This window comes from Eurosta solidaginis, chromosome X (genome assembly GCF_040869045.1).
Source record: "Eurosta solidaginis isolate ZX-2024a chromosome X, ASM4086904v1, whole genome shotgun sequence".
Classification (NCBI taxonomy): Eukaryota; Metazoa; Arthropoda; class Insecta; order Diptera; family Tephritidae; genus Eurosta; species Eurosta solidaginis.
In genome coordinates, this window is record NC_090324.1 from 96,207,450 (window position 1) to 96,351,628 (window position 144,179).

The 144,179-nt window shown below is 38.2% G+C and overlaps 1 pseudogene; it reads left to right on the top strand.

Annotated features, from left to right (window-relative positions):
* Positions 1-35,289: 35,289 nt before the first annotated feature.
* Positions 35,290-87,333, top strand: LOC137235060 (fibronectin type-III domain-containing protein 3a-like; annotated as a pseudogene).
* Positions 87,334-144,179: the final 56,846 nt, after the last annotated feature.

Here is a 144,179-nt window from a genome sequence, read left to right on the forward strand (position 1 = left end):
TTCCTTGTGCTGTGTCCGGAGAGCCTTACCGCTGGTGGGGGGACAGACCAGATAGTCACAAGGAATCTTAAACGACGCCAATGCAACGCGTTTGCACCTATTATTTTTTTTCGACACTAAAAATTTTTTTTACACTTTTCGCGGTTAGAATATATTTTTACACGGTTTTTGTATAGCTCATTATAACCAAAAAAAAATGGCAAGAAATATTGCACTTACTTTGTGGCGATTTGCTGTCCTTGTGATGATATGGCAAGATGACTTGTGGTGTTGCTGATGGCTTAAGCTGGCTGTCGCTTGATCAGTGTTTTTTCACGTTTTGATATCAAATATAACGTTTTAGTTTTGGTTTTGTATAGCTGTTGGTGGGCAAATATTTTTCCGTATACATTTTCGGGCTAATTATGTTGTGGACTGTATTGTTAAGGTGCTGTTTCCAATTCCTGGTGAGATAGGACCAAATGTTCGGCCGGGGTGCGTCTAATCCTGGAGGTAGGTGGGCGCACCGGGGTCGATCTCAGTGGGAATATGGCGTGTGGAATAAAGAAGTAAACAAATAGACGAGAAGTTCTCGTTATAATAGTAATGTTTTATTGGGTGGACGCAAATTAACTTGTTGACAATATTACCTGAAAGTATTCTTGAAAAACGGCAGAGATCGCTGGCGGCAGATGCGTATTGTGCGGCTGTTGAAATCCAAGAGGCCGGTTGCATAGAAAGCTACAACCGTTGACCCGCAAAATCCCCCGTTTTGGAGGGGAAAGGCACATACACATCAACCCCGACATGCATATGTATGAGTGCTGACAAAAAGCACACATGCACGTGGCGGTGATGGTGTGGGTGGTTATAAATTAAGTCGAGTATCGAGTATCGATTTGCAGAGTTCCATTGTGGGGATCGCAATCAGATGCTGAAAAGTTAGGCATCCTGCTTAAACATACTGTAATTCCCCTTACTTGTAATCTTCTTCTAACGTTCGTATAGCTAAATTGTTGAAAAAATAACTCCAATATTGAATAATGGAAAAATGGCCTTTATTAAATTACTTCACAACAACACTTATACTTTGCAACGAATAGCTTGCTTAATAACCAAATTGATTGATAGCTCAAATGAAACTGACTTCTCGCCTCCACTGTTGTCGCCCTTTTATACTGTCCGACCTCCTTGTTGCATATTTCTAGGCTTTTCTAATTCCAGAACTTACTAGTTAGTTATAAATTTCCCAGCTACAACTACAGATGTATAATTTTTATAGCTTCTCTCATACCCCATGCGCTTGTATGTATGAGCGAAACTTCCACAATCACAATTGCATACCTTTAGGAGCATTTCATATAAGATATCTGCATGTGCTTGTGCGTTGCTTCTCAGCTGCGTATACGTACATATGTGTAGACAAAATGATTGAATTATTGATGTGCATTCACGTCACTGCTTAGCATCGGCTTAGAGATGACAGTACCCTTAGTGTTGCTAATATTCGTTACACTGCCCTCCGCCTAAGCCTGATCGTCCCGATCAGACAAATCTCTCGATCTAAGCGCTGCTAGTCTCTCCAAATGAACCACTTTCATTTTGGTTCGTGGTTTGCATATGGTTTGAATGCGGTACACTACATCGTTGATCCGTTTTACAACTTTGTATGGGCCTTCCCAGTTTCACTGCAATTTCGGGGACAACCCTTTTTTTCGTTGTGGGTTTTATAGCAGCGCCAAATCTCCTTCCTGAAACCCTTCCGAATTAATTGCTTTATCGTACCTCGCTTTCATCTTGTCACTCATAATCTTTGCTCGTTGCCTTACTAGATCGTGTACCTCTCTCAGCTATTCTTCCAAGACACCAGTGGATTTCTTGACATTCCTCTCCGCATCGGCATCTATCCCATACTTCAAATCAGCTGGGAGTCGAAGGTCATTGCCAAAAATTGCCTCTGCGAGAGTTTGGCCCGTTGTCTCATGTACTGCCGATCGGTAGGCCATCAAGAATAATGATATGTGTATATCCCACTCCTTATGGTACTTGTCTACTACTTTCCTTAAATGCTCCTCCAATGTTCTATTGAAACGTTCCACCATACCATCGGACTGAGGATGCAATGCAGTTGTTCGTGTTTTTCGAATGCCCAAATTCTTACACATTTCTTGGAACACAGCTGATTCAAAATTCCTGCCTTGGTTAGAATGTATCTCCATTGGTACACCATACCTTGCAACCCATTCGTTTGTAACCACTTCTGCTACTGTTTCCGCTTCTTGGTTTGGGATTGGGTATACCTCTGGCCATTTACTGAAATAACCCATAACCACCAGTACGTATTATTTCCCGCGTTTGCTAGTAGGAAATGGACCTGCGACATCCATGGCGATCCTTTCAAATGGTGCACCTGAAATATACTGCATCATCTGGCCATGATTTCGTGTTTTGGGCCCTTTCGCTCTGTTGCAAACCTCGCAGTTGGCAATCCACTCGGTGACCGACTGACGGGAACCAACCCAATAGAATCGCTGCTTAATTTTCTCGAGCGTCTTCTTGATTCCAAAATGGCCGCCGCTTGGACCATTATGCAGCTCTCTGAGCACGTCAGGAATAATCTTTCTGGGAACAACTATCAGTTTCTTCTTGCATTGACTATCCTCACTCTCCCATACTCGATGATGGCAACCGGATATCAATTCTAAACTGTTCCACTGTGCCCAATATGGCTTCATAATGGGACTCTCTGCTAACATCTCTTCTCTGTTTGTTATTTCGCTACGTTCGAGCCCTTGCATAATATGTGACAGATCTGTATCTTCCAGCTGACACTTTTTAGTTGTTCCTTGTCCCATTCATCCGTGCACGTTATAGTCATTAGCCGGATATCTATAATGTCTTCTTTAGCCTCGGCCTTTGAACAGTGCTTGCATTCCAAACTACATGGTCCTCGTGACATTGCATCGGCATTTCCGCGGGTGCTATCTTTTCGATGCTCAATGGAAAAGTCATAGCTTTGTAGTCGCTCGATCCATCGTGCCAATTGTCCTTCCGGATTACGGAACTGCCGAAGCCATTTTAACGCTGCGTGATCTGTCCTGACGCGGAATCGCTGGCCGTAGAGGTATTTGTGAAAATGTTTAATGCACTCTACCAACGCCAACAGCTCTCTTCGCGTAACGCAGTAGTTCCTCTCTGGTTTTCCAATCGAACGGCTGTAATATGCAACTACCTTCTCCTGTCCTTCGACCAGATGTAATAAAACGCCTCCTATAGCATATCCACTCGCATCAGTGTCTAGAATAAATGTTGCTCCTGGAATCGGATATGCTAACATTGGGGCAGTGCACAATCGCTCCTTCAATGTTTGGAAAGCCACTTCTTGCTCCTTCTTCCATTCAAAAGCTTTATTTTTTCTTGTAAGCTCATGGAGGCTCATGGGCTACGCTGGAAAAATTTGGTACAAATCGGCGGTAATATGTGCAAAGCCCAAGGAAACTTCTCAATTCATGTAGGTTCTGTGGTCTTGGCCAATCTTTACTGCCTCTATCTTTTCGTTTGCAGTGCAGATGCCCTCTGTCGTTACCTTGTGACCCAAATAATTCACTTCCTTTTTAAACAGCGCACACTTCTTGGGATTTAACTTCAGACCAGCGCCAGTTGTTCTCTGGAAAACTTCCTCCAAGTTCTTAAGATGTTCATCAAAGTTCTTGCCCAATACGATGATGCCCTATACAATGTAGACCTTTCAGTATCTGGTCCATGAGTCTCTCAAAAGTAGCTGGTGCATTACAAAGTCCAAAAGGCATCACTGTAAGTTGCCAAAGACCATCACCGACACCGAAGGCTGTTTTCTCTTTATCTTGCTCCTCCACCTCAACTTGACAGTAGCCGCTTTTCAAGTCCAGTGTGGAAAACCATTTCGTACCAGATAGCGAGTCCAGAGTGTCGTCAATTCTTGGCAATGGTTAGCTATCCTTCTTCGTGACGTCATTCGACTTCCGATAGTCCACGCCATACCTCATTTTTCCATCCTTCTTCTTTACAAGTACTACCGGTGAGCTCCATGGACTAGCTGATGGTTCGATGACGCCGCTGTTGCTCATTTCTTGTACGATTGGACTCACAACTTCCCGTTTCGCCAGTGGAACACTACGAGGAGCTTGACGTATCTGCCTCGCGTCTCCAGTGTCAATTTGATGTTTCACAACATTGGTGCGGCCTGGTTTGGAACCATCCTTTTTAAATAGGTTCGCGTACTTCAGGAGCAGTTCTTTTGCCTTAGTCTGATAGGCTTCCTCTAGCCCCTGCGTCCATGCCGTGATGTCATTCGAAAGATCAGTATTACTAGATGAAACGTGTTCCTGGAGCTGTTAATAACTACTTCAGCCTCTTGGCATCTTCCCAAAATAGCTCCTTTGGTCAAACTGAATGGTGACTTAAACTCATTGAGTACTCTTACCGGAATACTTCCATCTTGTTTTGTCATAGCCAGGGTTTTTCCTACAAGTATGTTCAGTGGTGATTTGTTTGCTCCTTCTATAACCCACAATTTGTTTGTCCCACAATCTCCATCAACCTTTGCCCAGATAACTGCTTCGGATTTTGGTGGTATTTGCTGACTCTCTTCCACCAGCACTCTTTTACTACTGTAGACTCTCTCGTAGCCGAAATTAAGTGCACGTCCATATTCTTATATCGCATCGTCTTGCTTTGCATATAGATCTTGATGCCTTGGTCGATTAAGAAGTCCACTCCAATTATGATTTCATCAACAACCTCTGCCACTATAAAATTGTGTAGTATCGTGACGTCCCCAATTGCTACTTCTCCGATTACCTGGGTGTCCTCTCCCGTGGCTGTACGTAATCTTGCTCCAAGCAATGGTCTTATCTACTTGTTGACCAAATCTGATCGAATGATGGAATGGGATGCACCAGTATCTACAGTCAGTAAACGTTCCTTTCCATCCACATGTCCTCCCACAGTAAGATTGTTTGACCTTCTTCCAATTTTTGAGATAGAGATTATGGGGCATTCAATTGAGGGAGCCAGCTGTGGCCCCTTGCTGCTGGCTCGCTTTCGTTGAACAATTGATTGGTCTTGGAGATCTGATCATCTCCTTGAGCTCTGCGTTTACGACCACCCACATTGTTGGCACTGTTAGGATTGGTGTTGCAATAATGCGCAATATGCCATGGCTTTCCACGCTTAAAGCATTTGACTGCAGCATTATTCTTCTGCTGCGTACCCTTCAATGCTTCCAAAATTGTGTCTACCCACTCTGGTCTTTCTACTTCCACACGATGAGCCCTATATGCTGGTTTACTCAATAGGGAGGCAGTTTCCTGAGTCAATGCATGTGATACCGTTTTAGCAAATGTCAGCTTTGGGTTTGCGTATGTAGCTCGCTTCGTTTCCGCGTCCCGTGTGCCATTTATAAAACTCTGGATTTTTACCCTCTCGGTGTATTCCACGTGTGCGTCCGCATTTGCGAGATGAGCCAATCTTTCAACATCCGAGGCAAACTCCTGCAAAGACTCATTCGCTCTTTGGTGACGGTTTTTCAACTCAATTTGGAATGTCTGTTTCCTGTGCTCGCTTCCATAACGTCTCTCGACAGCGGCCACCAATGCTTCATAGTTGTTCCGCTCTTCTTCATGAATCGTCTGTAGAATTTCGGATGCTGGCCCTTTCAATGCCATGAACAGAGCTGCAAATTGGAGCCTAAATACCTGGAAAGGAACAGAACCACCAAACGTTGGGGATTTTGCCTTCAGAGTAAACGTTGATGTTATTGGACGGTTCAATTTTAAATCTTGAATACGATCTTTTAAAGCATCTATCTCGGCCTTCATTTTATCTTGTCGACACTGAACCCTTTCTGAAACTGCGTTAGTTTTTCTTCCATACGCGATTATAGTTGTGCAAGGATCTGCGTTGATACCTGTGCTGAAATTTGTGTCGACATTTCTGATATACGTGCCTCTTGTGCCACAACTTTAGATGTTATTTCTGACGACATTTCTGAGATACGTGTTTCCTGTGAGTCAATCTTCGTTGTTATACGATTCTCCTGCGATTCTAGTTGTTTTTCCATCTTGGATGTTACTTTCGACGTTTGGGCAGATATTGCACCTAATATTGTGTTCAAGTCTGTGTTCGCCATTGTCTGCGGTGTTTCGTTTTTCTCCTCAATTTTTGCTGTTGTCTCGTCGCCATCAAGATGAAAGACATATTATTCCACGTTAATTCCTTCTGCTTCCATTGCCTCTCATAGTCTTGCCCGAGGTTCGAGTTTATTGCCGGTTGTATTCAATCCACGGGCGTGCAACTCCTTTTTCCGTTGCTGGATCCTTAATTCACTTAACTTCGCCATGTCCTTGTTGTGCTTTGCAACTCTGCAATTTATTCAACAATTCCTCTTCTGACACCAATTATAACGAATTTACTGCAATTCCCCTTATTTGCAATCTTCTGCTAACGTTCGTACCGCTAAATTGTTGAATAAATAACTCCAATATTGAATAATGGAAAAATGGCCTTTATTAAAGTACTTCAAAATAACACTTATACTTTGCAACGAATAGCTTGTTTAATAACCAAACTGATTGATAGCTCAAATGAAACTGACTTCTCGCCTCCACTGTTGTCGCCCTTTTATACTGTCCGACCTCCTTGTTGCATATTTCTAGGCTTTTCTAATTCCAGTACTTAAAAGTTAGTTATAAATTTCTCAGCTACAACTACAGATTTATAATTTTTATAGCTTCTTTCATACCCCATGCGCTTGTATGCGTGAGCGACACTTCCACAATCACAATTTCATACCTTTAGGAGCATTTCAGATAAGATATCTGCATGTGCTTGTGCGTTGCTTCTCAGCTGCGTATACGTTCATACGTGTACACATAATGATTGAATTATTGATGTGCATTCACATCACTGCTTAGCATCGGCTTAGAGATGACAGTACCCTTAGTGTTGCTAATATTCGTTACAATATTTTGGTTTTATTAAACAACTTCTAATTCTAAACTTAGCTAAACAAACCTTTATAGCGAGTAACCCTCGTAATTCCAAACAGCATTAAACTTTAAGTTATATGAATTGGTTCTTAATAAAAACAAATCCGCTCATGCGTATTTACTTCCTTACGTGGCTTTGCAAGCGGCTAATAAATATGTTTCAACTTTAAACTCTTGTATCCCTATTGCTTGATTTCCGACTCAGAGAGATTTATGAATGAAAAGCAAATCCGATTAGAAATAGATCAATGAGATCAAACGCAAAAAAATCCAATGCAACGGTCATTGTCTCTTTGACAAATATTAAATCTACCTGGAGTTTTTATTTTTGGTTTTTTTTCAATTTACGTTTTCGCTACTTTTATGTAAATGATTAGCTGTCACCAAATCGACAAACGTACGTTTGTATTTATACGTTTGTATTTATGTAAGTTATAACAGCAGTATCCAGCGGTTGACCCATTTACTCACGTTGCTGGGCAGGTGACCGCGTTATGTTGCGTGTTGATATTTTGCTGACGCGACACACGCGCAGAATAAGCGGAAGTTAATTTGGACAACGATTGGTGTAGTTGCAGAAATTGTGATTGAACAGCATAATCTAGTTTTAGTTAAGTAAACAATTTTTTATAAAATAATTGGTTAGCATAGTATAATTATTTTAACACAAGAACTTAGCTGCTAGGTAAAATGTTGTTCGAGTTAGTTCAGTTTGCATCGTGCAAGAGCACTGAATAAATTTTATAACGTTAACATATTTCTCGTCTTTATTTTAATTCGGTGAATGGGCAGTTGTCGGTGCAGAGTGTATAAAATTTGGTAAAAAAGGAAAATTAGCAAAAAAGTATTTAAATCGAACACAAAAAAAGTAAAGTGAAAGTAAAGTGTAAGAAAATAATGCGTACTAAGGAAAAAAGTATTTACAGCAGACACAAAAATAAAGTAAAGTGAAACAAAATAATAAATACTAAGGAAAATATAAATTAGTAAATCGAGCACTCAGAAAAAACAGAATGAGAGTGAAATCATAAAAAACAAGTACCAGAGTGTCAAGAACCAAAACAGCAACAGCGGCCGAATGAAATTTTGCTATTGGTGTATAGATAGCACAACTGTTAACAATTTTTTTTTTTAAATATATATCTAGAAACATGAACATTGAGGAAATCAAAAAATCCCGTATGGAAATGAATGGCGCAGTAAATGCCATTCTCTCGCAACTAAACCGCTTCGAGGAGCGCCTAAAAAGTGTCGAAACAAATAGCAATGTAAAGTCCATACAGGGACTCAGCCAAAATTTCGTAAGCCTACAAGAACAGCTAGAGGATGTGCGCAGACAATCTGCAGGCACCGACCCACAGTCAGTAAAGGAGCCACTCGTAAGCCTTCGGGCTGAGGGCGAACTGAATGAAATTTCCAAACTTCCAGATTCTGTCAAGGAACTCCAAATATTTGACGGATCACGAGAACACTATTTCTCTTGGATCCACAGCGCAGAGCAAATCGTTAGGGATTAGCAGGTTGTTCGGCACAAGCCGATCTTTAGGGCCATATTAAGGCAAATTAGGTGTAAGATTAAGGGGCAACAGACGCTGCACTGGTATCCCACAATATCCTGGATGCTGATTGGAAAAGTATTAAGGAAATCCTTTCCCTGCACTATTCCGATGCCAGATACATCGAAACGCTCGACCAACAACTAACCCTCAGGGACGGCAAGAAGTCTCCGAATTTTACGCTCAAATCAACAAGCAATTATCTCTAATGATAAACACTATCAATACGGAAATATACGAGCATAAGAAACAGTTAAGGCTTTGGCGGAGACGCACCGAAGAAGGACACTCGACGTCTTTATAAGAGGTCTAAATGGGGAGTTGCCGACGCTGCTCCTCATACAAAAACCAAAATCCTTACCAGAGGCATACTCACCATGCCTCGCATTTATGAACGTGGATAGCAGAAATGCCATTTATAGAGCCCCACAAACATTCAACAGAAATAATAGAATGTTCACTGATGTATATCAATCGCGTCAATTGCAGCAAGGCAACAGGGATTACCCACCTCAGTACCAATCTAGATATAGGTATACAGCTCCAACAAACAAAAGTTTTACAAATAGAGTCCCAAGCCAGTTAGGACCAAACCCATACCACCCAGGGTCAGGACAATCTCGCGTTAGTAATCAATATTCGCAGAGCTGGCACAACAACAACAGCCCCTTAGGCGTCGCAAGAATGGATGCTGATCCATCTTCCCAATGCCGGCAATCCAATAGCTCCAATTTTCGAAGAAACGATAGTCTAAAAAGGGGACCTAGTTATTCAGGGTTTTCAGCAAACAAACAACAAAAGTTGTTCCATTTGGTGCCAATAGATGAAGAGTACGCCCTCCTCTATAGGCACTATAGAAAGCAATAGGGAACAACACACCAGGGATCAGGTAAATTTTACGGTAGGGGCTTCGTGTCCAGTGTACCGTATTTAGAATACACCACGGTAGGTCAGGGAACACTCAAGTTTTTAGAGGACACGGGGGCAAACAAGAACTATATTAGCGAGCGCATAGCACTAAATACCATATCGGTGGAGAAGCCTTTCTATATATTCTCTGCGGGGGGGAGAAATAAAAATAGACAGAAAAATGTGCAGTAGTATGTAAATGCCGGTCCTGGACCACATTTTGTATGGAAAGCTCGGTGCATGTCTCACCCTAAAAACTCTTTAATTTTGGACCAGTCTCCCACCAGTCTGGTCTTAGGAATGGCACAGTTCATTATTTTCAGCCCAGTCTGGGATGAGTCTGACCGAAGGAATGAAGCCAGGTCTATATTTATCGGTTTGTGTTATGGCTGATCTTCTGGTTTGTGTTCTGGCTAATCTTCCGCTAGGTGGCGCATAAGAAAAAGCTTAGAGCTTTTTTACCTTTAGCAGAGCTTTGCCGTTCAGGAGAGGATCGTTAAATGGGGGGCCTACATTTTTAAAGGGCCGCAAATTTTTAAATATCCCCTCATATTTCTAATGAGTCCTAGACTTCACCCGAGCCGTTTTAAAGATTCCCATAAATTTCTAATCGAGCGACTGCTCCCCAAGCCTCCCACCCACCCCATTTTTCTCGTCTACAAAAAGTAGCAGTTGGACACCTGTAGTACCCCCAACCCCAACCTCCTTTTTTCTCGATGGGCACTTGTAGTACCGCCACCCTCTTTTTTCTCGTCTGCAAAACGGGCCTGTCGGGCACCCGATCAGGGGTAGATTAAACATTTTGTTTAGCATTTTATTTGATTGTAAGTTTGTGTGTGTGTGTGTACATGCTAATGATGGTCCATATATATATATGCATGTGGGAATTTCATAATTAACTAATGGGTATCTTAATATTGAACTCATGATTTTCCATTATTGAACATTTTATTTGTCTTTTTATTAGGGTATAAGTTTGTATGTACATAATTACACATATGTTTGTACATGGGAATATCAACAAACTACAAAATACAGCAAAATGGTCCATAAGCAACGTCTACACACACAGCGACCATAAAGCTATTAGCGTAGAGCTGCTCGAAACTCCACGAACGGTAGCAGCAAGCCATCGACAAAATATCTGGAAGGACGCCATAGTATGAGAATCGCATGCGGAAGACCAGTCGGTTCAAATTACTAAGTTTCTAGGTATGGCATGTGATGCTGCCATGCCCAGAAGTCGCGGAAAAGCACAGCGCACTCCGGTATATTGGTGGAATGACGAAATTGCGGAAGAGCGTAGAAAATGCGACAAAGCACGAAGAATAGCGCAGAGGGCACGCTCATGACCACGATATGCAGAGCTACACAGCACCTATGTCGCACAAAGAAAGGCACTTAAAAATGCCATAAAAAAGAGCAAGAAGTTATGCTTTAGGGAACTGCTGGATAATGTCGACCTAGATCCTTGGGGATCAGCCTACACAACTGTGATGGCCAAAGTTAAAGGACCGATATCACAGCAACCTACGTGCCCGATACTGATGAATATTATTGTTGAAACACTTTTCCCTGCGCAAGATCGCTGGACTTATCCAAGCGAGGATCTAGAAAGTACGGAAATTCCGCAAATTAAAGAGCAAGAGGTGCTGGACGCTGCAAAAAGAGTTGCTGATAACAAATCCCTAGGACCCGAAAAAGTACCAAACATAGCCCTTAAAGCCGCGATCACAACTAGGGCTACATTATTTACTAATCTTTGTAATGCCTATATGCAAGAAGGCGTGTTCCCTCGCCCGTGGAAATGACAAAGACTTGTCCTATTGCTGAAACTTGGTAAACAGCCGGACCAACCACCCTCATATAGGCCACTTTGTATGCTGGATTCCCTAGGGAAGATTTTCGAGCGTATAATTAGTGAGCACCTACAGCTGACTCTAGAAAGACCAGGTGGCTTATCGAATAGTCAATATGGATTTCGCAAATCAAGATCCACTGTAGATGCAATATAAACAGTCGTCAATATAGCTAGAAAAGCTATCTCCGGAGGCCAAAATAAAAGGAAGTTCTGTGCACTGATTATGTTGGACCTCAAAGGATTCCTTAAAATACTTAGGAGTGCACATTGACTCTAAGTTAACTTTCAAAGAGCACTTCAGAGCGGCGGTGGAGAAAATTACCAAAGTTAATGGATCACTTATGCGAATAATGCCTAACATTGGTGGTCCGAGCGAAGCTACACGTCTGCTATATACAGTAACCAGCTCAATAATACTATACGCAGCATCAGTGTGGTATGGAACTAAACAGACCCATCAAAAATATATATTAGCAGCGTACCGACTTGCTTCTTTAAGAATAGCAAGTGCTTATTGGACGGTGTCCGACGACGCGATCCTGGTTCTAACCCGGAAAATCCCAGTGGACTTACTGGCAAGCGAAATGGCCGATCTGTATAATACTAATATCGAGCGACCATTTGAAGAAGACAAGAAAAGAGCAAGGACACAAACAATAGCTAAGTGGCAAGAACGCTTGGAGGCCTCGAGTAAAGGGCGTTGGACTTTCATACTAGTTTGGAACGTAGCTCGTGGGAGTGAGCGGAAGCACCGAGAACTAACTACCATCTCACGCAGATAGTGAGTGGACATGGCGGGTTCAAAGAGTATTTATGGAAGCGTAGGATAGAGGAAGATCCTCATTGCCCAATGTGTACCACGGAGTTAGAAAACGCAGAACACGCCATGTTCCACTGCCCCCGTTTCCACGAAGAAAGACTCACCTTGCATGGAGTCTTTGGGGAGGAACCTACCACGAGAAATTTAGTATCACATATGTGCAACCGGAAATAGTGCTGGACTGCATTGCTCCCTTTTAAAATACTCATTAACACCTTTCATTTGATACCCATATCGTACAAACACATTCTAGAGTCACCCTTGGCCCACCTTAATGGCGATATCTCGAAAAGGCGTCCACTTATAGACCTAAAGCCCACTCCCTCTTAAAATGCTCAGTAACACCTTTCGTTTGATACCCATATCGTACAAACATTCTAGAGTCACCCTTGGTCCACCTTTATGGCGATATCTCGAAAAGGCGTCCACCTATAGAACTAAGGATCACTCCCTTTTAAAATACTCATTAACACCTTTCATTTGATACCCATATCGTACCAGCATATTCTAGAGTCACCCCTGGCCCACCTTTATGGCGATATCTCGAAAAGGCGTCCACCTATAGAACTAAGGATCACTCCCTTTTAAAATACTCATTAACATCTTTCATCTGAAACCCATATCGTACAAGCACATTCTGGAGTCACCCCCGGCCCACCTTTATGGCGATATCTCGAAAAGGCGTCCACCTATGGAACTAAGGATCACTCCCTTTTAAAATACTCATTAACGCCTTTCGTTTGATACCCATATCGTATAAACATATTCTAGATTCACCCCTTGTCCCCCTTTATGGCGATATCTCGAAAAGGCGTTCACCTATAGAACTTAAGCCCATTCCCTTTTAAAATACTCATTAACACCTTTCATTTGATGCCCATATCGTACAAACACATTCTAGAGTCACCTCTGTTCCACCGTTATGGCGATATCTCGAAATGGCGTTCACCTATAGAAGTAAGGAGCATTCCCTTTTAAAATACTCATTACGATCTTTCATTTGATACCCATACAAACACATTCTAGAGTCACCCCTGGTCCATTTTTATGGCGATATCTCGAAAAGGCGTTCACCTATAGAACTAAGGCCCATTCCCTTTTAAAATACTCATTACCACCTTTAATTTGATACCCATATCGTACAAACAAATTCTAGAGTCAGCCCTGGTCCACCTTTATGGCGATATCCCTAAATGGCGTCCATCCATAGAAATATGGCCTACTCTCTCTTAAAATACTCTTTAATACCTTCCATTTGATACACATGGCAGACAACCACATTCCAGGGTTACCCAAGGTTCATTTTCCTACATGGTGTTTTTCCCTTATTTTGTCTCCATAGCTCTCAACTGAGTATTTTATGTTCGGTTACACCCGAACTTAACCTTCCTTACTTGTTTATTATACTATTATCAAATATGTGTTTGGACAAAACTAAGTCCTAGACTTATTAGGAACTCGTTATTCGCGGGGGTTAAATCAATTTTATGTTGAATAGGAGATTTTACTTCTTTAGAGTGTAGATTTTTTGTTTTTGTAGCCAATACTTTTGAGGCTGATTGAAAACTATTCAAAAAATCTTTTTGTTACAAATTATATTTTTTTAGATAAGTTTTAAATGCAGTCTTATTGATATGTTCTCTCCACGAAAATTAACCGAGCTACCAGATTGATCAACAAGCCGGTAAATATATAACATTAGCAGGTGTTTCTGAGATTTTATATCCTGGGCTAACTCTAAGCGAAAACTGATGAATTGTATGCACAGATAGTTCATTTATATATGATCCGTTGATGATATTACATTCAACAGATATCGTGTTTATTTTTGTTATATCCAATGGATTGTCGGAGTAATGAACAATCCCCGGCTTCAGTACTCTTCTACTGAAACCTAGTAATGGACCAATTGAGCATTCTTTATCAAAATTTACTTCTTCCTTAAAGCTATAATTTCAGTTCGAAATGTATTAGGGTTAGCGCTTACATCAATATACCCTTGATTTGAAGGGTAATATATTTTAGTAATTGTCTCAACTATATCATCCATTTCATATGTTCGAACAGGTATCTTAATAACATGCGATCCAATGTGAAAAAAATTGGGTGAGTAAGCTTAACCCGTTTATAATCTTTATTTAGTTGATTTTTGCTCTGACGTTTTACAGGTTTATGTCTTTCCCGCATATCAGGATCTTCTTCGATTCTTCTCAAAATGTCATGTTCAGTTAGAGTAGTATTATCATTTAAAGTTTCAGCTTGATTTTGACTTTCTACAGCCTTGTTTAATAATTGTTCATCATTTGGTTTACTTTTTATACTCAGTTGAGCAGAGCTCACAGAGTATATTAACTTTGATTGGATAACGGTTGGTTGTACAGGTATAAAGGAATCGAGATAGATATAGACTTCCATATATCAAAATCATCAGTATCAAAAAAAAATTTTATTGAGCCATGCCCGTCCGTCCGTCCGTCCGTCCGTCTGTCCGTTAACACGATAACTTGAGTAAATTTTGAGGTATCTTGATGAAATTTGGTATGTAGATTCCTGGGCACTCATCTCAGATCGCTATTTAAAACAAGTAAGGAAGGTTAAGTTCGGGTGTAACCGAACATTACATACTCAGTTGAGAGCTATGGTGACAACATAAGGGAAAATAACCATGTAGGAAAATGAACCGAGGAAAACCCTGGAATGTGTTTGTATGACATGCGTATCAAATGAAAGGCATTAAAGGTATTTTATGAGGGAGTGGGCCATAGTTCTATAGGTGGACGCCATTTAGGGATATAGCCATAAAGGTGGATCAGGGTTGACTCTAGAATGCGTTTGTACGATATGGGTATCAAATGAAAGATGTTAATGAGTATTTTAAAAGGGAGTAATCCTTAGTTCCATAGGTGGACGCCGTTTCGAGATATCGCCATAAAGGTGGGCCAGGGGTGACCCTAGAATTTGTTTGTACAATATGGGCATCAAACGAATGGTGTTAATGAGTATCTTAAAAGGGAGTGGGCCTTAGTTCTATAGGTGGTCGCCTTTTCGAAATATCGCCATAAAGGTGGACCAGGGGTGACTCTAGAATGCATTTGTACGATATGGGTATCAAATGAAAGGTGTTAATGAGTATTTTAAAAGGGAGTAATCCTTAGTTCCATAGGTGGACGCCGTTTCGAGATATCGCCATAAAGGTGGACCAGGGGTGACCCTAGAATTTGTTTGTATAATATGGGTATCAAAAGAAAGGTGTTAATGAGTATTTTAAAAGGGAGTAATCCTTAGTTCCATAGGTGGACGCCGTTTCGAGATATCGCCATAAAGGTAACCGAACATTAAATACTCAGTTGAGAGCTATGGAGACAAAATAAGGGAAAAACACCATGTAGGAAAATGAACCTAGGGTAACCCTGGAATGTGGTTGTCTGCCATGTGTATCAAATGGAAGGTATTAAAGAGTATTTTAAGAGAGAGTAGGCCATATTTCTATGGATGGACGCCATTTCGAGATATCGCCATAAAGGTGGGCCAGGGGTGACCCTAGAATTTGTTTGTACAATATTGGCATCAAACGTATGGTGTTAATAAGTATCTTAAAAGGGAGTGGGCCTTAGTTCTATAGGTGGTCGCCTTTTCGAAATATCGCCATAAAGGTGGACCAGGGGTGACTCTAGAATGCATTTGTACGATATGGGTATCAAATGAAAGGTGATAATGAGTATTTTAAAAGGGAGTAATCCTTAGTTCCATAGGTGGACGCCGTTTCGAGATATCGCCATAAAGGTGGACCAGGGGTGACCCTAGAATTTGTTTGTACAACATGGGTATCAAAAGAAAGGTGTTAATGAGTATTTTAAAAGGGAGTAATCCTTAGTTCCATAGGTGGACGCCGTTTCGAGATATCGCCATAAAGGTGGCCAGGGGTGACCCTAGAATTTGTTTGTACAATGTGGGCATCAAACGAAATGTGTTAATGAGTATTTTAAAAGGGAGTGGGCCTTAGTTCTATAGGTGGACGCCGTTTCGAAATATCGCCACAAAGGTGGACCAGGGGTGACTCTAGAATGTGTTTGTACGATATGGGTATCAAATTAAAGGTATTAATGAGGGATTTAAAAGGGAGTGGTGGTTGATGTATAGGTGGTCGCATTTTCGTGATATCGCCATAAAGGTGGACCAGGGGTGACCCTAGAATTTGTTTGTACAATATGTGTATCAAAAGAAAGGTGTTAATGAGTATTTTAAAAGGGAGTAATCCTTAGTTCCATAGATGGACGCCGTTTCGAGATATCGCCATAAAGGTGGAGCAGGGGTGACCCTAGAATTTGTTTGTACAATATGGGTATCAAAAGAAAGGTGTTAATGAGTTTTTTGAAAGGGAGTAATCCTTAGTTCCATAGGTGGACGCCGTTTCGGGATATCGCCATAAAGGTGGGCCAGGGGTGACTCTAGAATTCGTTTGTGCAATATGGGTATCAAACAAAAGGAGTTAATGAGTATTTTAAAAGGGAGTGGGCCTTAGTTCTATAGGTGGACGCCTTTTCGAGGTATCGCAATAAAGGTGGACCAGGGGTGACTCTAGACTTTGTTTGTGCGATATGGGTATCAAATGAAAGGTGTTAATGAGTATTTTTAAAAGGGAGTGGGCCTTCGTTCTATAGGTGTTCGCCTTTTCGAGATATCGCCATAAAGGTGGACCAGGAGTGACTTTATGGGTATCAAATGAAAGGTGATAATGAGTACTTTAAAAGGGCGTGGGGCTTAGTTCTATAGGTGGACGCCTTTTCGAGATATCGCCATAAAGGTGGACCAGGGGTGACTCTAGAATGAGTTTGTACGATATGGGTATCAAATTAAAGGTATTAATGAGAGTTTTAAAAGGGAGTGGTGGTAGTTGTATATGTGAAGGCGTTTTCCAGATATCGACCAAAATGTGGACAAGGGTGACCCAGAACATTATCTGTTGGATACCGCTAATTTATTTATATATGTTATACCTGCCAAGATTTTAAGGGTTTGTGCGTGGCATCAACCGATTCCGCTCCTTTTCACAGAAAACAGTTAACGTCATAAAATCTATGCCCCTACCAAATTTCAAAAGGATTGGTTAATTTTTGTTCGACTTATGGCGTTAAAAGTATCCTAGACAAATTAAATGAAAAAGGGCGGAGCCACGCCCATTTTGAAATTTTCTTTTATTTTTCTATTTTGCTGCACCACATCATTACTGGAGTTGAATGTTGACATAATTTACTTATATACTGTAAAGATATTAAATTTTTTGTTAAAATTTTGCTTTAAAAAAAATTTTTTTTTTAAAGTGGGCGTGGTCCTTCTCCGATTTTGCCAATTTTTATTAAGCGTACATATAGTAATAGGAGTAACGTTCCTGCCAAATTTCATTATGATATCTTCAACGACTGCCAAATTACAGCTTGCAAAAATTTTAAATTACCTTATTTTAAAAGTGGGCGGTGCCACGCCCATTGTCCAAAATTTTACTAATTTTCTATTTTGCGTCATAAGTTCAACTCATCTACCAAGTTTCGTCGCTTTATCTGTCTTTTGTAATGAATTATCGCACTTTTTCGGTTTTTCGAAATTTTCGATATCGAAAAAGTGGGCGTGGTCATAGTCCGATTTCTTTCATTTTAAATAGCGATCTGAGATGAGTGCTCAGGAACCTACATACCAAATTTCATCAAGATACCTCAAAATTTACTCAAGTTATCGTGTTAACGGACGGACGGACGGACGGACGGACATGGCTCAATCAAATTTTTTTTCGATCCTGATTATTTTGATATATGGAAGTCTATATCTATCTCGATTCCTTTATATATGTACAACCAACCGTTATCCAATCATACTTAATATACTCTGTGAGCTCTGCTCAACTGAGTATAATGAACGATATCGGACTATAACCACGCCCACTTTTTCGATATCGAAAATTTCGAAAAACCGAAAAAATGCGATAATTCATTGCCAAAGGCGGTTAAAGCGATGAAACTTGGTAGATGGGTTGGCGTTATAACGCAGAAAAGAAAATTAGTAAGATTTTGGACAATGGGCGTGGCACCGCCCACTTTTACAAGAAGGTAATTTAAAAGTTTTGCAAGCTGTAATTTGACAGTCGTTAAAGATATCATGATGAAATTTGGCAGGAAAGTTAGTACTATTACTATATATGTGCTAAATAAAAATTAGCAAAATTGGATGAAGAACACGGCCACTTTTTAAAAAAAATTTTTTTAAAATTCAAAGTTTAACAAAAAATTTAATATCATTACTGTATATAAGTAAATTAAGTCAAAATTCAACTCCAGTAATGATATGATGCAACAAAATACAAAAATAAAAGAAAATTTCAAAATGGGCGTGGCTCCGCCCATTTTCATTTAGTTTGTCTAGAATACTTTTAATGCCATAAGTCGAACAAAAATTTACCAATCCTTCTCAAATTTGGTAGGGGCATAGATTCTATGACGGTAACTGTTCTCTGTGAAAATGGGCGAAATCGGTGGAAGCCACGCCCAGTTTTTATACACAGTCCACCGTCTGTCCTTCCGCTCGGCCGTTAACATAATAACTTGAGCAAAAACCGATATATCTTTACTAAACTCAGCACACGTACTTATCTCAACTCACTTTATCTTGGTATAAAAAATGGCCGAAATCCAACCATAACGACGCCCACTTTATCGATATCGAAAATTACGAAAAATGAAAAAATGCCATAATTCTATACCAAATACAAAAAAAGGGATGAAACATGGTAACTGGATTGGTTTATTGACACAAAATATAACTTTGGAAAAAACTTTGTAGAAGAAAATGAAAAAGTTCTACAAGGCGAAATCAACAGCCCTTGGAATCTTGGCAGGAATACTGTTAGTGGTATTGCATATATAAATAAATTAGCAGTACCCGACAGATGATTTTCTGGATCACCTGGTCCACATTTTGGTCGATATCGCGAGAACGCCCTCACATATACATCTAAGGGCCACTCGCTTTTAAAACCCTCATTAGTACCTTTAACTTGATATCCATATCGTACAAACACATTCTAGAGTCACCCCTGGCCCACCCTAATGGCCATATCTCGAAAAGGCGTCCACCTATAGATCTAATGCCCATTCCCTCTTAAAATGCTCAGTAACACCTTTCGTTTGATACCCTTATCGTACAAACATTCTAGAGTCACCCCTGGCCCACCCTAATGGCGATATCTCGAAAAGGCGTCCACCTATAGACCTAATGTCCACTCCCTCTTAAAATGCTCAGTAACACCTTTCGTTTGATACCCATATCGTACAAACATTCTAGAGTCACCCCTGGCCCACCCTAATGGCGATATCTCGAAAAGGCGTCCACCTATAGACCTAACGCCCACTCCCTCTTAAAATGCTCAGTAAAACCTTTCGTTTGATACCCATATCGTACAAACATTCTAGAGTCACCCTTGGTCCACCTTTATGGCGATATCTATATATAGAACTAAGGATTACTCCCTTTTAAAATACTCATTACAACCTTTTATTTGATACCCATATCGTACAAACACATTCTAGAGTCACCCCTGGCCCACCCTAATGACGATATCTCGAAAAGGCGTCCACCTATAGACCTACTGCCCACTCCCTCTTAAAATGCTCAGTAACACCTTTCGTTTGATACCCATATCGTACAAACGTTCTAGAGTCAACCCTGGCCCACCCTAATGGCGATATCTCGAAAAGGCGTCCACCTATAGACCTAATGCCCACTCCCTCTTAAAATGCTCAGTAACACCTTTCGTTTGATACCCATATCGTACAAACATTCTAGAGTCACGCCTGGCCCACCCTAATGGCGATATCTCGAAAAGGCGTCCACCTATAGACCTAATGCCCACTCCCTCTTAAAATGCTCAGTAACACCTTTCGTTTGATACCCATATCGTACAAACATTCTAGAGTCACCCTTGGTCCACCTTTATGGCGATATCTCGAAAAGGCGTCCACCTATAGAACTAAGGATTACTCCCTTTTAAAATATTCATTACCACCTTTCATTTGATACCCATATCGTACAAACACATTCTAGAGTCACCCTGGCCCACCCTAATGGTGATATCTCGAAAAGGCGTCCTCCTATAGACCTAATGCCCACTCCCTCTTAAAATGCTCAGTAACACCTTTCGTTTGATACCCATATCGTACAAACATTCTAGAGTCACCCTTGGTCCACCTTTATGGCGATATCTCGAAAAGGCGTCCACCTATAGAACTAAGGATTACTCCCTTTTAAAATACTCATTACTACCTTTTATTTGATACCCATATCGTACAAACACATTCTAGAGTCACTCCTGGCCCACCCTAATGGCGACATTTCGAAAAAGCGTCCACCTATAGACCTAATGCCCACTCCCTCTTAAAATGCTCAGTAACACCTTTTATTTGATTCCCATATCGTACAAACACATTCTAGAGACACCCCTGGTCCACCCTAATGGCGACATTTCGAAAAAGCGTCCTCCTATAGACCTAATGCCCACTCCCTCTTAAAATGCTCAGTAAAACCTTTCGTTTGATACCCATATCGTACAAACATTCTAGAGTCACCCTTGGTCCACCTTTATGGCGATATCTATATATAGAACTAAGGATTACTCCCTTTTAAAATACTCATTACAACCTTTTATTTGATACCCATATCGTACAAACACATTCTAGAGTCACCCCTGGCCCACCCTAATGACGATATCTCGAAAAGGCGTCCACCTATAGACCTAATGCCCACTCCCTCTTAAAATGCTCAGTAAAACCTTTCGTTTGATACCCATATCGTACAAACATTCTAGAGTCACCCTTGGTCCACCTTTATGGCGATATCTATATATAGAACTAAGGATTACTCCCTTTTAAAATACTCATTACAACCTTTTATTTGATACCCATATCGTACAAACACATTCTAGAGTCACCCCTGGCCCACCCTAATGACGATATCTCGAAAAGGCGTCCACCTATAGACCTACTGCCCACTCCCTCTTAAAATGCTCAGTAACACCTTTCGTTTGATACCCATATCGTACAAACATTCTAGAGTCAACCCTGGCCCACCCTAATGGCGATATCTCGAAAAGGCGTCCACCTATAGACCTAATGCCCACTCCCTCTTAAAATGCTCAGTAACACCTTTCGTTTGATACCCATATCGTACAAACATTCTAGAGTCACCCTTGGTCCACCTTTATGGCGATATCTCGAAAAGGCGTCCACCTATACAACTAAGGATTACTCCCTTTTAAAATACTCATTACAACCTTTTATTTGATACCCATATCGTACAAACACATTCTAGAGTCACCCCTGGCCCACCCTAATGGCGATATCTCGAAAAGGCGTCCACCTATAGACCTAATGCCCACTCCCTCTTAAAATGCTCAGTAACACCTTTTATTTGATTCCCATATCGTACAAACACATTCTAGAGACACCCCTGGTCCACCTTTATGGCGATATCTCGAAACGGCGTCCACCTATGGAACTAAGGATCACTCCTTTTCAAAATACTCATTAACAGCTTTCATTTGATACCCATATCGTACAAACATATTCTAGAGTCACCCCTGGTCCACCTTTATGGCGATTTCTCGAAAAGGCGTTAACCTATAGAACTAAAGCCCATTCCCTTTTAAAATACTCATTACCACCTTTCATTTGATACCCATATCGTACAAACACATTCTAGAGTCACCCCTGGTCCACCTCAATGGCGATATCTCGAAAAGGCGTCCACCGATAGACCTAAGGCCCACTCCCTCTGAAAATGCTCAGTAACACCTTTCATTTGATACCCATATCGTACAAACAAATTCTAGAGTCAGCCCTGGTCCACCTTTATGGCGATATCCCTAAATGGCGTCCATCCATAGAACTATGGCCTACTCTCTCTTAAAATACTTGGTGAGTAAGCTTAGCCCGTTTATAATCTTAATTTAGTTGATTTTTACTCTGACGTTTTACAGGTTTATGTCTTTCCCGCATATTAGGATCTTCTTCGATTCTTCTCAAAATATCATGTTCAGTTAGAGTAGTATTATCATTTAAAGTTTCAGCTTGATTTTGACTTTCTACAGTCTTGTTTAATAATTGTTTATCATTTAGTTTGCTGAGAATATGCGCGGCTGGTCGTTCACAATTATTCATATAATTTATTTTTTCTTTAACGCCGATAACACTTATATCTAATTTTTGGGTTTTTTCAAAACATTGCTCATTAATGATATCACCAGATTTTCGCTTTTCAGGTTTTTTATCGATATCTGATTCAGTTTTCATTACATTGCTTTGTACAGCTCTTTTTATTAATTCGTCATCATGAGGTTTACTTGGAATATACGAAGCTGGTCTTTCACAGTCATTCATAAAATTTATTTTTCGTTTAACGCTAACAAAAATAATTGGTTTTTGTTTTTTATTAAAACATTGCTCATTAATAATATCAATACGCTTTCGCTTCTTTTTTGTAGGTTTCTTCATCGCTTGCCTCTCAACATTTCCTTTCCGAGAACTATCTGTAGAATGTTCTAAATCTGCATCGTTCGAATAAATGTTTGTTTTACTATCAAGATCATTATCATTCACACAATTTTTAACGGTCAATGTATCAACTTCCATGTCTTTACTTTCTTTTGCACTGTCCACCTGCAAAATTTCATCATCATCATCACCATTATAATTAGTAACATTGTTTTTATTACTAGAGTTTTTCAAATTATCAACTAATTCATTTAATGGTTTCGAAATGGGTTTAAATGTATACTCCAACAAGTTGATTCTATCCAATTCTCCCAATTTCATGCTTTTAAGTTTTTCTTTTAATACTTTCTGGATCTTAACAAGATTTGCTAATACAGTCATATGATTATTTGACATGATTTTGGTAAATCTGGTAAATCTGTTACCTATCAGATAAGAATCTGATGTGGTATATGTCTTTTATAGATCTTTTATAGTTGTATAAAATTATCGAAACCCTTTCGATATCGACCTTTATTTATAGGATCATCTTTACTTATAGCAACAAAACCGTATTCATTTCTCCAAGACTCTAAACAAATTTTTAAAAATGTTTTGTATGACATATCTCCGATAACATGACCATTATAGATATGCTTAAGATTCATTTCATCTTGTTTGAACACAATAATCATGTTTGCATTATCACGAATTAAGTGTTTAGGAATTTTTGTATAAGTTTGACATAAATAGAAAGAATCAATGTTCTTAGGACGACCCTTACAAAAATAATCTCGTATTGTACTTTGTTTTCCACATATTACATCATCGAATATAAAAATTGAGTCTAGTTTAGCTTCAGCGGGTTTTATTACATCAACATTTTCACTAAATGTATAAAAATTTATTCCTTTTATCGGCTCAGTAAGCCTTTTTAGATATTTTGGTTGATATAATGATTTTGAATAAATGTATATATTTCGGAAATTAAGCCCGTTTGGGCTTTCAATTAAACTGAGCATAACATTAGTTTTTCCACAATTTGACCGTCCCACAATCAGCGCTCGTATGGAATTTGGTAAAAGGGAACTATGTCTGGTAACGTTTTTAACATTTATACAATTGTCGGCATTATTAACCATAAGTTGGAGACGTTGTTTAACAACTTTCATTTTGTTTACTAGATTTATAGCAATATAAACAATCGCTTTTATAATAAAATCACCATTTAATTATAACTCACCCACACTCACTCATTATTATTAAGAAGAAGAAGAAGAAAACAAACACTTAATGGGACGAATACGTAAAAAGGCTGGCCAGGGTTTTGTAAATAGTTTGATTAATTCTTTACCTATTGAGCTTCATTTACCTGGATATCAATTTTGTGGTCCTGGAACGAAACTCCGACAACGGATAGAAAGAGGAGATAAGGGTATAAATCCTTTAGATGAAGGCTGTGAAAACATGATATTGCATATTCCCAATCGAAAGATATAAATAACAGACACCAAGCTCATAAAGTTTTATTTGAGAAAGCCTGGCAACGTGTAATATCTAAGGATAGTGATTTCAAAGAACGAGCAAACGCAAAACTCTAACTGGGAATGGGTTTAAAAAATAAGAAAAGAAATACATCTAAATGTAAAAAACGGAAAAAGATGAAAACTCGTAAAGTATCATCTAATTAAAGTTTTTTGATGGCAGTTAAAAAAGGAATCAACATACTTAACAAAAAGAAGCCGCAGACATTTAATGAGGCCTATAATATTTCTAAGAATGCTATAGAGTCTAGCTTTAAAAATAAAGACATTAATATACCGAGAATAATTCCAGTCCCAAAAATTGGTGGAATTCTACCACTACTTCCAATTTTACAACGCTGCACTTGGTGATATAGCATCTGGTGGATCAGCTATAGCAAAAGTTTTCAATGATATCAGGAATGGAAAGGAGCAATTGGCTGAGGCTAGCCGTCATAATAGATATATGGAATCAATGGCTATGGGTAAGGGACTATTCCTGAAATCGTATAGAAGGGGATATGGTTTATTTTTACGACCCTATCCAAAAAACGAATAAAAAACCTACCCAAAAGACCGTTAACAGACATAGATTTAATGATATATTGCAAACATCTTAAACATTTCAGAGGAATTTTTATGCGAAATTCGCTACCGAATAAACCATAATGCTCAAGAATGTGGGTAGCATCATCGGGTAGCATACTATAAAAACAAAAATTATAAAGAATATTTTGATAGTTTTGGAAATTTGCAGCCACCGATTGAACTGATTAATTATCTGAAGCCACCAATACATTACAATTATGATCAGAAACAAAAATACAACGCAGTAATATGTGGTCCATTATGTTTAAAAATTTAATTTAAATTTTTTTTTTTAAGTCAAATTTTAACAAAAAATGTAATATCTTTACTGTATATAAGTAAATTATGTCAACATTCAACTCCAGTAATGATATGGTACAACAAAATACAAAAATAAAAGAAAATTTCAAAATGGGCGTGGCTCCGCCCTTTTTCATTTAATTTGTCTAGGATACTTTTAATGCCATAAGTCGAACAAAAATGTACCAATCCTTGTGAAATTTGGTAGGGGCTTAGACTCTAGGACGATAATTATTTTCTGTGAAAGAGGGCGAAATCGGTTGAAGCCACGCCCAGTTTGTATACACAGTTGACCGTCTGTCCTTCCGCTCGGCCGTTAACACGATAAGTTGAGCAAAAATCGATATATCTTTACTAAACTCAGTCCACGTACTTATCTGAACTCACTTTATATTGGTATAAAAAATGGCGGAAATCCGACTATGACCACGTCCACTTTTCCGATATCGAAAATTACGAAAAATGAAAAAATGCCATAATTTTATACCAAATAGGAAAAAAGGGATGAAACGTGGTAATTGGATTGGTTTATTGACTCAAAATTTAACTTTAGAAAAAATAAAAGTAGAATAAAATGAAAAAGTCCTGCAGGGCGAAATCAAACGCCCTTGGAATCTTGGCAGGAATACTGTCCGTGGTATTACATATATAAATAAATTAGCGGTACCCGACAGATGATGTTCTGGGTCACGCTGGTGGGCATTTTGGTCGATATATCGAAAACGCCTTCACATATACAACTACTACCAATCCATTTTAAAACCCTCATTAATGCCTTTAATTTGATACCCATATCGTACAAACACATTCTCGAGTCACCCCTGATCCACCTTTTTGGCGATATCTCAAAAAGGCGTCCCCCAATAGAACTAAGCCCCACTTCCTTTTAAAATACTCATTAACACCTTTCATTTGATACCCATATCGTACAAACAAATTCTAGAGTCAACCCTGGTCCACCTTTATGGCAATATCCCGAAATGGCGTCCACCTATAGAACTATGACCCACTCCCTTTTAAAATACTCTTTAATACCTTCCATTTGATACCCATGTCATACAAACACATTCCAGGGTTACCCTAGGTTCATTTTCTTACATGGTGGGTTTCCCTTATTTTGTCTCCATAGCTCTCAACTGAGTATGTAATGTTCGGTTACACCCGAATTTAGCCTTCCTTACTTGTTTATTCTATGTTAAATGAATTGAGATCATTTCCATCAGAACCATTTATATATTCCTTCAATGGATTACTTAAGAATTATTGTAATTTTGCTGATAATTCATATAAGGAAACAGAACATATATGTAATTGTATTTCGTATTATTACCGATATAAAACATTAAAAAAAATTTATAATTTATATGCTGTCATATTTAAGGAACCCAGGTGGTTGCAATCAGTGTGAGAGCACGTTTTATTAAAATACAAATTAAAAAACTGCAAAACTGTATGATAAAGGTCACCTCAACTCCACTACATATCCATATGATGATCTTAATATTAAATTTGATCGAAATCGGTCTATTATATGACATGTATTTGAAATTTCAACAAAGTTACTATGGACGTACTCCCCAACCACTTTTATCACCTGATCAATTTGTTCAACATGCTTCAATAATTGTTTTAGATGTTACACATCAGAATGAATCTATAAAAAGCGGTCCCATCGATATTCGGATTGAGCTAAAATTTCACAAGGCCGTATCTGCCAACGCCGCTGCTTATTGTATACTAATCCATGATAAAATGTATACATATATTTCATTTACAAATGTTGTCAAACAGATTATTTAGAAAAATAGTAGTAATTTTATGAAACTACACACACACACACAAGTATATTACGCATTCCTAACCACGCCAAAGTATGGAGAAAAATATAAATAAAAAATTTTTAAATTTTAAATAAAAATTGTTTTTATTTATTTGAAAAATGTTTATTTGACAAAAAAAGTAAGTATTTACATTGGAACAAGTTTCCCATGGATGAGTGTGGCCATCGGCATGTATTTTGTAGTTTGTTGATATTCCCATGTACAAACATATGTTAAGTATGTACATACAAACTTATACCCTAAGAAAAAGACAAACAAAATGTTCAATAATGGAAAATCATGAGTTCAATATTAAGATAACCTTTAGTTAATTATGAAATTCTCACATGCATATATATATGGACCAGCATCAGCATGTACATACACACACACACAAACTTACAATCAAATAAAATGCTAAACAAAATGTTTAATCTGCCCCTGATCGGATGACCGACAGGCCCGTTTTGCAGACGAGAAAAAAAGGGGGTGGCGGTACTACAAGTGCCCAACGAGAAAATAGGGGGTTGGGGGTACTACAGGTGTCCAACTGCTACTTTTTGTAGACGAGAAAAAAGAGGGTGGGTGGGGGGATTGGGGAGCAATCGCTCGATTAGAAATCTATGGGAATCTTTAAAACGGCTCGGGTGAAGCCTAGGACTCATTAGAAATATGAGGGGATATTTAAAAATTTGCGGCCCTTTAAAAATGTAGGGCCCCCCATTTAACCATCTTCTCCTGAACGGCAAAGCTCTGCTAAAGGTAAAAAGCTCTTAGCTTTTTCTTATACACCACTAAGCTTTTTCTTATGCGCCACCTTGCGGAAGTTTAGCCAGAACACAAACCAGAAGATCAGCCAGAACACAAACCGAAAAAACGTATGCGCCACCTAGCGGAATTGTTGAATGATCTTCAGAGGTGGTAAAAATTTCACGCCAAGATAAATATGGACCTGGTTTCATTCCTTCGGTCAGACTCAACCCAGACTAGTCTGAAAATAATGAACTGGGCCCATTCCTAAGACCAGACTGGTGGCAGACTGTCCAAAAGTAAAGAGTTGTGAGGGTTAGACATGCACCGAGCATTCCATACAAAATGTGGTCCAGGACCGGCATTTACATACTACTGTGCGCGGAAATTTTTTTTAAATTCGTTGGTAAAAATCTACATACCACATTCTTTGTTCTTCCAGGACTCAAATCCCTCGATGGTATCATAGGTGACGGTACACTAACAGAGATTAAAGCAGTGTTAGATAGGGAATTAAATCTTCTCATACTAAAGCCAGATATTTTTCTGCCCCTTAAGCGAGAAAAGGTACAAGAAGTCAATCGTATCAACGTAGAAATTTCCTAAATGGTCATTATACCAAATTTTTAAAGGACACGTTGAAGTGTTGATAAGTTTAACTGACCTTATCCCCGTTGACCTTATGTCACATCAACTTGTGGCCATTCTAAATAAGGTCAACTGACCTTATGTCATTTATCTATGTCACATGCCAATAAATTATTGCATTGTCAGCGGTCTTTTTTACGTGCGCAAAGCTTTAATGGGCCTTAGGGCCATATCATATGGTCATAAGCTAAATTTACCTTATGTCTATTGATTAATCACACTTCTGGAAATTGGTGAAAAATTATGCTCAAAGAATCCGTTATATACATACATACATACATACATACATACATACACACGTGCATACATACATACAACCCAAGCTAATAGAAGGTAGGTAAAAAGACTCTTGGCGGCCACCGTGGTGTGATGGGTAGCGTGCTCCGCCTATCACACCGTATGCCCTGGGTTCAACTCCCGGGCAAAGCAACATCAAAATTTTAGAAATAAGATTTTTCAATTAGAAGAAAATTTTTCTAAGCGGGGTCGCCCCTCGGCAGTGTTTGGCAAGCACTCCGGGTGTATTTCTGCCATGAAAAGCTCTCAGTGAAAACTCATCTGCTTTGCAGATGCCGTTCGGAGTCGGCATAAAACATGTAGGTCCCGTCCGGCCAATTTGTAGGGAAAATCAAGAGGAGCACGACGCAAATTGGAAGAGAAGCTCGGCCTTAGATCTCTTCGGAGGTTATCGCGCCTTACATTTATTTATTTTAAAAAGACTCTATCGATTTGATCGGTGGTAGCATCTAGTGATGTAGCATCTAGTGCGGATATAAAAAAAATCATCCCCACATGGTCCATAACAGAACGACAGGTGAATCCAATAAGAGAGGAATAGCATAGAAGGGTACGGACCAGTGGGATGAGAAGAGCCCATAGCCAAAAGGCGGTAAAAGTAGGCCGAATGCAGTTCAAGAGTTCTGGTGACTCATATAACTTGCCTTTTCACTCACTCGATTTACTAACTTCGTTTTAACTTTACGCGCAGCTTTTCGTTTAAAATTAGTCAACTCTGTCGATCAACAAGCCAAAATGGCGAAGCTGTTGGGCGCGGGTTGGAATGCAGTCCACTCACATTTGTTTTGTTTTTATTTCTTAAAAAAAAAAATTATTTAATTAATTTCAACAACAGCGTTAACAACACACATTAAAACGGTGATAAATTGTAATTTTGAAGACACGATAAAAGCAAATGTTGCACTATCGAATTTGTGAATAAAAAAGGTGATAAACTTATCGTTTAGCTAAATTAGTGGCAGCAAACTTCGTTAAACAAGTTAGTGAATTGCGTTTCTGTATGAGGAGGAAGAAGCTTCAGACGGGGGAATGAAACAAACACGTATAACTAATAGCGTTTTCTTTTCTGGAAAAAGTGTCACGCTTTTTGTACGCCGCGCAAGGGTTGTAAATATATTTTGTTCTATTCTAGAAAGCGGGTAACGCTCTTACGGGGTATTTCATTCTATTGTAAAAATTGTTGCCTGGTCGCAACGCAAAAGCGTTTCACTTTTACCCTGCATAAAATGGCGGTGCAACTCTGCTAAACCAGCTGATCGTGACAATTTATTTTAGTAACTTTGTAACAACCCTACCTTGCAGTTAATACTTTGTATCAATACTATTTGTAATATATCTGTAAAACGTACTATTCATGTTAATTAGCAACCCCATTGTACATATGTAAATGCAATACTGTTATGTTAGTTAAGTATTGTGGCTTGATAAATTTTTGCTCATGATCATAAAATTTAATCGGCTTCGAGCTTGCGCCAAGTGAGGTTCTCGTCCAATATTGCTTCGGACAGTTCTTCACATTGAAACAAATTCGAAGGTGATTGTACGCATGTGTTTTTTTTATACAATAACCACTCGTGTAAACGTATTCCGTTTTTTTTGATACAATTATACAATAAATACCGAATTGCTGACAAACGAACCTGTATGAAATATTCTTTAAGAAGCGCAAGCAAGGAGAACGATACATTGGCGCCCAACTTAGTGGCCAGCAGTTCGGCAAACAACAACAACAACGAAGGCGAAGTAACAGCAGAGGTCGAACGTAACAAAATGGCAACGTTTTCTCTGGAACAGTTTTCACAAATATTAGCCGCAATTACAAGCGGCAATAAATGTGGGTCATTTACACAATGCACTGCCCGTTTCCGTGGACAACGAGACCCATCAGCAGTGGAGGAGTTTATTGCAGCGATCACAGTTTATAAAGACATAGAGAAAATTTCTGACACAGATGCTCTACGCGGTATGCCACTTCTACTGGAAGATTATGCGGCGACCTGGTGGATTGGTGTAAAATACACTTTGGCAAATTTCAACGACGTTATTGAACTTATTCGCACTAGATTCTCTCCCCCACTGCCTGATTGGAAAATTTTTTTTAAACATATATGAGCATAAACAACAAATGCGTGAACCAACAGACAGTTTTATCTGTAAGAAACGATTACTGTTTTCCAGTTGAGCGATACCATCAGCGTAGCAGTACAGCTGAGCATGATTTACGGTCTACTATCTGTTAGGATAAGAGAACGAGTGCGTCGCGATAAAGCTTCGACGTTCGGCGAACTAATATCGCATTGGAGAGATGCAGAAATGTTTTTAGCCGAAACAAAGCATCTCACAACAGCATCAAATGAAAAAGGTGAAACTGGGGATGAGCCGAAGAGGTGCTCGTTCTGCAGATTGCGTGGCCATACTGTAGATGTTTGCTTTAAAAAGAAAAGAGGGCAACAGTCGCAGCAGGCCCACAACAACAAGAATCTACACAAAATTCAAGTGTATCACTGCCTCATGCTAAACGCCAGTCACTTTTGCATGCAATGGCTGTGGCGCACCGGGGGTGTACCACGCAAACTGCCCGAAATGCTCTGGGCGTAGCAAGGGAAGCCCGAAATATTTGCAGTTTAACTCTGTATCTAACACTGTTATTGGCAGATCAATTCCGTCAGTCCATGTTGAGATGATGGGACTAAAAGGGGAAGCTATATTTGACACGGGTGCAAAAACGAGCGTTGCTAGCGCAAATTTAAAGAAAATTCTTAGTAGTAAGGGGTGTATATTCCAAGAGGTAATGGCTGGCGTCTCTTAGCAGATGGCACCACAATTACTCAAAGGGTGCAATCCACTATTTGTGACATAACCATTGGCAATTACTTACTTAATTGGCGCTTAACCGTCTAAACGGTTATGGCCGTCCAACAAGGCGCGCCAGTCGCTCCTTCGCTCCGCCAACCGGCGCCAATTGGTCACACCAAGGGAGTTTAAATCGTTTTCCACCTGGTCCTTCCAACGGAGTGGGGGCCGCCCTCTACCTCTGCTTCCATAGGCGGGTTCCGATAGAAACACTTTCTTGGCCGGAGCATCATCTTTCATTCGCATAACATGGCCTAGCCAGCGCAGCCGCTGCGTTTTAATTCGCTGGACTATGTTGATGTCTGCGTATAGCTCGTACAGCTCATCATTAAATCTTCTTCGGTACTCGCCATCGCCAACGCGTAGAGGTCCATAAATCTTTCGAAGAACTTTTCTCTCGAACACTCCCAAAGCCGCTTCATCTGCTGTTGTCATGGTCCATGCTTCTGCCCCATATAGCAGGACGGGTACGATAAGTGACTTGTAGAGTATGATTTTCGTTCGCCGAGAGAGGACTTTACTTTTCAATTGCCTACCTAGTCCAAAGTAGCATTTATTGGCAAGATAGATTCTTCGCTGGATTTCAGTGCTGATGTTGTTGCTAATGTTGATGCTGGTTCCCAAATAAACGAAGTCTTTTACTATTTCGAAATTATGGCTGCCAACAGTAGCGTGGTTGCCAAGGCGCATATGCGCTGACTCTTTGCTCGATGACAGCAGGTACTTCGTTTTGTCCTCATTCATCATCAAACCCATCTTTACCGCTTCTTTTTCCAGCTTGGAGTAAGCAGAACTAACAGCGCGGGTGTTTAGGCCGATGATATCAATGTCATCAGCATATGCCAGTAATTGCAAGCTTTTATAGTATATTGTTCCAGTGCGGTTAAGTTCTGCAGCTAGTATAATTTTCTCCAGCATTAAATTAAAGAAATCGCACGATAGGGGGTCACCCTGTCTGAAACCTCGTTTAGTTTCGAACGGCTCGGAGAGGTCCTTCCCAATTCTGACTGAGCTGATGGTGTTGCTCAACGTCATTTTGCACAGCCGTATAAGTTTTGCGGGGAAACCAAATTCAGACATAGCGGCATATAGGCAGCTCCTTTTCGTGCTGTCGAAGGCGGCTTTAAAGTCGACGAAGAGGTGATGTGTGTCGATTCTCTTTTCACGGGTTTTTTCCAAGATTTGGCGCATTGTGAAAATCTGGTCGATGGTAGATTTACCAGGTCTGAAGCCGCACTGATAAGGTCCAATCAGCCGGTTCACGGTGGGCTTCAATCTTTCGCACAATACACTTGAAAGGACCTTATATGCGATATTAAGAAGGCTGATTCCACGATAGTTGGTGCATTTTGCAGTATCCACTTTCTTGTGGACTGGGCAAAGAACACTTAGATTCCAACCGTCGGGCATGCTTTCGTCCGCCCATATTTTGCTAAGAAGCTGCTGCATGCGCCTTACCAACTCCTCGCCGCCGAACTTGAATAGCTCCGCAGGCAATCCATCAGCGCCCACGGCCTTGTTGTTTTTCAATCTGGTTATTGCTATTCTAACTTCGTCATAATCGGGCGGGGGGACATATATTCCATCATCATCGATTGTGGGATCGGGTTCTTCATCTCTGGCGGTGAATTGCTGCCTCCATTTAGGAGAGCAGAGAAGTGTTCCCTCCATAATCTAAGCACTCTCTGGACATCAGTTACAAGGTCCATTGGCAATAGGGTGAGAAAAATTCGGCTCATATCACTGCCAAATGCTATGAAAAATCGTACGTTGATCGGGGCTGACTTTATGGCCCAGTCAGGAATCGTCCTTAATCTCCCACAGCGATTTTGGTATTTTGATGAAGAACCAAAAGTGAAATACGATTTTGTTAAACCAGATAACAGTCAAATATTCGCAATGGACATCGCTGGAGTACATGTGGGGACGAACCATTACGAGTCGACTTCAAAAGCTCTTAACGAATGCTCTAACTTTCTGCATTATATAGACAAGTGTACAAAAAAGTCAAGCGGTGACAATCCGCCTGAAACTTGCCCAGAGGCGAATTATGGACCACTCATAAAAAGAAATTGGCCACCCCAAAATTACTATTCACCAGGCGTGGTGCAAGATATTTTTAGAAGTTCGTTGCATATTGGGGAGATAACTCCCGAGAATACATCGCGTTTGTTTGCACCAACTATCAAAATTAAGGAACCCTTAGAGGATTACGATAAATATATCGCTGAAAACTTCCTCCCTATATATATGATGGAAGTATAAGACCAAGAAAAACGAAGATGTAGCTTAACAAACGAACAGAAAGTAGAGCTGGATGCATTGCTTCGGGCGAACGCCGACATATTTGGAGAACCAACTTCGGCAACGCCGTTGATCACACATCGGATCGACACGGGCGAACATCCTCCAGTCGCTTTGCCACAATATCGTATATCGCCACAACGTAAAGAAGAACTAAAACATGAAATAGCTAAGTGGTTGGAGACAGGAGTGATTATTGAGTGCGAATCATCATGGGCTGCTCCTGTAGTAATTGTACCGAAGAAGACAGGGGGGATACGTATCTGTATTGACTACAGGGAACTAAATGCCATAACAAAGGCAGATCGGTATCCCCTGCCCCGTATTGATGACTTACTGCAAGTAGCGAAAACGACTAATTTCATGTCCACATTAGATTTACAGTATGGTTATTGGCAGATTGGAGTTGAGGAGAGTGATCAAGATAAAACGGCATTCGTCGCACCATTCGGCATGTACAAATTTACACGTATGCCTTTTGGTTTACGTAACGCACCAGCTAAGTTCCAGCGTCTAATAGACCGACTTAAAGTTTCGTTAAACAGTCAAGTTCTTCTTGCGTAATTAGATGACATTATTTTGTGCTCAAATAGTTTCAATGAACACTTGGCACAGCTGAAACAAGTTTTCGGCCATTTACGACAATTTGGCCTGAAGGCAAACTTCGATAAGTGCTGTTTAGCGTGCCACGAAGTTAAGTATTTGGGGCACATATTGACTCCAAATGGTATAATGGTTGACCCACAGAAAGTTGAAGCGATAGTACTACGAAAAGCTCTGAAGAATGGTAAAGGGTTGCTGTCATTTCTTCAGACTTGCTCTTGGTACAGGCGTTTTGTTCCCCAGTTTGCTGACATCGCAAAACCATTATCACAATTAATAAAGAAAAATGCTATCTGGTCATGGACGAATAAGCAACAATCGGCGTTCGACGAGTTGAAAAGATTATTGACGACATCAACCATTTTGAAACAAGCCGACGAAAACCGACCATATATTTTAAAGACCGATGAAAGTGGGTATGCATTAGGGGCAGTATTACTCCAGGGGGAGGGAGCAGATGAGCATCCTATCAAATACGTGAGTAGACGACTGTCAAAAGCTGAAAGAAATTATTCAACGATCGAAAGAGAGGCCTTAGCAATCGTTTGGGCCATACAGAAGTACCGCGGGTATATAGATGGATCCGAAGTAACCCTCATTACGGATCGTCAACCACTTAAATGGCTAATGAGCCTGAAGTCTCCTTCTGGACGCCTAGCACGTTGGGCCTTAATCTTACAACAGTATAATTTAAGTATCGACTATAAACCGGGAAAAACTAATGTGGTGGCTGATATGCTATCAAGGCCGCCTTGCAGAGAAGAACATGGATCAGAAGAAACTTGTCATATATGTTCGTTTGATGTGGAACTCCCCCGAAGAGGAGCTAAAGATATTAGAGAAGGCCAACTTGATGACCCTGAACTAAAAAGTATTATTGACTGCTTTGAAAAGAACACTGACGATGCCGTTCATTGGGTTAAGAGAGGGTACACGATGAATGATGGTGTACTCTACTGCTATCATGACGAAGAGAATGTGGACGCGCAGTTAGTTATCCCTAAGAAGGAACGAACGGCGATATTAGAGCAACATCATAACAAAGATACAGCCGGTCATTTCGGAATCTACCGAACCTCCCATAAAATCACTTCTCGCTATTATTGGCCTGGCATTCGAAAAGATATAGAAACACACTTTAAGAATTGTATCGACTGTCAACGGTATAAAGCGACTAATCTTAAACCAATGGGTCTGTATCAAACGATATCTAGTAACCAGCGATTTGAAGCAATCGCTATCGATTTATTTGGACCATTGCCTATGGACGAAAAGGGGTTTCAATGGATTTTCATTGTAGAAGATATTGCTAGTCGTTGGGTCGAACTCTTTACCCTGGCTGAAGCAAGCGCCGAAAATTGTGCTAAAGTTTTGATCGACGAGGTATTCTTGAGATACGGAATCCCAAGGAAGGTTATTAGTAACAACGGGGTCCAGTTTGTGTCCAGAGTGATGCAAAAGGTTGCCTTTTGCCTTAACATACAGCAAGTATATACGCCCGTATATCACCCACAGGCGAATCCTGTTGAGAGGAAGAACCGCGACTTGAAGACAAAATTGGCCATGCTGGTTGGGAGACGGCACCGCAATTGGGCAGAAAGAATACCAGCTATACGTTTCGCCATGAATACCACACGCTGTCAAAGCATTGGCTTTACTTCGGCTTACCTTACATTTGGGCGAGAGTTGAGGACCATCGATGATGTCCAAAATGATTTGAGGTGCATCGCACACGCTGAAAATTTCATTGCCGAAATTACTCCATACTTGAGCAAACTCGCTGCTGTGTTCGCATCTGCTCGTGATTGCGAGCAGAGACAACAAGATGCTAATAAAAGCGTCACTAATCCACGACGACGTAACCAAAAGGGTTTAGAGATTGGGTCAAAGGTACTGGTTACCACTCACGTCCTAAGCAACTCTGCGAAAGGTGTAACCCAAATTCATTCCTAAAAGGGATGGCCCGTACGTCATTATCGAAAAGCAAGGTGCTACGGCTTACGTAATAGCACATGAAGACAATATACAGCAACCGTTGGGCACTCATCATACATCATCGCTAACTCCATATAGAAGTGCCTCTTCTGTATCCGAGAATCCAGTTAACATGATCAGATGTTGAGGTCGGCCCCGAAAGAATACATAGTAGGATGCCTCTTCGGGTCGATTTCAGCATCCTAGGGGGAGGCTGTAACAACCCTACCTTGCAGTTAATACTTTGTATCAGTACTATTTGTAACATATCTATAAAACGTACTATTCATGTTAATTAGCAACCCCATTGTACATACATATGTAAATGCAATACTGTTATGTTAGTTAAGTATTATGCCTTGATAAATTTTTGCTCATTATCATAAAATTTAATCGGCTTCGAGCTTGCGCCAAGTGAGGTTCTCGTCCAATATTGCTTCGGACAGTTCTTCACATTGAAACAAATTCGAAGATGATTGTATGCATGTGTTTTTTTTATACAATAACCACTCGTGTAAACGTATTCCGTTTTTTTTTTATACAATTATACAATAAATACCGAATTGCTGACAAACGAACCTGTATGATATATTCTTTAAGAATCGCAAGCAAGGAGAACAATACAACTTCATAAATTTTTAGCGATGAAAATTTAATTGAAGGAAATAATTGCTAATTAATTTTTATTATCTTTGACAGCGCGTTTGTGAAAATCAGATGGTACACGGGGTAGCCATTTATGTTCTTTGCATCAGTATAACGGTTGAAATTTCCTGGGGTAGGAGTAACTCTGTTAGGGCTTTACCATTCACTTAGGCAACAATTTATTTCAGAAAAGAAAACGCTATAAGACAAGATGCACATAAGGGGTAGCGTCGAACTATAGAAAATAAAGGCCTGTTCTGATTAAAAATTAATAACTTTTTTATTTCTGAGTATTATGTTCAAAAATTTTGCGCAAATAAAGATTGGGGTATACGGCTTCAAATGGAATGTTACTTATTATGATGTAATTTAAAACCATACCTTAAAAAATAAAAGCAATTCAAAATTATCAAAAATATCCAATATTTATTTTTTAACAATGAATACTATTATTTTAATGTCTACAAAAACAAATATCAAATAGTACATCAAAAATCAAATCAATTTAAATAATAAAAACATAAAAAAATGGTGATTGAAATTGAACACAGATTAACTAATTAATTGTAATGTTCACTATTGTTATTGTATATATATGTTTATTATGTTATTTATACTTGATGAACTTCGGGATCTAAAATTAATTCGTTAACTTTCAAAAGATCTATGGCGTCTTCATCAAGTTCCTTCACGTTTTTAGTATACAGTTTTCTAATGCTGGTTATGTAAGGATCTGAAGTATAAAGAAGAGTCTGCAATACGTCCTCGTTTGTAGCGAATCTTGAGCATTTTCTAGCACGATGTAGACGAAATTTTTTATAATTGTTGCTGTGATTCCACTCAGAGCAGCTTGCATTATGAAAAAATCTTCTGGCAGTATTACCGTCATTAGTATTATACTTACTTGTCTTGGTTTGTCGATGATAGCTTCTTTTCTCCGCTTGGGGCTGACCCTGTTTGGGAATTATAATGGAATTTGTGATTGCAATGTGATATTTGTGCTCGTTGGCCTCTTGATTGGAAGCCAGAGATGTATGTAAGGTACCGCGGCTATGTACCGATGTGATATAGCACCACGTGAGGTGACAATGTGATATCACAGGAGCATTTAGTTTAATGTAGGTGAATGCAATCTAGTGTCAAAAGACGGAACTAAACTCCTAGCATTCTTGACTACAAAAGGTTGAAGTGGTCTCGGCGGATGGAGCTCTCTCGTGCCTTAGCTCTCATAAAAAAAAATCTATTTAAGAATACTTGAAACTTCATCTTACGAGTGTGCAATAGGGCGCAAGGTCTATAGTGACATTCGACTATTGCGGTCTTCACCCTACCCTACCACGATCTTCAATCTAAAATTGTATTGGAAGATACCCACGTAAATTTCTCTCACCTTTTTATGTTGCCATGCCTACCAGGAATTAGAAGAAAGATTTAACAAATCATTGTTTCCTTTTTTAAAACTTTATAAATTCATATTTTGGTTTTATTAAACAATTTCTAATTCTAAACTTAGCTAAACAAACCTTTATAACGAGTAACCCTCGTAATTCCAAACAGCATTAAACTTCAAATTATATGAATTGGTTCTTAATAAAAACAAATTCTCTCATACGTATGTACTTCCTTACGTGGCTTTGCAAGCGGCTAATAAATATGTTTAAACTCTAAACTCTTGTATCCCTATTGCTTTGGTTTCCGACTCAGAGAGATTTATGAATGAAAAGCAAATCCAATTACAAATAGATCAATGAGATCAAACACAAAAAAAAATCCAATGCAACGGTCATTGTCTCTTTGACAAATATTAAATCTAACTGGAGTTTTTCTTTTTGCTTTTTTTTTCAATTTACGTTTTCGCTGCTTTTATGTAAATGATTAGCTGTCACCAAATCGACAAACGTACGTTTGTAATTATGTAAGTTATAACAGCAGTATTCAGCGGTTGACCCATTTACTCACGTTGCTGAGCATGTGACCGCGCAATGTTGCGTGTTGAAGTTTCGCTGACGCGACACACGCGCAGAATAAGCGGAAGTTAATTGGGACAACGATTGGTGTAGTTGCAGAAATTGTGATTGAACAGCATAATCTAGTTTTAGTTAAGTAAACTATATTTATACTCAGTTGAGCAGAGCTCACAGAGTATATTAACTTTGATTGGATAACGGTTGGTTGTACATGTATAAAGGAATTGAGATATATATAGACTTCCATATATCAAAATCATCAGGATCGAAAAAAAATTTGATTGAACCATGTCCGTCCGTCCGACCTTTAACACGATAATTTGAGTAAGTTTTAAGGTGTCTTGATGGCCTCCGAAACATAGAAAATTGCTTAGCCATAAGAGGGGCGGTGCCACACCCATTTTCAAAAATTTTAGTGTTTTCCAATTTAATGTTATAATTCAATTTAGAAAGTAAAATTCTATTGACACAAAGCTTTTTTCGCTAAGATATAGCTTATTATTTTCGTCTACGACCCTTTCAAAAATTTTTTATATAAAAGTAGGCATGGTCTTTAACCGATCTCGTCCATTTTTCCTAAAAATATTTCCTGCCATAGGGAAAATTTGTTTACCCAATTTTATTACGATCCGTTAGTTTTTCTTCGAGTTATGGCTCCCGAAACATAGAAAATTGCTTAGTCATAAAAGGGGCGGTGCCACGCCATTTTTTTAAATTTGCAGTTTTTCCTATTTATTGTTATAAATCCACTTGGGAAATGAAATAGCATTAATACAAAGCTCTTTTTTGCAAAGATATAGCTTATTTTATTCGTCCACGACCCTTTTAAAAATCTTTCATATAAAAGTGGGCGTGGTCTTTAACCGATCTCGTCCATTTTCCCTAGAAATATTTCCTGCTAGAGGGAAAATTTGTGTACCCAACTTTATTACGATCCGTTAGTTTTTCTTCGAGTTATGGCTATCGAAACATAGAAAATTGCTTAGTCATAAATGGGGCGGTGCCACGCCCATTTTTTTAAATTTGAAGTTTTTCCTCTCTATTGTTATAAATCCACTTGGGAAATGGAATACCATTGATATAAAGCTCTTTTTTGCAAAGATATAGATTACTTTATTCGTCCACGACCATTTTTAAAATCTTTTATATAAAAGTGGGCGTGGTCCTTAACCGATTTCGTTAATTTTTCTTCAAGTCATTCCTTAAAAGTAAAGGCAAATTCTCTGCTGAATTTTGCTACGATAGGTTGAACAATTTTTGATTTATGATTAATAATATTTGTAAAATTGATTTTATCATAAGTGGGCGGTGCCCCGCCCATTTTGAAATTTTTTTTTAAATTTTTATCAAAAGTCTCAATATCAGTCCACATGTCAAATTTCGACATTCTAGGTTTATTATTTACTAAGTTATCTGGTTTTTGTGTTTTCCAAAATTTTTAATACATATATAAAAAGTGGGCATGGTTATCATCCGATTTCGCTCATTTTCAATACCAATCTATTTGGGTCCAGATAAGCTAGTGTACCAAATTTGGTAAAGATATCTCAATATTTACTCAAGTTATCGTGCTAACGGACGGACGGACGGATGGACGGACATGGCTCAATCAAATTTTTTTTCGATACTGATAATTTTGATATATGGGAGTCTATATCTATCTCGATTCCTTTATACTTGTACAACCAACCGTTATCTAATCAAAGTTAATATACTCTGTGTGCAAAAAACGCTGAGTATAAAAAGCACGCCTAGTACAAATTAATGTAAATACAGAATGTCTCAAATTGTGCGAGAGCGTGAAAATGAAATACAACTAAGACTAGCAATGAAAGCAAATTCAACACAATAGCCCAATGGTTAGGCGATTGTGATTTCAGCAGTTTCACCGAGGTTCGATCCCCGTGAAACCTGTTTAAATAAATAAAAACATTAAAAAATTGCATGATGACGTGGCGGTTTTCGAAATGGTACCATTGCAATATGCTAGTAAATGTTTCCTTCTTTTTCAGTTTTTCCTAATAAAACACAAATAATTATTGTCTTAAGCTCATTAGTTCTTAAAAATCTTAATTTAAGCACTTTTCTTAAATAAAGCAAGAAAGGAAGGCTAAGTTCGGGTGTAACCGAACATTATATACTCAGCTGAGAACTTAGGAGACAAAATAAGGGAAAATCACCACGTAGGAAAATGAACCTAGGGTAATCCTGGAATGTGTTTGTATGACATGGGTATCAAATGGAAGGTATTAAAGAATATTTTAAAAGGGAGTGGGCGATAGTTCTATTGGTTGACGCCATTTCGGGATATCGCCATAAAGGTGGACCAGGGGTGACTCTAGAATGTGCTTGTACGATATGGGAATCAAATGAAAGGTGTTAATAAGTATTTTAAAAGGAAGTGGGCCTTAGTTCTATAGGTGGACGCCTTTTCGAGATATCGCCATAAAGGTGGACCAGGGGGTCAATTCACTAACTGTGAAAAACTGAAAAATGTACACTTACTGAAAACTCATTTGCACTGCCACTTTTCACTGTAAATTATCATGCGATTCTGTAAGGCGAAGTGAAAACTGTTTTGCTGAATGAGTGCTGAATGCGAGTTGACAGATGGAATGCAAAATAAACGTAAACATTGAAAACGAAAAATATTGTAGAAAAGTATAATATTTTTGATAAATAGTGAAAAAATGCAGAATTCATTTGTGGAAACAAATATAGCACTGTGGCGACGATTGCAGAGAAGAAGAAGGTAATAAAGAGAAGGAAATGCAATGGTGTGTGCGTTTTTTGTTTTAATTTCTGTGGTGGTTTCAACAAAGAATATATTTTCGTTAAAATATGTTTATTTATAATAATAAATGTGCTGTGCTGTGGTTTACTACGTCTGGCGCAGCCGAAAGTATTTGAAGGAAACAATGTTAAACGATCCGAATACATTTGCGCAATCCACGGCAAGTCCGAAAAAAATTTTGGTAGTAGTGCAGTTTACGGTACCCACCCTAAAGTTGGGCCAATACTTTCGAGTGAGGTATCAAAAGACATGTCTTAATCTCGAGAACAATAATCCGAAGGCGGAATTGGCGATTTTAATGTGGTTGTTGTTGTGTTTGTACCCACAAAAAAAATTGTGCATCACCGTGGCGGTAGCCACGGTTATACCACACACCCGGACTTGGCATGGCGTAGCCCAGGGTTATTTTTTATAAGCGCGGCTGAAGGCCGCCAACGCAGAAAGGTGTTCTGCGCAAAAATACTATGGATCCCACCCCCAATTTCGGAGGGACCCGCGGGTCTTTTTTTCCGTTTTTCGTTAATGTCTTTTGAACGGGTAAAAAGAGTTAACTTCCGCTTTCGGATTCTTGATCTAGACCTGAATGCGCGTCTTTTGATACCACACTCGAATTTGGTGGGTACCGTAAACTGCACTATTACCAAACTTTTGTAGTCGCTTGCTGTTTGCGTCCAAGGAGATCCGCTGGCGCTCACACCAAACTAAACTGAACCTCCAGCGCAACCGCCGCTTACCACTACTACAACTTCCGTTGCATTTGATAGAGCAATGCTACAACAACAAAAAAGCGCACGCAATGTGCATGCCAAAATAGCGAATGCATTTACTAGACATTAAAAGGGGTTTTGTGTAACATGTTCGCGGGCGCACTTCCGAATTTGGGAAAGCTTTACACATTTGAGTACGTTATGTTCCTAGCATTCCAACTTAAGTTCTTTATTTCTCTTTACACAGGAATGCAATGATAGTTAATCGGAGAATGTTACGCGATACTCAAGATCCTTTCGAAGTGAGTGACCGGCAGTTTCAGGATCTTTATCGATTTCCAAAGACAGTTTTCACAGATTTGTTTGATAAACTGAAGCATATTTTGGACAATCACAACGAAACACAGCGATTCCGTCGCAATTAAAACTACTTGCAGCTTTACGGTTCTTCGCATCAGGAAGTTATCAAAGATGTATTGGGCAAGACTTCCTCGCATGTTCTTCTCAAAGTTCTGTAAGTCGCTGTGTAGATGAGGTAACGAAAATTTTGAATCATGTCCAAAAAGATTATGTGAACTTCCCTACTGGCTCTGAAGAAAGCGTAGTTAAGAGTCAGTTCTACGAAATCTGTGGTTTCCCCGGAATTTTGGGACTGATGGATGGTACTCATATCAAGATTGTTGCTCCAGAAGCCGCCATCGAAAGCGCTTATTATTGTCGCAAAGGTATTTTTTATCATGTATAATGGTCAATATTTAAAATTCCAACATTTTTAGGCGGACACTCTATTAACTTGTTATTAATCTGTGACGCAAAGTACATAATAAGATACGCGAATGCCAAGTTTCCGGGGACGTCTCATGATTCTTACGTATGGCGCTGTTCTCAAATGCAAAGCTACTTGAAAGAAAAGTATTTAAGGGGAGAGAGGAATTTTTGGCTATTGGGCGACAGCGGGTACCCTCTGCAGCCTTGGTTAATGACACCCTTCTCTGAGACCTCGAATGAGGCAGAAGAGCGTTATAACATAGCACATAAAAAAACCCGATGTCTCATTGAACGTTGTATAGGAGTGTTTAAAGCGCGTTTTCGTTGCCTCTCCTATCAAAGGTGCTTATACTATATGCCAGAAAAGGCTGGGAAAATAATTAACGCTGTTGTTTTGCATAATAGTTTAATGACAGCGAATGTTCCTGTAATTGAAGCCATAACTCAAGAGAATATTTGAAGCGGAATTTTCAACAAGTCTGTCTGCAATACATAGTCAAGCCAGATCAACTCGACTGCAGATTGTAAATACATATTTTAGGCGTTGATATAATTGAAATCTGTCAGTGGATCTTGTTTTTATCACTTCTAATTACCCTGTACAAGTATTTTAGAGTATTTGTCTGCGGTTTTTCTCTGGATGAGAGACCTAGACCCATATAGTTAACATCAAAATCATCATGCATTCTATGGTCGTTTTAAATTTGGAACAATTTGCCTATTTTTCTAAAGACTGCCTTATGAGCAGCACGAATAAAATAAATGATATTTTAGAGATCGGCAAAAGGTTACAATGCATAATGAAATTTTTTTGAGGACAATTTCCATAAGATTGCTCAAATAATCTTCTAAAACATCTCAACATAGTATCCACCTCTTAAATGGCTATTCTAAAAAAAACTCAACAAAATAAGGCAAATTGAAAAAGACCACACCAAATTTGGCCAAAGAATACAAAACGATTTTAGTAAACAGTAACAAATACAAAAATAACAGTGGGTCTATTTAATCAGATTTCGTTAGTTAAAAAATCTTTATATTTGTTTTCGGTAATTTATGACAAAACTATGAATTTTGAAATTTAAACCATGCAAACCAATCTCAAACTCGCTCTCGAAACAAACGATAATTTCGAACTTTTATTAAAATTTTTCTGAATTTGTTTGAGTATGTGTGTTTGTAACCCAAGCAATCCTAGGCTAATTCGGAAAAATCTCAATAAAACTTCGAAATTGACGTAAAATTTTCTGGAAATTTCGAATTTTCTCGTAAAAGTTTTGACAAAAATTATCGAAAATGAAATAGGTAGTTTAATTGAAGAAATTTTATAACAAATTTCGACTGCTATTTTCGTGTTGACTGCTGTAAGTGTTTGAGTCTTTCACGCTGAAGCTGAATTATCGAACCATATATGGATATATACACATATATATATTTATATCTTTACTTTAATACAACCCTACTTTTACGTATTACGTTATTTTATGTGTATACAAAGATATATTAGAAAGTTCATATCTTATCAGTTTTTTTAAGCTAAGAATATTTCAGACATTATATTAAAAAGGTCGTATCTGAGCGAAATAGTCAATAAAATACTGTTACAGGCTGTAACTGAACAAACATTTTTTACAGACACGACTTGAAATTAGTTCATTTGCTTTTATACTGTAAGAGGGAGAGAGAGAGAGAGAAATTTGACTTTTTTAACGAGTTTGTTGAGATACGACCTTTTTAACATTATGCCTGAGATGCGTCCTTCACAGTGCTCAAATAGGCAAAATGCTTGTTCAGAGTTCATAAATTTATTACTATTATTAAATTATATTGAATAGTAATTATTACCTTTTTAAATCTTTATGAATTCATGGGGAAATAAGTATGTACTTGTACCTTGTTGTCGCTTTAAATAATAAGAATTTGTTTATTTTTGTAGAACGATATAATACTGGATTATTTATTTATTCATATGTAACAACGTTAGTATTTAATGCAAACAAATTATTTTCGAGACCAAAGCTGTAAACAATAAGTTATGGAAAGACTGAATTAAACAATTACAGTAATATTTGAATAACACCGGCACACAAAAAAGAAGTGGTCCGTTCATCGAACTAGATACATTTTTGAATTATTGTTTGTTTGCATACCTTTTAATAGCAAAGTGCACGAAGCTCGCGAATTTTGAAGGTAATTCATTCTCCCGCTTACATCACAATTATTTTAAGCAAGCTTTTGTCTACTTTTGGATTCTTGATTCGAATTCGTGCTCAATTTATAATAATAAGCAGAAGAATTATCTTCAAAATTTGCAAGTTTCATCCACTTGGCGATAAAAAGGTATGTAAACAAACAATAATTCAAAAATTTTTCTAGTTCGATGAACATGCCACTTCTTTTTTTTTGCCAGTGTTATTAAACTATAACAAAAATATTGTTTTGATAAATTTTTTCTTAATAAAAAAAAAAAAATAAAAAAATAAAAAAAAAAATAAAAAAATAAACTTTTTTTTCAATTAAGAAAAAATTTATCAAAACAATAATAATGATAAAAAATTATTGTTAGGCCTTGAGCTCGATTCGAACCCGCGATCTTACAAATCAGTAGGCCGATATAACAACAAAAATTGTTAATACGTCCCAGAGCACGGGGAAAAAAGTGTCAATAAAATATGACACTATGGCAGCATTGCCATCAAACAAGTCCAATTTTCGCATCCATTCTGCAACAGATGTCGCAGTGTTGTGAATATCAATTGTCACGAACCAGAATAGAAGTAGGATTAATGAAGACAAACAAAAAACCGCTGTGATGGCTGAATGGTTATAGCAGCGGCGCCTAAACGTTGCCGATGAAGGAATTTAGCAGTTCCCGAAATGGATCTATACAACGAGCTTTGGCAGTTGTCTAAATTTTTTCTTTCTTCTATTCTAATTAAAAAAAAAAAAAATTTTTTTTCAATTAAGAAAAAATTTATCAAAACAATAATAATGATAAAAAATTATTGCTAGGCCTTGAGCTCGATTCGAACCCGCGATCTTACAAATCAGTAGGCCGATATAACAACAAAAATTGTTAATACGTCCCAGAGCACGGGGAAAAAAGTGTCAATAAAATATGACACTATGGCAGCATTGCCATCAAACAAGTCCAATTTTCGCATCCATTCTGCAACAGATGTCGCAGTGTTGTGAATATCAATTGGAACGAACCAGAATAGAAGTAGGATTAATGAAGACAAACCAAAAACCGCTGTTATGGCTGAATGGTTATAGCAGCGGCGCCTAAACGTTGCCGATGAAGGAATTTAGCAGTTCCCGAAATGGATCCATACAACGAGCTTTGGCAGTTGTCTAAATTTTTTCTTTCTTCTATTCTAATTAAAAAAAAAAAAAAAAAAAATTTTCAATTAAGAAAAAATTTATCAAAACAATAATAATGATAAAAAATTATTGTTAGGCCTTGAGCTCGATTCGAACCCGCGATCTTACAAATCAGTAGGCCGATATAACAACAAAAATTGTTAATACGTCCCAGAGCACGGGGAAAAAAGTGTCAATAAAATATGACACTATGGCAGCATTGCCATCAAACAAGTCCAATTTTCGCATCCATTCTGCAACAGATGTCGCAGTCTTGTGAATATCAATTGGCACGAACCAGAATAGAAGTAGGATTAATGAAGACAAACAAAACACCGCTGTGATGGCTGAATGGTTATAGCAGCGGCGCCTAAACGTTGCCGATGAAGGAATTTAGCAGTTCCCGAAATGGATCTATACAACGAGCTTTGGCAGTTGTCTAAATTTTTTCTTTCTTCTATTCTAATTAAAAAAAAAAAAAATTTTTCAATTAAGAAAAAATTTATCAAAACAATAATAATGATAAAAAATTATTGTTAGGCCTTGAGCTCGATTCGAACCCGCGATCTTACAAATCAGTAGGCCGATATAACAACAAAAATTGTTATAACAAAAATAAATATGTGACTTACTCATTTGGCTGTGGCTGAGAAGCCCTTAACATTAAAAATATCTAAAAGTCTAAATACCTAATTAATATTTAAGAATCTAAAGGTACGTCCACACCTCTAGATAACATGTAACCTGCTATAAAAGAATTGAAAAAAGATCAAAATAAAATATAATCCAAAATATAAGAATTTTTAATTATAACCTACAACGACAACATTTTTAATACGGGTCACCTTAAACACATTTTCCTTGGATAACTTAAATAGTTACCTTGTTTGATAGAGGATCAAAGATTTGGAGTTTCCCTATACTTTGGTTTTAAAAAAATTGCATAATTTTCAAAAAATTTCGAATTTGGAGCGATACATTCATTTCTTGTGTTGGTCAAAACTTTACAAGAAAAGAAATGGAAATTCCACTTTAAATTAACAATTTTTTGTAAAGTATGCAATTTTTTTAAAACCAAAATATAGGGAAACTCCAAATCTTTGATCCTCTATCAAACAAGGTAACTATTTAAGTTATCCAAGAAAATTTGTTTTAGCTGACCCGCATTAAACATGTTGTCCCTATAATGATGTTTTTTTTATTAAATTCTAGAGCTGGGCCTCCTTAATGGCCAATTTTCTCAATTCCACTTCGTGCTTCATTTTCCTCCACTCCTTATCTGCGCGAAGTTTTTCCCTTTTAAGTTCATTTTTTATACTCAGTTGAGCAGAGCTCACAAGGTATATTAAGTTTGATTGGATAACGGTTGGTTGTACATATATAAAGGAATCGAGATAGATATAGACTTCCATATATCAAAATAATCAGGATCGAAAAAAATTTGATTGAGCCATGTCCGTCCGTCCGTCCGTCCGTTAACACGATAACTTGAGTAAATTTTGAGGTATCTTGATGAAATTTGGTATGTAGGTTCCTGAGCACTCATCTCAGATCGCTATTTAAAATGAACGATATTGGACTATAACCACGCCCACTTTTTCGATATCGAAAATTTCGAAAAACCGAAAAAGTGCGATAATTCATTACAAAAGACAGATAAAGCGACGAAACTTGGTAGATGAGTTGAACTTATGACGCAGAATAGAAAATTAGTAAAATTTTGGACAATGGGCGTGGCACCGCCCACTTTTAAAAAAAGGTAATTTAAAATTTTGCAAGCTGTAATTTGGCAGTCGTTGAAGATATCATGATGAAATTTGGCAAGAACGTTACTCCTATTACTATATGTACGCTTAATAAAAATTAGCGAAATCGGAGAAGGACCACGCCCACTTTTAAAAAAAAAATTTTTTTAAAGTAAAATCTTAACAAAAAATTTAATATCTTTACAGTATATAAGTAAATTATGTCAACATTCAACTCCAGTAATGATGTGGTGCAACAAAATACAAAAATAAAATAAAATTTCAAAATGGGCGCGGCTCCGCCCTTTTTCATTTAATTTGTCTAGGATACTTTTAACGCCATAAGTCGAACAAACATTAACCAATCCTTTTGAAATTTGGTAGGGGCATAGATTTTATGACGGTAACTGTTTTCTGTGAAAATGGGTGGAATCGGTTGATGCCACGCCCAGTTTTAATACACAGTCGTCCGTCTGTCCTTCCGCCTGGCCGTTAACACGATAACTTGAGCAAAAATCCACATATCTTTAATGAACTTAGTTCACGTGCTTACTTGAACTCACTTTATCTTGGTATGAAAAATTAACGAAATCCGACTATGACCACGCCCACTTTTTCGATATCGAAAATTACGAGAAATGAAAAAAATGCCATAATTCTATACCAAATACGAAAAAAGGGATGAAACATGGTAAGGTAATTGGATTGTTTTATTGACGCAAAATATAACTTTAGAAAAAACTTTATAAAATGGTTGTGACACCTACCATATTATGTAGAAGAAATTGAAAAAGTTCTGCAGGGCGAAATAAAAACCCTTAAAATCTTGGCAGGTATTACAAATATAAATAAATTAGCGGTATCCAACAGATAAAGTTCTGGGTCACCCTGGTCCACATTTTGGTCGATATCTGGAAAACGCCTTCACATATACAACAACCACCACTCCCTTTTAAAACCCTCATTAATACCTTTAATTTGATACCCATATCGTAGAAACACATTCTGGAGTCACCCCTGGTCCACCTTTGTGCGAATTCTCGAAACGGCGTCCACCTATAGAACTATGGCCCACTCCCTCATAAAATACTCTTTAATGCCTTTCATTTGATACACTTGTCATACAAACACATTCCAGGGTTACCCTAGGTTCTTTTTACAACATCGTGATTTTCCCTTACTTTGTATCCACAGCTCTCAACTGAGTATGTAACGTTCGGTTACACCCGAACTTAACCTTCCTTACTTGTTTTTTCCTAACATTTTTTTATTTTCTTCAATGAGTTTAATTTTTTGTTCTTCAAATTGGAGCATCTTCTCTTCGAAAGAAGATATCCTTCGTTTTTTTTGGTTTTTTTTTGTCGAATTTGATGTCCGCGGAGGAGAGGGTGGGGTCGTTTGTGGTGTTTGCACCACACATTCAACATATTCCGCATCTTCCTGATAGTCTATTACATTTTCGTCGTTCTGCAAAGTAGCAAGCAAGCGTTAACAAAATACATACTTCTGTGATCACAAGCAAAAACAACCTAAATCTTAGAAAGTTGGCAATTGGAAAGGTGTACTGCCAATTTTTAACAGTATACCTTATAATTTTAAGAAAGTTTTATAGATCTCACAGTATTTTATTTTTACACTTTGCAATGTACTTAGGTTATCAATTGCTTAGGCAGACATCGTCGGGTTTATTCAATATCCTCTATCAGCAATTTAACCAAAATGAGTTTTTAGTTGTAAAAAGCAACATCAAAATTTTAGAAATAAAGTTTTTTAATTAGAAGAAAAGTTTTGTAAACGGTGTCGCCCCTCGGCAGTGTTTGGCAAGCGCTCCGAGTGTATTTCAGGCATGAAAAGCTCTCAGTGAAAACTCATTTGCCTTGCAGATTCCGTTCGGAGTCGGCATAAAACATGTAGGTCCGGTCCGCGGGAAAATCAAGAGGAGCACGACGCAAATTGGAAGAGAAGCTCAGTCTTAGATCTCTTCGGAGGTTATCGCGCATTACATAAATTTTTTTTTTTTTTTTCTTAAACTTAGCTCAAATGGTATTAATATATACGTACACAGGGGTTTATAGCTTTAATCAGATAACGTTGGGTTGTAATGGTGTGAAGAATTCGACACAGATATAATATTTTCTTTGCTCCACAAAAGCAAACATTTTTCATATGAATAGCGAAATATCTGGTTTTAAAACTAGTAAATTCAACTGAGCTTAAAAAAACTTTATTAAACACGTGATGGTAATTTGTATCACTCAATGGCGTACTTCACCATGTTTATAATAAAGCACTTTTCAATATAGAATGTCAAAACTGTGTGTTGCGCTTCAGAAAAATTTAGTTTTTGCTGATAGAGGGTACTGAACTTAACCCAAGGACATATACTTATGCTTTAAGTACGTTAGTATTTAAATGCTAATATTACCGTAAAATTTAACATTTCTTGAATATTGTCGTTTCCCGATACAACGACTGGTGCCATCAACTGAAGGACCCTTCTATCAAACTCGGTCGCCTCCTTGGGACGCCCGAGCCCGTTCTGCCCTGTTTTTTGCAGTGATGCCCTTCGCAGCACTTCCCTTTCCTATGGCTCCTGGCACGAGAGTTTAAGATTAAGTAATAAAATCTATGAATGTATCAGAAATAATTGCATACTCACTTTTGGTCCTGCCAATATTTGCGCCATTTAGCTGGATTCTTCACTGCACCGCCCAAACTATTGAGGCACTCAGCAAGATCAGCCCATTTTTGAGACCTGACGTGGGCCCCATCAACTGACTCAAACCTAGAAAATTTTTAAATACAATTTACAGAACTCAGCGATCTAAACGTATCTTTAAATACTTTATTGGAAGAAATATTTAAAATTGTATCACTACTTAGTACTATCTCCACTGTTAATGTGCTAATTTATTAACGCAAGATCATTAACTTACTCAATTTGACTATTATCCAGCAAACTAGAAGGAGGTCAAAATTTGGGTAATAGTCTATTTGAGGGGTCGACTGCTAATACGCTATCAAAAATATCGAGAGGGGTGTCAAACGACGTGTCTTGACATCAGTATTAATAATCCGAAGGCGGCAAATAAAAATATTAACTCGTTCAAAAGATATTAACAAAAAACCGAAAAAAGACCCGCGGGTACCTCCGAAACCGGGGGTGGTATCCATAATATTTTTGCGCAGAACACCTTCCTGCGTTGGCGGCCTTCGGCCGCGCTTAAAAACAATTACCCTGGGAGGGTCCAACACCGGTTTGGAGACCAACACTATATCCGCGCACAACACTTATGCTAAGATTTTTTTTTGGTGGGTACAACAACATTACAACAAATTCAACTGCAAATATTTCCGGACATAGATAAAATTTTTCTTTTCCGCCATCGGATTATTGTTCTCGAGATTAATACGCGTCTTTTGACACCTCTCTCGATAGTTTTGGTAGCGTATTAGCAGTCGACCCCTCAACTAGACTATTACCAAAATTTGTATCCTTGGAGCACTTGGACTACTTTTCAGGTCAAGCATCTAATTTTAACCCGTACGAAGTGATGTCTTCTAGTCTATCAGGAATTCAAGGGGTTGATAAGCGCAATACAAAACTTTATAACTTCATAGCTTCCCCAAGTCAATACATGATACATTCATACTTGTAAAAGGATTCGTCTCGGGTAGCTTCATGGCTTCCCAAATAAATTGTCAGCCTTACCTACCCGAGACGAATGGCTTCCCAAAAAAATGTTAACCTCCCCTACCCGAGACGAATCCTGTTACAAGTATGAATGTATCACACACATATTTAGCAGACAAAGGACCATCAACATCGATAGCAAAACGTTCGGGGAGTGTCTTAATCGCTGCAAGACTACTTTACCATTGAAATGAAGAGTGCTCTGGTATAAACAGATATGTCCACATTTTCTTCGTATCTTTCCTCTAATATTCTGCATCAAAATTGCCACGGGATAACTCCTTACGCCATCAGAAAGGCAGACATTTCCAATGTTGAAGAGTGAAATTTTAACTTCATTTCACTCTTCATTTACAGCAGTGGTCGCCTGCTAAAACACATCAGAAAATATCGGGAGAGATTAAAAAAGACGAGATTTACTCTCAGAATTAATACTCAGAAGATGAAAATTAAAACTATTATTTCTGTATAGAAATATTTACACAAAAATTGAACAAGTTTTCATATGGTTGTTGTATTTTTCATGATTTCGTTGTACACGTACACATATTTCGAAATATTGTGGATCTATAAATATCCTTTTATGGATTCATAATTTCCATTACCGCCCTAGAATTATAGATACACAGGTAAAAACGTATCCTTCTATACATCACCAGACATTTATAAAGATGAACAATCAATTTCAGCTAAATGTCCACACACCCCGACATCCTAGAAATGGGCTGGATACAGCTCCGCCTCCCAAACGCGTAAGGGGCATCTTGCACTTAGAACACAAGCATATTTTATTTAATACACTTACCTATCATTTGCAAACTCCACGTTGTTCTCCATGAAGCAAATTAAATATTCCTTTTGTTCATTTGAAGCATTTTTTGCTTTATTTTCCATTTTTATTTACTTTTAATGTCGTTTTTTTAAAGAATTTTTAAATTTGGTACTCAAATTTTAACATAAATAACAAAAGCTGTGAGTTTTTTTGACAATCAGTGTACAGCCATTTGACAGTCAAAAGTCATACGCACTGCTACAGAATCGGAATATTAGAATTTGCACGATTTTGAGTGTACACTTTTAAACTCACAGTTAGCGAATAGGGCCCCAGGGGTGTCTCTAGAATTTGTTTGTACGATATGGGTATCAAATGAAAGGTGTTAATGAGTATTTTAAAAGGGAGTGGGCCTTAGTTCTATAGGTGGACGCCTTTTCGAGATATCGCCATAAAGGTGGACCAGGGGTGACTCTAGAATTTTTTTGTACGATATGGGTATCAAATGAAAGGTGTTAATGAGAATTTTAACAGGGAGTGGGCCTTAGTGCTATAGCTGGGAGCCTTTTCGGGATATCGTTATAAAGGTGGACCAGGGTTGACTCTAGAATGCGTTGGTACAATATGGGTATCAGACGAAAGGATATAATGAGTATTTTAAAAGGGAGTGGTCCTTAGTTCTATAGGTGGACGCCTTTTCGAGATATCGCCATAAAGGTGAACCAGGGGTGACTCTATAATGTGTTTGTACGATATGGGTATCAAATTAAAGGTATTAACGAGGGTTTTAAAAGAGAGTGGTGGTTGTTGTATATGTGAAGGCGTTTTCGAGATATCGACCAAAATGTGGACCAGGGTGACCCAGACCATCATCTGTCGGGAACCGCTGATTTATTTATATTTGTAATACCACGAAAAGTATTCCTGCCAAGATTCCAAGGGCTTTTGATCTAGCCCTGCAGAACTTTTTCATTTTATTTTACTTAAGATGGAAGGTGCCACACCCATTTTACAAAGTTTTTTTCGTAAGTTATATTTGCGTCAATAAATCAATCCAATTACCATGTTTCATCCCTTTTTTCGTATTTGGTATAGAAATATGGCATTTTTTTCATTTTTCGTAATTTTCGATATAGAAAAAGTGGGCGTGGTCATAGTCGGATTTCGGCCATTTTTTATACCAATACAAAGTCAGTTCAGATAATTACGTGAACTGAGTTTAGTAAAGATATATCGATTTTTGCTCAAGTTATCGTGTTAGCGGCCGAGCGGAAGGACAGGCGGTCGACTGTGTATAAAAACTGGGCGTGGTTTCAACCAATTTCGCCCTTTTTCACAGAAAACCGTTATCGTCCTAGAGTCTAAGCCCCTACCAAATTTCACAAGGATTGGTAAATTTTTGTTCGACTTATGGCATTAAAAGTATCCTAGACAAATTAAATGAAAAAGGGCGGAGCCACATTTTGAAAATTTCTTTTATTTTTGTATTTTGTTGCTCCATATCATTACTGGAGTTGAATGCTGACATAATTTACTTATATACTGTAAAGATATTAACTTTTTTTTTAATTTGACTTAAAAACAATTTTTTTTTTTAAGTGGGCGTGGTCGTTCTCCGATTTTGCTAATTTTTATTAAGCATACATACAGAAATAGCAATAACGTTCCTGCCAAATTTCATCATGATATCTTCAACGACTGCCAAATTACAGCTTGAAAAACTTCTAAATTACCTACTTTTAGAAGTAGGCGGTCCACGCCCATTGTCCAAAATTTTAAAAATTTTCTATTCTGCGTCATACGTTCAACTCACCTACCAAGTTTCATCGCTTTATCCGTCTTTGGTAATGAATTATCGCACTTTTTCGATTTTTCGAAATTTTCGATATCGAAAAAGTGGGCGTGGTTATAGTCCGATATCGTTCATTGAAATGCTCGAATAAAGCTTTAGCAACTGTTATCCCATGTTTGCTCGGGACTGTTATTGTTACCAAATATTTGGTGAGATCGCATATAATGGTTACTGCGTATTCGTTTCCATTTATCGATTTCGGTAATGGTCTGACCCTATCGATCTGTACAATATCAAAAGCCTTCGGAGGTGTCTCCGTTATTGTCTTTGGTTCCTTTATATGCTTATTAACCTTATTCTTCTTGCAGTGGATGCAGTTATTTAGTTATTTCTTTATGTCACCTCGCATATTTTTCCAGCTATAGCTTTGTTTGATTTTCTTTATCATGCATTTCATTCGTGGGTGGCCACCACTAATAGGATCGTAATGATATTTCTGCAGAATTTCTTTAATTTTCCCTGGATTATTCACGTACATAACCTCTGGGGTTAGTGCAATTCTTAGTTTTTTGAGAACCCTGTTTCCTATTTCAATAAATTTGCCTACTCGAGAATAATTACTTTAAAACAATTTGTCCCCTAAGGACAACTGTATTTTTTCAAGTCCTAAATAGGCGGCTTCTTTTTCAAGCCTGATAAGGAATTATCCTAAATCAATTTTATCATCTACAATTAGGTTGCTTGTATTTATAGTGCTACAAATTTTCTTTCCCTTTTTATACCTTTCATGAAAATGAAATGGTATATTAATTTCGTCACGAAACCCAAAATTGTAAGTCCTTAAAGGAATATAGATAGACCCACCATTAAGTATACCGAAATAATCAGGTTGAAGACCTGAGTTGATATAGCCATGTCCGTCTGTCCGTTTGTCCGTATGTCCGTCTGTCCGTCTGTCTGTTTGTATGCAAAGTAGTCCCTCAATTTTTGAGATATATTGATAAAATTTGTTGAGCGGGTGTATTTGTGTGTCCGATTAGACATTTGTCGGAACCGGCCGGATCGGACCACTATAGCATATATCCTCCATACAACCGATTTTTCAGAAAAAGAGGATTTTTGCAATATCTTACTCAATTTAACAGATTGCAGCTTCAAACTTCACCATATACTTTCGTATATTGCACATATTGCACATATAGTATATATCCCCCACAATCGATTGTTCAGATAAGAAACTTTTCCTAATTACTGCCCTATTATAAGAGCTAGAGGCTTAAAATTTCAACGAATGCTTACGTATATAGCATAAATTGTTGTCTGAAAAAATCATACAGATAGGTGGTATATATAGTATATATATGGTGGTATATATAGTATATATATATATTTTCGCAATTTTAGCCCAATTTTAACAGCTAGAAGCTTAAAATTTCACCGAATACTTACGTATATAGCATATATTGTTGTCTGAAAAAATCATTGAGATCGGTGGTATATATAGTATATATCTCATACAACCGATTGTTCATATAAGAAACTTTGCACAATTTCTGCCCCGTTTTAACAGCTAGAAACTTCAAATTTCACCAATTTCTTACGTATATAGCATATATTGTTGTCTGAAAAAATCATAGAGATCGGTGGTATATATATTATATACTTCATATAAACTGTCATTTTTGCCCCTTTTTTACAAATAGAAGCTTCAAAATTCATCAAATTTCATCAAATAGTTACGTTTACGTCATATATTTTTGAAATACGTGATTCGTAGTCATAGATTTTACACGCAGACCACAAAAAACCTGAAACTTTACATCCTCACACAAAGTACCTACCTATTTTTATACCTTTCATGAAAATGAAATGATATATTAATTTCGTCACGAAACCCAAAATTGTAAGTCCTTAAAGGAAAATAGATAGACCCACCATTAAGTATACCGAAATAATCAGGTTGAAGAGCTGAGTTGATTTAGCCATGTCCGTCTGTCCGTCTGTCTGTTTGTATGCAAACTAGTCCCTCAATTTTTGAGATATCTTGATAAAATTTGGTGAGCGGGTGTATTTGGGTGTCCGATTAGACATTTGTCGGAACCGGCCGAACCGGACCACTATAGCATATATCCTCCATACAACCGATTTTTCAGAAAAAGAGGATTTTTGTAATATCTTACTCAATTTAACAGAATGAAGCTTCAAACTTCACCATATACTTTTGTATATTGCACATATTGTTGCCTGAAACAATTTATGAGATCGGTCGTATATATAGTATATATACCCCACAACCGATTGTTCAGATAAGAAACTTTTCGTAATTACTGCCCTATTTTAAGAGCTAGAGGCTTAAAATTTCAACGAATGCTTACGTATATAGCATATATTGTTTTCTGAAAAAATCATACAGATCGGTGGTATATATAGTATATATATGGTATATATGTATAGTATATATATATATTTTCGCAATTTTAGCCCCATTTTCACCGAATGCTTACTTATATGGCATATATTGTTGCCTGAAAAAATCATAGAGATCGGTTGTGTATATAGTATATATCTCATACAACCGATTGTTCAGATAAGAAACTTTGCGCAATTTCTGCCCCGCTTTAACAGCTAGCAACTTCAAATTTAACCAAATGCTTACGTGTATAGCATATATTGATGTCTGAAAAAATCATTGAGATCGGTGGTATACATAGTATATATCTCATACAACCGATTGTTCAGATAAGAAACTTTGCGAAATTTTTGCTCCTTTTTTACGGATAGAAGCTTCAAAATTCATCAAATTTCATCAAATAGTTACGCTTACGTCATATATTTTTGAAATACGTGATTCGTAGTCATAGTTTTTACACGCAGACCACAAAAAACCTGAAATTTTGCATCCTCACACAAAGTACCTACCTATTTTTATACTCAGTTGAGCAGAGCTCACAGAGTATATTAACTTTGATTGGATAACGGTTGGTTGTACAGGTATAAAGGAATCGAGATAGATATAGACTTCCATGTATCAAAATCATCAGTATCCAAAAAAAATTTGATTGAGCCATGTCCGTCCGTCCGTCTGTCCGTTAACACGATAACTTGAGTAAATTTTGAGGTATCTTAATGAAATTTGGTAAGTAGATTCCTGGGCACTCATCTCAGATCGCTATTTAAAACGAACGATATCGGACTATAACCACGCCCATTTTTTCGATATCGAAAATTTCGAAAAACCGAAAAAATGCGATAATTCATTGCCAAAGGCGGATAAAGCGATGAAACTTGGTAGATGGGTTGACGCTATGACTCAGAATAGAAAACTAGTAAGATTTTAGACAATGGGTGTGGCACCGCCTACTTTTACAAGAAGGTAATATAAAAGTTTTGCAAGCTGTAATTTGGCAGTCGTTGAAGATATCATTATGAAATTTGGTAGGAACGTTACTACTATTACTATATATGTGCTATCTAAAAATTGGCAAAATTGGATGAAGAACACACCCACTTTTTAAAAAAATTTTTTTTAAAATAGAAATTTTAACAAAAAATTTAATATCTTTAGTGTATATAAGTACATTAAGTCAAAATTCAACTCCAGTAATGATATGATGCAACAAAATACAAAAATAAAAGAAAATTTCAAAATGGGCGTGGCTCCGCCCATTTTCATTTAGTTTGTCTAGAATACTTTTAATGCCATAAGTCGAACAAAAATTTACCAATCCTTCTTAAATTTGGTAGGGGCATAGATTCTGTGACGGTAACTGTTTTCTGTGAAAATGGGGGAAATCGGATGAAGCCACGCCCAGTTTTTATACACAGTCCACCGTCTGGCCTTCCGCTCGGCCGTTAACACACTAACTTGAGCAAAAACCGATATATCTTTACTAAACTTAGTCCACGTACTTACCTGAACTCACTTTATCTTGGTATAAAAAATGGCCGAAATCCGACCATAACCACGCCCACTTTATCGATATCGAAAATTACGAAAAATGAAAAAAAATGCCATAATTCTATACCAAATACGAAAAAAGGGATGAAAAATGGTAATTGGATTGGCTTATTGACGCCAAATATAACTTTGGAAAAAACTTTGTAAAATGGGTGTGACACCTACCATATTAAGTAGAAGAAAATGAAAAAGTTCTACAAGGCGAAATCAACAGCCCTTGGAATCTTGGCAGGAATACTGTTAGTGGTATTGCATATATAAATAAATTAGCAGTACCCGACAGATGATTTTCTGGATCACCTGGTCCACATTTTGGTCGATATCGCGAAAACGCCTTCACATATACAACTATCACCACTCCGTTTTAAAATTCTTATTAATACCTTTAATTTGACACCCATATTGTACAAACACATTATAGAGTCACCCCTGGTCCACTCTAATGGCGATATCTCGAAAAGGCGTCCACCTATAGATATAATGCCCACTCCCTCTTAAAATGCTCAGTAACACCTTTCGTTATTTACCCATATCGTACAAACATTCTAGAGTCACCCCTGGCCCACCCTAATGGCTATATCTCGAAAAGGTGTCCACCTATAGACCTAATGCCCACTCCCTCTTAAAATGCTCAGTAACACCTTTCGTTTGATACCCATATCGTACAAACATTCTAGAGTCACCCCTGGCCCACCCTAATGGCGATATCTCAAAAAGGCGTCCACCTATAGACCTAATGCCCACTCCCTCCTAAAATGCTCAGTAACAACTTTCGTTTGATACCCATATCGTACAAACATTCTAGAGTCACCCCTGGCCCACCCTAATGGCGATATCTCGAAAAGGTGTCCACCTATAGACCTAATGCCCACTCCCTCTTAAAATGCTCAGTAACACCTTTCGTTTGATACCCATATCGTACAAACATTCTAGAGTCACTCTTGGTCCACCTTTATGGCGATATCTCGAAAAGGCGTCCACCTATAGAACTAAGGATTACTCCCTTTTAAAATACCTATTACCTCCTTTCATTTAATGCCCATATCGTACAAACACATTCTAGAGTCACCCTGGCCCACCCTAATGGCGATATCTCGAAAAGGCGTCCACCTATAGACCTAATGCCCACGCCCTCTTAAAATGCTCAGTAACACCTTTCGTTTGATACTCATATCGTACAAACATTCTAGAGTCACCCTTGGTCCACCTTTATGGCGATATCTCGAAAAGGCGTCCACCTATAGAACTAAGAATTACTCCCTTTTAAAATACTCATTACCACCTTTCATTTGATACCCATATCGAACAAACACATTCTAGAGTCACCCCTGGCCCACCCTAATGGCGATATCTCGAAAAGGCGTCCACCTACAGACCTAATTCCCACTCCCTCTTAAAATGCTCAGTAACACCTTTCGTTTGATACCCATATCGTACAAACATTCTGGAGTCACCTCTGGCCCACCCTATTGGCGATATCTCGAAAAGGCGTCCACCTATAGACTTAATGCCCACTCCCTCTTAAAATGCTCAGTAACACCTTTCGTTTGATACCCATATCGTACAAACACATTCTAGAGTCACCCCTGGCACACCCTAATGGCGATATCTCGAAAAGGCGTCCACCTATAGAACTAAGGATTACTCCCTTTTAAAATACTCATTACCACCTTTCATTTGATACCCATATCGTACAAACACATTCTAGAGTCACCCCTGGCCCACCCTAATGGCGATATCTCGAAAAGGCGTCCACCTATAGACCTAATGCCCACTCCCTCTTAAAATGCTCAGTAACACCTTTCATTTGATACCCATATCGTACAAACACATTCTAGAGTCACCCCTGCCCACCCTAATGGCGATATCTCGAAAAGGCGTCAACCTATAGACCTAATGCCCATTCCCTCTTAAAATGCTCAGTAACACCTTTCATTTGATACCCATATCGTACAAACACATTCTAGAGTCACCCCTGGCCCACCCTAATGGCGATATTTCGAAAAGGCGTCCACCTATAGACCTAATGCCCACACCCTTTTAAAATGCTCAGAAACACCTTTCGTTTGATACCCATATCGTACAAACATTCTAGAGTCACCCCTGGCCCACCCTAATGGCGACATCTCGAAAAGGCGTCCACCTATAGACCTAATGCCCACTCCCTCTTAAAATGCTCAGTAACACCTTTCATTTGATAACCATATCGTACAAACACATTCTAGAGTCACCCCTGGTCCACCTTTATGGCGATATCTCGAAACGGCTTCCACCTATAGAACTAAGGATCACTCCCTTTGAAAATACTCATTAACACCTTTCATTTGATACCCATATCGTACAAACATATTCTAGAGTCACCCCTGGTCCACCTTTATGGCGATTTCTCGAAAAGGCGTTCACCTATAGAACTAAAGCCCATTCCCTTTTAAAATACTCACTACCACCTTTCATTTTATACCCATATCGTACAAACACATTCTGGAGTCACCCCTGGCCCACCTTAATGGCGATATCTCGAAAAGGCGTCCACCGATAGACCTAAGGCCCGCTCCCTCTTAAAATGCTCAGTAACACCTTTCATTTGATACCCATATCGTACAAACAAATTCTATGGTCAGCCCTGGTCCACCTTTATGGCGATATCCCTAAATGGCGTCCATCCATAGAACTATGGCCTACTCTCTCTTAAAATACTCTTTAATACCTTCCATTTGATACACATGTCATACAACCACATTCCAGGGTTACCCTAGGTTCATTTTCCTACATGGTGATTTTCCTTATTTTGTCTCCATAGCTCTCAATTGAGTATTTAATGTTCGGTTACACTCAAACTTAGCCTTCCTTACTTGTTTATTTTATATTTATCTTAAAAATCGTTTAGATATGTTCAAATTTCACCAAATGTTTACGTGTATAGCATATATTGTTGTCTGAAAAAATCATAGGGACCGGTGGTATATATAATCTCATACAACCGATTGTTCAGATAAGAAACTTTGCGCAATTTCTTCCCCATTTTAACAGCTAGAAGCTTCAAATTTCACCAAATGCTTACGTATATAGCATACATTGTTGTCTGAAAAATCATTGAAATCGGTGGTATATATAGTATATATCTCATACAACCGATTGTTCAGATAAGAAACTTTGCGCAATTTCTGACCCATTTTAACAGCTAGAAGCTTCAAATTTCACCAAATGCTTACGTATATAGCATATATTGTTGTCTAAAAAAATCATACAGAGCGGTGGTACATATATTATATGCCCCATATAAACTGTAATTTTTTGCCCCTTTTTTTACGGCTAGAAGCTTCAAAATTCATAAAATTTCATCAAATAGTTACGTTTGTGTCATAAATTGTTGAAATACGTGATTCGTAGTCATAGTTTTTACACGCAGACCACAAAAAACCTGAAACTTTGCATCCTCACACAAAGTACCTACCTATTTCTTATTTTATATTTATCTTAAAAATCGTTTAGATATGTTAAAATTTCACCAAATGTTTACGTGTATAGCATATATTGTTGTCTGAAAAAATCATAGGGACCGGTGGTATATATAATCTCATACAACCGATTGTTCAGATAAGAAACTTTGCGCAATTTCTTCCCCATTTTAACAGCTAGAAGCTTCAAATTTCACCTAATGCTTATGTATATAGCATATATTGTTGTGTGAAAAAATCATTGAGATCGGTGGTATATATAGTATATATCTCATACAACCGATTGTTCAGATAAGGAACTTTGTCCAATTTCTTCCCCATTTTAACAGCTAGAAGCTTCAAATTTCACCAAATGCTTACGTATATAGCATATATTGTTGTCTGAAAAAATCATAGAGATCGGTGGTATATATATTATATACTTCATATAAACTTTCATTTTTGCCCCTTCAAAATTCATCAAATTTCATCAAATAGTTACGTTTACGTCATATATTTTTGAAATACGTGATTCGTAATCATAGTTTTTACACGCAGACCACAAAAAACCTGAAACTTTGCATCCTCACACAAAGTACCTACCTATTTCTTATTTTATATTTATCTTAAAAATCGTTTAGATATGTTCAAATTTCACCAAATGTTTACGTGTATAGCATATATTGTTGTCTGAAAAAATCATAGGGACCGGTGGTATATATAATCTCATACAACCGATTGTTCAGATAAGAAACTTTGCGCAATTTCTGCCCCGTTTTAACAGCTAGAAACTTCAAATTTCAACGAATGCTTACGTTTATAGCATATATTGTTGTCTGAAAAAATCATACAGATCGGTATATATAGTATATAGTATATATATATATATATATATATATATAGTATATATATATATATTTTCGCAATTTTAGCCCCATTTTAACAGCTAGAATCTTCAAATTGCACTGAATGCTTACGCATATGGCATATATTGTTGTCTGAAAAAATCATAGAGATCGGTTGTATATATCTCATACAACCGATTGTTCAGATAAGAAACTTTTCGCAACTTCTACCCCATTTTAACAGCTATAAGCTTCAAATTTAACCGATTGCTTACGTGTATAGCATATATTGATGGCTGAAAAAATCATTGAGATCGGTGGTATACATAGTATATATCTCATACAACCGATTGTTCAGATAAGAAACTTTGCGCAATTTCTGCCCCGGTTTAACAGCTAGAAACTTCAAATTTCACCAAATGCTTACGTATATAGCATATATTGTTGTCTGAAAAAATCATTGAGATCGGTAGTATATATAGTATATATATGGTGGTATATATAGTATATATATATAGTACAGATATATATTTTCGCAATTTTAGCCCCATTTTAACAGCTAGAAGCTTCAAATTTCACCGAATGCTTACGTATATGGCATATATTGTTGTCTGAAAAAACATAGAGATCGGTTGTATATATAGTATATATCTCATACTACCGATTGTTCAGATAAGAAACTTTTGCAATTTCTACCCCATTTTAACAGTTATAAGCTTCAAATTTAACCGATTGCTTACGTATATAGTATATATTGTTGTGTCAAAAAATCATATAGATCGGTGATATATATAATATATATATGATGGCATATATAGTATATATATATAGTATATATATATTTTTTTGCGATTTCGGCTCCATTTTAACAGCTAGAAGCTTCAAATTTTACCAAATGCTTACGTGTATAGCATATATTGATGTCTGAAAAAATCATTGAGATCGGTGGTATACATAGTATATATCTCATACAACCGATTGTTCAGATAAGAAACTTTGCGAATTTCTGCATCGTTTTAACAGCTAGGAACTTCAAATTTCACCAAATGCTTACATTGTTGTCTGAAAAAATCATTGAGATCGGTGGTATATATAGTATATATCTCATACAACCGATTGTTCAGATAAGAAGCTTTGCGCAATTTCTGCCCTGTTTTAACAGCTAGAAACTTTAAATTGCACCAAATGCTTACGTATATAGCATATATTGTTGTCTGAAAAAATCATAGAGATCGGTGGTATATACATTTTATACTTCATATAAACTGTCATTTTTGCCCCTTTTTTACGGACAGAAGCTTCAAAATTCATCAAATTTCATCAAATAGTTACGATTAGGTCATATATTTTTGAAATACGTGATTCGTAGTCATAGTTTCTAATCGCAGACCACAAAAAACCTGAAACTTTGCATCCTCACACAAAGTACCTACCTATTTGTATACCTTTCATGAAAATGAAATGATATATTAATTTCGTCACGAAACCCAAAATTGTAAGTATTTCAAGGAAAATAGATAGACCCACCAATAAGTATACCGAAATAATCAGGTTGAAGAGCTGAGTTGATTTAGCCATGTCCGTCTGTCCGTCTGTCTGTTTGTATGCAAACTAGTCCCTCAATTTTTAAGATATCTTGATAAAATTTGGTGAGCGGGTGTATTTGGGTGTCCGATTAGACATTTGTCGGAACCGGCCGGATCGGACCACTATAGCATATATCCTCCATACAACCGATTTTTCAGAAAAGGAGGATTTTTGTAATATCTTACTCAGTTTAAGAGATTGAAGCTTCAAACTTCACCATATACTTTCGTATATTACACATATTGTTGCCTGAAAAAATTTATGAGATCGGTCGTATATATAGTATATATCCCCCACAACCGATTGTTCAGATAAGAAACTTTTCGTAATTACTGCCCTATTTTAAGAGCTAGAGGCTTAAAATTTCAACGAATGCTTACGTATATAGCATATAATGTGTTCTGAAAAAATCATACAGATCGGTGGTATATATAGTATATATATGGTGGTATATATTGTATATATATATAGTATATATATATTTTCGCAATTTTAGCCCCATTTTAACAGCTAAAAACTTCAAATTTCACCGAATGCTTACGTATATGGCATATATTGTTGTCTGAAAAAATCATAGAGATCGGTGGTATATATATTATATACTTCATATAAACTGTCATTTTTGCCCTTTTTTAGGGATAGAAGCTTCAAAATTCATCAAATTTCATCAAATAGTTACGTTTACGTCATATATTTTTGAAATACATAATAGCATATATTGTTGTTTGAAAAAATCATTGAGATCGGTGGTATATATAGTATATATCTCATACAACCGATTGTTCAGATAAGAAACTTTGCGCAATTTCTGCCCCGTTTTAACAGCTAGAAACTTCAAATTTCACCAAATGTTTAGTATATAGCATATATTGTTGTCTGAAAAAATCATACAGATCGGTGGTATATATATTATATACTTCATATAAACTTTCATTTTTGCCCCTTTTTTACGGATAGAAGCTTCAACATTCATCAAATTTCAACAAATAGTTACGTTTACGTCATATATTTTTGAAATACGTGATCCGTAGTCATAGTTTTTACACGCAGACCACAAAAAACCTGAAACTTTGCATCCTCACACAAAGTACCTACCTATTTTTTATTTTATATTTATCTTAAAAATCGTTTAGATATGTTCAAATTTCACCAAATGTTTACGTGTATAGCATATATTGTTGTCTGAAAAAATCATAGGGACCGGTGGTATATATAATCTCATACAACCGATTGTTCAGATAAGAAACTTTGCGCAATTTCTTCCCCATTTTAACAGCTAGAAGCTTCAAATTTCACCAAATGCTTATGTATATAGCATATATTGTTGTGTGAAAAAATCATTGAGATCGGTGGTATATATAGTATATATCTCATACAACCGATTGTTCAGATAAGAAACTTTGCGCAATTTCTGACCCATTTTAACAGCTAGAAGCTTCAAATTTCACCAAATGCTTACGTATATAGCATATATTGTTGTCTGAAAAAATCATACAGATCGGTGGTACATATATTATATGCCCCATATAAACTGTAATTTTTTGCCCCTTTTTTTACGGCTAGAAGCTGCAAAATTCATAAAATTTCATCAAATAGTTACGTTTATGTCATATATTGTTGAAATACGTGATTCGTAGTCATAGTTTTTACACGCAGACCACAAAAAACCTGAAACTTTGCATCCTCACACAAAGTACCTACCTATTTTTTATTTTATATTTATCTTAAAAATCGTTTAGGTATGTAGATCTGTTCACTATATATTTCTTATCTTATACATCCGATTATTCAGAGATTACGAACGGGATAAGATTATTGTTCAGCCCCATTCATGAAAGGTATGAAGTCTTGGGCACAGCCGAAGACAGTCCCGTCCTTACTTGTTTATTTTATATTTATCTTAAAAATCGTTTAGTTATGTAGATCTGTTCACTATATATTTCTTATCTTATACATCCGATTATTCGGAGATTACGAACGGGATAGGATTATTGTTCAGCCCCATTCATGAAAAGTATGAAGTCTTCGGCACAGCCGAAGACAGTCCCGTCCTTACTTGTTTAAATATATTTTCGGAGGATTGAAAATGAGCCTTATTTAGCGTTTCATACATTTTGGGGTTCTCTCTGTGACTTTCTTCAGTTTTAACATTATTTTTGATATATTTAGCTGCTGATCTAGTTGTGACTTCCATTATTTTGCATGCTTCCACTGACATTTCTTTTAAATTTGTTATATTAATGCGAGACAATGCGTCCGCGACGTGGTTTTCTTTTCCGGCAATGTACTCCACTTCGAAACCATGTTCTTCTAAATCGAGTCTTACTCGTGTTAACTTAGATGAAGGACTCTTCATCGAGAAAAGGTATGTTAAATGGCGATGGTCGGTTTTAATTAGGAATTTTCTGCCATAAACATATGGTCTGAAGAAGGTTATGGCCCAATGGATTGCTACTAGTTCTCTTTCTATTGTAGCTTTGTTTGTTTCACCTTTTGTGAAGGATCTAGAAGCGTAAGCAATTGGTAACTCTTTGCCATCGTGTTCTTGGCTAAGGACTGCTCCGCAAGGATACCCACTAGCGTCTGTTGTTATGCAGAATTCTTTATTGAAGTCGTGGTGTTGCAAAAGTTTGGGCTGCTTAATGCTTCCTTTAAGTAGACAAAAGCTTTTTGACATTCTTGTGTCCAGTCGAAGGAAACATTCTTTTTGCAAAGCCTAGTTAATTTTCTTAAGTACTCTGCGAAATTCGGTACAATTCTTCTGTAATAATTGCAGAACGCTACGAATCTTTTAACTTCATCTGCTGCTTTTGGCGTTGGGTAGTTTTGAACTGTTTCAAATTTGCTTGGGTCGGGTAGTATTCCCTTGCTTGTGCATTTATGTCCTAAATAAGTTACCTCTTGACTGAAAAATGGGCATTTATCTGGATGTAATTTTAAGTTGTACTTCCTACAATTAGAGAAAAAATCTCTTAAATTCTTCAGCATGTGTTTTTCTGAACACCCTAGTACAACTAAATCATCCATATAGAGAAATGCTTGGGATGGTTTGAGGCCTGCAAATGCCAGTGTCATCATTCTTTGGAATGAGTTTGGTGCTACTTTTAATCCATAGGGTTGTCTTTTGAATATATTTGTACCATTTTCTGCTGTGAATGAGGTTATATCTCTAGAATCTAGGTGTAATTCTATTTGATGAAAACCTGACATAAGGTCTAGGCATGCAAAATATTTTCCTCTTCCAATTTGGTCTAAAATATCATAAATTCTAGGAAGTGGGAATTTATCCGCTGCTAGTTTTTTGTTTACTTGTCTGTAGTCAACTACCTGTCTCCATCTCTTTTCTGTATTACCTGGTAGTGATTTTTTAGGTACCGGTAAAATTGGACTGTTGTACTCTGATATTGAGGGTTCTATAATGTCATCTTCGATCAATTTATTAACCTGTTTGCTTATTTCCCCTTTTTGTGTCTCGGGCAATCTATAGTTTTTTATGTAGACCGATGTGTCATTTTTCATGTGTAGTTTTTGCTTGTAAAAATTATTAGAGGAAATTGGTTCTGTTTCTTGTGAATTGACAAATTTTGGGAAATTTTTAGTCAATCTTTTTAATTTTCCTGTGTCATTACTCTGTTTATTGTGTGTGTTTATTTTAATTAACTTGTATTCATCTAAATTTTCATTATTTATTTTGTATTTTTGAATAGTTGTGTTTTTATGTGTGGTGTTAATAATTCTGACGAAAGTTTGACCTTTATTTGTGATTGTGTTCGCTATAAAAATGCCTTCAGATAATTATTGATGGGGTATGAAGATGGTTTTATTATCAGTGTTTACTGTTACTTTTCTAATGACTTTAGATCTAGCAGGGATCGTCATTGTGTTAGCAGACAGGTAATTTGTTAGATACATTGTAATAGTTGTATTCCTAGATAGAATTGAGCATCTAGTTGACAATCGCAAGAGTTAAAACTAATACCATAGCCATCCAGAAGCACAACTTATCGCTCCTAGTCGGAGCTTAGGGCGTAGACGAACGCTCTCCAGCGACTTCTATCAGTCAGATACATTGTAATGGTTTGGGGAAAATCATATGGTCTTGGGATTAATTTATCCTCTGTTTTGCCATAATCTAGAATACAATTATTTTTCTTTATAAAGTCAAAACCTATTATTCCATCGCACGGTATTGGAAATTCGTCTTCTACGACGTGAAATTTATGGTAAATTAGAAGGTCATCACCTTTTAAATCAGCTTTAACTGTGCCTAATGTACTGGTTATACCTTACCCAATGCCCTTTAAGTCTGTTATTTGTTCTGTATTTATTTTTGCATGATTAAATATTTGATTCTTTTTAATGATGGAGATATCAGCTCCTGTGTCTACTAAGAAATTTGAAATTGCGTTATTTAATGATGTTTTTGTAGATATATAGCTATTTAAGTGTAGATTTAGAGCGTCTAAACCTCCTACCTCGGTAATTGTTACTTTGGTAACTTCCACGGAAATTACTCCGGTATTGATTTTGTTGACGAATGTTTAAAATGGTATTTGAGCTGCCTGTAATTTCTGTATAGCTGTTTGTAAATTTCGAAATTTCATCGTTCATTGTTGTGAACGTTCCTGCTTGCATTATCATTTTTACTTTATCATTCGAGCAGTTTTTACACATAGCCTTTACAGCTGCTTGTGTCGAATATCTCGTTGCTAAGTCTGGGTTAAGTCCGCCCGAGATATAAGCTCCTTCTAATGATTTTGTAATTTTCTCTATTTTTGCAGTGTACTGGTTTGCAGTTTTTCTGCGCTGTTGGATATTAAGGAGTTTGCTGTCAAAACCTCTACTGATTCGCCTTTTATTGCCGTTCTCAATTTTAATTTTATTTGTTCAATAGTAGTTTTGTTGCTAAAAAATTTCTTGCAGTGCCTTTTAGTTTGGTCTTTATCATGGTTATCGCTAAGGCTTCATGATTATCCTTGATTTGGTCTGGAAATCAAAGGCATCTAAGAAACTGTGCAAATTTTCAGGCTTGCCATCAAACTCTGGCAGCACTGATGAGGCAGTTTTGATAAATTTTACTACTGTTTGTGCCATTGTGACGTTTATGAGTGGGATATGTCGTGGTTTATGTTCTTCCACTGATGAAGTTTGACTCAATGCTGGTGAAGGGGTGCGGTTTCGTGAAGATTCGGTTAGAACTTAGCTAAAATCAACTTGGAGATTTTCCTCTATCGTAGTTGGTATGGGTATTTCTATGCTGTATCTTGCTAATGAGGATACTAATTTGTCACGTACGTGTGAAAATAATTGGTAAGCTTCGTTTTGGTTTTCTTTAGTGAGTATATTATTTACCTTATTGATTACCTGTCCTATATTATTTAGGGGTCCAGCTAGATCTTTAGCAGTTTTGCTAATAAATAATAAAGTTAAATGGACATATAAGTTGAGTAGCGCTTATGTTCAGCGCAAACATCAGATTGATTCTTTATTAACAAATGCTTTCTCTTTTATAGGAATTTTATTTTTGTACAATACTTACACACTAAAAATAACTACATTCTATTTCTATATACCTATTCAGTAGAATATTCTTATTACCTAACTATGTAATAATGTTAGGTCAGTCGCACCGACAAACTGACGCTGTCGATCAGTCATGCTGATCAACATGTGAGCTAGTGAGTGTGACGCTTATGGGTTAAGCAACTGTAAACGGATACGGCTCACTGCTGGGTTCAATATAACTTATCTATGCCGCTATGAGTAATTTGTGTGTGGTCGAATGTGAAATTCATTTGCTTGTGCATTCCAAGCTGAACCTATTCTGGCGTGTACATAAATACAAATATCTTGTATTGTGGTAATGCCACAAGTGGTACAAAACCAATAACAAACAAGTAAAGGTGTCTAAGTTCGGGTGTAACCGTACATTATATACTCAGCGTGAGCTTCAATTGTAAATTTCATTTCAGATAATTTAATTTTACATAACACGTGGCACCACCCGTTTAAACAAAATGTCTCCCCATTTCCTCTTACAATAAAACTTGAAAAGTGAAATATCATTGATTCAAAACTATTTTTTTTTAAGTTATAGCTTATTATTCCAGTCTGCGACCATTTTAAACTTGTTTTATATCCAATTTGCCGTGGTCTTTAACCGGTCCCGTCCATTTTTACTAGAAATATCTTCTGCTATAAGGAAAATATTTGTACACAATTTCATTACGATATGTTAATTTTTCTTTGAGTTATGGCCTCCGAAAATTGCTTAGTCATAAGAGGGGCGGTGCCACACCCATTTTCAAAAATTTTAGTGTTTTCCAATTTAATGTTATAATTCAATTTAGAAAGTAAACTTCTATTGACACAAAGCTTTTTTCGCTAAGATATAACTTATTATTTTCGTCTACGACCCTTTCAACAATTTTTTATATAAAAGTAGGCGTGGTCTTTAACCGATCTCGTCCATTTTTCCTAGAAATATTTCCTGCCATAGGGAAAATTTGTGTACCCAATTTTATTACGATCCGTTAGTTTTTCTTCGAGTTATGGCTCCCGAAACATAGAAAATTGCTTATTCATAAAAGGGGAGGTGCCACGCACATTTTTTTAAATTTGCAGTTTTTCCTATTTATTGTTATAAATCCACTTGGGAAATGAAATAGCATTAATATAAAGCCCTTTTTTGCAAAGATATAGCTTATTTTATTCCTCCACGACCCTTTTAAAAATCTTTTATATAAAAGTGGGCTTGGTCTTTAACCGATCTAAATATTTCCTGCTATAGGGAAAATTTGTGCACCCAATGTTATTACGATCCGTTAATTTTTCTTCGAGTTATGGCTCCCGAAACATAGAAAATTGCTTAGTCATAAAGGGGCGGTGCCACGCCCATTTTTTAAATTTGAAGTTTTTCCTCTTTACAGTTATAAATATATTTGGGAAATGAAATACCATTGATATAAAGCTCTTTTTTGCAAAGATATAAATTATTTTATTCGTCCACGACCATTTTTAAAATCTTTTATATAAAAGTGGGCGTGGTTCTTAACCGATTTCGTAAATTTTTCTTCAAATCATTCCTTATAGTAAAGGCAACGTCTCTGCCGAATTTTGCTACGATAGGTTTTTTTTGATTTATGATTAATAATATTTGTAAAATTGATTTTATCATAAGTGGGCGGTGCCACGCCCATTTTGAAAAAATTTTCCAAATTTTTATGAGGAGTCTCAATATCAGTCCGCATGTCAAATTTCGACATTCTAGGTTTATTATTTACTAAATTATCAGGTTTTTTGTGTTTCCAAAATTTTATATATATAAAAAGTGGGCGTGGTTATCATCCGATTTCGCTCATTTTCAATACCAATCTATTTGGGTCCAGATAAGCTAGTGTACCAATTTTGGTGAAGATATCTCAATATTTACTCAAGTTATCGTGTTAACGGACGGACGGACGGACGGACGGACGGATGGACGGACATGGCTCAATCAAATTTTTTTCCGATACTGATAATTTTGATATATCAAAGTCTATATCTATCTCGATTTCTTTATACTTGTACAACCAACCGTTATCCAATCAAAGTTAATATACTCTGTGTGCAAAGCACGCTGAGTATAAAAACCACGCCTAGTACAAATTAATGTAAAGACAGAATGTCTCAAATTGTGCGAGAGCGTGAAAATGAAATACAACTTAGATTAGCAATGAAAGCAAATTCAACATAATAGCCCAATGGTGAGGCGATTGTGATTTCAGCAGTTTCACCGAGGTTCGATCCCCGTGAAACCCTGTTTAAATAAATAAAAACATTACAAAATTTCATGATGATGATGACACGGCGGTTTTTGAAATGGTACCATCGCAATATGCCAGTAAATGTTTCCTTTTTTTCAGTTTTTCCTAATAAAACCAAATAATAATTGTGTTAAGCTCATTAGTTCTTAAAAATCTTAAGTTAAGCACTTTTCTTAAATAAAGCAAGAAAAGAAGGCTAAGTTCGGGTGTAACCGAAAATTATATCCTCAGCTGAGAACTTTGGAGACAAAATAAGGGAAAATCACCACGTAGGAAAATGAACCTAGGGTAATCCTGGAATGTGTTTGTATGACATGGGTATCAAATGGAAGGTATTAAAGAATATTTTAAAAGGGAGTGGGCCATAGTTCTACTGGTTGACGCCATTTCGGGATATCGCCATAAAGGTGGACCAGGGGTGACTCTAGAATGTGCTTGTACGATATGGGAATCAAATGAAAGGTGTTAATGAGTATCTTAAAAGGGAGTGGGCCTTAGTTCTATAGGTGGACGCCTTTTCGAGATATAGCCATAAAGGTGGACCAGGGGTGACTCTAGAATTTTTTTGTACAATATGGGTATCAAATGAAAGGTGTTAATGAGTATTTTAAAAGGGAGTGGGCCATAGTTCTATTGGTTGACGCCATTTCGGGATATCGCCATAAAGGTGGACCAGGGGTGAATCTAGAATGTGCTTGTACGATATAGGAATCAAATGAAAGGTGTTAATGAGTATTTGAAAAGGGAGTGGGCCTTAGTTCTATAGGTGGACGCCTTTTCGAGATATCGCCATAAAGGTGGACCAGGGGTGACTCTATAATGTGTTTGTACGATATGGGTATCAAATTAAAGGTATTAATAAGGGTTTTAAAAGAGAGTGGTGGTTGTTGTATATGTGAAGGCGTTTTCGAGATATCGACCAAAATGTGGACCAGGGTGACCCAGACCATCATCTGTCGGGTACCGCTAATTTATTTATATATGTAATACCACGAAGAGTATTCCTGCCAAGATTCCAAGGGCTTTTGATCTCGCCCTGCAGAACTTTTTCATTTTATTTTACTTAATATGGAAGGTGCCACACCCATTTTACAAATTTTTTTTCGTAAGTTATATTTTGCGTCAATAAACCAATCCAATTACCATGTTTCATCCCTTTTTTCGTATTTTGTATGGAATTATGGCATTTTTTTTTTCATTTTTCGTAATTTTCGATATCGAAAAAGTGGGCGTGGTCATAGTCGGATTTCGGCCATTTTTTATACCAATACAAAGTGAGCTCAGGTAATTACGTGAACTAAGTTTAGTAAAGATATATCGATTTTTGCTCAAGTTATCGTGTTAGCGGCCGAGCTGTAGGACAGACGGTCAACTGTGTATAAAAACTGGGCATGGCTTCAACCGATTTCGCCCTTTTTCACAGAAAACCGTTGTCGTCCTAGAATCTAAGACCCTACCAAATTTCACAAGGATTGCTAAATTTTTGTTCGAATTATGGCATTAAAAGTATCCTAGACAAATTAAATGAAAAAGGGCGGAGCCACGAACATTTTGAAAATTTCTTTTATTTTTGTATTTTTTTGCTCCATATCATTACTGAGGTTGAATGTTGACATAATTTACTTATATACTGTAAAGATATTAACTTTTTTTTTTAATTTGACTTTAAATAAATTTTTTTTTTAAGTGGGCGTGGTAGTTCTCCGATTTTGCTAATTTTTATTGAGCATACATATAGAAATAGCAGTAACGTTCCTGCCAAATTTCATCATGATATCTTCAACGACTGCCAAATTACAGCTTGCAAAACTTCTAAATTACCTTCTTTTAAAAGTAGGCGGTCCACGCTCATTGTCCAAGATATTACAAATTTTCTATTCTACGTCATACGTTCAACCCAGATACCAAGTTTCATCGCTTTATCCTACCTATGTCGATTCCTTTATACCTGTACAACCAACCGCTATCCAATCAAAGTTAATATACTCTGTGAGCTCTGCTCAACTGAGTATAAAGAAAACTCAGATAGGCGGATGAATGTGCCGCATTAAGACGCTGTATCTACCCCGGACATTAACGTCTTATTTGAAGTAAAAATTTCTTCCTTCTTTATCGCATTAAAAATGGTTCCACAAGCGACAGTGACACAAGCGTTATATATGCAGATAAATAAATAAATGTATGGCGCGATAAACTCCGAAGAGATTTTAGGCCGAGCTTTTCTTACAATTTGCATCGTGCTCCTTTTAATTTTTCCCACAATTTGGCCGGACGGGACCTACTTGTTTTATGCCGACTCCGAACGACATCTGCAAGGAAGATGAGTTTTCACTGAGAGCTTTACATATACAGTAAGCTTTCTTAGGATACTTGATATTTCGACATCCATATTTTTCAAGGCCAAGGTGGAAGACATTTCTTTGATTTTGAGTTAAAACTTCCACAGCCCTCAAATTCTGCTTCAACATCGCCATTTCGCACAAAGTATATTTTTGAAGTGAATCTAAACATTTTTAATATAAAATAACTTTTTATATCATTAAACTGATATTAAATGTATTTTTTATTTTTAAAATTATATTTAAGAAAACTAATTTTTAATTTAGTTTTGATTAGTTCAGGATTCATTAATTTTCGATCCTACAACTTTTTATTGTTACAAACTTTTTGTTGTTTGATAAAAATGAATTCATATCAAAAATACTTTAAAAAGATTTTTAATCTCTTTTCGGAGCTTTAATACATGCCTGATGAAGGTGCCCCATCAATGCCGCCAGCTACACCGCCATGGGGCACATTAAGCGAAATCAAATATTTTCATAAAATGTTAAAAAATTCAGCCTCCATTTCTATTTCAAGAAATGCTTATTTAGGATTTACTGGGGATCGAATGAACTTATATCTGTTTCAATTCGTAAAGCATTTGTCGGGATAGAGGGCTCCAAAAAAAAAAGGGACGAACCTACCCCGGTCTCCCCTAATAATAATACTAAAAGCTCACGCGCCCAACGCTTTTATTTAATTTTCTGATCAACGCCATAGATTGATGAGGAGCGTGATGACTAGTACCTAGGACCTACCTAATTAATTTGTAGCTTTTAGTATTATTATTACTTCATATAAGTATTGTTTTCAATAAACCCGTTTAACTTAAAAGTTGTTTTTTAAATTATTTTTTATATATATAGATTGATAGATAGATGTAGATAGACTGAAGCTAACACATTTTTTAACGGCGGCAGATTACTAAACGTCCAAAAGGAATAACAGCCAAACTCAAAAATGCAGACAAACTTTAGGTGTTAAAATAACCTAAGTTTTTACGGCAGCCATAGTTCTGAAAAATCCCATTTGTAGGGAAGGTGCCACGCCTCTTTATTCCCAACTCCACATTTTACTGGAGGTGTTAGGAGTTAACGTCATATAGCTCCTTACCAATTTTCATTATCTTACCATTACTACATCCAGAGATATGCAGTATGATATATTCCATTTGTATGGGAGGTGCCACGCCCCCTTTTTCCTTATTCCACATTTTCTTGCTGGGGTTAGGGATTGACCTCATATAACTCCTTACTGAATTTGAATGTTCTGGCAATTATACCTTCAAAGCTGTGCAGTACCAAAGATTCCATTTGTATGGGAGGTGTCACGCCCCTTTTATATATCGATATTATTTTTAGCCTAAAACCTTCCCGTTGATCGAAGGAACCTATAACCAAAATTTAGTAATGATTGAAGTGTGGAAAATACGTTTCCATAGCAAACATACACACAGAATTTGATTTTTAAACGGTTTTATTTAGCTTGACTTGACAGGCAGGCCGCACGGCCTTTGTGAACGAATTTTGTAATTGAAATTTAAGTAACTTCCCGACAAGCTACAAGCTTGAAACTTGGCAGGGATCGAGATATTCACAAAAATCGTATTTGTGGTCCGATTTGGCTCATATTTGGAGCACATAAGAGAGAACAGAAAGCGAGCTATGAAAAAAAATCGCAGCTAGGTGGCGCAAAGATCGAGATATTAAAAAAAAATCGTATTTGTGGTCCGATTTGATCCATGTTTGGAACACATAATACATACATGAATAGAAAGCGACCTATTATGTACGATTTGGCTCATATTTGGAAGAAATATACATACAGTCCGGAAGAAGTGACATCAAAATATTTTGGAGTTGGAGGAGGGACAAGCATACGTGGCGCAGAGTCGAGAAAAGTCTTTGGAAGGATTATATATTGAGGACTTATATTGTAACTGTAACTGCTTTTATACTGTGTTTAGGCAGGATGCCTAACTTTTCCGCATCTGTTTGCGATCCCCCCAATGCAACTCTGCGAATCGATACTCGATACCCGACTTAATTATAACCACCCACACCATCACCGTCACATGCATGTGCATGCATGTACATGCACGTGTATGTGTGTTTTTTGTCAGCACTCATGCCTAGGCACGTCTGGGTTGATGTGTGGGTGCCTTTCCCCTCCAAAACGGAGGATTTTGCGGGTCAACGGTTGTAGCTTTTGATACAACCGGCTTCTTGGATTTCAACAGCCGTACCATACGCATCTGCCGCCAGCGATCTCTGCCGTTTATCAAATGTAATATTAGTTCTTGTATATTTAATATCTACCAATAAAAGCACAGCTATTATAACGAGAAATATCGTCTTATCTTCTTTTCTATTCCAAACCGAAACCGCCATATTCCCACTGAGATCGACCCCGGTGCGCCCAACGACTCAGGATCAGACGCACCCCGGCCGAACATTTGGTCCTTCTCCCCGAAAAAGGAACCACATCGATATAAATTACAGTCCACAAGAAAAGATCATAGCTGACCGCACAAATCGCAGGAATTGTCATAAAAAATTTTCCGTATAATTTTGTCATAATCTTCAGTTGGACAACCAAAAAGTGGAAGGTTATATATATACTTATATCACAGCGTGCAAAACCACCGAAAAAGCTACAGCCAGCTGAAGCAATTGCAACATCGCAAGCCAACTTGCCACATCATCTCCAGAACAGCAAATTGCCACAAAGTAAGTGCAATATTTCTTGCCACAATTTTTTTTGGTTATATAAAATAAATAAAACCGAGTAAAAAATAAATATTCTCAGTGTCACACGCGTAGTGATTTGTTATTAAGTGCGAAAAGTGTAAAAAAAGATTAGTGACGAAAAGAAAAAAAGTCCAAACGTGTAATATTAACGTTTTAATTCCTTGTGACTATCTGGTCTATCCCCCCACCAGCGGTAAGGCCCTCCGGACACAGCACAAGGAAGAGGTACACATAACCTCACTTCCATATAAAAAAAATTTTCACGCCATTCAAGCGGCAATTTTTCATTTTTCCCTTGTGTCACTAGAATTTGCACTAATCAAATAAATTTTCACAGTTCCTTTTTGCACAATTTTTTATTAAACTTTTCAACTTTTCGTCGAGTTTTTCTATCAACGCGCGCACTTATTTTTTATAATAAAATTGACGATTGAAGTGGCGAGTGGCCTCCTTTACTTCGCACAATACCCATTGTTGTTGATTCCCCCTGCTCCCTGTTTTACGGCACAAATAATCTGCAAAGTCATACAAAAATAAACAAACTAAAAGTAATAACTAAAATTTTGCGTAATTGATAGTTGTTGGTTGGGTGATTCGAACAGGTTCATACAAATTTACATTCCTCACTCAATTTGTACACAAATTTTTGATCCATGAACATGCACTCTTACAACAGGTTGGCCGATCGAATAATCGAATTAGAGGCCGATTTTAATGACATAAATGCGGCTCTGCACACAGTACACACTCTTGCAATACAGCAAAAAGAGTTGCAAGCTAAGCGGGAAAAAGCAGAGACCGCCCTGGAGGAGTTGCTTGGCTCTGACACGCTCGACGCAAAGAAAATTCCAGCGGTCAAGATCAAGCATAAAGCGGCATATGCCGTATTCTTGCGGTGCATGTCGAACATGGCTGAACTTCAAGCCAAATTGAAGCAGCAAAGAGATAGTCAGGTTTGACCTGAAAGAGAGCGTGGGCGTGAACACAATATCCGCCTGCCAGCTTGCAATACTGAGGTATTCAAGGGCGACTACCTATCTTGGCCAACGTTTCGTGACCTGTTCACGGCCATCTATAAAAATAACAGTCGCTTAAGCCCGGCAGAAAAGTTGTTCCACCTTAACCAAAAAACTCAGGGTGAGGCAAAGGACATCGTCAAGAAATGTCCTTTGACAAATGAAGGCTTCAAGATTGATAGCGAGTGCGGCAGCTCAATTAAAACCTTACAGCGAGACATAAATAATTGTTTAACATCCTTAAAAACCCATCAGATTGATGTTCCAAATTGGGATGCGATTATTACTTATTTATGTTCGACAAAATTACGTGAAAATACGTTAGCTCTATGGGAGCAGAGCGTTGACCACAAAACGGACATATCCAATTGGGCGGATATGGACAAATTCTTGTCAAATCGTTGTCAGACACTTGAAACCGTGTCTGGTTTTACAGGGATGCCACTTCGAATGTGCAAAAATCAAACGCGTCGCGACAATCGACAGAAACCCCTACGAAAAGACTTGGTGCTTTTCGAACAAATGTATCCAAGCAAACAACAAAATTAATGTGTAAAATGTGCAAATCTACGGAGCACAGATTACGCAACTGTCCGCGCTTTTGCGATTTAACCCCGGCCGAGAGGATTAAATTCGTTAAATCCACAAATGGCTGTCTGAACTGTTTATCCCCAGGACACACAGTGACGAGGTGCACCAGTTCGTACAACTGTTCCAGTGCCACTCTCGTCACCACACGCTCCTGCATGCGGACACACTTCAGCAACCGGCGGTGCGCAACCCTTCAAAGATGCGAATAATACCCCACCCTTCGGCACAGGCACGGAAAAGACAGGAGACGGGACAACCACCTTGCGGTGTCAGCTCAGGTGAAAGTAGCATCCAACATCGAATTACGTTCATCAGTGGATCCCTGCTTCAGCCTGACTACACCCGTTATAGTTCTAGCCAAACTCACTGGGAATCTACCATCCTTCCGTATCCACGCAATGACTATGCAGGCATTCCCAGACTTAGTTTGGGCAGACAAGAGGTTCTACGTCAATGAAGACGTAGACCTCATACTTGGCGGAGATATATATCCCCAAATTATAATGAGCGGTATAAAAAAGAATGTGCTAAACACACTTTTAGCCCAAGAGATAGTGTTCGGTTGGATACTAACCGGTCGTATCGAATCACCGAATCCAACGAAGAGCATTATGTCTTTTTACAACGAGGTTGCGTTAGACAACCAACTAAAAGCTTTCTGGGAGGTAGAAAATGTACCAAAAAATAAAATATTAAATCAAGATGAGAGGTATTCCGAAAAATTATTTAAAGAAACAACGAAACGTGATGAAGATGGAAGATACACCGTATCACTACCATTCAGGCAGGATTACCTTAATAACATTAATTTAGGACCGTCCCTGAAACGCGCATGCTCTCAATTCTTCCGGAATGAGGGGCGGCTAATAAAAAACCCAGATTTAGGTAAAGAATATGTTCGAGTGTTATCAGAATATGAAACGCTCGGACATATGAGAAAATTAAAAAAGAATATCCCATCCGACCATTCGGATCATTACTTCCTGCCCCACCACGCCGTTATTAAAGCAGAAAGTACCACTACAAAGATACGCGTAGTATTTAATGCCTCGAGCCCTACGGCCAACGGTAATAGCTTAAACGATATTCTCCTCCCAGGCCGAGTTCTACAAGCCGATTTCCCCATACTAATCCTACGGTGGAGACTATACCGTTTCGTCTTCAATAGCGATATCGAAAATATGTATCGACAAATTTGGGTGAAAGAAAATCACACCAAATTTCAACGCATTGTGTATCGCACTTCTCCGAATGACCCTATTAGTCTCTACGAATTAAAGACGGTTACCTTCGGAGTGAATTGCGCGCCATATCTCGCGATAAGAACGCTCCTATAACTGGCAGACGACGTATCAAATTCACACCCTACAGCGGCTAGCATACTGCGAGAATACATATATGTAGATGACGTGTTTACGGGTGGACATACGATCACATCGACCATTAAAGCCAGAGATGAAATTCGTCAAGTCCTAAATTCAGCGAGCTTTCCACTTCGCAAATGGACATCCAATTCAGAGGACGTGCTAAGAGACAGCCCCAAAGCAGACCTGCTCAGTGAAAACTTCCTGGCATTCGAAGATACCAGTTCAGTTAAAGCATTAGGAATTCGATGGAATGCCCTCTCCGATTTATTTTATTTTAAAGCAGGGACGCTGGACAACCCGGAAAACATTACGAAGAGAGCGATACTATCAGCAATCGCCAAACTCTTCGATCCCTTGGGATGGCTGGCACCAATGGTCATTGTGGCCAAAAAACTCATGCAGAGTATATGGTTAGAAGGCACCGCTTGGGACGAACCAATACCATGAAATCGATAAAATCAGGATACCTAGATTGGTCAACTTTTCTCCAGGAACCGATATCGAGATCCATGGATTTTGTGACGCATCCGAGAAGGCTTACGCAGCAGTCGTTTACATGCGTGTGAAAGCGCATAAGGACATCCGGACAAACCTGCTGCTAGCAAAAACCCGAGTAGCCCCAGTGAAAACCCTCTCTCTTCCACTATTGGAACTTTGCGGAGCCGTACTGTTAGCGGAAATCACCGAACCAATTTTCAGGAATCTTAAATTGGGACCAGTGAGAGTTCACCTTTGGACGGATTCAACTATCGTCCTCGCGTGAATTAGAAAATCGCCTTGTTCCTGTTCCACTTTCGTCGTACATCGGATCACCAAGATCATCGACATGGTCGGCAATAAGGACTGGTTGCACGTAAATTCAGAATCAAACCCAGCAGATTTAGGTAGCAGAGGATTACCTGCGTCTGAATTGGTCAACAATTTGTTGTGGTGGCAAGGACCTTCTTGGCTGCAAGAAGACACTTCCCTATGGCCAGCACAAGAAAGTGACTACATCACCTCCGTAGAGGAAAAGAGGGCGAAGACCTGCGCAACAACAACCGTAAATACTGCCGATATCCTTCAACGCTTTTCCAACCTACCTAGGGCTTTACGGGTGTTATCATTCGTTATGAGGTTCTACCGAAGAACTCACCCCAAAACAAAAAAAATCATTTCAGGTCAAGTCACCTTTAATCTCCCCTGATGAGATCAAATCAGTAACTCAACTTGTCATTAAAATCTATCAGAAGCAACATTACTGTTCAGAATATAATGATCTAAAGGCCGGGCGACTCGGGGCGTCAAAGGACTTAGCTTTTAATGAACGCCACCCAATCCTCCTCCCATACAACTGCATGGGGAAAAACAACTCATGTTACGTCTGATACGCACCCAGTACTGGATACCTAACATCAAAACCATGATTAGGGCAACCATCCATAATTGCAAAGTTTACACTATATACCGAAAGCGTGCTCAGACCCAAATTATGGGTATTCACCCCCGCGAACCCACGAGATTCAGCCGTATTCGTTCACGAATACTGGAGTCGACTTCGCCGGACCCTTCGACATCAAAAGTTACCGCGACAGGGGGTGTCGCTTATCCAAAGGCTATGTTTGCCTTTACGTGTGTTTTTCCACACGAGCAGTTCATCTGGAGGCCACTACTGACCTCAGCACACCATCATTTCTCGCGGCTTTTGCCCGTTTCATATCTAGGCGCGGATGCCCGAAAAATATGTACTCCGACAATGGTACGAACTTTGTCGGAGCGTCACGATTCTTACGATCAGAATTCAAGACTTTCATCTCACAAGCGCGAGGGAACGCTGTCTCAAAGTACAGCCACCAGTCACTCACGTGGCATTGCATCCCTGCGGGCGCTCCCCATATGGGGGGGGGGGGGGGGGGGGGGGGGGGGGGGGGGTTGGGGAGCTGTGGGAGGATGGAGTGAAAAGCTTCAAAAGCCATTTCATAAAGATAGCCTTACCACACAAATTCACCTTCAAGGAATTCCATACCCTCTTGTGCCGCATCGAGGCATGCCTGAACTCGCGGCCGCTCAGCCCGGTATCCAATGACCCAACGGACCTAGAGCCACTTAGCCCAGGTCATTTCCTCACCGGCAGCCATCTACTGGCTCCACCAGAACCGGATTCTAGTGAGAGCCCTGCCTCGATGATCAATCGGTGGCAGAAACTCAAAGCCCTCCATCACACTTTCTGCAAGCGATGGAAAACCGAATATCTCACCGAGATCCAGAAACGATACAAGTGGAAACATCCACAATCTAATCTAAAACCCGGTGACCTAGTTGTTATCAAAGAGGACAACCTCCAACCCAACGAGTGGAGAATGGGGAGAATCGTCAACACACACCCAGGCTCTGATAACCGTGTGCGTGTTGCTGACGTCCATACAACCAAGGGAAAAATAACTAGACCAATTACGAAATTGGTACTCCTTCCGTCCCACGACAAGGAGGATTAAATGTAAGGGGCCAAATTCCACCCTACAAAAACCCAAAACCCAAAATTCTATGTCCCCAGACTACCTAAAATCAGAGGCCCACGGTTAGTGATAGAACTCAAAGCATATCCAGGAACCCTCATCTTCGTGTCTCTCTATCCGTAAGCCTGTGTTTCTCCCGAGCCATATATTAAAATTAACCCCCCGGTCTCATGATGGTGCTAGTCTACCGGTGGGGAATCCTAAAACGTATTACGCGATGGAAATGGGGAAAGGTAGCGCGGGACATAAAGACGCGTTCAACCACGCGCCGTGATGCCCCGCTATCCTAAGCTTGTGTCTCTCTCGAGGCCCTGATTATAACCAACACCCCGGTCTCGTGATGGTGCGAGTCTACCGGAGGGCGATCCTATATCTTACTACGCGATGGCAATGGGGAAGGGGAGCGCGGGACATGAAGACGCATTTAACTATGCGCCGTGATGCCCCGCTACTCCTGAATATTTTTTCTCCCGAGCCATGTATATCGTGTGTTTTTTTTTTTGTTCTCTACCCCTGTCTCGTGTCGAGTCTACCGGGGGATAATTCTAAGCCTTACTACTGGTGGGCAATGGGGAAAGGGAGCGAGATGCACGAAGACACGGGAGAGCTTACGAAAAGCTCGCAATACCAAAAGGCAAAACTTAGGATTCATAATAAGACTAACCGGGGCCCCTTGAAGAAACCATCCCACGATTCACTCGCTCACCCCGAACCATTCCCATTCACTGGTCATCCCATAACGAGGACACCAGAAACGCCCTAATTCAGATCCGCTATCTGCACAAACCACAAAGGCCTTTGGCCCATTATCTTTAGATTTTCAAAAATCAAACACACAATTCACTCGCTCCCCTGAGCGAGGACACCAGAACCTACCGCAGAAGGGCGAACCGCTCTCCCACAGAAGCTATGGGCTTTCGGCCCTTTATCATTCTTAAATTCCCAGCAAATCAACCCAAGTTCACTCGCTCACCCAGAGCGAGGATCACAGAACACCTGCGCACTTGGCCAAATGCCCGAGGCCAACAATAAAATAAAAACCTGCAATACGCATCGTCATTCGAATACTGTTGAGCATTGGGTTTATGAAAATATCGACACCAAATAATCGTGCGCTTTCGTAAACCTATGAACATCCGAAACATAAACCGATTCCACATTCATCGTTCCACGTCCAAATCCCGACTGGTAAATCGATTCAAAAAGGTACCATAAAGAAATGTCCTCATTGAGCAAACACCAATATCGTCCACTATGTGGTAAGAACTCCATAGTTCAACTAAACCCACTTAAAAAAAAAAAAAAAAAAAAATGGTGGAAGGGGAGACGTTTTCTGCCCATGGCGCAAAAGATAATTATGTGCTTAGTGTCCAGAATCACTATCACTAAATCCGACAAAATTATGACAAGCTGCTAACTCCATAACAATTTCAATACATCTTAAGTTGTCAAGCAATAGAGCTTTCGTTCTCCTGAAAAATTTTTTGTGAATAGAGTTAACAGTCTTACAGCTTCGTGCTATTTTTAATTTTTCGAGAAGCTTTTCATGGCAGAAATACACTCGGAAAGCCGGCGCAACCACCACAGATGGGCCACCCCGTTCAGAAGGCGTTGTTCCTAACTGACTACTTTTTGTATGCCATAAATCGACCGAATTTATGGAAATTTGGTAATGAGTACCGATATCGACACCTTGTTCAAAGATCCAGCACTAGCCATCTTTTGCCCGCGTCTAAAATATTAATAAATACTTATTTAAAATAGTTAACTCACCTCACCAGCATGTATTCCCATTTTTTGGTGGATCGATTGAATTCTTTTTGAAACCTTTCGCTATCGTTCCTCTCCCGTCTGAGGCAGTCTTCCATCTCTCATAATTTTCGTTGTTGGTTGAGGTGGTTGTTTCTGATGGTGTATACTAATAAAATATAAAATTAAACAATCATTGTACATACACCCTGATCAAGCAACAACGACAACATATCCTTTTTGAATCCTTGGTACAGCAAAGTAAATTACATACTAACTCCGCTTAATTCCAGCCAAAGTTAGGGAAATGCAACGCGCTGTCATTCATATATTGTCTCATAAATCATGTGGGATTACGTTCTTCTTCATCGCTGGGATATTGTTGCATGCCAGGCGCAGCTACTGCTCCACGTACAGATGATGTGGCTTATAACAATTCTTGATCGGGTGCATTACGATTTTCATATAATAACACTTGCAGTGTCTCCTCATAAATACGTGCTTCAGGAAATTCAACGTTAGTATGTCTACGATCTGTAGCATATACAATTGATTTGCAACAAACTTTAGCTACTTTTTTACCATGCCCATAAAATGACCAACAACAAATTTCACTAGGGCCTATAACATCTTTAGTAAAGAGTATGCGCTCATTGAACCGCAGGGATAACTTATCGAAAATACGCGCGCAATCTTATCGATATAAATTCCCAACATGCTACTGGATCAGAATATATACATTTGGCTGACACTTCGGAAGACGGAGAGGATGTTATATGTAATACTATTGACGACAAAGAGGAGTACCAGGCCACAATAATAGAACAGTTTTCGTTTATAAAGAAACCAGATGTAATTAATTTAACATCAAGATCTGCAAAAATTATTTGGGAAGCACCTGTAATCAGTGACCCTCAAATAAATACCAAAAACCTACGCTATAATTTATTATTTTGTGACCGTGCCAAGGATTGCAAATACAAGAGTCTCTATAAAGGGGAATCATACGATTGCAACCTGGACAGGTATACGTAGTTCGGTTTCAGGTTCATTATGAAAAACTTCAGGGTTCTGCATCAGATCCAACCGAATTTACGACGCCTCCATGTGAGCCAGATCAACCAATGCCACTAAAACTAGTAATGCGGACAAAAAACTCATTGCATTTGCGATGGACGAGTACAATCTGCAACACTACTTACTGGAATATGACGAGGGTAAAAGCGGTTTACCAGCGGCATCCCGATCTGCACGTCGAACTTCTGAAAAGGATGTATTGCATTTTATAGAGCAACTAGGTATTTACCATTTTCGTCTTGCTGCTGTGAATGAAGTTGGTGCATCATTATATTCCACTGTTTGCTCATATAGCACATCGAGCAACCCGCCATCATCACCCAGGCCACCGAAACTTCAAAGTAGCAGTTCGAATTCTCTTCGCCTTTGGTGGGAAAGATGGCAACAGGATAACGATTATGTTTTACAAACACATGATCGAGAATTAGGACACGGCTACCTTAACGCTTACAATGGGCCCGACTGGGTTCACGAGTGTTGCCAACTGCGTCGTGCAACGTCTTATCAGTTTCGCTTGCGTGCTGAAAACGAAGCCGGCAGCTCCCCTTGGTCTAGTGAGGTCACCTTTCAAACGTTACCTGAGAAACCAGGAAAACCGGGTAAACCACATGTTAAGGGGAAAATACATAGTACACATTTCCGAGCGCGATGGGATCCTCCCACAGATACAGGAGGTGGAGAAATTCTTCGCTATTTTCTTGAAATTACATCTGGTGCCATATTTGAACGGATCTATAGTGGATCAGATACAGAAGCCACGTGTGATCGTCTACAACCAGATACTACATACCACTTACGCACCTCTTGTGAAGGTCCTAGTCCGTATTCTGATGTGGCACATATAACTCCAGAAGCTATAGTACCTGCGGCACCATCACCACCATATTATGACAATCCGCCAGGCCCATATGCAGCTGTTTTAAGACTTGATAAACCAGAATACAATGGTGGGGCGCCAATACAAGAATTGAATTCAAATGAGACGGCTCTCAGATGAACAGTTTGATATTGAAAATAAAACTATCGAGCATTCAATTATATATCGTGGATGAGAAGCGTATTGTGTCGTTAAGGACTTACAACCTGGTTGTCCTTATGAAGTACAAGTTCGTGCCATCAACCGTATTGGTGCAGGCGCTTGGTCATCATGGTTTCGTTTCTCAGCAGCTGCTGCACCTCCTAACGCACCTAACAATTTAAAAGTAGTGGTTTGATCGGCGACACATTTATTTGTGAATTGGCAAGAGCCAATTTGTAATGGTGCACCGATCTTAGAATACTGCTTGGAGAATGCAACTGGTCAAATTAATTCCGACTCTATTTTAGAGAAATCAACAACACGGACACTCTCATACCAAACATGTTATCAGGGTGGGCAAACAAGCGTTGATTTGCGTAATTTATTACCATTCACTATGTAATACTTTCGTGTAAATGCTATGAATACGGCGGGTGTCAGTAAGTGGTCAACGAATATAAATGCAAAAACACCAGCTGCTGTTCCTACTGCTAAACAAATACAAGACTGCGAGTTTACCGCCAATGAAGTATCGCTTAACTGGACAAAACCTGAATACAATGGAGCGCCCATTACTGCTTACGTCATTGAGTATGCTGAAAACTCAATTACCACAACAGATGCTAAAGCAACTTACACAGTCACCGAATTAATGCCAAAAACGACACATAAAGCCCTTCAGCTCCATCTCCACCGCATGCACCTGAAAATAAAAGGAATATTAATTAATAATCTAAAATAAAAATTCTTTTATTTATCCAAATGAACAAATATTAAAACTAACTTACCATTTTTCCTCCTCAATTGTACATACGCCGTACTCCAAGCGCCGTAGCAAAAAGAATTGAAAGAACGAGAAAAAAATCATTCGATTTATTACCGCTCCTTTCAATTCATTGGAATTCTACATGGTGTGTATGAATGTTCTTTTGTTTTGTCTTTCGCCGTTGGCAGTTTGTAACCAACGTATGTACATAGGTATGTATGTACCCTTTCATACAAGAAAACGAGAAAGGCCGAGTTGCCATGTCACCTAACGCGACCACCAAATGGTCTGTTTCACAACGCCTCTGTCAGGGCTCAGAAATTCAAATTCCCTTTACCCAGGAAGACCACGACCCAAATAAGAATATCCACATTATTTGTGAACATTAAATTTTATTCCATAAATAACAAAATTTAATCCAATTCATAAATATAAAGAATTCAAATGCTAAAATTAAAAAAAAAAGGTATTTCAACTCGTGAAAACCCCAGAACTCGTATCCTTAGTGCATCCGTTTTCGGTGCAGGGATAACGCAGCCGAAGACGCATACCGCCTTAGACAATCCCCGCTTCCATTCAAATGGGCAATTAAATGCGAGAGAGAGCTTAGTGCCCGCTGGCACACACCGCAACTCAACTGCCAATGAGGCACTGGATCCTGGTGCGGCCGCCGCACCCATAACACTCCTTCACACCCGCGGTAAAATGTGGAGTACCACGTCGTGGCCCTCCCGCGCACCCTCACGACGATGGGCGTCCGCTTAGCACGTAGCACCCCGGGGTCGGCGAGCCGCAGCTCCTCCCTCAATGCATGCTGCAGGGCCTCGAATGGCGCAAAACATGGCCATGAGCCCCTTCGCCGCTCCGCATAGCGGATGTCCGCGACCACCTCAATGGGTTCCGCATCCCCCTCCGCAGACTCCAGTGTCAAACATATATATTGTCGCGGGTCCATTTGACACTGAAAGAAAAAAAGAAAGAAAATAGAAAACCCATTACAGAAAAAATTATTATTAAAAATCCGTTAGGAATTTGTCATACTTACGTTTTACCAGCCTGAAAATCCCTTTGCAAATAACAATGTGGTGAGGGTAATTTATCCACCACAACCCTACATTAATGTATCCTGGAAAAAGCTGGAGTCATTGGTGCCGTATTTCGTATCGCATTATCCGTATCCCTAATGTAATCAGCTGTTTATCGTTACGACGGTAAACCAAAACCCAATTGGTTGGCTACGATATGGTCACGACCTTAGCGGCACCAATAATCGATTGCATTGATTCTCATAAGGTTGGTCGAATCAGCTGTTAAAAGGTTACCGATACGGTTACCGATAAAGCACCAATGTCTCCAGCTAAATTCCTGTTACGGGAAAACAACTGGACGGCAACCCGCAACATAACAACGGCAGCCTCATTAGTGCTGTCAGACTAAGGGCGGATACCGAACACTAAATATACAAAATCAGTACCGAAAACTGCAAAACATCACAATCGGGACTGACGTATTTTTTCTATTTTTTACTCATGTGGGCGTCTCATGCAGTACCAACCAGTCATACACAACAAAGGAATTGAAAAAAAGGGAAACAAAACAAAAAAAAACTTCTCCTTGCACAAAGATTTCACATTTTTTTTACAAAGGGATTTTTTTTGTTTTTTTTTTTTTACCCTTTCCGTTTTTTGGGTACTTGTTGTTTTTCAACAACAAACATCACAAACAGTCATTGTAAGGGCTCGGTACAAACACTATCCGAGCACCGAAATTAAAGAATCCCGACACCACAAAATCCCGAAATTGGAAAAAGTTAACTGTTTCTACTGGCTTAGTGTGCTACTTCCCCAGTGACCTAGTTTTTTTTTCAAGGGCAAGCAAATATATATATGTACATATATATATATTCATACGCCACAAACTCACCATACCAGCTATCAGCTGGCCAATAAATACACGACAGGGTTGCATGGTACATTTAGCATAATGGTACGGGCAGATAGAACGCGTCGCGGAGAACGCATCGCCAATCTGCAAATTTATGTCAGGTGAACGTAAATAACGCATATCTGCTTGGTAAAAATTGTATTTAATAATATGCTTCGCATATGCGCTTAATTTATCTATCCTAATATACGCTTGTAATAAAACACCTCCGCTTCACCCAACCAACCTCACGACCGCTCGCACCGGTACATCCATAAAATGCCACAGTTGCCTTGAGAGCGATACGACAAGTTAGACGCTGGAACGGAGACTTCGGCCTCGTCGTCTAGCCCAGAAAAACCTCAAAACCCTCGAGTCTGGAACGGAGACCTGTGCCTCTTCGTCCAAATAAAAAAAAAAAAAAACCGCAAATCTGGAACGGAGACCTCGGCCTCTCCATCCGGAACAAAAAAACAAAGAATAACAAAAAAATGGCCATCGACTATACATGCTGTCGAACAAGCTGGCGAACTCCTTATCTAGATTACGTTTAGTGTGTAAGTCTTATATTCATTTTTTTTCTCGTTTCAGCGGAGGTCATTGCCGTAAAACGATGTTGCGTATTGCAAGGGGGTCCGGCATGTTTAGGCAGGATGCCTAACTTTTCCGCATCTGTTTGCGATACCCCAATGCAACTCTGCGAATCGATACTCGATAATCGACTTAATTGTAACCACCCACACCATCACCGCCACATGCATGTGCATGCATGTACATGCACGTGTATGTGTGTTTTTTGTCAGTACTCATGAACAGGCACGTCGGGGTTGATGTGTGGGTGCCTTTTCCCTCCAAAACGGAGGATTTGCGGGTCAACGGTTGTAGCTTTTTATACAACAGGCCTCTTGGATTTCAACAGCCGTACCATACGTATCTGCCGCCAGCGATCTCTGCCGTTTATCAAAGGTAATATTAGCTCTTGTATATATAATATCTACCAATAAAAGCACAGCTATTATAACGAGAAATCTCGTCTTATCTTCTTTTCTATTCCAAACCGAAACCGCCATATTCCCACTGAGATCGACCCCGGTGCGCCCAACGACTCAGGATCAGACGCACCCCAGCCGAACATACTCTGTGATTTCGCGTTCGCATACTTCTAGCCGCTTCCATTTCTAGATTCAGCTATAACTACAGATACACGATTTTATAGCTTCTCGCATGGCCCATGCGCGTGTATATGTGAGTGATACTTGCACAAATGATTGCACACTTTTGGGAGTATCTCAGATATATGCATGTGTTTGTGCGTTACTCGCCGCTGCTTGTATGGATATATGGGTGGACATTATGATTGATTTGATGATGTGCATACAAGTCACTGCTTAGCATCAATTTAGAAATGATACTATCCCTTAGTGTTGTCAATATTCGTCACACTGCCCTCCACCTAAGTCTGATCGTCCCGATCTAAGCGCTGCCGGAGTTTCCAAATGAACCACTTTCATTTTGGTTCGTGGTTTTCCAATGGTTTGTATGCGGTACACTACATCGTTGATTCCTTTTACAACTTTGTATGGGCCTTTCCAATTACACTGCAATTTCGGGGACAAACCTTTTTTCGTTGTGGGTTGTATAACAGCACCAAATCCCCTTCCTGAAAACCTTCCGAATTAATTGCTTTATCGTATCTGGCTTCCATCTTGTCACTCATAATCTTTTTTCGTTGCCTTACAAGATCGTGTATCTCTCTCAGCTCTTCTTCCCAGTCACCAGTGGATTTCTTGACATTTCTCTCCGCATCGGCATCTATCCCAAACTTCAAATCAGCTGCCAGGTGAAGGTCATTGCCAAAAATTACTTTTGCTGGTGTTTGGCCCGTTGTCTCATGCACTGCTGATCGGCAAGCCATCAAGAATAATGGTATGAGGGTATCCCACTCCTTATGGTACTTGTCCGTGTTTTTCGAATGCCCAATGATTTGCACATTTCCTGGAACACAGCTGATTCGAAATTCCTGCCTTGGTCAGAATGTAACTCTATTGGTACACCATACCTTGCAACCCAATCATTTGTAACCACTTCTGCTACTGTTTCCGCTTCTTGATTTGGGATTGGGTATACCCTGGCCATTTACTGAAATAACCCATAACCACCAGTACGTATTTGTTTCCGCGGTTGCTAGTAGGAAATGAACCTGCGATATCCATGGAGATCCTTTCAAATGCTGCACCTGAAATATACTGCTTCATCTGACCTTGATTTCGTGTTTTGGGCCCTTTCGCTCTGTTGCAAACCTCGCAGTTGGCAATCCACTCGGTGACCGACTGACGGGAACCAACCCAATAGAATCTCTGCTTAATTTCCTCGAGCTTCTTCGTGATTCCAAGATGACCTCCACTTGGACCATTATGCAGCTCGATGAGTACGTCAGGAATCCTCTTTCTGGGAACAGCTATCAGTTTCTTCTTGCATTGACCATCCTCACTTTCCCATACTCGATGCAAGCAACCGGATATCAATTCTAAACTGTTCTACTGTGCCCAATATGACTTCGCAATGGGACTCTCTGCTGACATCTGATCTCTGCTTGGTCTTTCGAGCCCTTGCATAACATGTGACAGATCTGTATCTTCTAGCTGACACTTTCTTAGTTTTTCCTTGTCCCATTCATCCGTGCACGTTATAGTCATTAGCCGGACATCTATAATGTCTTTAGCCTCGGCCATTGAACAGTGCTTGCATTCCAAACTACATGGTCTTCGTGACATTTCATCGGCATTCCCATGGGTACTACCTTTCCGATGCTCAATGGAAAAGTCATAGCTTTGTAGTCGCTCTATCCACCGAGCCAATTGTCCTTCCGGATCACAGAACTGCAGAAGCCATTTCAACGCTGCGTAATCTGTCCTGATGCGGAATCGCCGATCGTAGAGATATTTGTGAAAATATTTAATGCACTCTACCAATGCCAGCAGCTCTCTCCGTATAACGCAATAGTTCCTCTCTGGTTTTCCAATCGAACGGCTGTAATATGCAACTACATTCTCCTGTCCATCGACCAGTTGTGATAAAACGCCCCCTATAGCATATCCACTCGCATCTGTATCTAGAATAAATGTTGCTCCTGGAATCGGATATGCCAACATTGGGGCAGTGCACAAACGCTCCTTCAATGTTTGTAAAGCCACTTCTTGCTCCTTCTTCCATTCAAAAGCTTTATTTTTTCTAGTAAGCTCATGGAGGCTATGGGCTACGCTGGAAAAGTTTGGCAAAAAAAAAAAATTCTCAATTCATGCAGCCTCAGTGGTCTTGGCCAATCCTTTACTGCCTCTATCTTTTCATTCGCAGTACAGATACCTTCTGTTGTTACCTTGTGACCCAAATAATTTATATCCTTTTTAAACAGCGAACACTTTTTGGGACTTAGTTTCAGACCAGCGCCAGCTATTATCTGGAAAACTTCCTTTAAGTTTTTAAGATGTTCATCAAAGTTATTGCCCATACGATGATGTCGTCCAGGTACACCAAGCATGTTTTCCAATGTAGCCGAAATTAAGTGGCACATCCATGTTCTTATATCGCATCGTCGTGCTTTATATGTCGATCTTGATGCCTTCGTCGATTAAGAAGTACACTCCAATTATGATTTCATCAAAAATCTCTGCGACTATAAAAGTGTGTACTACCGTGACGTTTCCAATTGCGACTTCACATGATACTTCTTCTAGAACCGTGGTGTCTTCTCCAGTGGCTGTACGCAATCTTGCTCCATACTATGGTTTTATCTTCTTGTTGACTAAATCCGCACGAATGATGGAATGAGATGCACCCGTATCTACAGTCAGTAAACGTTCCTTTCCATCCACATGTCCTCCGACAGTAATATTGTTTGACCTTATTCCAATTTGTGAGATAGAGATTATGGGGCATTTAATTCCGGGAGCCAGCTGTTGCCCCTTACGGCTGACTCGCGTTAGTTTAACGATTGAAGATATTTGGAGATTTGCTCATCTCCTTCAGCTCTGCGCTTACGGCCACCCATATTGTTGGAACTATTAGAACCGGTGCTGCAATAACGTGCAATGTGACCTGGGTTGCCGCACTTGAAACATTTTATAACTCCAGCATTTTTCTGTTGTGACCCCTTCAGTGCTTCGAAATTGTGTCTACCCAGTCTAGCCTTTCCACTTCCACGCGATAAGCTTTGTACGCTGGCTTACTGAAAAGTGAGGCTGTTTCTTGAGTCAGTGCATGCGATACCGTTTCAGCAAATGTTGGTTTTGGATTCGCAAATGTAGCTCGTTTCGTTTCCACATCTCGTATGCCATTTATGAAGCTCTGGATTTTTACCCTATCGGTGTATTCCACGGGTGCGTCCGCATTTGCTAGATGGGCCAGTCTTTCGACATCCGACGCAAACTCGTGCAAAGCCTCACTCACTTTTTGGTGGCGATTTTGTAACTCAATTTGATATATCTGTTTCCTATGCTCGCTTCCTTAACGTCTCTCGACAGCGGCCATCAAGGCTTCATAACCGTTCCTTTCGTAGGCTGGAATTGTCTGTAAGATTTCAGCTGCAGGCCCTTTCAATGCCACGAACAGTGCAGCTACTCTATCTTCAGCATTCCAGTTGTTCACTGCTGATGTCTTCTCAAATTGAAGCTTAAAGACCTGGAAAGGTTCAGATCCGTCAAAAGGTGGAGTTTTTACCTTCGGATTGCTTGCTGAAACAGCCGCGCGATTTAGTTGTAATTGCTCCATAAGATCTTTTAACAAACCGACTTCTGCCTGAAATTGTGCGATTTTTGCATCCTGCGATACAAGTTTTGATGATACCCTTGCTTCCCGTGCCTCCAGCTGCGAGGATATGCGAGTTTCTTCTGCTTTGAACTGCTCAGCTATGTTGTTGTTGTTGTTGTTGTAGCGATAAGGTTGCTCCCCGAAGGCTTTGGGGAGTGTTATCGATGTGATGGTCCTTTTCCGGATACAGATCCGGTACGCTCCGGTACCATAGCACCATTAAGGTGCTAGCCCGACCATCTCGGGAACGATTTATGTGGCCACATTAAACCTTCATGCCATTCCCTCCCTCCCCACCCCCAAGTTCCATGAGGAGCTTGGGGTCGCCAGAGCCCCGTCGTTAGTGAAACAGGATTCGCCGCGGATAGGTGAGGTTGACAATTGGGTTTGGTGAAGCTATATATTGCGCTGGCAACCTGAAGGGGTGCGCTACACAGCCCCTTCAATCTGGTATTTTAGTCGCCTCTTACGACAGGCATACCTACTGCGGGTATATTCTGATCGCCTAACCCGCTGGGGGCCTGTTCAGCTATATATGTCTTCTGTTCTTCTAACTGTGTTTCCATCTTGGTTGTTACCTGTGTCGACATTTCTGAAATACGGGTTTCTTGTGCTTCCATCTTGGATGTTATGGGTGTCTCCTGCGATTCCAGTTGAGATGCCATATATGTTTTCTGTTCTTACAGTGGAGTTTCCATCTTGGATGATACTGCCGACGTTTGTGCACATATTGCAGCTAATATAACGTTCAAGGCTGTGCTGGTAACTGCCTGCGATGTTAGTTTTTCTCTTAAATTTTTGTTGTTGTCTCGTCCCCATCAGGATGAAAGACATCATCGTCCACATTAATTCCTTCCGACTCTATAGCGTCTCGTAGCGGTGCTTGAAGTTCGATCTTATTGCCGGTTGTATTCAATCCACGGGCTTCCAACTCCTTTTTCTGTTGCTGGATCCTTAATTCACTTAACTTTGCCATGTCCTTGTTCTGCTCTGCAACTCTGGAATTTATTCAACAATTCCTTTTCTGACACCAATCGTAATGAATTTACTGCAATTCCCCTTATTTGCAATCTTCTGCTAACGTTCGAATCACTATACTGTTGAATAAATAATACCACTATTGAATAATGCAAAATGGCCTTTATTAAAGTACTTTCAAAAACAACACTGCTACTGCTCCACAGATGGAATGCTTAAATAAACTGATTGTCGCGCCTCTACTGAGGCGGCCTTTTATAGTTTCTGATTTCTCGTTTGCATACTTCTAGGATCTGCTAATGTTCGCAACACTGCCCTCCAGCTAAGTCTGATCGTCCCGATCAGACAAATCTCTCGATCTAAACGCTGCCACCCTTTCCAAATGAACAACTTTCATTTTGATGTATATTGGAACGATTTTCCGTCATCCCTTGTCAAATTTGGTTTTGAGACAAACCGGTTTCGGCGTTGTGCCATCATCAGTGTCGATTTTCGTTCTGATCTGTTGTTGTCATTTGTCCTGTATTTATAGTTCGTAGGTATATGAGCAGGTATTGTCAAATTGATGCTTGTGTATATTTAGTTATGTGTATGTGCTGTGTGTTCGTTCAGAACCGAGGGTGGTTTACTAATCGATTTGTGTGGCTGACTGGGGTAGGTAGAAATATGTGATTTTAGTCGTTTGACCTTCTTTGTCGGTTTTTTGTTTTGGTGTGTTAATTGTTTTGTGTTTATTTGTTGTTGTGCGTTTGTCTGTTGTACCTGTGTGATTAAGTTGTTTCCTGTAAACAAGTTTTAAAGGCTCGAATATTGTGCCAGAAATGGTGTTTATCTGTTCATTTATTATTCTACCGTCGAATGTTTTCTGTTTGTAGATTTCCATGTTTTCGAGTACGTTGAGACGTCGGCCCTTTTCTTGTATGTGAAGAACCCTGACTGTTTTATTGATGTTTGCTGGGGAACATTCATTCTCGACCATGTGATTCGCGAAGTTAGACTCGGGTATAATGTTTGGATTCCGTATTTTTTTGTTGTAATCTCTAATATGTTCTCTGAACCTCGTTCTTATTTGCCGTCCTGTTTGTCCTATGTAACTATGCTGGCATCCGCAGGTAAGCTTGTATACGCCGTGGCTGCTAAACGGATCCTCTGAGTTAATGTTAGTTCTTAGTTTTCGCCCTAGATTGTTCGATGTTTTGAATGCTGTGTTAATGTTGTATTTTTTAAAGAAATTTGCCAATTTATATGTTGCTTTTCCAGTATATGTCATAGTAGTCCAGCTATTATTTTCTTTTTCATTATTTCTTTTTGGTTCTCCATTTGTCCTTCTGAGCTTATCTACTAGTGCTTTTTTATATCCGTTGTTTGCAGCGATATTATATATGACCTCAAGTTCTCTCTTATATGCCTCTTGTGTAAGAGGTGTTCTTTCAAGTCTATGTACCAAGTGCCTTAATGCTGCATTTTTATGATGTTGAGGGTGATTTGAGGTATTGTGTATTATTGTGTCTGTGGCCGTTGACTTTCTATATATGTTATAGTTAAATCTTTTGGCTTCTTTATCAATATTTATCGTGAGGTCTAGATAGTTGATTCCTCCGTCTTTTTCGGTTTCCATTGTAAATTTTATATTGCCGTGCTGTTTGTTGAGGTACTCCAGTACGAGCTCTTCGTTATTAGTAGTTAAAACGCATATTATGTCATCCACGTATCTAGCATAAAATGACACGCCCAATTTGGACTTCAGCTCATGTATGTACTTTTCTTCCAGATTTTGCATGAACACTTCCATAAGAATTGCTGATGTGGGGCTTCCCATTCCAAGACCGTTTGTTTATCTATATATTTTATTGTTGAATTTAAAATAGTTTTGACGTAAAGTGGTTCTTAGCGTATTTGTGATTTGCATACTTTTCACTTTGTTTTTTGTGTTATGAACTATTGTTGAGCTAACTATGTCCAAAGTCTCCGATAGTGGTATAGATGGGTATAGATCTTTTATGTCAAAAGATACCAATTTGCTGTTTCTTGTTAGCTCTACGGTCTCGAGTCTCTCTATTAGTTCTGTTGTGTTAGCTATTGCATATTCGTTCCTTAGCTCCAGAGTGTCTATCAATATCGTTTTTAAATATTTGGACAGTTTGTAACATGGTGCCGATTTAAAATTAATGATGGGCCTCATTTGCGTGTCCGGCTTGTGGATTTTTGGTAGCGCAACCAGTGGAGGAGCCGAAGGGTTCATTTGGACCAATCTATGTGCCATGTTAGAATCTACTATATTTGTTGCATTTTTTATAGCAACTTTGATTTGTTTTTGGTATTCATCTGTGGGATCCTCTCTCATTCTACGACATTTCATTTCCTCTATGAGATCCTCGGTTTTGGATATATATTGCTCTTTTTCGATTAGCACAGTGGTGTTTCCTTTGTCCGCTTTCGTTGTGACAATATTGTTTTTCCTTAGTTTATGCCGTAGATTCTTTATTGTTTTCTCCTCTGTATTCGGTTTTTGTCCTTCCTGTGCTTTCACCTCCTTTCTTATGATTTCCCTGCACATGTGTCTTGCGTGCTCCTGTTCTTCCTGTGGTATCAATGATATTGCGATCTCCGCATCTACAATCGCTTGCTCCGTTTTTCTTACTGTATTCTGGTCCATGATATTGTGCTTCAGGCCCTTTTCGAGAAGTTGTGCCTCTTCCTTGGTAATGGCCACTGTTGTGAGGTTAACGAACTTGTCATGAAACTGGTGAGTGTTTTGGTTTTGGTTACCCTCTCGTCGTCCTGCCAGCTTGTCCAATTTTCGGTTCAGCGACCTGTATTTTTGTTGTTGTTCCTGATCGACCTCTGTCTTAATGCGGTCGAAGCATTCCATTAATACAGTCGTAGGTAGTTGTTCTGCCAATCTTAAATGGATAGATAATAACTCGGCATTTATCTCATCCTTCTTCGAGTATAAGCTTTCCAATTCATATTTTAAAAAATCCTTTTCCGCTTTTTTAACTGTTTTCCTGCTAGATTTGGTATTTGCCTTTATTGTTATTTTTGCGAATTTCGGAGTAACATTCAATTCCAGGCATTGTTTGTTGAACCAAATGCTCGCCTTTGCTTTATATATTTTCAGTAGGCGTCGCTTGTAAATTGTTAGTAGTCCGTTCGCGTTCAAGTTAAAAGCCTGACAAACAATAACTGACTTATTTTGTTTGGTTGATTTTCCGACAGGGTGGATAAATGATGTATATTGGAACGATTTTCCGTCATCCCTTGTCAAATTTGGTTTTGAGACAAACCGGTTTCGGCGTTGTGCCATCATCAGTGTCGATTTTCGTTCTGATCTGTTGTTGTCATTTGTCCTGTATTTATAGTTCGTAGGTATATGAGCAGGTATTGTCAAATTGATGCTTGTGTATATTTAGTTATGTGTATGTGCTGTGTGTTCGTTCAGAACCGAGGGTGGTTTACTAATCGATTTGTGTGGCTGACTGGGGTAGGTAGAAATCTGTGATTTTAGTCGTTTGACCTTCTTTGTCGGTTTTTTGTTTTGGTATTTTAATTGATTTGAGTTTATTTGTTGTTGTGTGTTTGTCTGTTGTACCTGTGTGATTAAGTTGTTTCCTGTAAACAAGTTTTAAAGGCTCGAATATTGTGTCAGAAATGGTGTTTATCTGTTCGTTTATTATTCTACCGTCGAATGTTTTCTGTTTGTAGATTTCCATGTTTTCGAGTTCGTTGAGACGTCGGCCCTTTTCTTGTATGTGAAGAACCCTGACTGTTTTATTGATGTTTGCTGGGGAACATTCATTCTCGACCATGTGATTCGCGAAGTTAGACTCGGGTATAATGTTTGGATTCCGTATTTTTTTGTTGTAATCTCTAATATGTTCTCTGAACCTCGTTCTTATTTGCCGTCCTGTTTGTCCTATGTAACTATGCTGGCATCCGCAGGTAAGCTTGTATACGCCGTGGCTGCTAAACGGATCCTCTGAGTTAATGTTAGTTCTTAGTTTTCGCCCTAGATTGTTCGATGTTTTGAATGCTGTGTTAATGTTGTATTTTTTAAAGAAATTTGCCAATTTATATGTTGCTTTTCCAGTATATGTCATAGTAGTCCAGCTATTATTTTCTTTTTCATTATTTCTTTTTGGTTCTCCATTTGTCCTTCTGAGCTTATCTACTAGTGCTTTTTTATATCCGTTGTTTGCAGCGATATTATATATGACCTCAAGTTCTCTCTTATATGCCTCTTGTGTAAGAGGTGTTCTTTCAAGTCTATGTACCAAGTGCCTTAATGCTGCATTTTTATGATGTTGAGGGTGATTTGAGGTATTGTGTATTATTGTGTCTGTGGCCGTTGACTTTCTATATATGTTATAGTTAAATCTTTTGGCTTCTTTATCAATATTTATCGTGAGGTCTAGATAGTTGATTCCTCCGTCTTTTTCGGTTTCCATTGTAAATTTTATATTGCCGTGCTGTTTGTTGAGGTACTCCGGTACGAGCTCTTCGTTATTAGTAGTTAAAACGCATATTATGTCATCCACGTATCTAGCATAAAATGACACGCCTAATTTGGACTTCAGCTCCTGTATGTACTTTTCTTCCAGATTTTGCATGAACACTTCCATAAGGATTGCTGATGTGGGGCTTCCCATTCCAAGACCGTTTGTTTGTCTATATATTTTATTGTTGAATTTAAAATAGTTTTGACGTAAAGTGGTTCTTAGCGTATTTGTGATTTGCATACTTTTCACTTTGTTTTTTGTGTTATGAACTATTGTTGAGCTAACTATGTCCAAAGTCTCCGATAGTGGTATAGATGGGTATAGATCTTTTATGTCAAAAGATACCAATTTGCTGTTTCTTGTTAGCTCTACGGTCTCGAGTCTCTCTATTAGTTCTGTTGTGTTGTGTCTATGTGCCATGTTACAATCTACTATATTTGTTGCATTTTTTATAGCAACTTTGATTTGTTTTTGGTATTCATCTGTGGGATCCTCTCTCATTCTACGACATTTCATTTCCTCTATGAGATCCTCGGTTTTGGATATATATTGCTCTTTTTCGATTAGCACAGTGGTGTTTCCTTTGTCCGCTTTCGTTGTGACAATATTGTTTTTCCTTAGTTTATGCCGTAGATTCTTTATTGTTTTCTCCTCTGTATTCGGTTTTTGTCCTTCCTGTGCTTTCACCTCCTTTCTTATGATTTCCCTGCACATGTGTCTTGCGTGCTCCTGTTCTTCCTGTGGTATCAATGATATTGCGATCTCCGCATCTACAATCGCTTGCTCCGTTTTTCTTACTGTATTCTGGTCCATGATATTGTGCTTCAGGCCCTTTTCGAGAAGTTGTGCCTCTTCCTTGGTAATGGCCACTGTTGTGAGGTTAACGAACTTGTCATGAAACTGGTGAGTGTTTTGGTTTTGGTTACCCTCTCGTCGTCCTGCCAGCTTGTCCAATTTTCGGTTCAGCGACCTGTATTTTTGTTGTTGTTCCTGATCGACCTCTGTCTTAATGCGGTCGAAGCATTCCATTAATACAGTCGTAGGTAGTTGTTCTGCCAATCTTAAATGGATAGATAATAACTCGGCATTTATCTCATCCTTCTTCGAGTATAAGCTTTCCAATTCATATTTTAAAAAATCCTTTTCCGCTTTTTTAACTGTTTTCCTGCTAGATTTGGTATTTGCCTTTATTGTTATTTTTGCGAATTTCGGAGTAACATTCAATTCCAGGCATTGTTTGTTGAACCAAATGCTCGCCTTTGCTTTATATATTTTCAGTAGGCGTCGCTTGTAAATTGTTAGTAGTCCGTTCGCGTTCAAGTTAAAAGCCTGACAAGCAATAACTGACTTATTTTGTTTGGTTGATTTTCCGACAGGGTGGATAAATGATGTATATTGGAACGATTTTCCGTCATCCCTTGTCAAATTTGGTTTTGAGACAAACCGGTTTCGGCGTTGTGCCATCATCAGTGTCGATTTTCGTTCTGATCTGTTGTTGTCATTTGTCCTGTATTTATAGTTCGTAGGTATATGAGCAGGTATTGTCAAATTGATGCTTGTGTATATTTAGTTATGTGTATGTGCTGTGTGTTCGTTCAGAACCGAGGGTGGTTTACTAATCGATTTGTGTGGCTGACTGGGGTAGGTAGAAATCTGTGATTTTAGTCGTTTGACCTTCTTTGTCGGTTTTTTGTTTTGGTGTGTTAATTGTTTTGTGTTTATTTGTTGTTGTGCGTTTGTCTGTTGTACCTGTGTGATTAAGTTGTTTCCTGTAAACAAGTTTTAAAGGCTCTTAAAAAAGCGGAAAAGGATTTTTTAAAATATGAATTGGAAAGCTTATACTCGAAGAAGGATGAGATAAATGCCGAGTTATTATATATCCATTTAAGATTGACAGAACAACTACCTACGACTGTATTAATGGAATGCTTCGACCGCATTAAGACAGAGGTCGATCAGGAACAACAACAAAAATAAAGGTCGCTGAACCGAAAATTGGACAAGCTGGCAGGACGACGAGAGGGTAACCAAAACCAAAACACTCACCAGTTTCATGACAAGTTCGTTAACCTCACAACAGTGGCCATTACCAAGGAAGAGGCACAACTTCTCGAAAAGGGCCTGAAGCACAATATCATGGACCAGAATACAGTAAGAAAAACGGAGCAAGCGATTGTAGATGCGGAGATCGCAATATCATTGATACCACAGGAAGAACAGGAGCACGCAAGACACATGTGCAGGGAAATCATAAGAAAGGAGGTGAAAGCACAGGAAGGACAAAAACCGAATACAGAGGAGAAAACAATAAAGAATCTACGGCATAAACTAAGGAAAAACAATATTGTCACAACGAAAGCGGACAAAGGAAACACCACTGTGCTAATCGAAAAAGAGCAATATATATCCAAAACCGAGGATCTCATAGAGGAAATGAAATGTCGTAGAATGAGAGAGGATCCCACAGATGAATACCAAAAACAAATCAAAGTTGCTATAAAAAATGCAACAAATATAGTAGATTCTAACATGGCACATAGATTGGTCCAAATGAACCCTTCGGCTCCTCCACTGGTTGCGCTACCAAAAATCCACAAGCCGGACACGCCAATGAGGCCCATCATTAATTTTAAATCGGCAACATGTTACAAACTGTCCAAATATTTAAAAACGATATTGATAGACACTCTGGAGCTAAGGAACGAATATTCAATAGCTAACACAACAGAACTAATAGAGAGACTCGAGACCGTAGAGCTAACAAGAAACAGCAAATTGGTATCTTTTGACATAAAAGATCTATACCCATCTATACCACTATCGGAGACTTTGGACATAGTTAGCTCAACAATAGTTCATAACACAAAAAACAAAGTGAAAAGTATGCAAATCACAAATACGCTAAGAACCACTTTACGTCAAAACTATTTTAAATTCAACAATAAAATATATAGACAAACAAACGGTCTTGGAATGGGAAGCCCCACATCAGCAATTCTTATGGAAGTGTTCATGCAAAATCTGGAAGAAAAGTACATACAGGAGCTGAAGTCCAAATTGGGCGTGTCATTTTATGCTAGATACGTGGATGACATAATATGCGTTTTAACTACTAATAACGAAGAGCTCGTACTGGAGTACCTCAACAAACAGCACGGCAATATAAAATTTACAATGGAAACCGAAAAAGACGGAGGAATCAACTATCTAGACCTCACGATAAATATTGATAAAGAAGCCAAAAGATTTAACTATAACATATATAGAAAGTCAACGGCCACAGACACAATAATACACAATACCTCAAATCACCCTCAACATCATAAAAATGCAGCATTAAGGCACTTGGTACATAGACTTGAAAGAACACCTCTTACACAAAAGGCATATAAGAGAGAACTTGAGGTCATATATAATATCGCTGCAAACAACGGATATAAAAAAGCACTAGTAGATAAGCTCAGAAGGACAAATGGAGAACCAAAAAGAAATAATGAAAAAGAAAATTATAGCTGGACTACTATGACATATACTGGAAAAGCAACATATAAATTGGCAAATTTCTTTAAAAAATACAACATTAACACAGCATTCAAAACATCGAACAATCTAGGGCGAAAACTAAGAACTAACATTAACTCAGAGGATCCGTTTAGCAGCCACGGCGTATACAAGCTTACCTGCGGATGCCAGCATAGTTACATAGGACAAACAGGACGGCAAATAAGAACGAGGTTCAGAGAACATATTAGAGATTACAACAAAAAAATACGGAATCCAAACATTATACCCGAGTCTAACTTCGCGAATCACATGGTCGAGAATGAATGTTCCCCAGCAAACATCAATAAAACAGTCAGGGTTCTTCACATACAAGAAAAGGGCCGACGTCTCAACGTACTCGAAAACATGGAAATCTACAAACAGAAAACGTTCGACGGTAGAATAATAAACGAACAGATAAACACCATTTCTGACACAATATTCGAGCCTTTAAAACTTGTTTACAGGAAACAACTTAATCACACAGGTACAACAGACAAACGCACAACAACAAATAAACACAAAACAATTAACACACCAAAACAAAAAACCGACAAAGAAGGTCAAACGACTAAAATCACAGATTTCTACCTACCCCAGTCAGCCACACAAATCGATTAGTAAACCACCCTCGGTTCTGAACGAACACACAGCACATACACATAACTAAATATACACAAGCATCAATTTGACAATACCTGCTCATATACCTACGAACTATAAATACAGGACAAATGACAACAACAGATCAGAACGAAAATCGACACTGATGATGGCACAACGCCGAAATCGGTTTGTCTCAAAACCAAATTTGACAAGGGATGACGGAAAATCGTTCCAATATACATCATTTATCCACCCTGTCGGAAAATCAACCAAACAAAATAAGTCAACTTTCATTTTGGTTCGTGGTTTGCTAATGGTTTGTATGCGGTACACTACATCGCTGATCGGTTTTAAAACTTTGTATGGGCCTTCCCAATTACACTGCAATTTAGGGGACAAACCTTTTTTTCGTTGTGGGTTGTATAACAGCACCAAATCTCCTTCCTGAAATCCTTCCGAATTAATTGCTTTTTCGTACCTCGCCTTCATCTTGTCACTCATAATATTGGCTCGTTGCCTTACCTGATCGTGTATCTCTCTCAGCTCTTCTTCCAAGTCACCAGTGGATTTCTTGACATTTCTCTCCGCATCAGCATCTATCCCATACTTCAAATCAGCTGGCAGTTGAAGGTCATTGCCAAAAATTCCCTTTGCGGGAGTTTGGCCCTTTCTCTCATGTACTGCCGATCGGTAGGTTATCAAGAATAATGATATGTGTGTATCCCACTCCTTATGGTACTTGTCTACGACTTTCCTTAAATGCTCATCCAATGTTCTATTGAAACGTTCCACCATGGGACTAAGAATGCAATGCAGTTGTCCGTGGTTTTCGAATGCCTAACTTCTTACACATTTCTTGGAACACAGCTGATTCAAAATTCCTGCCTTGGTCAGAATGTAACTCTATTGGTACACCATACCTTGCAACCCAATCGTTTGTAACCACTTCTGCTACTGTTTCCGCTTCTTGGTTTAGGATTGGGTATACCTCTGGCCATTTACTGAAATAACCCATAACTACCAGTACGTATTTGTTTCCGCGGTTGCTAGTAGGAAATGAACCTGCGAAATCCATGGCGATCCTTTCAAATGGTGCACCTGAAATATATTGCTTCATCTGGCCATGATTTCGTGTTTTGGGCCCTTTCGCTCTGTTGCAAACCTCGCAGTTGGCAATCCACTCAGTGACCGACTGACGGGAACCAACCCAATAGAATCTCTGCTTGATTTTCTTGAGCTTCTTCGTGATTCCAAGATGACCTCCACTTGGACCATTATGCAGCTCGATGAGCACGTCAGGAATCCTTTTTCTGGGAACAGCTATCAGGTTCTTCTTGCATTGACCATCCTCACTTTCCCATACTCGATGCGAGCAACCGGATATCAATTCTAAACTGTTCCACTGTGCCCAATATGACTTCGCAATGGGACTCTCTGCTGACATCTCCTCTCTGCTTGGTCTTTCTTTTCGTTCGAGCCCTTGCATAACATGTGACAGATCTGTATTTTCTAACTGACACTTTCTTAGTTGTTCCATGTCCCATTCATCCGTGCACGTTATAGTCATTAGCCGGACATTTATAATGTCTTTAGCCTCGGCCTTTGAACAGTGCTTGCATTCCAAACTACATGGTCTTCGTGACATTGCATCGGCATTCCCATGGGTACTGCCTTTCCGATGCTCAATGGAAAAGTCGCTCGCTCCACCGAGCCAATTATACTTCCGGATTACGGAACTGCAGAAGCCATTTCAACGCTGCGTGATCTCTCCTCTCGCGGAATCGCTGGCCGTGAGGGTATTTGTGAAAATGTTTAATGCACTTTACCAATGCCAACAGCTCTCTCCGATTAACGCAATAGTTCATCTCTGGTTTTCCAATCGAACGGCTGTAATATGCAACTACCTTCTCCTGTCCATCGACCAGTTGTGATAAAACGCCTACCATAGCATATCCGCTCGCATCTATATCTAGAATAAACGTTGCTCCTTGAATCGGATATGCCAACATTGGGGCAGTGCACAAACGCTCTTTCAATGTTTGGAAAGCTACTTCTTGCTCCTTCTTCCATTCAAAAGCTCTATTTTTTTTTTGTTAGCTCGTGGAGGCTATGGGCTACGCTGGCAAAATTTGGTACAAATCGGCGGTAATATGTGCACAGCCCAAGGAAACTTCTCAACTCATGCAGATTCTGTGGTCTTGGCCAATCCTTCACTGCTTCTATCTTTTCATTCCCGGTGCAGATGCCCTCCGTCGTTACTTTATGACCCAAGTATCTAACTTGGTTCTTGAACAGGGAATACTTTTTGTGTCTAAATTTCAGACCAGCACCAGCTATTCTTTAAAAAACCTCTTCCAAGTTCTTCAGATGTTCTTCGAAGTTCTTTCTCAGCACGATGATGTCGTCCAGGTACACCAAGCATGTTTTCCAATGTAGTCCTTTCAATACCTGATCCATGAGTCTTTCAAAAGTAGCTGGTGCATTACATAGTCCAAAAGGCATCACTGTAAATTGCCAAAGACCATCACCGACACTGAAGGCTGTTTTCTCTTTATCTTCCTCCTTCACTTCAACTTGCCAGTAGCCGCTTTTCAAGTCCAGCGTGGAAAACCATTTCGTACCAGAGAGCGAGTCCAGAATGTCGTCCTTTTTCGTAACGTCATTCAACTTCTGGTAGTCCACGCAAAACCTCATTTTTCATCCTTCTTCTTTACAAGTACTACCGGTGAGCTCCATGGACTAGCTGATGGTTCGATGACGCCGCTGTTGCTCATTTCTTGTACGATTTGACTCACAACTTCCCGCTTCGCCAGTGGAACACTACGAGGAGCTTGACGTATCGGCCTCGCGTCTCCAGTGTCAATTTGATGTTTCACAACATTGGTGCGGCCTGGTGGAACCATCCTGGTCAAATATGTTTGCGTACTTTAGGAGCAATTGCTTTGCCTTACTCTGATAATCTTGATCTAGCCCCTCCGTCCATGCCGTGATGTCATTTGAAAAATCAGTCTTGCTAGTTGAAACGTGTTCCTGGAGCTGTTCACAGTTAATAACTATTTCAGCGTCTTAGCGTCTTCCCAATATAGCTCCTTTCGTCAGTTTGAGTGGTGACTTGAACTCATTGAGTACTCTTACCGGAATACGCCCATCTTGTTTTGTCATAGCCAGGGTTTTTCCTACAAGTATGTTCGGTGTTGATTTGTTTGCTGCCTCGACAACCCACAATTTGTTTGTCCCACAATCTCCATTTACCTTTGCCCAGATGACTGCTTCGGATGTTGGTCGTATTTGCTGACGCTCTCCCACCAGCACTCGTTTACTGCTGTAGCCTCTCTCGTAGCCGAAATTAAGTGGCACATCTATGCTCTTATATCGCATCGTCTTGCTTTGCATATCGATCTTGATGCTTTTGTCTATTAAGAAGTCCACTCCAATTATGATTTCTTCAACAATATCTGCCACTATAAAATTGTGTAATACCGTGGCGTTCCCAATTGCTATTTCACATGCTACTTCTCTAATTTCCCGTGGCTGTACGTAACCTTGCTCCAAGCAATGGTCTTATCTTCTTGTTGACTAAATCTGATCGAATGATGGAATGGGATGCACCTACAGTCAGTAAACGTTCCTTTTCATCCACATGTCCTCCGACAGTAAGATTGATTAACCTTCTTCCAATTTGCGAGATAGAGATTATGGGGCATTCAATTGAGGGAGCCAGCTGTCACCCCTTGCGGCTGACTCGCTTTAGTTTAACGATTGAGTGGATTTGAAGATTTCCTCATCTCCTTCAGCTCTGCGTTTACGGCCACCCACATTGCTGGAACTGTTAGGATTGGTACTACAATAACGTGCAATGTGTATTTCTTGAGACAGTGCATGGGATACCATTTCTGCGAATGTGGGTTTTGGGTTTGCATATGTCGATCGCTTCGTTTCTACGTCCAGTGTGCCATTTGTAAAACTCTGGATTTTTACCCTCTCGGTGTACTCCACGGGTGCGTCCGCATTTGCCAAATGTGCCAACCTTTCAACATCCGAAGCAAACTCTTGCAAAGTCTCATTAGCTTGTTGGTAGCGGTTTTGCAATTCTATTTGGTAGATCTGTTACCTGTGTTCGCTTCCGTACCGTCGTTCTACAGCAGACATCAATGCTTCATAAATGTTACGTTCGTACTCTGGGATGGTCTGTAAAATCTCAGCAGCTGGTCCTTTTAAAGCCACGAATAGTGCAGCAACTTCATCTTCGGCAATTGGAGCTTAAATACCTGGAAAGGAACAGAACCATCAAACGTTGGGGATCTTACCTTCAGAGTAGACGTTGAAGTTATTGGACGGTTCAATTGTAACTCCTGAATACGATCTTTAAAGCATCTATCTCGGCCTCCATTTTAGCTTGTCGACCACTGAACCCTTCCTGAAACTGCGTTAGCTTCTCTTCCATACGCACTTCCAGTTGTGCAGAGATCTACGATGATACCTGTGCTGAGATTTGTATCTACATTTCTGATATACATGCCTCTTGTGCTTCAATTTTAGATGTTATTTCTGACGACATTTCTGAGATACGTGTCTCCTGTGATTCCAGTTGGGATGCCATATATGTCTTTTGCTCTTCCAGTTGTGATGACATATTTGTGGATATTTGTGACGACATTTCTGAAAGCGTGCCTCCTGTATTTCCAATTGTGATGCCATATATGTCTTCTGTTCTGCCAGTTGAGATGACACTGTCGATGTTTGAGAAGATATTGCAGCCAAAATCGTATTCAAGTCTGTGCTCGTAACTGTCTGCAATGTTTCGTTTTTCTCTTGAATTTTTGCTGTTGTCTCGTCGACATCGCGATGAAAGACATACTCTTCCACGTTAATTCCTTCTGCTTCCATTGCCTCTCGAAGTCGTGCTTGATGTTCGGTTTTAATGCCGCTTGTATTCAATACACGGCTCTCCAACTCCGTCTTCAGCTGCTGGATCTTCAACTCACTCCACTTTGCCATGTCCAAGTTGTATTCGAAGTCTTCGGAATTTATTCAACAATTCCTCTTCTGACACCAATTGTAACGAATTTACTGAAATTCCGCTTACTCCAAATCTTCTACTCCGTTCGTATCGCTAAACTGTTGAATAAATAACTCAAATATTCAATAATGCAAAATGGCATTTATAAAAGTACTTCACAATAACGCTGATAATTCACAACCAATAGCTTGCTTAAATCAAACTGATTGTCGCGCTTCTACTGTGGCGGCCTTTTATACTATGTGATTTCTCGTTTGCATACTTCTAGGCTCTTCCAGAATTTACTTAGTTACTGTTATATAATTATAACTACAGTTGTACGTGTATAGCTTTCGTATGCGCGTATGTTTTTGAGCGACACTTCCACAATTATAATTGCATACTTTTGGGGGCATCTCAGATAAGATATCTGCATGTGTTTGGGCGTTGCTTCTCCGCTGCGTGTGCGTACATATGTGTAGACATAATGATTGAATTATTGATGTGCATACAAGTCACTGCTTAGCATCGACTTTGAGATGATAGTATCCCTTAATGCTGCTAATATTCGTTACAATATGTTCGACATCAAAACGTACAAATTTCGTATGTGACATCTAGCAGGGGTGAGTCATCGTTTTAAATTTTCTGATTGATGAATAACAAGTTATATTTTGTTCACGCATTTCTTGAATAATGAATAATATTTTATCGTTATTCAAAATATTCTGAGAGACCAATTGCAAAGCGAGCAGCGGGGAATTCATATGGCTGAGTGGTTAAAGGCATCTACCTTTACACCAGTATGAAGTATGAATGTTGGAGTTATTCTGATTGACGACAAGCGCTCATTCTTATTTGTGTTTTTGTATTTATTTTGTATTTGGACGGTTCAATTGTAACTCCTGAATACGATCTTTAAAGCATCTATCTCGGCCTCCATTTTAGCTTGTCGACCACTGAACCCTTCCTGAAACTGCGTTAGTTTCTCTTCCATACGCGCTTCCAGTTGTGCAGAGATCTACGATGATACCTGTGCTGAAATTTGTATCGACATTTCTGATATACATGCCTCTTGTTCTTCAATTTTAATTGTTATTTCTGACAACATTTCTGAGATACGTGTCTCCTGTGATTCCAGTTGGGATGCCATATATGTCTTTTGCTCTTCCAGTTGTGATGACATATTTGTGGATATTTGTGACGACATTTCTGAAAGCGTGCCTCCTGTATTTCCAATTGTGATGCCATATATGTCTTCTGTTCTGCCAGTAGAGATGACACTGTCGATGTTTGAGAAGATATTGCAGCCAAAATCGTATTCAAGTCTGTGCTCGTAACGGTCTGCAATGTTTCGTTTTTCTCTTCAATTTTTGCTGTTGTCTCGTCGACATCGCGATGAAAGACATACTCTTCCACGTTAATTCCTTCTGCTTCCATTGCCTCTCGAAGTCGTGCTTGATGTTCGATTTTAATGCCGCTTGTATTCAATACACGGCTCTCCAACTCCCTCTTCAGCTGCTGGATCTTCAACTCACTCCACTTTGCCATGTCCAAGTTGTATTCGAAGTCTTCGGAATTTATTCAACAAGTCCTCTTCTGACACCAATTGTAACGAATTTACTGAAATTCCGCTTACTCCAAATCTTCTACTACCATTCGTATCGCTAAACTGTTGAATAAATAACTCAAATATTCAATAATGCAAAATGGCATTTATAAAAGTACTTCACAATAACGCTGATACTTCACAACCAATAGCTTGTTAAATCAAACTGATTGTCGCGCTTCTACTGTGGCAGCCTTTTATACTATGTGATTTCTCGTTTGCATACTTCTAGGCTCTTCCAGAATTTACTTAGTTACTGTTATATAATTATAACTACAGTTGTACGTTATAGCTTTCGTATGCGCGTATGTTTGTGAGCGACACTTCCACAATTATAATTGCATACTTTTGGGGGCATCTCAGATAAGATATCTGCATGTGTTTGGGCGTTGCTTCTCCGCTGCGTGTGCGTACATATGTATGTGTAGACATAATGATTGAATTATTGATGTGTATACAAGTCAATGCTTAGCATCGACTTTGAGATGATAGTATCCCTTAGTACTGCTAATATTCGTTACAATATGTTCGACATCAAAACGTACAAATTTCGTATGTGACATCTAGCAGGGGTGAGTCATCGTTTGAAATTTTCAGATTGATGAATAACAAGTTATATTTTATTCACGCATTTCTTGAATAATGAATAATATTTTATCGTTATTCAAAATATTCTGAGAGACCAATTGCAAAGCGAGCAGCGGGGAATTCATATGGCTGAGTGGTTAAAGGCATCTACCTTTACACCAGTATGAAGTATGAATGTTGGAGTTATTCTGATTGATGACAAGCGCTCATTCTTATTTTTGTACATTTTGTGTAAAGGTTTGAATTACTATTCATTATTTAAAAATTATGGAATAACAATAAAATTGCAATTTTTATTGAGTTATTCAAAAATAAAAGAAATAAACCCTCGAGATGCCGTGAAAATATACCCAGTTAGCGTGTAGTTCTGAAGCTTCTTAGGCTAATATTGAGATGAATTTGGGGAGTATTCTCATGGTTTTTTGGAGGTAATTTCAGGGACACACTGGGGATCCTTACGGGGTTTTTGGGGTAATTTTAGGTAATATCAGGGACACCCTCTGGGTCCCCCAGCGTCTTTTCAGGGTCATTTCGGAGGCTCCGTCGAGATCCTCCCGAGGTCTTTTAGGCGTAATTTCGGGATAGTTTTTTGGGACTCCCACGGGTCCTCCCGGGGTCTTTTGGAGGCATTTCGGAGACTTTTAGACGTAATTTCGGTATGTTTTTGAGAAATCCTTCGGAGTCCTTTCGGGAGGGTTTTGGAGACTCCCTCAAGGTCATTTGTGGGTCGTTCCGCGATGTTTTTGGGGACTCCTGGGGTTCATTTGGGCGACATTCCGGGACGGTTTTGGGCACTATATCGGGGTCCCCCGGAGTCATTCAGGGATGGTTTTGAAAACTCCTCGGGTCTTTTCGGCTTCATATGGGTTTCGTTCCGGGGTGTTCTTGGGCACTTCCTCCGAAAAGTCAAAAAGCCTTATATTTACAAATCGGGATTTATAATGAATGTGTAACACGACTCTACAAAAAAATTTTGTTCTTTGCCCTAAAATTTACTTCATGGTTTTCTGTTTTATTATAAACAGAAACGAAAAGAAAATACCCCCACATATTGCTTGTAGTTATTGTAAAAGATGTTTGGTAGGTAAGCAAATTTTATTTAAATAGTAAATTAAATAAAGTAGAAATATTGATTTCTCTTTCTATATTTTAGGTTGATATCGAGGTGAGAAAAGATCTATGAAATTTGCAACACCAAGAATCTGGCGAGAACCAAAAGACCACGTTAAAGACTTCTACTTTTGCATTGTGAATCTGTGTAAAAGACGTAGAGGTAAAAATGCAAAACCTATCAAATATATTGATCTTGTATCTTCTTCTGCTCCAGTTGCACACGATCTGACACGACCAGTACCAGAGCCGCCGAACAAATTATGGCAGATAAGCGGCTCATCTCTTAGTTCTTATAAAAGCAATGCCGATAAGGAGCTTTTACCGACACCAGAACAACCAAAACATCATTTCATCACTACTGTATGATTTGAATGATTTGATTAGAGATTTAAATTTACCAAAAAGTAAAGCAGAGCTTTTAGGCTCTTCGTCGAATAACGTTATCAAGGCCTATTCGAGCCTAATTGGCAACTTTGTACACACCGTTTTTTCTCTAATGTCATCAGCCAGCCTTGGCTGGACTGTGCTGTCAGCTGTCAGACATTGTTTACTTCCGCTTTATTAAATCTATTCAATCTTTGTAAATTACTTGACGTCTTTTTTATAATCCGCATTAATCGGAAAGTATAAGGATATTTTCAACCCGCAACTACTATCCACCGCTCACAAACTGGTCCTTCCTTCCGGAACCGCGTTATTTTTAACAAATAACAAATAACCCGCTATATTTCGCGAATTAATTAAATCAGTATAACCTATACAACATGTCTCCACTTAAATTGCGAGATTCCGCGATAAATGCTATTAAGCGATATTTAAAAACAAGCGAAGGCGATGCGCTTGCAGTAGATAGTGAAATGGTGGTGACATATTTAGAAATACTCGAAGAGCAATGGTCACGCTTTTGCATAGCGCAACAAGAAGCAGAGCTACAGTGTGGTCACGAAAACGTTGAAGTGGAAGAGCAACCGCGTATTCAAGGCGAAGGGTGGTACGCCACCGCTAAGGCCAATTTCAAACGCTTTATTGCTGCTGCAAAGCAAACGTCCTTACAAAATACCGTTCAACCAGGATGTGCTAGGATAATTCTTCCGTAACACTACCAAAACTGCAATTGCCTTCGTTCAACGGCGACCCTACCGAATGGGTACCATTTCACGATGCGTTTTGCTCACTCGTGAATGCAAATGCTAGCTTATCTAATGGGCAGAAACTATACTTCCTCAGAAATTGTTTAAAGGGTGAAGCATTAGATTTGGTCAGCAGCTTAGCGGTAAGTTACAGCAACTACGCCGAGGCATGGGACTTGCTGATTGCTAGGTACAAAGTGATCAGAGTTATTGTGGATAGCCACATCAAGGCCTTATCAGCGATCGAAAGGGCATCCAAAGGTTCCGCAAAATCAACTAAACACGTTTTGAACCTCACGCCAAAACACGTTGGCGCGCTACGCGCACTCAAGCGGCCAGTTGTGTTTCAAAACTAGCATACGAAACACGCAAGCAATGGGAGTTATCTCTAGTCGTCGACGAGCTTCCATCCTTTAATGTACTTAGAGATTTCCTTGAAACTCGCGCCCGATCTCTAGAAATATTGCCTATTGCCACCACCGCTACAAAATCTACCGCAAAGAATGTTCTGCACACTACTTGCAAGCAATTGAAAATGCAAAATAATGCGCCGCAAAATACTATACAAAATTTCGCTTGCGCATATTGCAACGCTAATCACAAAATTTAAAACTGTGTCAAGTTTAGTCAACTACAGCCGAAAGAATTGTGTTAGCAAAGGACACATGCTCGATAAATGCCGCAGCACATCATCGTGTCACGTATGCCAGCGACGCCATCACACACTACTACACGCTAACTTCAACAGCAACCAAGCCGCCGCACCCGCTAAAACACCCATTGATAAAACAATCAACATTTCTTCGCATTTTGCTGATGCCGATCGCATCATATTGCTAGCAACAGCTGAAGTCTTACTACAAGACAGCACTGGATGTTGGCAACCCACTCGTGCACTATTAGACAACGGATCTCAAGCGTCATTCATCACCGAGGCTTGCGTCCAACGCTTACGATTCCCCAGATCTTCATCAATCACTAGCGTCACAGGTATTGGCTCACTGCAAGGAGGTAGTATCAAAGGTGAAGTCCATGTCTGCATATCTCCACGCTCATTAGATAGGAAGTTTCAAGTGAGTACTTTAATTTTGTCAAAAATTATCAATGATCTCCCCAATTGCGGAGTACCTATACCATTTTGGCCGCACATTATTTATTTAGATGGCATTCAATTAGCCGATCCTAATTTCTCAAAACCAGGTTCGGTTGACATTCTCATTGGCATGGACGAGATGGAAAAAGTTATTTTAAATGATCTTAGAAAAGGCGCATTTGGTACGCATATGGCTCAAAACACTGCGCTTGGTTGGGTATTATTCGGCAACGCTTCTACTCTGCAACGCCAACCCATTTCCGTCTCGACATTCCTCTGTGAAACTCAACTAACCCAACTTGCCAACAATTTTGGGAGCTCGAAGAGCTTCAAGCTAGAAAGCACTACACACCTGAACAAATTCTATGCGAAAAACTATTTGACGATACTACAGTAAAGGGTAACGATGGGCGCTACATCGTTCGCTTGCAATGAAGAATGAGGTCTCACTTGGAGAATCAAGAGATGCCGCAGTGCGCGCATTACTATGCATGGAGAGAGGTTTCTCTATAACATTCAACTCAAAAATGAGTACAGTAAATTCATGCAAGATTTAATCGATTTGGGACATATGGAGCTGGTCGGTCCAGCTGCAACCCACACTTATTATATGCCCCACCATGCAGTCGTAAAGGATACGAGTCCTACATAAAAACTAAGGGTGATGTTCAACGCTTCGATGAAAACATCATCCGGAAAATCGCTAAACGACGCTTTAATGGTAGGTCCACAACTGCAACAAGACTGCTTTTCGATCTTAGTGTTTTTCCGAACGGATCGCTACGGTATCATCGCTGATATCGAAAATATGTATAGGCAAGTTTACGTCGCACCACAGGACGCAGACTACCAACGCATAGTGTGGCGCGAACATTCAACATCGCCGATATTAGATTATTGCCTTCTCCGAGTTACTTATGGAGTAGCTTCCGCATCTCATCTTGCTGTAAAGTCGCTACACCAAGCAACACTTGATGCCGGCGACACTTACTTAGTCGTAGCTAAGGCAATCATATCAGATTTCTACATGGACGATTTGCTGAGTGGAGCGGACAACTTTCAAAACCTCTCCACTCTCAAAGGGACGTCTCCTTCGTGCTCTCTCAAAGCGGCTTCGAAATTCGTAAGTGGGCAACAAATAGTCAGCAGTTAGAACAGCAAATACCACACATATCTAAACAAGTGCCGCATCTGTTAGCTGAGGGTAACGAAGTTCGCACTCTGGGGTGCATCTGGCATACAAACAACGACATGCTGCCTATAGCTAACAATCTAAACGAGTTGCCTCAGAAACTGACAAAACGAGCTTTTCTGTCTGACACTTGCAAAATATTCGACCCGCTTGGATTAGTCTCTCCGTGTACAATACGATCCAAAATTTGGCTTCAATTAATTTGGCATCTGAATGTTGGCTGGGATGAGTTGGTACCTAACGAAATCGCCGACAATTGGGTTAAAATCGCCTTGAACTGACGAAGCTCTCATCGCTTAGCTTAGATCGTTGGTTGGGCACCAGCCCCACTTCAGCTAACGAATTCCATGTATTCACTGATGCCTCAGAGGCCGCATACGCAGCATCTCTTTACTGTCGAACTAAGGATCCAGATGGGCAGGCAAAGGTTTTATTAGTCGCAGCAAAAACCCGAGTAGCACCACTCAAAACTACGTCGTTTCCGAGGTTAGAGTTATGTGCAGCTCATCTTGGCGCAAAGTTAGTTCGCCAAGTCCAATCAAGTATCGATTGCAGAATAGAAAGGTTGTTTGCATGGACGGATTCTATGGTTGCATTGGCTTGGCTGCAAGGAAATCCTAATCGCTGGTCTACGTTCGTAGCAAATCGTGTAGCCGACATACAAGAGGTATTAGCGCCAACTATTTGGAGGCATGTATCATCAGCAGAAATCCTGCTGATGGCGCTTCAAGATGCCTCTCTGCCTCACAGCTTCTTTCACATTCACTTTGGTGGCACGGGCCCACCTGGCTTTCAGAAAGCGACGGTGACTGGGTGCACCAATCCTCCCTACATACTACTGAGTTTGAGTTAAAATCAACAAAAAAAATCACTCATCTTACACAAACCGCTGAGGAATAGGATTTACTGACACGTTACCACTCATACAATAAGCTGAAGAGGGTAACTGCATATTTAGTCCGCTTTGCTAACAATTCACGTTTCATCACTTCCCGCTCTGGTCTCGAAACATGCACTGCAGGCAATCTGACTTGCGCCGAACTTCGTACAGCCAAATTAGCTTTGGTAAGATACTCTCAATCTAATGCGTTCGAACAAGAATTATATAATTGCAGATTAAATAAGCCAGTACCGGTGTGGAGTAGCCTCGTACGTCTCCATCCATTCATAGATCACGAAGGCATTTTACGCGCGGGGGGCCGTATTAAAAACTCAAATTGCGCATATAATGTAAAATACCCTATAATACTACCAAGAAATTGACCACTTGCTAAGGTCATCGCTGCTGAGATACACATAATGGCAATGCATTCAGGACCGCAAGTTATGCAAGCCGCTTTAAAACACCGATTTTGGATACCAGGTATTCGAAATCTCGTAAGAAACATATATCGTCATTGCGTCCGCTGTAAACGACTTAACCGCAAACTGCTCCAGCAGCTTATGTCAGATCTTCCGCCTAGTCGTGTAACATGCGCATGCAGCTTTTTACATAGCGCCGTCGACTTCGCAGGTCCATACAATGTCAAGTTCTCGCAAGGCAGATGCGCCAAGTCCATAAAAGTGGACATTTGCTCATTTATTTGTATGAGCACGGGTGCAATGCACTTGGAACTAGCAAGCGGGATCTCATCCATGAGTTTCATCGCGGCTTTCAAACGATTTACCAACCGTCGAGGGTACTGCCAACATATGTACTCTGTACGGCACGAATTTTGTGGGTGCCGAAAGGGAACTGCGCGCAGCCTACGAACGATGCATCCGAGATGAAAAACTTTCTTCCTACTTCAAGCTGGCATTAAATGAATCAAATACCACCTTAAACAGCTCTCCGTACTCACCGAAGTCGAGGTCTACGTAAACTCTCGCCCTATATGCTCAATACCAAGCGACGTTGACGACTTTGAGGTCCTTACTCAAGGACATTTCATCATAGAAGGGGATTTCCTACGACCTATCTCTAAGCTGTCGCTGCTGCTTACAAGTTCTGATATATTTTCAAATTAATTGACATTGTAATTTTATTTAATTCTGTATTGTAATTTTGAAAAGTCGTTCAAGGCGGCCGGCATGTTCGAGCCTAATTGGCAACTTTGTACACACCTACTTTTCTCTAATGTCATCACCCAGCCTTGGCTGCACTGTGCTGTCAGCTGTCAGACATTGTTTACGTCCGCTTTATTAAATCTATTAAATTTTTGAAAATCACTTGACGTGTTTTTTATAATCCGCATTAATCGGCAACTATAAGGATATTTTCAACCCGCAACTACTATCCACCGTTCACAAGGCCAATATAATGAATATATGATGGGAGACTATATTTGGATTTATTGAGGGATAGTACCTATGAACATAAAAAAAAAATAAAAGTGTACACTTTTAAATCACTTTCCACTTTTTTGTAAGTTATTTCGATATTAAAATTTAATAAAAATATTTATTTTAATTGCTTCATTTTCAAGTAAAAGTTAAAACCACAGATTTTGAAACATTTCGTTCAAGCGGTTTCCTAAATAAGAAAGCAAACTTTTTCATGCCATATATTTTTTTCGTCAAATTACGACTTAAATAATTGAAATTTAATGCTTTGAAGTCAAAGTCAAATTTTGTGTTGACCCGTGTAATTTAAACAAAATTCGTATATAAACTAGCTGTACCCTGCCACGCTTTGCTGTGGCCCACTCCCTATTATATGCTTTGGAAATGAAAAATGACACAAAGTTGACTTTGAAAATAAATTTGATTTTGCAATACTTGTGTGTGCACAATATAATTGGAACACCAGTTTTTAACTTCAATATATGTAGAGGCATTCATGATAGATCAAGCGAGTTAAAAATTCCGTTGTATAATGAACTGCTTCATCTACTTCTATAACAGTGTTTATGGACATGTATGTTATTTCCTCACAATCAATTTTGGATTGAATAAAATTATTAATTTGATACACATCTTTATTCTTAGTCGCAAGAATAGCTCGTTCACTGAGCCAATCGTGATTTTTTAAATTTATTGGTAGATTTGAAAACACTTTTCAAATTAGTTCTTCTTTTGATGTTACTAAGTTACAAAAATCATCCGGAAATGATATTCGTTTAGATCCTTCATCGACTGCAGTCTTTCCATTCCCAATTTCGAGTAATTGTCGCGAGAATACTTCAGCTGATCGATCGTTCTGGAGCTGGACACGCATATTTGTAGTCAACTGCAATGTATGTACGTGTTGCCACAATATTGAATATTTCAGGCAGGCATTTATTTCATCCGCAGGTGTTGAACGAGAAATTTTATGTAATGTTTGCCTAAAATCTCCCGCAAGCAATACAAATGTATTACCGAATAGTTGAGAATTTGTACGCAAATTTCGCAACGCTCGATCAAGCTAGTCAAGCAATTTTTTATGTGTCATTGTGCACTCTTCCCAAATAATAATTATACATTTATGTAATACCTTTCCCATACCGGATTGCACGTTGGAGTTTCGATAGTTTGTATGTTCAATTGCATCTTTAGGGCTGATGGCGTCACTCGTCTTCCGCTATTCGGTTTTCCTTTGGTGTACGGTGGTTTTCCGTTATTGTGGTGGCGTGGCTAGTGCTGTTTTTTTCCACTAGTTATTTGGTACAGTTAGTTTGATATTTTATTACAGTTTATGTATCTTTTTCTAATTATTTCCGTTCTTTATTAAGTCTTTTTATTATATTTTTCTGTTACCTGCTTTTATTTTTCTAATTTTTCTGCACTAGCCACGGACAAAGAAACCACCGCCATGGCAGTGATGATGGATCTTTGAAGATTTAAATTTTTAATGTAGGTTGTTGTTTTTTTTTTTTGTTGAAAATGTTTAGATATTTATATGTTTTAATAAGTTTTATAAAAAATTTTTTTTTGATTTTGTACTTTTTTTTGTAGATTTGTTTTAAATGTTTTGTAATTTTTTTTGTAATGGTTTTTCAAATTTTGTAATTTTTTTTTTGTTTGTAATTTTTATAGTTTTCAAAGGAACATTTTTTTGTAATGGTTTTTCAAATTTTGTAATTTTTATAGTTTTCAAGGGAGCATTTTTTTGTGCAGTTTTTTAATTTTTTTTTTTGTAAGATTTTTGCATTTTTATAAATTTTTTGTAATGGTTTTTAAATTTTGTAATTTTTTTGTAGATTTTTAAATGGTATTAAAATTTTTTTGTATGGTTTTTGTAAGTTTTGTATTTTTTGGATTTTTATGGTTTTTTTGTAGATTTTGTGTAAATTAAATTTTAATTCTTTAGATAATTTTTTAAATTTTGTTTAATTCATTTTTAATAGATTTTTAATTTTAGGTTTTTAGCATTTTAAGTTTTTATGATTTTAAGTTTTTAAATTTTTTGTAGGTTTTTTTCACTTTAATTAGTGCCTGTTGGGAGGCTTGAGTGGCCACTCGCCGCATTTGCAGGCCTTCGGCCCACGGTCGCCATTTAAGGTGTCCATCGTGGACACCATGAGAATTGTTATTCTGTGCACACACTGCCACACACACACACAACTGTTAACGACACTTACTATGCCCTTTTTTCTTCATTTCAATAAATGTTTGTTTAAAGTTTTTTTTTTTATTTAATGGTTTTATTTAAAAATTTGTGTTTACACGTTTTAGTTCTTAGTTTCTAGTTTCTTCTTTTAACTTCGATTTTAATTTCTATTAACTTAGACTTCTCAATTTAGTTCGCGTGTGTAATTTTACACTAGATATAATTTAAGGTTTCTTTTTATATGTCAGTGACGGTGGCCTGCTCATTTCAACTGTGCAAAACGAACTCGTTCGGGTTCGTTTTTTCACACACGCTCAGCGGCCATCATTTTTACTGCTCAATGCAATTGGTCCTGCTGAGTGCAATTTTTGCGTAAAGGCGGGTAACGCAGTGCGGTTATACCACCCTTCCTTAGAAAAAGAAGAATCTGACAAGTTGATCAGATTTGTCATATTCTTCTTGTTCCTATGACTTAAATTGTTTTGGTTGAATTAATGTATGATATTAGGGTGTTCCTCACCTTTTTTTTCTCATTCGTTCAATCAGAACAATTTTTTCCTTTCACATATGAAATTTTGTTAATATTAATTTAATTACTTACATGTAATTTGTTTTCTAATTTCTATTGCACTAAATTAATATATTATATATATTTATTACGAATAGTACGTGCATATTAATATTTGGTTTTATTTACATGCAAATTGAAATTTTTGTTTTCGTATATTAATATAAATTTTAATTAGAGATTTCATGCTTCAATAACAGAGTAATGAAAATTTAAAATTAGGTACAAGCTAGTTTGTAAATTTGTATGAAGAAAAGTTTAGTTTACCTTATTGACTCGGTTTTTGTGAACGGTTTTTTTCTTTTTATTCATTTCATCTTCTAAAACCGTGACATCAACTCCATAAATTTTTGTGACTACATATGGTCCTTGGTAAATACCTTCGTGTTTATTTCTAGGTTCTTTTTGTACTACTACTTTATCGTTTATATTAATAGCTAAAGGACGAGCCCTCTTATCATATAGATCCTTATTTTTAATTTTATGTTTATTAATTAAATCTTTTGCTGTTTTTTGCGTTTTTTGTAGTCTATATTTAATTCTTTTGCATAATTTTCAACATTGTAAATTGGATCGATTTGTTCCTTTTGAACTTCATTTGGTAAGGTAACATTTCTACCGAATACTAATTCGTATGGCGTAAATCCATTATCAAAAACTGTACTAGGAGTTGTATTATGCGAAAATGTAAAATATTTCAAATAAACGTCCCATTCGGGGAAGTTATCATTTAGAAAAGCTCGTAAATATTCATTAAACACCCGATGATTTCTTTCAATTTTACCTAGGGTTTCATGATGTTAAGCCGTAGAAAAATTATGTTCGATTTTTAGTAGTTTAGTTAATTCAGAGAAAATTTCATTTGTATATTCGATTCTTAAATCGGTTTTAATTGATTTCATTATGCCATAAATGAGGATGAAGCCTTCAAAGTGGCTGTTGCAATTGTTTTTGCTGTCTTATCAGTCGCACATAATGGTAACCGCGAACCTATTCCCATTATTCGACTCAGGCAAAGGTCCTATTTTATCTATAACTACGACATCGAAAGGTTTGCAGGGTGTTGGTGTAAGCACCATATTTTCTTTGGTTTTTGGCTTGACTTTATTCAAAAGGCATTTTTTGTAATTTTTGACGTATGTGGCAATATCACGGGTCATACCTTTCCAATAATATTTTGTACGTATTTTTGGGTAAAGTTTTTTATTTCCGCAGTGACCTCCTGATATCGGGTCACATTTGTAAATTTCCATTAATTTAAGTTTTTTGTCGTTGTCCGTAACTGTTTCGACAGGTTCTATTAATAGTATTTGTAAATTTTTTAGAATTGAATTCCCTGTACTTTTAAAATTTGAAAAAAAAATATTTAAATATTTGATCATCTTTTTGCCATTCTGATCCTTAATACTGTGTATACCAGATTCTTTTTCAAGCTTCAAAAGTAATTCATCTAGTTGCATTATTTTGTTAGTACACACAATATTAAGTAACTCGAGTTTTTTATGTTTTAAATGCGCATATATTTTTAAATTGATTTTATCATTATCGTTGTCATGACATATTTGGCTTTTTATCCTATGGATTTTCTTGGAAAAATTATATGAAAATTTGTCGAATACCTGTAATTTGACATTTTCTTCGTTTATGTCTTCAGCCGATTGTTGTAATTGTTCGTGACGTTTCGTCATAGACCTCGTCTGTACTACTAAAATTTGATTATTGGAATTTTTAAGTTCTTGAATTGAAATTCGCGATAATGCGTCTGCACCTACGTTAGATTTTCCTTTAATATATTCTACGGTAAAATTATATTCGGACAATTCCAAACGGATTCTGGAAAGTTTCGACGACGGATCTTTCATATTAAATAGATAAACTAGTGGACGATGATCTGATTTAACTTTGAAGTTAGTGCCATAAATATATGCACGAAATTGCTTTATTGCAAAATATATTGCCAAAAGTTCTAATTCTATTATTGCTTTATTTTGTTCCGATTTGCTAAAGGATTTTGAAGCAAAACAGATTGGCAAGTCGTTACCATTATGATTTTGACTCAGTATCGCACCACAACCTTACTTTGAAGCATCAACCGTAATTAAAAATTCTTTGGTGAAATCTGGATATTGTAATAGTTTTGGAGATATCAGACTTTTTCTTAGTTTTTCGAAAGCTAACTCACATGCCGTATCCCAATTAAATTCAACCTTTTTTCTACTCAAACGATTCATGGAGCTGCTAAAGAAGCGAAATTTGGAATGAATCTCCTATAATAATTTGCAAATGCCACGAATCTTCGGACAGCGTCTTTATCGCGTGGCTTAGGATACCTTTTAATTGCTTCAATTTTTGAATCGTCTGGTAGCAACCCATTTGCTGAGCATTTATGCCCTAAGAAAGTTACTTCAGGTCGAAGAAAGTTACACTTTTTTGGGTTAAGTCGCAAGTTGAACTTCCTACAGGTCTCGAAAACTTTTTTTAGATTATTGAGATGATGTGCTTCGCTACATCCAATTACTATTATATCGTCTACATACATAAAGGCTTGGTTGGGTGAAATACCAGAAAATGCAATTGACATCATTCCTGAAAATGAATTTGGAGCCACGTTTAGACCAAATGGTAACACCTTCCATCGAAAAGCTCCGCGGTCAGTACTAAAAGATGTTATGTCTCTTGAAACTTTGTGAAGTGGAATTTGGTGAAAACCCGAAAAAAGATCTAAAGTAGAAAAGAATTTCGCACGGCCAAGGTTATCCAAAATATCTTCTACATGTACCAAAGGAAATTTATCGGCAATTAACTTTTATTTACAGCCCTAAAGTCAACGCACATTCTATACGATTTTTGGCCATTTAGGTCTTTTTTCGGTACCAAAATCAAGGGACTGTTATAATTCGAACAACTATTTTCGATCAGATCGTTTTCCAATAATTTATTAACCTGTTTATTTATTTCTTCGCGTTGAGAATACGGTAGGCGGTAATTTTTAATGTATACTGACGTCGTATCGTTTAGTCTTAGTTTTTGTTCATAAAAATTGTTTATTGTCATTTTATCATTGTCTAGCGCAAAAATATCGGAATATTGTAAACATAAGTTAATAAGCTTATTTTCAGCATAATTAGGTATTTGTTTTTCTAAAATGCTTTTAAGTTCCTTGATCCGACTACCTTGCTTTACCGGGTTATTGATTTTATAAACGTGATAATTAGAAAGTTTTTCTGTTTGGATGTTGCATTATTTACGTATTTTACGCTATTTGTGGTGTTTATTACTTTAATGATCGGATTACTAGTATCAACTATACATTTCGCTGTGAAAACACCGTCAGAAATCTCTTGAGAATCCACGAAAAGTGGTTCTGAGTCTTTTTCCAAGGCGAAAACTCTATAAACTTCGCAACGAGGTGGTATAACAAATGTATCGCTTTCCATTCCGTGAAGGATGGGAAGGGCGATCTTTTCATTGCCTATCCAGAAGGAAATGCAATTTGTTGCATAGCTGATATCGCATTTATTTGTTTTTAGGAAATCCTTACCAAGTATTCAATCTGATGGAATGTTGAAATCATTGTCTACCACGTGCAACGTATGTTTGATATAAGAATTTGAAAAGAGTAAGTTAGTTGTAAATTTACCTAATGTAGCAACTGTATCTGTAGTTACTCCAGTAATATTAATTGTATCATTGTTAATAATTGACAAATTTTTATTAAGAGAAGAAATTTTAATTAACGAAATGTCGGCTTGTGTATCGACTAGAAATGTAAAAAATTTGTTAGAGCCAGTGATATTTATTTGTATAAAATCGGAATAATTTAAGTTAAGACAATAAACGTTTTTAGACGAAAACCTGTTAGCTGAATCAGTTAGTAATTTGTCTCGTCCTCCCTCAGTGTTCGCTCCTGAGGGGCTTCCCTGTTTAAAGCCCGGACGCTTGCATTTCTACCTCTATTATTGGAAGTGTTAGAACCGTTATTATTGCTAGTACGACTATTGTTGCTATTATTATTATTGTTAGACTGATTCCGATTTCCGCCGCCGGAACGGAAATTTTGCCTTCGATTGCCGCGATTGAAGTTGTTGCCATAGTTACTGTTAATAAAAGATGGTCTATTTTGTCTATAATTGTTAAAGTTACGACTTTGATTTTGGAAGTTTCGACCTCGGTTATTACTTTGATAATTTCTAAAATTGTTATTGTTCCGCGCCCTAACTGCTAAAACTTGACGTTCTTTTATTTCATTTGATTGTTCTACAATCAGTTTAGCTACTACGTCATTGGAATCAGAAAAATTGGTTGAAGCGAGAATTGATTTGACTAAACTGGTTTTTGCGTTCAATCGGCAAACGTTAACTGTTTGCTCGATGGCCATTTCATGGGCTTTGGCCTGAGTAATCCCTTCGATAATGAGCGAACGCTCTAAAGCATCAGACAATTCCTCGACGCGTTTTGCAAAATCGGTGTAATTATTGTTATTAACTTGCAAAGCTGCAATTTTCCCGGCCACAACTTTGGAGTTGTCGGGTTTTATACGGTTACGTAGTGCTATTTTTATATCATTAACTGAAAGTGCTTGAGTTGGTATCGCTTCTCGAGCTTTACCATCGAGTTTGGATTTAATATATGAAATACAAATGCCAATTAAATTTTCGTCGACAAATTCTTCGATTAACTCAATTTTATTAATGAAAGATTCACGACCTAGGGGCTCACCGCTATAATTTTCACGCATAATACCAGCACACATGCTGATAAACGATCTTTTTTCCTCAGGAGTTGTCATATTTGTATCGGAATTAGGAGGATTTGAAATATGTGTTTCTGGCAATTCCTCAAATCCGTGAAATTCTCCGGACAAAGAAAGTCTAACAACAAGGTTTTTGATTGTACTGGGCGAATATGTGGTTGAGCCTTCTGAAACTGGGCTTTTAAAATCAAGATTTTCGGAATCGGAACTTTCGGAATTAAAATTTTTGGAATTGGAATCTGAATTTTCGGAATCTGAGTCTTGCCCTGAAATTCTGGGAACTACTTTTTTGTTTCTAAGAAACATATGTAGTAGGAAGCAAAGAAGAAATATTTGAATTGATTAAAGTCGAATTTGTAGAAATTGCTTACGAAAATTTAACAGACATTGAAATTGAATTGAATGCTGATGTGAAATTGAAAGAATTATCCGGCAATTTAATGAAAGACTGAATATTTAATGATAAATTGAATGTATATAGAAGAATTTAGTTTAAATTGATTTCAAAGGAAAGTATTTTATTTTGGTAAAAGGACTTGGCTGTTGATAACGGAAGCACCGCTTTATTAAAAAGATCTCAATGTGCTTGTGTTATTACGGACGTACCGATTTTATTAAAATTGTATGGTTTTATTTTTATAGATACGGGCGCACCGCATCTTTTCAAATTTGTAATATGAATATCCTCGGACGCATCGGGATTAAAAAAAAATTTCATTGGTTGTTTACGGGACCACCGTTTATTACGCAAAGAAAATCTTTTTGGTTAATTACGGAACCACCGTTTTATGCAAAAAAATTATTCTTCATTTTATTTTTTTGTATTGTTTTTGATGAAGCCCACCGTAGGGCAGAGTGGGACTAAATCCGCAAAATTGATAAAAATTATTTAATTTGTATTTTTTTTTTTTTTGAAGATGGCAACTGCTTTTAATTTTTTTCAGAAAATTTACCAGTTGAACTGGTTAGAGAAAACTCAAAAAAAATTTTTTCGGTGTTTTTCCAACTCTGTCCCACTGTGCCTACCCGTAAGTTCACACATATATATGTATATGTAATTGGGTTATTTAATGCTTTCCGTAAATGATAAAAACCAGTTTTATATATATAATGTAAAGTATTTTGTAATAATTGTGAAAGTAGAAAAGTGAGAAAATATATGTAATATGTAATATAACTGTTTTAATTTTAATATTTATGAAACGTATGAAAAATGTAATTTTGTATAAATCTTTATGTATATGAATATAAAAAATGATTTTCGCACACTGCGCGTCATACCGACTTCTGCTTTGTTTGGTTTGCCGCTTGATGCTCTGTTGCTGCGCTTGGAATTCTGCTACTGCATCTGATGTTCTGCTGCTTTAGTTGCTGTTGTCGATGGCGTCACTCGTCTTCCGCTATTCGGTTTTCCTTTGGTGTACGGTGGTTTTCCGTTATTGTGGTGGCGTGGCTAGTGCTGTTTTTTCCACTAGTTATTTGGTACAGTTAGTTTGATATTTTATTACAGTTTATGTATCTTTTTCTAATTATTTCCGTTCTTTATTAATTCTTTTTATTATATTTTTCTGTTACCTGCTTTTATTTTTCTTATTTTTCTGCACTAGCCACGGGCAAAGAAACCACCGCCACTGCCATATTTATGATGGATCTTTGAAGATTTAAATTTTTAATGTAGGCTGTTGTTTTTTTTTTGTTGAAAATGTTTAGATATTTATATGTTTTAATAAGTTTTATAAAATTTTTTATTTTTGATTTTTTACTTTTTTTTGTAGATTTTTTTTAAATGTTTTGTAATTTTTTTGTAATGGTTTTTCAAATTTTGTAATTTTTTTTTGTTTGTAATTTTTATAGTTTTCAAAGGAACATTTTTTTGTAATGGTATTTCAAATTTTGTAATTTTTATAGTTTTCAAGGGAACATTTTTTTGTGCAGTTTTTAAATTTTTTTTTTGTAAGATTTTTGCATTTTTATATATTTTTTGTAATGGTTTTTAAATTTGTAATTTTTTTGTAGATTTTTAAATGGTATTAAAATTTTTTTGTATGGTTTTTGTAAGTTTTGTATTTTTTGGATTTTTATGGTTTTTTTGTAGATTTTGTGTAAATTAAATTTCAAAATTTTTTTTTTTAATTTAATGGTTTTATTTAAAACTTTGTGTTTACACGTTTTAGTTCTTAGTTTCTAGTTTCTTCTTTTAACTTCGATTTTAATTTCTATTAACTTAGACTTTTCAATTTAGTTCGCGTGTGTAATTTTACACTAGATATAATTTAAGTTTCTTTTTATATGTCAGTCACGGTGGCCGGCTCAATTCAACTGTGCAAAACGAACTCGTTCGGGTTCGTTTTTTCACCCACGCTCAGCGGCCATCATTTTTACTGCTCAATGCAATTGGTCCTGCTGAGTGCAATTGGCATTGCTGTTCAGCAATAGCTGACAGCGATGCCACTTGCACGCAGGGGTGTGTTTTTGCGTAAAGGCGGGTAACGCAGTGCGGTTATAATTTCAATACACATTACCCTCAGATGCAACTGAAATATGTGTCTATGTTTCACCTCTATGTATTAACTCAACAAATGGTATGTGTCCGCTATTCACCGCAACCGTTACAGCTATAGGATCTACAGTATGGCCAAAGGAGGTTTGTGTCTCCGCTTTTCGGTACAACATGTTCTGTAGCTAGTTGCCGCTAGATGGGTCTCCAAAGCAAACGTAAACGTTCGAGTGGGAAGTGCTGCATGCATCACTCATACATATAACCCATTGCTGATCGTTCTCCAATAAATGCAGTGCTTGACACGAACTTCGGAACGTAGTGGGCGCGATGATGTTTACTATTTTCAATTGCTGGAAAGATGTAGGATCAGGCTGATTTACCAGCAGCATGCGTAGGAAAAAACATTCATTCTGCTTAGGATGTACTGTATAAAGTCTTCCAATTGTGTTTTCTTGCACCTATGACTAGCTCCCCTCGCCTGCCACTTGCGAATGCTTTTGTAGTTGCGTTCCACGTGTAAAAAGACTTTCTTTCTGTTTCGATGTCAAAAACTGCCATTTCGCTGCCTTTACTCACATACTTACAGATGTATTTTAATGATTTGACAGAATTGCAATATTCTACGTTTATGTGCGCTTTGTATGTATTTGGCAACAGAGGCGAATATGGAACCACCAAACGGTTGTCTACGCCAATATCACCATTTCGCGTATTTAAAGTTGCCCGATTTCCACCATCTTCAATTGATCGCCTTTTATAGAGGGGATATCCATCGTCTCCTGTCACCCTGTTGACTACAAATGCTCTAGGATATCATTTAGATCATTTTCCGTCTATCATGTACGGTGAATTTAGAGTACCGCATGGTCCAAGTATCATGTTTTTGATAACTATTGCATGCAAATCTACATCGAGGTTTTCTCTAGGAATCTCAGCGCATATCACATCGTCGATTTCATTTGAGATTATCTTATCATATAGCCAGAATAATATATGCGCATGTGGCAGTCCTCTCTTTTGCCATTCTAAAGAATACGTCCAGCAGCGAACACTTCCCAACACTTCGTTTTTCACAATCCAATTTTTCAACGACTTAAGCTTTTGTCTAAAAACACATGCTGTTATGTCACGCCTATCTACAGGCGACTGTCCACTAAGTAAAAGCTGCTTTATTATCCTAAAACGGATAACACGTGAACATCACAAATAAGTCTGGACGCCCATAAGAACGAGCATATGCCATGGCGTCTGAGCGATATCGGTTAATAAATCGACCCAGTCTAATGTACATAAAAACATTAATTAACTTACATTTTAAGCTGCACTTGCAAGACTAACATTTATCAAAACAATTATAAAATGAAACAGCGATTGATAATCTAAACAGAAAGTATAAACAAATGAAAGAACCGTAATTGTAAACAAAAGACTTTCACAAAGACAAAGTATTAGACGGCGAATACGTAAATGCGTGGTCATCCCAGCATTACAGTGTTATTTTAAAACGAAGACGAAGCCTTTTTATTTGTGTGGGTGGGTAAAAAATGTGTCACGAATGTTTGTTGATCCTAATTAGGTTGAGGTAGACATGTGAACAATTCGCGATGTCCGTTTTAAAATTCATCCTCTTATCATTAGGGGTGCGCTCTATGTGTAGATTTCTAACATGAAGCGTTTATTATAATTTCTCTCCTCTTCTAGAATAGTGACATTCTCATAGTCCGGGAATGTCCTGTATCTTGGCAGTGTGAAGTTAAAGCTGTTTTGTTGTCCGCAAAATTGTTCCTTAATTCGTCTTTTTTCATGTTGTGAGTAGAAATTTATGAGCCTCCCCGAGGCTGTTGGTTTTTGGTGCCTATCTATGGTTAAGAAATTAATCCTCCTGATGACCAATGTATCCAAGAATGGTTCTAGTTCAAGTTCAAGTTTATTTCATTAATTTTGTATATGTGAGACTATTGTCTTTTAAAGTACATCAACTTGATGAAATCAACATCTAAGATGAATAGTAATTATCGCCTTAAATTTAAGAAATAAATACATATTAATGATAAGTAACAAAAAAAAAAAAAAAACAAGTAAGGAACGCTAAGTTCGGGTGTAACCGAACATTACATACTCAGCTGAGAGCTATGTAGATAAAATAAGGGAAAATTACCATGTAGGAAAATGAACCTAGGGTAACCCTGGAATGTTTTTGTATGACATGTGTATCAAATGGAAGGTATTAAAGAGTATTTTAAGAAGGAGTGGGCCATAGTTCTATAGGTAGACGCCATTTAGGGATATCGCCAAAAAGGTGGGCCAGGGCTGACTCTAGAATTTGTTTGTACGATATGGGTATCAAATGAAAGATGTTAATGAGAATTTTAAAAGGCGTGGGCTTAGTTCGAGTGGGCGCCCGCCTCTTCGAGATATCGCCATAATGGTGAACCAGGGGTGACTCTAGAATTTGTTTGTACGATATTGGTATCAAACGAAAGGTGTTAATGAGTATTTTAAAAGGGAGTGGGCCTTAGTTCTATAGGTGGACGCCTAGATATCGCCATAAAGGTGGGCCAGGGGTGACTCTAGAATGCGTTTGTACAATATTGGTATCAAACGAAAGGTGTTAATTAGAATTTTAAAAGGGAGTGGGCCTTAGTTCTATGGGTGGACGCTTTTTCGAGATATCGCCATAAAGGTGGACCAGGAGTGACTCTAGAATTTTTGTCTACGATATGGGTATCAAATGAAAGGTGTTAATGAGTATTTTAAAAGGGAGTGGGCCTTAGTTCTATAGGTGGACACCTTTTCGATATATCGTTATAAAGTGGACCAGGGTTGACTCTAGAATGCGTTTGTACAATATGGGTATCAAACAAAAAGTGATGATGAGTATTTTAAAAGGGAGTGGGCCTAAATTAAATTTTTTTTTTAAGCGGGCGTGGTCGTTCTTCGATTTTACTAATTTTTATTTTTTTATACATATAGTAACAGGAGTAACGTTCTTGCCAAATTTCATCATGATATCTTCAACGACTGCCAAATTACAGCTTGCAAAACTTTTAAATTACCTTCTTTTAAAAGTTGGCGGTGCCACACCCATTGTCCAAAATTTTACAAATTTTCTATTCTGCGGCATAAGTTCAACTCACCTACCAGGTTTCATCGCTTTACCCGTCTTTGGTAATGAATTATCGCACTTTTCGATATCGAAAAAGTGGGCGTGGTTATAGTCCGATTTCGTTCATTTTAAATAGCGATCTGAGACGAGTGCCCAGGAACCAACATACCAAATTTCACCAAGATACCTCAAAATTTACTCAAGTTATCGTGTTAACGGACGGACGGACGAACGGACGGACGGGCATGGCTCAATCAAATTTTTTTTCGATACTGATGATTTCGATATATGGAAGTCTATATCTATCTCGATTCTTTTATACCTGTACAATCAACCGTTATCCAATCAAAGTTATTATACTCTGTGAGCTCTGCTCAATAAAAACAAGTAAGGAAGGCTAACTTCGGGTGTAACCGAACATTACATACTCAGCTGAGAGCTATGGTGACAAAATAAGGGCAAATAACCATGTAGGAAAATGAACCTAGAGTAACTCTGGAATGTCTTTGTATGACATGTGCGTCAAATGGAAGGTATTAAAGAATATTTTAAGAGGGAGTGGGCCATAGTTCTATAGGTGGACGCCATTTAGGGATATCGCCATAAAGGTGGACCAGGGCTTACTCTAGAATCTGTTTGTACGATATGGGTATCAAATGAAAGGTGTTAATGAGTATTTTAAAAGGGCGTGGGCTCAGTTCTATAGGTTGACGCCTTTTCCAGATATCGCCATAAAGGTGGACCAAGGGTGACTCTAGAATTTGTTTGTACGATATGGGTATCAAATGAAAGGTGTTAATGAGAATTTTAAAAGGGAGTGGGCCTTAGTTCTATAGGTGAACGCCTTTTCGAGATATCTCCATAAAGGTGGACCAGGGCTGACTCTAGAATCTGTTTGTACGATATGGGTATCAAATGAAAGGTGTTAATGAGTATTTTAAAAGGATGTGGGCTCAGTTCTATAGGTTGACGCCTTTTCCAGATATCGCCATAAAGGTAGACCAAGGGTGACTCTAGAATTTGTTTGTACGATATGGGTATCAAATGAAAGGTGTTAATGAGAATTTTAAAAGGGAGTGGGCCTTAGTTCTATAGGTGAACGCCTTTTCGAGATATCTCCATAAATGTGGACCAGGGGTGACTCTAGAATTTGTTTGTACGATATGTGTATCAAATGAAAGGTGTTAATGAGTATTTTAAAAGGGCGTGGGCTTAGTTCTATAGGTGGACGCCTTTTCCAGATATCGGCATAAAGGTAGACCAAGGGTAACTCTAGAATTTCTTTCTACGATATGGGTATCAAATGAAAGGTGTTAATGAATATTTTAAAAGCGAGGGCCTTAGTTTTATAGGTGGACGCCTTTTCGAGATATCTCCATAAAGGTGGACCAGGGTTGACTCTAGAATTTGTTTGTACGATATGGGTATCAAATTAATGGTATTAATGAGGGTTTTAAAAGGGAGTGGCCGTTAGTTGTATATGTGAAGGCGTTTTCGAGATATCGACCAAAATTTCGACCAGGGTGACCCAGAACATCATCTGTCGGATACCGCTAATTTTTTTATATATGTAATACCACGAATAGTATTCCTGCCAAGATTCCAACGGCTTTTGATTTGGCCCCACAGAACTTTTTCATTTTCTTCTACTTAATATGGTAGGTGTCACACCCATTTTACAAAGTTTTTTTCTAAAGTTATATTTTGCGTCAATAAACCAATCCAATTACCATGTTTCATCCCTTTTTTCGTATTTGGTATAGAATTATGGCATTTTTTTTTTAATTTTTCGTAATTTTCGATATCGAAAAAGTGGGCGTGGTCATAGTCGGATTTCGGTCAATTTTTATACCAATACAAAGTGAGTTCAGATAAGTACGTGAACTGGGTTTAGTAAAGATATATCGATTTTTGTTCAAGTTATCGGGTTAACGGCCGAGCGGAAGGACAGACGGTCGACTGTGTATAAAAACTGGGCGTGGCTTCAACCGATTTCGCCCTTTTTCACAGAAAATAGTTATCGTCCTAGAATCTAAGCCCCTACCAAATTTTACAAGGATTGGTAAATTTTTGTTCGACTTATGACATTAAAAGTATCCTAGACATATTAAATGAAAAAGGGCGAAGCCACGCGCATTTTGAAATTTTCTTTTATTTTTGTATTTTGTTGCATCATATCATTATTGGAGTTGAATGTTGACGTAATTTACTTATGTACTGTAAAAATATTAAATATTTTGTTAAAATTTGACTTAAAAAAAATTTGTTTAAAGTGGGCGTGGTCGTTGTCCGATTTTGATAATTTTTATTAAGCATACATATGTAGTAGGAGTAACGTTCCCGCCAAATTTCATCATGATATCTTCAACGACTGCCAAATTACAGCTTGCAAAACTTTTAAATTACCTTCTTTTAAAAGTGGGCGGTGCCACGCCCGTTGTCCAAACTTTTACTAATTTTCTATTTTGCATCATAAGTTCAACTCACGTACCAGTTTCATCGCTTTATCCGTCTTTGGTAATGAATTGTCGCACTTTTTATGTTTTTCGAAATTTTCGATATCGAAAAAGTGGGCGTGGTTATAGTCCGATATCGTTCATTTTAAATAGTGATCTGAGATGAGTGCCCTGGAACCTACATACCAAATTTCATCAAGATACCTCAAAATTAACTCAAGTTATCGTGTTAAGGGATGGACGGACGGACATGGCTCAATCAAATTTTTTTTCGATACTGATGATTTTGATATATGGAAGGCTATATCTATCTCGATTCCTGTATACCTGTACAACCAACCGTTATCCAATTAAAGTTATTATACTCTGTGAGCTCTGCTCAACTGAGTATAAAAATAAATAAATTGCCAGTGTAAGTGGAAACAACCAATATAGATGAAATAAGAGAAGAGAAAAAGAAGGTAATGACAGTATTACTGAAGTTGTAGGAACCAATTAAAATGTATGTTTGTATTTTATTGGAAAAATTCAATGAAAGCCAATTTAAAGCGCTTAGTATTGCGTTCATTTTTAATTTGATTAGGTAAAGAGTTCCATAGTTTGATGGCACTGACAAAGAATGTTCTGGTAGATGTAAGATATTTATAGCGAGGCACAATAAGATTACGGGTCCTGTCTGATGTTGAAAAGCATAACTTTACATATAGGTATTCTGGCTGCCTGTTCTGAATTAATTGGTTTAAAAACACTACGTTTCGGTAATTTAGAAAGCTCACAAGACTGCAGTTAAATATTTTGGCGGAAAATTTCGATACGTGATCAAATTTACGTTTGAAAAGCTATTTATCTTGCGCAATTGTTCAAAGCAAGTTGTAGCCTATTCTGTGAGTCGCAATCCAGATTACCGAAACCAGCTGCTCCAAACGATATCAATGGAACTATGAGAGTTCGCACCAGTTTCAATTTCACACTAATTGGAATAAAGTCGGCTGTGTACCACAACTTCCTCAATACGAAATAGATTTTGTGTAAAATATAGCTAAATGGTCCTTACACGCCAGGTATGAGTTTAGTTTAAGCCCAAGGCTAGTAACCACAGACTCATAACTAATGGTATGTAATGATAAAGATGGCAATGATCGCACTAGCTGCCATGAATAGGTAAAGCAGATGGCCTTAGTCTTTGTTGCGTTTAAATTAAATTTGTTATTATTTGCCCATAAAGAGATACTTTCAAGATCTTCATTCATTCTGAAAACTGGGTCCTCTGACAGGCCAATCGGACGAGACAAATATACCTGTGCGTCGTCTGCATACAAATGTATTGATACGCTCTTGCAACAATGGGTCATATCGTTTATAAACATTGAGAACAAAATTGGACCAAGTATAGATCTCTGTGGTACCCCCGCATCCAGGCGCTTCATCTCAGAACAGCTATTATCAACCACTACTTTCTCCCACCGATTTCACTTTCTAGCAATTTCACAGCATTATTAGAGAATCCGAAATATTTACCAATTTTCAACAAAAGGATAGAATGATCCACCGTATCGAAAGCTTTGGAGAAATCCAAAAGCATTAGAACGGTTAGATCACCTCTGTCATAAGCTGGCCGGATGTCTTCAAAAATTTTAAGCAAGGCAGAATTACAGCTATGGAGGGCTCTGTATCCAATGTGATTTTCGTTCATAAGCTTATTGGTATTAAGGTAATCCATAAGTTTTGCGACCATCATTTTCTCCCATACTTTTGATAAGACCGGCAGAATGCTTATTGGACGAAAATCAGTTGATAAAATTGCCGACGGTTTCTTAGCAACTGGACTAACTTTAGCTATTTTCCAAGAATCGGGAAAGGTTGAAGTTGTGATAGAAAAATTGATTATGTGAGTGAGAGACGAGACTATGTTGTGGATGATTAGTTTAAAAATCTAAGACTTATACCATCCCCTCCAATGGCGCCTAAAAATCATATCCACACCATTAGGAATAAAACTACATACAGAGTGTATGTGCCTACATGGTGATCAAAAGGAATATAAGCAAAAAGGCAACTCTTAGAGACCAATTGTACAGCGAACAACGGAACATTCATCTGGCTTAGCAGCTAAAGGCTTGCACTGATATGAATGTTGGAGATTCGAGTTCAATGCTCAGCTCCCGAAAAGCTAGCTGATGAAGAAGTGAAATTTAGAAACATGTCCTAGTAACCATCGCCGTTTGTAAACTTACAATTTTTCTCTAATATCAATTACAAAAACCATTGTATAAAGCAATATGAGCAACGCTCGCTATTTAATTACATATGATCATATTGATATAATAGTAACAGCGGAAGTATTAAAAACAAATACTGTAAAAATCCGAACAAATGTTACTAAGCTTTCAAAAGCGCGCCTAAAAATCATATCCACACCATTAGGAATAAAACTACATACAGAGTGTATGTGCCTACATGGTGATCAAAAGGAATATAAATAAAAAGGCAACTCTTAGAGACCAATTGTACAGCGAACAACGGGAAATTCATATGGCTTAGCAGCTAAAGGCTTGCACTGATATGAATGTTGGAGATTCGAGTTCAACGCTCAGCTCCCGAAAAGCTAGCTGATGAAGAAGTGAAATTTAGAAACATGTCCTAGTAACCATCGCCGTTTGTAAACTTACAATTTTTCTCTAATATCAATTACAAAAAGGCATTCAATTTAGTTGAAAGCATAATTTTTATTACATCATTCTCTGTTACTGCATTAAAGTGGAAAGCATTTACCGGATTATAAACCAAATTTTCATTGATTTTGAAATTACCACTATTTTTGAATTTGCTTGACTGTAAGAAGAAGTCGTTCATGAAATCTGGGTCCAAGTTACAACCTGAGTTAGTTTTCCCTCCTATACCTATGGATTTAAAATTTTTCCACAGACTTTTAGTCAGTAAGTCAGTATCAAGCTTTGACTGGAAAAATCGTCTTTTCGAAATTCTTAGTAACGATGTAGCTTGACTTCTGGCTTGGCGATAAAATCCAACTAGTGTCTGTAGGATTTCTCTTCCAACCGTTGTAAAACTTGTTACGTGATTTAACAGCCAACATAACATCTCTAGTAAACCACGGCTGTTGCTTGCTTCGAACTCTTACTTCCTTGAGCGGTATATATTTATTAAATAAATAAATAATTTGATCCGCAAGAAAGTTAAGTTTTTCATTTATATTAGGAAACATCCATACGCATTTCCAATTTAGAATATTAGCTACATACGCAAGCTCAGAAAAGTTAACCGCCGCAAAGTCTCGATAATGAAAATGAATTGGAGTTGTGCAATTGGGGTCAATATTATAAGAAAGAAACAACATGTCATGGTCTGATACTCCTGCAAACGAAAATTGGTCATAATGAAGCACGTCGGAATTTTGGATGTACATATCAAGTCTAGCATGCTAGGTTTGCAGTTTGATGACAACCGAGTGGGAAATTTATTAAATCTCTTAATTTCAAAGATCGCAAATCGTTGTTAAGCATGTCAACATTTAAGTCCCCACAAAGTAAAATATGTTCATACGCGTGTGAAAGTTGTGCTAAATGCGAAAACAGGGAATCTAATTCAAGCAATTTACTAGGGTTGTATGCGCATAAAATTAGACACTTCGTAAAGCTATCTCCGACCTCCATGATTATAAATTCAACGGGATCACTTACACTTGATTTATAAATCACTTTTTGGGGAATATTATTCTTGCAATATATGGCGACGCCGCCACCTCTAGCACCAGTTTTCCTATCGTTTCTTGTTACCCTGTAACCACGTAACTCATACACACTATCGCCAATATCTTCATTAAACCACGTCTCTGTAACGTATATCATATTAATTTTTAAGTTTTCTAAAATATAGTTCAAGTAACCAAGCTTGGGCATATTTAAGCTACGGGCATTTATATGGCATAGCTGAAAGCCTTGGTGACTTTTGCTTACATTATTTAACATAAATTTAACACATCCGCTGTCAGTTTTCAAACACTCATTTATGCTAACCATGGTCATAAACGTATCTAGCACTGTATAATTGGCCTTCAGCAGTGGAATGGCTCAAATCAGAACGAAGTGAAAAAAATGGAAAAAGATCATACATTTTTATACATACATCTGTGAGAGAGAAAGATAGGTACATTGAATAAGAATTAAAAAGAAATTAAAGATTGTAAACATAGCGGAACGATACAAGGTGGCAGCATGGTGACATACCTACAAACATAAATAAAAATTTCATGTACTTTGTTTTTGTAAATTCGATGGACAAATGTCAAAATCGTACTGCACCGTATTTTGATGTATCAAATCAAATAAAAAAAAGCTAAAAATCAGCTGTCCCATGCTGCCACCTTGTATCGTTGCGCCATGATTGTAAACATGTTATTTTCGTATGAGTGATATATTATGTGGTCTTTCGGCGGTATTCTTTGCCTCGCTGACAATGGCATAATATCGCTTTTGCTGTTCACACGTATCGGCTCTTTACTTCGCTGCACTCTTACATATATTTTGCCTCTTAAACTAAAAGCAGATGCTATTAGTTTTTGACGTTTCAGCATTGTGGCATGGTACATGACTTCTCTATTTCGTTTAGTTAAATTCTCATGTACAAAAATATTGCCATAGCCAACTTCGTCGATGTCATAGAGTATTAACGACCTTTTCTTCGATTTGCAGAACGCAGTAATAGCTTTAAGCTGCAGATTTTGGTGCTTTATCGGTAACCGTATCGGTAACCTTATAACAGCTGATTCGACCAAGCTTATGAGAATCAATGCAATCGATTATTGGTGCCGCTAAGGTCGTAACCGTATCGTAGCCAACCAATTGGTTTTTGGTTTACCGTCGTAACGATGAACAGCTGATTACGTTAGGGATACGACTAATGCGATACGACAAACGGCACCAATGACTACAGCTTTAAGTAGTTGACGTCTGTCGTGCTCTGTGTTGAGTTTAATTAGAATGGAAGCGGGACTGGATCTGTTGTTATTGTTGCTTGCGCGCATACGAAAGAATTGCCACAACATAGGAGGCTCAATATATATAACACGACACAGCTTTGAAAATATATCGCTGATATTTTCATCCCTAGTAGGCGGTATTCCTATCAAGACGATATAAGTGGAGACCGCATTTTCTTCAAGTTTTTGAATCTCTTCACCCATATCATTTGCTTTGCGTTTTAACAAATCCAATTCCATGTATACGTTTTCCACGCCTTCCACTCATTCTTCAATTTTTCCAATACGTTCCTTTGCATTCGCTAACTCACCGGCTATCTCGCTCATTCACTGCATAACCCTGTCCTCTAGAATCCTCATGAACACGGTAAGCTGCTTTATAATACTTTATCCATGCTTTTTCAATTTTTCCTCCCACATATTAAAAAGCTGGTCAGTAACAATACTTTCCCCTTTACGCTCTACAGGTCGGTTGGTGTTATTTGTACCGGGCGATAGAGTATTATTTGTTGTTTTTAGCAACTGTTGTTGTTGTTGTTTTCTTGTTGTCATACTTCAAGACTCGAAAGGCATTGTATGTGTGTACGAAAGTATTTTGTTAAGAATATACGGAAGATGATTAAAGCAGAAAATAAATTGTCTATATTTATATTTTAACTTTTAAATAAAGCCGGTAGAAACTATATTGATGCAAATATCGCAAGTTGTGTTAAATTTGCATATCAGCACAATTTCAGTAAGATTAATTCACTGTATACAGCGGAAAACTTTGATTTTTCGTCAGCGAAAATTTACACGACTACTCAGCTTTGAGCATTTCTAATTTACCAAAATAACAAGTAAGGAAGGTTAAGTTCGGGTGTAACCGAACATTACATACTCAGTTGAGAGCTATGGTGACAACATAAGAGAAAATAACCATGTAGGAAAATGAACCGCGGGTAATCCTGGAATGTGTTTGTATGACATGGGTATCAAATGAAAGGTATTAAAGAGTATTTTATGAGGGAGTGGGCCATAGTTCTATAGGTGGACGCCATTTAGGGATATCGCCATAAAGGTGGATCAGGGTTGACTCTAGAATTTGTTTGTACGATATGGGTATCAAATGAAAGGTGTTAATGAGTATTTTAAAAGGGTGTGATCCTTAGTTCCATAGGTGGACGCCGTTTCGAGATATCGCTATAAAGGTGGACCAGGGGTGACCCTAGAATTTGTTTGCACGATATGGGTATCAAATGAAAGGGGTTAATGAACATTTTAAAAGGGAGTGGGCCTTAGTTCTATAGGTGGACGTCTTTTCGAGATATCGCCATAAAGGTGGACCAGGGGTGACTCTAGAATGCGTTTGTACAATATGGGTATCAAACGAAATGTGCTAATGAGTAATTAAAAAGGGCGTGGGGTTTAGTTCTATAGGTGGACGCCTTTTCGAGATATCGCCATTAAGGTAGACCAGGGGTGACTCTAGAATGTGTTTGTACGATATGGGTATCAAATTAAAGGTATTAATGAGGGTTTTAAAAGGGAGTGGTGGTAGTTGTATAGGTGGTCGCCTTTTCGAGATTTCGGCATAAAGGTGGACCAGGGGTGACTCTAGAATGCGTTTGTACAATATGGGTATCAAACGAAAGGTGTTAATGAGTATTTTAAAAGGGCGTGGGGCTTAGTTCAATAGGTGGACGACTTTTCGAGATATCGCCATAAAGGTGGCCCATGGGTGACTCTAGAATGTGTTTTACGATATGGTTATCAAATTAAAGGTATTAATGAGGGTTTTAAAAGGGAGTGGTGGTAGTTGTATAGGTGGTCGCCTTTTCGAGATATCGGCATAAACGTGGACCAGGGATGACTCTAGAATTTGTTTGTACGACATGGGTATCAAATGAAAGGGGTTAATGAGCATTTTAAAAGGGAGTGATCCTTAGTTCCATAGGTGGACGCCGTTTCGAGATATCGCCATAAAGGTGGACCAGGGGTGACCCTAGAATTTGTTTGTACGATATGGTTATCAAATGAAAAGGGTTAATGAGCATTTTAAAAGGGAGTGGACCTTAGTTCTATAGGTGGACGCCTTTTCGAAATACCGCCATGAAGGTTAACCAGGGGTGACTCTAGAATGCGTTTGTACAATATGGGTATCAAACGAAAGGTTTTAATGAGTATTTCAAAATGGCGTGGAGCTTAGTTCTATAGGTGGACGCCTTTTCGATATATCGCCATAAAGGTGGACCAGGGGTGACTCTAGACTTTGTTTGTACGATATGGGTATCAAATGCAAGGTGTTAATTAGTCTTTTTAAAAGGGAGTGGGCCTTAGTTCTATAGGTGGTCGCCTTTTCAAGATATCGCCATAAAGGTGGACCAGGGGTGACTCTAGAATATGTTTGTACGATATGGGTATCAAATGAAAGGTGTTAATGAGTATTTTAAAAGGGTGTGGGGCTTAGTTCTATAGGTGGACGCCTTTTCGATATATCGCCATAAAGGTGGACCAGGGATGACTCTAGAAACTGTTTGTACGATATGGGTATCAAATTAAAGGTATTAATGAGGCTTTTAAAAGGTAGTGGTGGTAGTTGTATATGTGAAGGCGATTTCGAGATATCGACCAAAATGTGGAACAGAGTGACCCAGAAAATCATCTGTTGGATACCGCTAATTTATTTATATATATAATACCACGAACAGTATTTCTGCCAAGATTTCAAAGGGTTTTTATTTCGCCCTGCAGAACTTTTTCATTTCATTATACTTAATATGGTAGGTGTCACACCCATTTTACAAAGTTTTATTCTAAAGTTATGCGTCAATAAACCAATCCAAATACCATGTTTCATCCCTTTTTTCGTATTTTATATAGAATTAAGGCATTTTTTTCGTTTTTGGTAATTTTCGATATCGAAAAAGTGGGCGTGGTCATAGTCGGATTTCGGCCATTTTTTATACCAATACAAAGTGAGTTCAGATAAGTACGTGAACTGAGTTTAGTAAAGATATATCGATTTTTGCTCAAGTTATCGTGTTAACGGCTTGCGGAAGGACAGACGGTCGACTGTGTATAAAAACTGAGCGTGGCTTCAACCGATTTCGCCCTTTTTCACAGAAATAAGTTATTGTCCCAGAATCTAAGCCCTACCAAATTTCGCAAGGATTGGTAAATTTTTGTTGGACTTATGGCATTAAAATTGTCCTAGACAAATTAAGTGAAAAAGGGCGGACCCACGCCCATTTTGAAATTTTCTTTTATTTTTGCATTTTGTTGCACCATATCATTACTGGAGTTGAATGTTGACATAATTTACTTATATACTGTAAAGATATAAAAATTTTTGTTAAAATTTGACTTAAACAATTTTTTTTAAAAGTGGGCGTGGTCTTTCTCCGATTTTGCCAATTTTAATTAAGCATACATATGGTAATAGGGGTAACGTTCCTGCCAAATTTCATCATTATATCTTCAACGGCTGCCAAATTACAGCTTGCAAAATTTTAAATTTCCTTCTTTTAAAAGTGGGAGGTGCCCCGCCCATTGTCCAAAATTTTACTAGTTTTCTATTCAGCGTCATCAGTTCAACTCACCTACCAAGTTTCATCGCTTTATCCGTCTTTGGTAATGAATTATCGCACTTTTTCGGTAAATTTTCGATATCGAAAAAGTGGGCGTGGTTATAGTCCGATATTGTTCATTTTAAATACCGATATGAGATGAGTGCTCAGGAACCTACGTACCAAATTTCATCAAGATACCTCAAAATTTACTCAAGTTATCGTGTTAACGGACATACGGACGGACGGACGGACATGGCTCAATCAAATTTTTTTCGATCCTGATTTTGATGATGATATATGGAAGTCTATATCTATCTCGATTCCTTTATACCTGTACAACCAACCGTTATCCAATCAAAGTTAGTATACTCTGTGAGATCTGCTCAACTGAGTATAAAAAGACGTGAATTTTTCTATTTCTACTGTGAATTTAATGGATCTGTAATATCCATTGAGTGTATTCAGCATTATGTTCGTATCTTCTGTTCTTATTATATCGAATAAGTGGTACACATACTTTGTTAGTAATCGTGGTTTGTTAACCGATTCAGTATCAAATCTGGTTAACAGTTCTTCCATCAAGATATCCGCTATTACAGGTGAAGCTGGTGATCCCATTGGCATTCCTGACCGTTGCTCGTATATTTTATCCTTGTACTTAAAATATCGATTTTCCTTGATACAGAACTTAACAACGGTCAAGAAAAGTTCTTTTGTCATGGACGTGTGTTCTTTTATCTGGCCGGAATGTCTGCCTTGTGTATTTTGGGCAGCCCATAAATTCTGGGCGGGTTTGCTGTTTACAATTAAGACGGAATTTTTCTTTTAGGTCGATGGATTTGTTGTTGTACAGCTTTTCTGCTATTTAATTATTTTTTTGTTGTGCCTACGGGTGGGGTCGCACTTCAACACTCTGTATGTGGAAATATCATTCACGATAGTCTGCAACTTTTTGTCGTATACTAACTTATCCACCACTACTGTGATGTTTCCCTTATCTTAAAATAAAAAATAAATGTTAGGCGCGATAACCTCCGAAGAGATCTTAGGCCGAGCTTCTCTACCAATTTGCGTCGTACTCCTTTTAATTTTTCCTACAAATTGGCGGGACTGGACCTATTTGTTTTATGCCGACTCCGAACGGCATCTGCAAGGCAGATGAGTTTTCAATGAGAGATATTCATGGCAGAAATACACTCGGAGTGCTTGCCAAACACTGCCGAGGGGCGACCCAGCTTAGAAAAATTTTCTTCTAATTGAGAAACCTTGTTTCTAAAATTTGGATATTGCTTTGCCCGGGGCGTGAACCCAGGATCATCGGTGTGATAGGCGGAGCACGCTGTTTCTCTTTTTCTTTCATTGTCTGTATGTAATTTTCTCCGTCAGCTATCATTTTGAACAGTGGAATTTCACTCACTTCTGTTGGCAACGCATTTTTAGGTCCTAGAGAAAGGAGCCACTGAATGTTTGTAGGTATTTGTGTGTTGGTCGTGTTGGAAAGCTATTCCGGTATCGTTAACTTGTGATGTTTTCATGTTCGTTGTGAGTTTGTTCATCAACAGTTCTTAGCTTTTGAAGAATTCCGTAGAGTCGTGTGTGTTGATGTGTTGTGTTATTTCTGTCCTTAATCTATTTACCTTTTCCTTTTTGACGAAGGAATTCGTGCTTTATTTGTATGATAATATTAGAAGTTTCCACTTGTCTTTTCCATGTATGTATTCACGATGTTTGGAAGTTTTGTTGGTATTTTGCTGTTGTTGATAATGTAAGTAATGTTTTTGGTCGCATTGCTGATAAATTTCGGTGTTATTCCGTTCCTCCTACACCTCTCCAGAAACAACCTAGACTCTGAAAGTCTTGTGGTCTGATGTGTAGTGCGTTTGTATTGTTTTACGCGTTTTCGGGTTTTGCTGTCATAACCTTTCTTGATGTTTTTGTACACGTTGGTGTCGTCTTCAACTTCTCGGTGTGCTCTCCGTTTTTCCATGATTCATTTTCTTTTTTGACCGTTCTTTAATTATGAAATTATAATTAGGTACAAAAAAAATCAAATTTTTCCTAAATATCTTTTCCTAAATCACGCTTTTAAAATGCAATTAACAAATTTCCTCTCGAAATATAAAAGCCCTTCAATTTCCATCTCATTCGTTAAGCCGTTTTCGAGTTTTGAAGCCTGTAAGAAACTCACACAAAATTTGTATATATATAGATTTCGAAAAAACTATTGTAATAAAAAATACTTACGATTTTCTTAACAGCGCAGTTCTGTACCAATAAAAAAAAAACGTAAAATACAATATGTC